We start from the raw sequence: 121,896 nt of genomic DNA, 5'->3' as shown, positions 1-121,896 counted from the left end.
AAGAATAGCCTACTAATCACTGTAGGCCTACTTTATTAATATGAATAGAACGTAAACCTGAAGTATTACAAAGTAGCCTATGCCATTTTATGTTGTAGATATCAGACACTAATTAGGATTGGTCAATTAATTACCGTCCACAGTGATTGGTGGTAAGGAGGACTTTACCACCATAGGGAGTTGACATAATGATAGTAAGCTATTACACAACAGTCCACACACATTGTTGTCCAGAGCAGTGCTGGTGAGGGAGACTGTTGTCTCTCAGCTGACAGATGAGGAGCCTCACTGCACTCAGCGAGCGGCACTTGTTTGAGGACACATTGGAATATCCGGGGGGAGGAGGAGGGGGAGTCAGTTGAGGCGAAAGTTCACTGTTTGGCGGACAGTCAATAACTTAATGAAAACGCACCATGGCGTGTGAAGGGAGAGTTTGTTCAGCCGGACAGAGCCAGCTCCATGTCTCCTCAGACTCTGACTCGGAGGCGGAGGGGGGAACTGCTCGGGTGGCCGGAATCGGACCGTCCGCCGTCTCCTTCCCCTGCACCCAGGTCATCCACAGCGGTCACTTCATGGTGTCGTCGCCCCACAGCGACTCTGCGCCGCGCAGGAGGAAAAGCGGCGAGTCTCTGAGATATGACTTTGACACGGTGAACAGGACTTGGTGCCAGACCTACCGGTACGGCCCTCTCAGCTCCGGGAGCCTGAGCATCGACCCCACTCTGAACCGCCTGTTTGACTGCATGTCCCTGGCCTACAGGTGGGTTCCTTATATCTAGCTAAGGGCAGGAGGATAAACCCACCTATGATCAGTTTACGTTCGCTGCATCAAAAGGATCAGCCTAAGCCCCATCAGTTCAAGCGGTGCACCTTTTCATTTGCAGGAAGATCTATAAATAAGTGCTCAAAAACGGGTACATAGCCTAGATTTTGAACGCTCATGCATCATGATGAAGTAAGATCTAGAGACCATATGGAAGTCTTCTGATTAAATGGTATAAGGGGGTATGCTTTATTTAGAAAAATGAACCTGCAGGCCATAGTTGGTAGACCTATTTCTTTCCCCCCTGCAGTGATGCCCCTGGTAGTTCATAATTTACATCTGTGTTAATGAGCTACAAACTGCTTACTGTACACAGAGAGCTCCACATAAAATATATGTATTCCAGCAGGTTTACCTTTAACTGATAGGGTTGGGCTGTAATGTGTGTGGATGCGTTGGATTTCGCAGTCTCTTGCGCAACAGCTTGGAAAATCTTCACTGAAAAGTGGACTTTGATTCTAGTTGGCACCACTGAAAAGATCACAGTGTAACTGAGGGAAAGGAGAAAAGATCCTGAAACGATGCCCCTGGCTTATTTTTAGAAAACGGTATCTTGTTGCTGTGACTTTACCATGTTTATTTAAGGATAAGTGCTCATTATTATAAGTTATTGCACACAGACACTGTAAAATTAGAAGCAACATCCAAACTAGCATTTTAGTTTTATTCGGTGCTATGTTTCAAGTACAAGTGTTTTTGAAGTTGAGCTTGTTGCTCTTTTTTCTGATTTAATAAAGCAGCATGACAGAGTGACAGACATCCTGAACAAACCCTGAAAAGGAATAACTTGTTCTTGCAGGAATGTCTTTCTCTTTTACTCTTTTAGTCTGCCTTTAACAGCTTGTTTATAAGAGTTGCCATCAACCTTTGACTCAAAGAAGACATTTCTCCTACCAGTGACTGTGTGCCAATTTTGTATTTTTTTATAGTTTGATGATAGTTGTGCAATAAACCCTGAGCCAGGCATGGTTACGAGTACAACAGATCTTTACAATGTAATATACATTTGTGTGAAGGGCTTTGACGTGACGCACAGGAACAACTTCAAAAATACATACTAAGCATGATTTTTTTATTGCCCTTTAATGCTATATGTAAAGTACACATAGTATTATGTGTAGCAGGTAGACTGTGTTTGTGCAAACTACTGCTCTGCTGCACAATATTTGTCATTAACCATTAATGGGTTCTCCTCATAGGTGATATTCAGTAATATGCCGTCTCTGCTAATGTGGAGTGTGTGACATGCAGCAATGTAGCACACCATTAAAAGCATGTTGAAAATAACCCCCTAGGCTTCCTAGCAACTCCCTGAGCACATCTCATTAAGAGGCTTCTTCTCAGCACTCAGCAGGCTGAGGGACACTGGGAAAAAAAGTGCAAACAGCCTGGCAGTGCACTGGTGAATAAGCTGATTGGGCACTATTAGTCAAAGTCAGGACAGAAGTCCCTCTGTCTTTGTTTGAAACAAAATGGGTGGAAAAGCACTGCATTAAACATTGGCCATTTGTCTTAAACAAATCAGATATTTTAATCAAAGGTTGACAAAACAACAAAAATGTGATTGTGTTTTTTTTTGCAGTGGTAAGATAGTCTCTCCCAAGTGGAAGTCTTTTAAGGGTCTGCGGTTGCTGTGGAGAGATAAGATCCGTCTGAACAATGCGATCTGGAGAGCTTGGTTCATTCAGTGTGAGTCCACCGCTCTTCTCCTCCTCTCTCTGCTGCAGAGATTAACATCTCTTTAACATCTCTCTCCACTAATAATGAAGATGGGCACTACTGCCAAACACAAGAGAACTTATTAGACAAGAAATCAAAAGAGAAGAACAACAGCAACGTGACTGAATAGAAATGAGCTGAACAGGAAGCCACTTTCCCCAGCTGTGTTCATTAAGACACCATAGTCAATAAAAATACTTTTTTGTTTCTGCTCAAAGAGCTACACATCTGTTCAATTTGTTGCCCTGTATCTGCTGTGTTTAGATGTGGAGAAGAGGAAGAACCCAGTGTGTGGGTTTGTCACACCGCTGGAGGGCTCTGAAGCCGATGCTCATCGAAATCCTGAGGTGAGAGGTTTGTGTCACAGGGGAATGAATTTTTAAATCGAATCAGGCACACAAAAAACATACTTATACACGGCAAACAGATATAACGCATACATGATTTAGTGTACACTGATGAGGTAGGATATGTGCATGATTACTCTGTACAGAAAGTCTTATGCTTGGTATTTCTGCATCATGTCAACAGGCAATTGTATTAGAGGGCAGCTACTGGAAGCGAAGGATTGAGGTGGTGATTAAGGAATATCACAAGTGGAGGATTTACTATAAGAAGAGGGTGAGCACTCATTTATTACACGGTTCTTCTCTTTTATATTTCTAGCTATGCTAGAGACATGGCTCTGTGGACGGCAATGTTGGTTTGTTAGTTGGTCCTGACAGAAATATGTCAACAACTACTGGTTAGATTGACATTTAATTTTTTAGAGACATCCATGGTCCCCAGAGGATGGTTGCACACTCATGGACTTTGAGACACATTCCCTGGTAAGTCTTTGAGGGCTTACGGCTTCTCCACTGTGAAATTGTCAAGTGCATGAGTGCCGTCTCGCAGACGTTTTGAGCCCTTTATACACACTTTCTGTACGTCCGCATCTCTGCAGACTTGCCTGAGTTTATACCGTTGTGACGTCAAACACAGGGTTACCAGGGGAAGCTGGCGTTAAAAAATTATAAACAAACATGGACAGAGCAACTACAAGAAAAAAGAAGTATATGATGCTGTTTTGATAAAAACAGGTAAAGTGACGTGCAGATCAGGCACAGCTGATCTGCACGTATTCCAGGCTCTCTTAAGTGCCTCGGCCATGAACAAACTAAAAAATGTAACACATAAAGTTCTTAACCCACAATTATACGTAAAATGTTTTGGCCTCTTAATGTGATGTGTTTGCAAAGTGCTGTCCCATTATACCTTTTCAGGCCCTTGCAGCCACTCGCACTGAAGGACTTACCAGGTGACGTTCCGGGTCTAGGCTTCAGGGTGGAGATTGGGATTGAGCTGATAAATCCTACTGACTTTGGAAATAGATTCCCTGACTTTTGCTCTAGCGCCACAAGCAAGCTGACATTTGTGGTGCAGAGTGGAATATCTTGATATTATTGGATGCGTTAAAATGCTTAAAAGTTTGCTGCCGATATATCCCAGGTCTGTAGAGGATAAATTCTAATGATATCCCCTGACCTTTCCAGTAGCGGCATTAGCAGGTCAAAGTTATCCTAACAAATATCTATACATCTATGGCACCAAAATTTGTACAGATGTTTGCTGTTCCCAGATGAGATATCCTAAAGAGTTTGATGAACCCCCGGCTTTTCCTCTAGCGCCACCATGAGGTTCACTTTTGTGGTTTTGAGTGAAACATCTCAGTAATTGGATGGATGGATTGCCATGAAATCTGGCACTCATGTTCAAATTCCTATTACTGTCCAGTACTTAAGATTATGACCATATACCTACAAATCTAATGACATTTCCATCAGCCTCAGCTGTATTTTGTATTCAGTGCTGATTAGTAAATGTAAGCATGCAAAATTGCTAAACTAAGATGGTGAACTTGGTAATATAGCTGCCTTTAGTCTAGTTTATTTCCAAATCAAACTGAACGATGTTTCTCCTCTTTTCTTTTGCAGCTTCAGAGCAAGAAACATGACATTCTATCAATGCTGCAAGAGGTATAACACAAGTCCTGCTTTAATATTATTCCATTGTCTATCTCTTTCTATACTATTTTGACCTGAAACTGAAGTTGGCCAATTGACCCAGGCTTCAGTTTGTGTGTTGGTGACCTGCTGGCATTGTTGACTTTTGAATGCAGTTCAACATAAGATCATCAAAGTCCTCCTAGCGGCTATTTTTAGCACATGGATATAGCCTCCCTCGGTTAACAAGATAGGATGGAGAGAAAAAAGAATCAGAAATGTGCAAAACAACTTGCGTCATGGCGTAGCATTTGTAGGCAACTGACACATATTGATTGCCAGCAATGACAATGCCTCTAACAACCCTTCAGGCTTTATCTGTATTCAGGTAAATAGCTGCAGAATTTAATCAAATCTGACCTACTTCTAGCAGCGCTTTGTAAAATCTGAGCAGAAGAGGGGCAACGAGTATGACAGTGACGTCACTGTGGCAGAAAAAAAACAAAGATACGGGGGGGGGGCAAAGAGAAAGGCAAAGAGAGGGAGGGACCCTGGGGAAGCACCTCATTCATGCTAGTATTCACATGAGAATGTGACATGTGCCCTTGCAAATCTAGCCCACTGTGCGACCTGACTGAGGTCAAAATTAAGACCACTGCAAATATAATGTCTGACCGTCTGTCTGTAGTCCAAAACTGTTCTTGTGTTGTGCGGCAATTCAAAGGGCACATATCACCATATAATCGACAGGTCAAAGTGTTATCTCGCCTTTGTCATAACTGATTGCATCCAGTGGGTGGGAAAAAACACCTCAGCAGAAGCCTGGGGTTGTTGTTGTTAGGTTAATGTTTAGGTCATATAGTTTGTAACACTTCTCAGCTCTCGGAGCCGCAATCAAAATTCTTACTGGATTAATCATTTCCGCATTATCTAAAAGTAGCATTATCTGCTTTCACCAGCCATCGTTTTACAAGAGCATGTTGTGTGCAGATGTCATAGATTCAAATGACGTACCACACTGTCAGTGCTTACATTAAAAATCTCAGTCAATCAGTTTGAGAGTGAAACAAAGTCCTGCCAAGTTACCAAATCAAGTCATTAATAAAGGCAATAGCAGGGAAATGGGTGGACATGCACTGTGAGAAGTCTGTACTTTGATAAAGATAGAATAATACTATAGATTTTTAGCAACACAAGGGGTTTGGCCATAAAGATGACAATGTCCTACAAGGTCCAGGCTATAGTATCTCAACAACTACTGGATGTAATGATCCCCCGAGGATGTATACCGATGATGCTCTGACTTTTCGTGTAGCGGTGGAGTCTCGTTTAGCTTCATTGAATCTCTATTAACCCACTTCTGCGTATTTTACTCATTTACAGTGTGTACAGAAAGTATTCAAACCCCTCTAAATTTTTCACTCTTTGTTTCATTGCAGCCATTTTCCAAAAATCAAAAAAGTTCATTTTATTTCTCAGTAATGTACACTCAGCACCCCATCTTGACAGAAAAAAACAGAAATGTAGAAATTTTTGCAAATTTATTAAAAAAGAAAAACTGAAATATCACATGGTCATAAGTATTCAGACCCTTTGCCGTGACACTCATATTTAACTCAGGCGCTGTCTATTTCTTCTGATCATCCTTGAGATGGTTCTACACCTTCATTTGAGTCCAGCTGTGTTTGATTATACTGATTGGACTTGATTAGGAAAGCCACACACCTGTCTATATAAGACCTTACAGCTCACAGTGCATGTCAGAGCAAATGAGAATCATGAGGTCAAAGGAACTGCCTGAAGAGCTCAGAGACAGAATTGTGGCAAGGCACAGATCTGGCCAAGGTTACAAAAAAATTTCTGCTGCACTTAAGGTTCCTAAGAGCACAGTGGCCTCCATAATCCTCAAATGGAAGACGTTTGGGACGACCAGAACCCTTCCTAGAGCTGGCCGTCCGGCCAAACTGAGCTATCGGGGGAGAAGAGCCTTGGTGAGAGAGGTAAAGAAGAACCCAAAGGTCACTGTGGCTGAGCTCCAGAGATGCAGTCGGGAGATGGGAGAAAGTTGTAGTAAGTCAACCATCACTGCAGCAATCCACCAGTCGGGGCTTTATGGCAGAGTGGCCCGACGGAAGCCTCTCCTCAGTGCAAGACACATGAAAGCCCGCATGGAGTTTGCTAAAAAACACCTGAAGGACTCCAAGATGGTGATAAATAAGATCCTCTGGTCTGATGAGACCAAGATAGAACTTTTTGGCCTTAATTCTAAGCGGTATGTGTGGAGAACACCAGGCACTGCTCATCACCTGTCCAATACAGTCTCAACAGTGAAGCATGGTGGTGGCAGCATCATGCTGTGGGGGTGTTTTTCAGCTGCAGGGACAGGACGACTGGTTGCAATCGAGGGAAAGATGAATGCGGCCAAGTACAGGGATATCCTGGACGAAAACCTTTTCCAGAGTGCTCTGGACCTCAGACTGGGCCGAAGGTTTACCTTCCAACAAGACAATGACCCTAAGCACACCGCTAAAATAACGGAGTGGCTTCACAACAACTCCGTGGCTGTTCTTGAATGGCCCAGCCAGAGCCCTGACTTAAACCCAATTGAGCGTCTCTGGAGAGACCTGAAAATGGCTGTCCACCAACGTTTACCATCCAACCTGACAGAACTGGAGAGGATCTGCAAGGAGGAATGGCAGAGGATACCCAAATCCAGATGTGAAAAACTTGTTGCATCTTTCCCAAAACGACTCATGGCTGTATTAGATCAAAAGGGTGCTTCTACTAAATACTGAGCAAAGGGTCTGAATACTTATGACCATGTGATATTTCAGTTTTTCTTTTTTAATAAATTTGCAAAAATTTCTACATTTCTGTTTTTTTCTGTCAAGATGGGGTGCTGAGTGTACATTACTGAGAAATAAAATGAACTTTTTTGATTTTTGGAAAATGGCTGCAATGAAACAAAGAGTGAAAAATTTAAAGGGGTCTGAATACTTTCCGTACCCACTGTACCTCTCATCTCATCCAACGTCACCTCTGCTTATCTCCTCTCATTTCACATTAAGATAAATGTAATGTAATGTACCACCTATTGGCAGGAAACCCCTCAAAATGTAAATAATGCCCATCGGAAGTGCGAAATTGCTAGGCGCTCATATGCATGTATATTTTTTTCTTCACCGAGGCAGCAGCAGTTTGTGTTGTTAGGGGCCTCCTGTTTACCCGCACGTGAGTGTGACTGCCAGAATTAGGTCAGGGACAAAAGGCTGCTGCTTTTATTGAAATGGTAAGACATCAAAATAAAGAAATGAACAAAGCCGACATAATGATAACCTGTAAGGGACTAGTGTTTTTTAACAATATGTCAAAACTGCTTTTTCATCATGCACAGCACACACACACACACGCAGGCATGCATATGCACACAGCAATCTTACCTCATTTCTACTTGTACACTTTCATTCTTCCTCAAAGAAAACAAATCGAGAGGTAAATGAATAAATTATAAGAGGGGGTGTTGTGTGCTTAGACGTAATCAAAGCAGTTTCCGGCTCAATCTGGGCTTCCCTATAAATGTGGCCTCACACATAGGAGTGCAGGGTAAAGACAAGCAGATCAGGGTGAAGCAAAGCATCTCAAACAGAGGGAAGAGAGCGGCCTAGAGCTTCAGTTTCTGTGAGTCCTGTGAGTTGCTGGGTTTTAAGAAGAGAATGGGCACTTGGGAAAGTTTGGCATTGCATATTTCTGGCTGGCTGGTTTTCTACAAACTAGAGGAGACACAACTGCTATATGTGTGTCATTTTATTTTTGTGTATATGGATGGAAATAGTGTTGTAGTGAGTTTGCATTTTTGTATACTTGATTCTATCTAGTATCTAATCATATGATATAGCTTTTTGGTGTTTATTTATATATTATATATAGTATTTCTCAGTGCAACAAACCTGACTTTTCTGGGAGTCTTTACCTTTTCAGTCTTATTTGTTTGGAGCCCTCTAATGGATAGAGCAGGGATTGAATGACCACCAGAAGTAGATTTGACGTGTTTTTAAACTGATGTGCTCCAGGGTCAGATCTGCCAGGCCAAGCTGGAGAAATGGTCCAATCAGATGTACCAGGAGCCCGAGGCTGCTCCCGTGGAAGCCCACATGTTTGACCTGGACTGCCTTCTGTCCGACATCTCCGACACACTGTTCACCATGACACAAAAGCCGTGTCCATGGGCCAGTGACCGACACGACAGTGAGTAGTCAGTGCTCTGAATTTTCAGAGTGACTTTCAGCTGTGACTTTTGCTCTGGTCTCAAACCTGTCTCAAATGCAGCATCGAATGATTGAAAACGGAAAAAGGATGCCTGTGAGCTGCATGATGAGATTAAATTGTGGATTTATAATTTCGATGCATCATTTGCCAGAAAATAAATTCCGGGGTGTACTATATATTAATTTTTTATCAAATAGCTGTCAAACCTCATAATCCTAGCTTCCTGCCATCTCTGCCATGACCAGGAGCTCAGAGGACAGAGTCAGTCAGTGTGTTTTTTGTTTTTGTTTGTGCTCTTCTTCCTGGTTTGACATGGACACGATCATCAGGATTTAACATTGTGTGAATCAGAATCAGACCACAGTTGTGGGGTTGCTGCGTATGTTGCCAGGTTACTGGGGGAACAGCTAGCTTGGCTCTGTCCAATAGGTGACACCAGCACCTTCTAAAGCTCACCAATCAGCACCAGAGGTGTTCAGTACACCTGCGAACAAATCTTTAACACTGAATTTAAACTAGAACAGACTATACAGAAAAACTGTCACTGACCGAATCAGTGAATCACTTTTAAAAACTGAACAAACTACAGACTGTAGTTAGTGACGGCACATCTTTGAACTGGGCTGACCAAAGTGTTTAAAGTAAGCAATGTGATTCATAAATTTCAGCTCTACTTCACTACATTTATTTAACAGTTTTAGTTATGAGTTACTTTCAGAGGCAGATTGTACAAACAAAACATGTGACCAGAATATAAAATATGATGCTGTGTACCCATGCATAGCATTTAGAATCAGCTCCACCTCAACCTTAAATTACTGCTTACATGTTAATATATCAGTATTAATGGTCCAGTAATATAGTGATACAACACTGACAGGGCACTTTTGGACAAAATAAAAATACTATATTATACTTTACATTTGATACTTTGAGTGCATTTTGAGTATTTGTATGGTGGGGTATCAATTCTCAAGCCAGCCAAAGGAACCCAACTACAAATGGAAATTCCCAATGATGAAAGATGACCTTTTAACAAAACCACACACAAAAAGACGGACACATTGACAGATGCACTCACACTCATTTCTCTCTCTCTCATGTCTGATATGTTCTCTTCCTCCTCAGCTTACACAAGCAATGCTGACATAATCCAGCCAGACCTGACTCCACTGCAGCCCAACCTGGATGATTTCATGGACATACCAGGTACTCTCTACACGTCCATCCATCTGTCATTCTGTCCGTCTGTCTGTCTGTCTGTCTGTCATTCTGTCCGTCTGTCCGTCTGTCTGTCTGTCCGTCTGTCTGTCTGTCTGTCTGTCTGTCTGTCTGTCTGTCTGTCTGTCTGTCTGTCTGTCTGTCTGTCCGTCTGTCTGTCTGTCTGTCCATCTGTCCGTCCGTCTGTCTGTCCGTCTGTCTGTCTGTCTGTCTGTCCGTCTGTCTGTCCGTCTGTCTGTCTGTTGTTTGAATGGCAGCAAATGGCACCACCTTATCAGGCTGGGGGAAAATAAAGGGATGGGCTGGGAGTTTGACAAACTGAGATTTCCTTCTGTTAAGAGTCCTGAAGAACACTGTTGTGATGATTATTATGAAAGTTTCTTTATTTTGAAGCTTTACTTTGTTTGTCTGAAGTATTTGGGGTAACACTAGATACACATACGTGTTCCTGCAAGTAATTCTGATCATTAATTAAAGCAGCCAGCCTACAAGCACCTCAAAAGCTCACTAATCCACACTAGAGGTGTTCAGTTAATGCAGGTTTAAGTAAACTTCCAACCAAATCTGTATGTTTTTGTGCAACATAAATAACTCACATTAGTGAGTTGAGTCTTATTCATTTTATGAATTAATACTTAACAGAGATACATCCCTTAGAGTGTGAGAGGCAGGGAACGTTATACGCCCGGGGCTGCTTGCCTCTTCAGAGCAAACTAGCCTGCAGGAAGACACACAGAGCTGAAGACCTTCAGACAGGATGGGGGGAAGCAGGTTGGAGTTGAGTACCTTGCTCAGGGGCAAATGGCTCTGGCTGATTTGGCCTTTGTGATAGCAATGCACCAGCCCTGTGGCTACAAGTCAGCCTTTGTTACCCACAGACAACCTGCTGCCCACTGCTGGAATATGTGTATGCTTGTGTGTGCTTGTGTGTGTGTGTGTGTGTGTGTGTGTAGCAGCTGTCTGCCTCTCTCCTGGTCACAAGGTCCAGGGAGCTTGTGAGTGTCTGTCAGAGCGACACGGCCATGAGTTTAATTTATGCCGAGTGCTTCTCTGAGGCAGCATGTAATGCCAGTGGTTTGTCCTTACTGAGAACAAAATCACACTAGTATGTATTTTCAGACTGTGCTACACGTTTCACAGTTTTACCGAGCTTGTATCATGCTTCTTGAAAAAGAGATTTTAATCCCAGTGACAATTTGAACTGGTTAAATAAGGTAAAGAAAGGAGATATTCTATTATTCTGTGTAGACTGAGGTGACAGCATATGTCATGTTGTCGAAGTTTGATTTTGCAATTAATGTTAAAAATGATGTGAAATTTGGGGAGTTAAAAAAAAGAGAATTCTTCATTTTCACATCCTCATAAAGATTAAGATTTTCTGCAATTTTCTGAAACACTTCGTATCGTTCCAGCTGTATCAGTGCTCAAACTTTCTCTGTGTGTGGTTTTCTCAGATATCTTTATGAGCTACCGGGGCCAGCCCACTGAGCAGACTGCTTTTGCTGACTGTGGCTATTATGACAGCTCAACCAGCACAGCGTTTGCTCCACTTCCCTCTCCTGTGGTAACAACTCCTCAGCTACTTATCAACACCCAGCTGGCTCAGGTACTGCTGCTGTGAACGGCTCTCCCTGCTTGTGAGATGTACTGCTGCAGAAGCATTTCATTAGCAACTTATAGTACTATTGTTTGATCAGTAAAATAGACTGAATCTTTCTTTTCCAGCCCAATCTGTCATCTGATAATTTGCCTCAGCCCTCCTCATCAAATATCCGGCCAGACCACTCCAGGCCAGACCAGGATTGCGGTGAATACCACACATCTAGCATCCTCTCAGGCACCATGCAATATGGACAGTCATACCCTGATCCACCTGTTTCTATAGCATATACCACCGGCATCGAGCAGCCGGCCTCTTCAGATGTTCCTTTTTTGTACCCACTGCCATGTCACAAGTTTGGCTACTACACAACAACCAGTGTGACCCCAACTGTCATTACTCACACCGCCTCCACCGTGGGGGCCCATGGCTCTGTGCGCCAGGCTCATGGCTACCCTCACACAGGGGACTCATACCCCCAGACTCCCTGCCACTCTCTCAGCTACCCGGCTGGCGTGTCTGACCCGGTCCACGCTACGCTGCCCTCTGTCACTGCGTCCCACTGCTTCTCAGTCCCGGAGCAGGTGGCTGCTGCTGGGGTCAGAGGGAAGCACAAGCAAAAGACAGGAGGAGTTTGGACAGTAGGTCCCCCCGTGGCTCCGTCTGGCCCCCCATCCACTACACCTACACCCACCAGTTGCCTGGCTAAGCTACTCTCCTCCAGCACCCGTGAGCGTGAGTCCATTCTTCATCTTAAACAAAAGCTATTAATTTGAAAAAGATAAGAAGGATTTCTGTCAAAAAAATGAACTAATAATGGTTTTTATGCTTTCAGGGAAGCCATCCGTTAGGATTTGATAGTACTCTAGTGACAGCCAAAGGTCAGAGATCATCATCTCCCAGCTCTTCGGTGAGCCTGTCCTTTAGTACTACAAGATAGTATCCATTCAGCAACATCAAATATGTGTGAACTAGAGGTTCATAATTATACGGTCTACAGCTATAGTGTCATTTCTATATTGTCACTGAGATTGAAGTGTCTTGTGAAACTCTAAGTTTTTTTTAGAACACTCAATTCTGATTAACTTGTCTAACATCCTGTTTAGAAAAAAAAATGAAAAGGCACTTTTAAGTAGAGAATGTGTGTTGTTTAGCAGTCACGCAGCAGCACGCATATCGGAGGAGCTTCCTCGCAGCTGCAGCATGGAGCTGGTTGGCCTGCAGGGATCCCAGCGCTGACTCCTCTGCACAGCCAGAGCGCCACCCTGGGTCACAGTGGACCCCACGCCAGCACCTCCAGAGGCTCGGCGGTATCTGCCCTGCTCACCCACGGCTCCACGCACAGCGGAACAACCCTCCTCATTCCCAAGACTGAGAAACTATCTCCTGTCCAGCTCTACGGCACGGACAGGAGCAGCTTAGCAGGTATGCCCTCAATGCTCCAAAACCCTGAAAGTGAAACAACATCTCTCTTTTTCCAAACGCTATTAGCAATCATGTATTCTTTTAATTATTGAATGATGAAATGTTTGTTGTCAAGGAATACCTGGGGACATTGACATGCTAAGCAATCGTTTGATGACACCAAAATGTTGTATGCTTGTATGCAAAAACAAGATCATAGATGAAGGGGCTGTGCAATAAATATGCAGTTGCAAAAAACAAATGTGCAGCAGACAAATGATGAATGTTTTTTAAACCAAAATACAGTCCCAAAAATAAGCCTGACTAACTGAGCGCCGCCGAATAAATGATGAATTATTTTTTTAATTCCTTCATTAATCTGCAGCCCAAAATATAAAAAAGTCACTCTTCTTAATTTGGACAATGCTCATGCTCTATTATATATGGAGCCTCCAAATGTTATCAGACAAGGAAAAGTTCAGTGGTGCAAGAAGTATTCAGAGCCAATACAACTATGTAAAAATATTCAATTAGAAGTAAAAGTCTTGCAGTCGAAATCCTCTTTGGGTCTCAGATCGTTATTTAAATGAAACCATGTGAGAAGTTTAGAGAGGAAATGTCTTTTGCTGGAACTGCTAACACCTCATACATATCAGAAATGTGGCAAAAGCCTCAACCAGACACAGTATTTTGGAAAAGGGTCTCAAGCCAAATGATTAGGAACTACTGGTGTAATCTTAACCATGTGTTGTATTTTCTAAGCTTATGTTTTATTATATGTACAATCTGTCTGAAAAGCAGCAACTACTAACTAAAGCTGTCACATACAGTTATGGGAGTAAAAAGCACAATATTTCCCTCTGGAATGTAGTGAAGTAAAGCAACAAAGTAAGATACAATGGAAAAAATATATGTGAAAACATTTTAGATGGGGTGCTGATGGAGCAGTGGCTAAGACACATGCCTTTGGTGTGAGAGACCCGGGTTCAATTCCCACTGGGACACATTCACCAATGTGTCCCTGGGACACATTCACCAATGTGTCCCTGAGCAAGACACTTAACCCTAGTTGCTCCAGAGGCGTGCGACCTCTAATATATATAGCAATTGTAAGTCGCTTTGGATAAAAGCGTCAGCTAAACAAATGAATGTAATGTAGATATGAGCTTTGTTTGGCTGCTAGTGGAGATGATGAATTCTACACTGGCATTACTGATACTCAGTAATGTATTCATAACAAATGCAAGTACACAGCTGTCTTTATTTACAACAACGGTGAATTACTCTGAAACGGCTAGGGCGCCAAATCACACACATAAACAAATCTTGCATAATTTTGCTTTAGCTGATGACATTACCTATTTGTGTATTCAGTTAATATTTTTGACTTATCTGAAGATGTTTCGCTACATTTTGTCAGTGTGGGAACTCCATAGTTATCACCCAGCATAGTGCGTATGTAAAAAATTTTCTTCCAGATGATACGGTTCCTTCTTATTTTCTCATCAATTGGGGGTCATACAGCAAAAACGTAGGCCAAATAAAGCTTGCTGTAGAAGTTTAAACTTGCATCCAAGTATGCCAACATCCACATCCACTGTATAAAGTTTTATTGCCAATATAATTTTTTGATTTAAAGCGGAGCATTGAAATGCATAGAGTTTGAGGGGCATTTTAGTAAATGATGGAGATAAGTGCTTTGTGCATGGGAACATGTGTCATCTAATTCCCCAGCATATGTAATGAATAAATATTGTTATCTGTCTTTCTTTAAGTTAATTTTCCAGGACATCCAGGCAAAACGTCACCACCAAACTTTTTAGATAAAGCCTCCAACCCCGAGTCCTCACACTCAGGTTTCTCAGGACACGGAAAGATAGAATCAAGTAAGGTAGGACACACCATCTCGTTTCATTTACAGATACTGTATATCTATGTTTTTACATAGTACAGCATCGTATTGAATAAAACAATGTTGTCCTTGTTGTTGTCTGTGAAGATTCTCATTCATCCAGGTCATAGTTATCAAAGGAAGTTTTAAATCAAGAGCAGCTAGACTTGGTTGAAGATACAGGAAAACATGTCGCTTCTCATTCAAGAGGCTTCCTCGGTTCTGACAGGCAGGGTGGCCCCTTGATAACAACCCCTCAGAGGTTAAATACCTGGGACTCTCTATCACTCAGTTCTTGGATGAGAAGCCAAACATCTTCCAGTATCTTCGACCAAGTCCATCTGCCCTTGATTTAACCTTCCTTGGAAGTTCTTGTTGAGTGCTAAATAAGTGAAAGATGAATTTTGTAGGAAACTGATGGCTGACCCATTATATGTGAATCTGGGTGGGAAATGTAATGGGCATGTTTCTATGCTGTGTTATCTGCAGCAAACAGAAACCAGGAGGATAACTCACATCTCGGCTGAGCAGAAGAGGCGTTTCAACATCAAACTGGGATTTGACACTTTACATAATCTTGTGACAACGCTCAGCTCTCAGCCAAGCATAAAGGTACTGTGAAAAGACGTGCAGCTGCATTTGAGATAGATGTGCTGAAAGGTGGGGGCGGAGAGCAGCACCAAAGAGCAGTTGACTTGACGCACAGTTTAACTGGAAAACTATATGAGATGTAAATGCAGCTAATGAAAACATTTCTATGAACGTAACCGCAGTAATATTGAATATTGGTGAACAAATGTGGTGTATTGTTGACATGAGGTGATCCCTGCTGTGTCCTGCTGGCACAGATCAGCAAAGCCACCACACTGCAGAAGACCGCTGAGTACATCAGTAAGATGCAGCAGGAGAGAGGTCAGCTGCACGAGGAGGCTCAGAGACTCAGGGAGGAGATCCAGCTCCTGAACTCTGCCATCAAGTAAGACTTTTAACTAGGCTTGACTTCTAAGTGTGTGTGTGTGTACGTGTGTGTGTGTGTGTGTGTGCAGGCATGTGAGTGCATGAAAATCCACCAAAATTGGATTGATATTTTGGTTTTAATTTATATATATATATATTAAATGATAGGTTGACTTTTTTTTAACTGGATTTTTCTTCCCATCACATCCATTGGAATTGCACTAGGATAGGGCTCTCTTAATGGCCAGTATGAACAGTAGTAATGATTACAGCAAGCAAATACTGTTTCAGTGTACATATGAGCACCTGACTTGTTTTGAGACAGTCATAAAAATTTTGAACCTTCCCTTTAAAATTGGTCTTTCCCTGCTGATGACCCAGTGTGTCTCTTCATGCAGTGCGTGCCAGCAGCAGCTTCCAGCCACTGGTGTGCCCATTACACGGCAGCGCTTTGACCACATGAGGCAGAAGTTCAGAGAGTATGTCCAGGCCCAGACACTGCAAAACTGGAAGTTTTGGATCGTATCCTTGTGAATGTTAATCTGCCAAAGGTTAATTAGAACATCTCGCTGCCACAAGCTTGAAAAACGTACTCACTCTGCATGAAAGTTTGACTAGAATATGATCCAGCGTTGCGGACTAAATGTACCCATTTATTCCTGTGTGAGCTTCTTATGTTTCTGTACTTTGGAGCAGTTGGCTGCAACATAAACCGGCTTCTTCAGACTTTGGAAGAATATCAAATTATATTTTATTGCCTAAACCTTTTTCTTTCAATCCAAATTAACTAATTACAAAAAATCTGGACGGATACAGTGGGTAGTGGTTTTAAAGTGTTGCAGGGAAAATCCCCTGAGCTTTTACTTTGGTGCAGTACATATAGTGAGTGCCCAAAACCTTGTCTTTGTGCAGATTTCAGTAAAATTAGGAGTTTTAATTCATAAAAAGCATATTGTCCATCTGGGGCATCTCAGTGTAATCAGCTGGATGAAATAAAAGCCTGTGTGTTGCAAATGTCAGTTGCATTAAAAATTTTGCAATATTAATCCATAACTCTTTCCTTAATAGTCACATAATCTATTAGTGCTGCCCTTATCTTGCAGGCAAGATGAGAAGATTGGATTATGATTTTATCATGTTTGTGTGTTGCACAAAAACACCTTGAGGGTGTTTTCTTTCCATGAATATTAAGGTATTTTCTATGGTTCCTCAAGAGAGTGTGCATTTCTCTAACTGCTGATATTTGAAATTGAAAACTCCAAGTGGATCTTTTTGTCTTTACATAGAGGCAAGACAGCAGCATTTACCTAATGTTTGACTCCATAGACAGGGCTGTTCAACAAAGTTTTTTGTCGACAACTACTTTACTGCTGCTTCCAAAGTGAGCCATTCACTGGCACTGTAATGACTGAAAAAACATTAAAGAATAAGTCATATTATATATTTTCTTATTGTGAACAAATCCTATGAAAAAAAAAACAACAACAATGAATTGATTCTACTAGTCTGTGTCTGATAAATCTTAATCCTCTGAGCCATACTGTACTATACTATAATACTATAACATACTAAAAAAGTACATAAATGAGCCACACTGTTTGACTGGATGGCATGTTCTTTCATTACAGTGAAAATGCACATTGAAGTTTTTTCGTTGATCACATACACCGTCCTGCTACTGTAACTAATCACTAGTACACCTAATCTGTTTTAATCCAGAGCTGGAAATAGTCACCAATTCACTATTTACTCCTGTACCATTTGCAAAAAAGTACAGTGCCCTGCTATTTTAGGAAATGACTGAGCCTTTTAAAAAGATGAAACTAGATATCTATGTCCTGTTTTTAACGATTTATGTCTGCAGTATGAACCAATAAGCTTGGGACTGAGTGCCACTTACAGGTGGGAAAGTCGAAAAGCATTGAAAGACCAACACATTCTTGGTTTAGTTTTTTTGTTTGGAGGATTTGTTAACAACATGGAAGTAGTAGAATAACACAAGCCTTTAAACACTATAAAGCACTCTGCTATGGACATCATTTGAAACAAAATGCAATCCTTAATGACAGATGAAGAGTATTCATGAACTCTAGCGTGTCGTATTTGAATGAGCCAGGTTTCTTTCCTCAAAGCAGTGTCAGTTCAGCATCATCATCGAGCCGCTGTTTGAGTCCTATAATGGAATGGTGTCCACTGCCAGTGTGGAGGACCTGTGTCGATCCACTCTGTCCTGGCTGGACCAACACTGTTCCCTGCCTGCCCTAAGACCCAGTGAGTCCCGTACAACACGTTCTTTAATGCAGACTTATGTTCTTACAGCAACTCTACATAGTTTGATAGTATTCCTATCATGCCATATTTGTCTCATTGTACTTTTCCATCAGCTGTAATATGTGTTCTCTGTGTCCCCCCAGTGGTTCTGAGTTCACTCCGTCTCCTGAGTACCACCACAGCCATCCTGACAGACCCCAGCCTGCTGCCGGAGCAGGCCACCCTCGCTGTCACCCAGGGCGACCCCGCTGCTGTCCTGGACCACTCCTTACAGCCCACCACTCGCGACGATATACACCCCATGTGACTGCGAGGAACAGACTCAATAGAAACTTAACTGGAATCCACCACAATGTACAAGTCAGAGGAGAGCCAGTGCAATGATTTTTAAAGACTCAACACTCAGCTCCAGGAATTTTTGTAATAACGCACAATGACATTCCAATAAAACCCACAAGCTGCAAAAAGATAATAGTCCATTACAACCAGAGCCATATGTCATCTATGCTGAAATTCTGATCACGGTGTGACACTTGTAATTATTTCAGAGCCCCAGAATCATTTTCTTTTGTGAAGCAGAAGTTCAGATGAGTGGAAGGAGATGTCAGTCACTGTGATCTTGAATGAATTGCTTCATTTTCTGTTTAAATAATTTGGTAACATCAGTTGACAACTTCATTTATTCTCCATTCACATCTCAGGTTTTCTTTTCTGTGCATAATATATTACCTTCAATTACTGATGTTTATTCAGCGCAGTTTGTCTTACACATTTATCTTACATTGTATTGGCTATGAAAATGAACAGCTTTTGTTGGCAGGGGTTATTTCAGGATATTAAGTTTATTGGGTCTCAAAGTGGAGTCTGAGGACCACCATGGCTCCCAAGGGTCTACAGTAAAATGAAAGTTTGTTATGTTTGGTACATTATCTCTGTAATTTTTTGCAATTTTATACAAAAATCATAACAAGAAACATCTCTCCTTGGAACCGGAGCAAACGTTCACTAAACTATAAGTTATGTCAAAGTCCCACGCAGCTAATATGATTTGCCATCACAGCTTACCACACCTGGGGCATAGTAAAACACCACACACAGTTTATAGAAGAACATTACACCTGAATACACTGATGCACAGGTCTTGTGAGAGTAGGAAAAGCGTTGGTGTTACTAACAGTAAGGACGGCTCAGTTATAAAAGTGTCATGACAGTGAGCCAGTATGCACAGTACCAGGACCCTGAGACCAAAGCAGCCAAATAGAATTCAGCCACCATTTATTTTATTATTGTGACATGTCAAACTGTCATCCCGGAAAGAAGCCATTTGATGGCCTTTAAAGGATAAAACAGAAAGTGAACTGCCCCGCTGTCTTGCACACAGCAATACTGGGAGAATCACCACGCTAGGTGACGCTATCCCAGTACGCTTGACTACAGTCCGTCTGGGCTGCGGACGCTCCTCCGGCCCGACAGAGGGCGCCGTGCTGCAGGCGAGCCCGGAGAAGCGCAGTGTGTGTGGGGGTTTTTTGTTCCCAGATCTCGGTGCGCTGTCCACTTCAGCACCACAAGCCGAGCGGAGGCAGCGGGGCTAGCTAACGCTGAAGAGGAGGGACTGAAGACGCGGCTCAACATCAGCACCAGCAACCGACCCGAGTCCCAAACACAGAGAATACTGAAACGTACCCACCGCTGTCCGCCAGAAAATACGACACGAGCGAGCCAAACGCCTGCAGGAAAAGGTAAGAGTTTTCGAAGAGGCTCAAATAGGATGAAGTTGTTGTCGGCAGGGATAATAACGGGCATCGCTGAAGAGGAACACGCTCCCCTTCCCTTCCTGGTTCATAAATACTGTATGGACGTAATAAGGCGTTGTTTACGTTAGCTTCTTCATGTTCTGCTGGTGTCTCGCATTCAGCCTACGGTTAGTTTATTAGAGAGAAAGAGGGACGCTTAAGTAATGATAACGGGCTGCACGGAGACCGTGTTGTGTGCTGGGCAGCCTCTCCTCGCTTTGCAGATGGTGGTGTTTTATAACTCGTCGATTTCCGTTGCTACGCTGTGGCCAGCTGCTGCTTCTTTATGCCCCCCTGTCCTAGCTGCGGGACATGTAATACCCCCGTCACTCCTCTGATATTGTTGCCGTTTATGTGTGTGGTAAAAACCGCCTCCACTGCAGTTTACACACCGTGTTCGCTTGCGGGATTAACGCGGTAGTTCATATATTTATGTAGGCTAGTTATACGGAATAGGGTTCTCTAAAAGTAGCTGAAATTTGAACGGACTTTTGTTCACAGCGGTTGTTAATTATCAAGAGCTGGATAGTCTGCTCATTGGCATTGAACAGGTTATGAGTGATTTTTATAGTTTAATATAGACAGTTACTTTATCCGTTTTTTTCTTAAGTAAATCCTTTAAATCAGACTACTAACTGTACCTGTTTTAAACGACTCACAGAGCATGAATATTGGCGATGTTGCAGTTGACAGGGTTCAGCTGGTGTCATTTGATTGACAACTGTGTGAATCCTCTCATCCAGCCTTGGTGCCCTAAAGTCTCAGGTCTCATGAGAAACCAGAGTGTAAATTGTTTGTAAATACTGTATTTCCTAGTGCTCAAAACACTGGTGCCCTGAGGGAATGTTGTTGTTGTTGTTGTTGTTGTTTTTTACAGCTTTACTTCAAAACATTGATCTGTGAAGAAAGAAGAGCAGATCTTATAGGGAGTAATTAAATAAGGATCACATTTTAATTTAGCTTAACTTAACCCGTTGGCTGTAGTGGCTTTTGCAGTCTTGTAAGATCCCTTAGACATCAATATATAATAACACATATCAAAACGAATGTATAAGCAGAGTATAATATTTTATTTGAATATTACAGAAATAGTGACTCTGACCTCTCTCCTAATACATGGAATAGTACACACACTGTTTTGATACTAGAACTGTAAATGATTAGTTGATTAATCCATTTTTTCCCTTTGCAACGATTGAATCAGCAGTTATTTTGATAATTAATGGTGATGTTTCCAGCTTCCCACATGTGAGGATTTGCTGCTTTTTTTCTTCACTGTAAATGAAAATAATTTTGAATTTGGGCCGTTGGTTGGACAAGCTATTTGAAGATGTTACCTTGGGTTTAGGAAAATTGTGGTGGGCATTTTTTGCTCTTTTCTGACATTTTATAAGCCAAAGAATTCACTGATTGAAAAAAGGATTAGCAGATTAATCAATGCTGAAAATAGTCATTCATGTTCAGCCCTTACTGATGACAAAAACTCACAATCCATCACACTGCTGCAAATTACATTACAACATACAGCTGTGTGACAAAATGTACCAATGCCTACTTCAGTCCATGCCGACACGGCGAATGACTGTTAGGCCGAGTCCTTTTGAACACCCCATGAATCAGTAATCAGTGATCAGCTTGTGACATGCTGCTTGGTTAAAAAGGAAAAGTCAGCAGCAGCTGCGTGAGTGACAGGACAGTGACAGTGCTGACCAAATACTCAGTGTCATGGGACTTGAGCACCACTGTGCTGTTCTGGGCAAACGAAAATACCGAGTGTATCTTGGAAAGCAGTCTTCCATTTTGTCCGCTGCTGTTGGCGAGATAGGCCCGGGTGAGGTAAGAGGCTGATAGAGGGATTAGCTTGTATTAGGATGTGGCTGCTCATGGAGGTGTGAGAGAAATGTCAGTCACTCTCGCGCTATCTTCCTCTGCCGTCTGCCTCTCAGCTTCTTTCTCCACAAAGCATCTGTCTCCTGCCTGCTTTACATTCACATTGTTCCTAGATGAGCAGCGATACCCCCCCACTCCCACCTCTCCTCACCACCACCACCAAGACTCTGCAGCATCTCAGTAGTTCTCCTCGCCACATGCAGCCTCTGTCAGTGCGTGCCTCCATGCGCTCTCCTCTCCTCTCATCCCCCTGGCAGACACACACTGCTCCTCCTCCTGTCCTACTTCCTCCTTCTTCAGCTCTCCTGAAGGGCGAAGCCGTTGTCGGTGAAGCCTCGAGTGGGGGGGGCGCGGTGGCAGAGGAAGGATGGATGGAACGGTAGTTTATATCAGGCTAAAGTGTTTCCGGCAGGTGTCAAAGCACAACAGCCAGACATCGTCTCAGGATGTGGTCTGATAGAAATTGCTGCATTGTTAGAGCGCAGCAGGGGTGACGGTGCTTATTCAAACAAAGCCATGCCAAATAGACTCGGATTTGCATGGACAGGAAAGTCTGTCTGAAATGTTACTTTCCGATGCTCCTTGAATCTGTACTTCAGTTGCCGGGGCACAGCGTATGGCTTCACTGCAGGTGGTAATGCCTTTATGTTTTATTTAAAAGGCGTGTCAGTCTGTGCTCCTGTCTCAAATCCAGATCCACCGAGGGAGAACTTCTAGCCACTAAGTTTTACTGCTGTATCATTTGAATGTGAGGCATCCTTTAAAGGAAGTTGTGTTTTATTTATTTTGGCCATTTTTAAGCAATTTTACTACATTGATCAGAGTAGGAGATTGAACAAGACTTTGCACCAGCAATGGGAAATTACACCCCCTCAACATTTATTACAAAGATATTTGAGATATTTTATACTAAAAAGAAGCTTAAATGTGACAAATGAAATTACACCATGTTTTTTTTGTTCTGTCAGTTGTTTCTGCAGTGCTGGTAAAAAAATATTTTGTCAGGTAGTGTTTATTTTATTATTTTGCATCATTTTGTTACACTGTATTTAGCCACATTGTGTTCATGATTGATGGTTGTGATAATGACTCGCTGTAAGTGATGTCTTACAGATACATGCTTGAAGCAAATAAGTGTGTGTTATTAACAAACTTAATTCCCGCTATTAGCTCTCAAGTACAGTAAATCAAACAAAACCCGACTAAAGACAGGCCTGGCTTTTACAACAAGGCTACATTAAGGAAGAAACGTCAGATAATAATATTACAAATTGGTAGTGGGGTTTACAAACTGGATATGAATGATTTTGAGATCACTTATTTTTTTCCATTCACTTGTTAAACTAGAACTCTAATTAAGTTTTTTCTAAATGTTTCATGTTTTTACTTACCTAACTTAAAGTATAGGTTAACAAATAGTCAAACAATAGTCAAATATCTGTGAAAAATGAATTCCCATGTTAATCTAAAGTTAATATGAGACTTCAGCAGTCTGAGTTCGACAAATCCAATGGGTGTTTTCTAAAGTTATGATTTTATCAGTACCAAATGAGGGAATTTTGTACTAAACAGAATGTAATATTAGAAGATTCCCACTTGATTTGTGTAACTCAGACTGCTGAAGTGAACATTTTTGCTCAGAAAGATGACTGTGGATTTTCCTGTACATTAGAAGTGAAACTGTGAAACTATAGTGGGATCTCTTAATGCCCATGTGAATGAACAGGGGGAATAATCAGCAAGCGAAACCTGTTTCAGTGTACACACTGTGTGGTCATCTGACTTGAAAATTTGTGAACCTACCCTTTTATAGCAATAAAAACAAGTCAAACAATAATGACTTGCACATAATTCACAGCCCTGATTCCCCATGACGATAGCATCTTTGTAGCCATCAAGATTCATACAAACAGGCTGAAACATCAACAAGTCATTTTACAATTTCACCTCCTGTAACCTCCAACCGTCTTGAACTCGGAGAGTTATTAGCAGCTGGACCCTGGACTGCATATAGATCGACTCTACGCTGCGCTCCTTCAGAGGCTGTTATGTGCTGTTGTGTTGCCGTCATCAGAACCTGCAGCAGCCCATTCACAGGCAGAATGCAGCACCTTCCTCTCTTCCATTAAGGCTACCTGAGATGAATTATCCTCGTAAGAAAATCCCCCACCCCTCCGTCTTCGCAGCGGGGCCTGTGTCACAGCGCTCAGGCTGACAAAATAGCACGCCACTCTTCCCATGTTAGAGCGCATCCATTTTTAATCCTCCCTTGAGTGCACACAAACAGACACACAGACTCTCTCTCTCTGGCTGATTTTTATGGAGTCATCTTTTGATGTTTTATCCCATTTCTTACAATCTCTATTATAATGTGTGTGTATGGGGTGGGGTGTACATTTCCAATGTGTGGTGAAGCAATCCTCAAATTGCCATGGATTTTTTTTTTTTTGCCTATTTGTTTACATTTTGGCAATTGGCAAAAAAACATGTCGACTCTTTGGAAAGTTCAGCAGGTATGATGGTGTGTAAGGCGATTTATGGATGATTGTGCCCAATGGACATCGTCATCACCATCATAATGAAATCCACAAAAAGTAACTATATGTGTATCTTGTCTCTTGTCTCAGATTTGACTGAGTTATGACTCAGGAGTGCCATTTTTGCCATAAATTTACGACAAGCAGGCACCAATGGTTTTAAAGCACTTTAATTGCCTCTGAGTTTTGTGCCACAGCTGCTGCTGCTACAACTGCTGACCATGATGGCGAGCGTGCCAAACCAGCGGACCAAACTACAATATTGAACTTCCAGTTGTTTTAAGAAAACCGGGTTTGCCTCGCATCTCTCCCACATCACCCTTTGGTTTGAAAACCCCTGCTACAGAGTATGACTCATCTTAATAACCACATCCGACTGCGAGTGTCTCGTATGGAGATGAAGGCTGCGAGATTAGCCGCAGCTCATCTGTTTAGTGACTCTCGCGTGCTCTTGAAATCACACTGGACAGTCAGCAGGTGATTTTCTTTCAATAGTTTGGAGTTGGATTCTGGAAGTCTGTAATGTAACTTTAGGTTCGAGGTCGGCCTCCCACAGCATTTAAGCAACTTGGAAGATCAAGAGAACGCCTGCTTCATCTCCTGATCAAAGGGATCTTAGCCCCAGATTCATCCTCATCAAGAAGCAGAAAAACATTAGATAAAATTTAGATCAAGGACGGAAAAAACTGAATAATTCAACCCATCTTTTTTTGTGGGGTTTGGGCTGTTTCTAATGAACTTTTGTCCTTTGCAGTTGGTAATTGTTAAATTAGAGAATATTTTATTCATTAGTTTCCTCAGATGCATTATTACTCAATTAAATATTAGCCTTATTATGCATTCAAATCAGTGCATTCTTTTATTCCAGACAGAAGTGTCTGCTATCATATGTGGAGTTTGCGTGCATGAGTGTGTGTTTGGGCATGAGATGTGTGTTACACCAGGCACATGAAACTGCATCATTGAAGTCAATACAGTCATGAGAAATCTCTTTTTGAGTCGGGCCCGTTTGAAGCTGTCACCCAGTTACTGCTCAAAGGGCACTGTTTGACTGCTTGTTAGCCATCTTTGGACTCTGTGTGTGTTTGTGTGTGTGGCACTGTCCCCTAGGGATTCCCTTCCTCTATCCCACTGACTTCAGAGCTGCTTTGAAGTTCTTCCTCAGAGGAGAGGTGAAGGGGAGGGGGACTGAGACAAAGAGGGGTTCGGGGGAGGGAGCACTGTGAAAATGCTTCATTTTTATCCCTGCGCTCACTCTGCTCATCACTAAGCTGATTTCCCTCGTAATTTTGAGAGTGATGTCATAAGCCGGACGGTGTTTTTTGTAAAATAAGCTTTAGCAGCGTTTTTGGGGTGAGTACAGAATCACGGAATACCTCCGAGAGAGCCATGGCAGGAGAGCGCTGTTTTAGGAATTTACTGCATATTAGGGTGGTCATGTAGCTGCCCTCGGTCAGCTCATGAATAATGCAAGGGATCAGTGTCTAGTTCCATCAGGTGATCCCGGTGTACTTTTCAGCAGTGCTGTGTGTGTGTTTCTGTGCGTGCGTGGGTGTGGGCGTGAGAAGAGAGGGAGAATGAGAGCAGCTGCTGCGGCCAACACACCCTCAACACAAAACCATCTGCCATGCTGACTCCAGAAAACTACTACTAACAAATACCACACATACAGTCTATCTATCTAGTTGTTGTACTAAAATACATATTTTAATGTAGATAAAGCAAAGTATATAGAAAAATATGTTCTTTGTACTTTTTTCTAAAAGAAATAATTGAATTTAAGCTACTTAGAAATAGCAGCCCAGTATTTTTATATGGGACAACAGCACTCCCAATTTTGCAATTATGTGGAAGAAAAAGAATATGTAAGCTAATTAACCTTCAGTGAATGACATGTGGACATGAATGACTGAACTATGTTTCAATTTCAAAGTCTGCTTCATCCGAAATTCACAAAAGACATGAAATTGAAATTAGCACCCTAGCTTGAGCTGCTTAGAGATTTGCACACAGTCACCAAACACACGTAAATGTTTTATTGATGATGTTGCTCTATTGCAAACGCGTGTGCAGTGAAGGCAGGTGTTTGTTGTGCAGGAAGTGCATGTTTTTTTTCCTTAGTATTCCCCAGAAAGCCTCTTAAATCCCATTGCGGTGATAGGTACTGTGGATAAAGCAAAAGAGAGAGTGGGAGAAATGATCCTCTCGGCAGCCCATCCAGAGCTGTCATAATCCTGAGTGGGTGAGGTGGTGGAGAGGATCGGGCAAAGATAAGATGATGACTCAGGTAGCGGCTCTCACATGAGGAAATGAGACAAAGCCTCAATAATGGCTTGTTTGATGAATTACTAACCCTCCTCTTGGAAGTGTAAAGTAATATAATCCCCTACTAGCCTCAGCCTGCAGTCTATATAGTCTGCCTAAATCATGTTGAATCGTAATTCCATTTATTTGGATCACGTACAGTCTTCTGGATAAACAGCATTTTAATTGCTCTGGATAAACAGTGTTGTCAGTGGCTGCGTGTAATGAGTGACAATGGTTCATCATTACTGAAACCAGCAGACAAAATGTCATCAGTGCTGAGCGGAGCTGAGCTGAGCGGCGCTATGTGGTGGAAATTCCATTTATTTACCCCAGAGAGATGGGGGGGAAGAAGGTGAAGGTCGCAGAGGAATAAAAGCAGGAAAAGGTGGCGCTGCGAGCAAAAACTGTGCTGAAAAGATGAATGCAGGCGCTGACCTTTTCTATCTTTTCTTTGCAGAGCATACTGGGAATTCATATCAGCCTTGCCTGCCGCAGTCCTCACACTGCCTTCCCCTATTTAGAGCGGGCCAGACCTACAGTAACATATTGTTCCCTTTATCATTGGCTCAGAGCCGGCACACTGGCGAATGCATCTAGCAGAGTGACCTCTGTGTAAAATCTATACCTGCGCTTGGTTTTGAGTTACACTTTTATTTCCATCTTTGTGCATTATTGCCAAAGTGATGTGTTCAACCCCCCCCCGTCAGAGGGAGTCATTCAGCTGTTATGGGGGAGGGGTGAATCAATTATGCTATGTAAAATAGTGTGTACTGTTTGTGTGTGCATTTGGTGGTTGACAAATCTCACTCTACAGCTTGGTGTTTTATTTATGTGTGTGCCTTACTGACTGAATGATCGTCCATCTGAAGCCTCCGTAGTTAGGTGACTGTGAGCATTATTATTCACAGTTTCTTTCCAGCTTGAGCTTTACTTTACGCTTAATTTGCTCTTAACACCACCTGTTGTTGTGACAAGAACAGTGGTAGGTATGTGGCAGCCCAATATAAAAATGTAGGAAGATCACTTATCTCCAAAATTCTATTTTTTGTGGTTTGATAAATACAGGCCCAGGCCGCAGGTGTCAGCGTATATGCACACTTTCAATGAGCTTTTGATGAATTGGTATTGTGACTCTACAGTTACTAGAAAAAGAAAAGAAAAGAACAAAAATAAAATGAGCCAGTGTTGCCGTATTGTATTGCTCTAACAACTGTAGTTTGTTTTAACAAGTTTTAACACATTCTATTTGGGTTGTCTTTCCAAAAGCACCTGTCAGTTCCTTTAAATAACGAAGCGTCCCACTGTGTGTGGATATTCATATAATACGCCAGCTGATTTTCCTACCAACGTTCTTACAAACACAAATTGGCAGCAGGCCTGAGTTAAATTGGGAAAAATAAGATACACGACTCAAAATAGATCCACGCAAAGAGAGAGCAGAGAACATCCTCCATGTGAAATTGCATCCATAACATGTACTTTGAGCCTGCAAAGGCAGACACAGAGAGAGCCTGACATGGCTGAACCCCTCAAACAGCAGGATAGCCTGTGTGTATCTATGGTAACTACTCTTCTGAGAGAGAGTTTACAGGTATATGGACATGGATAGTGGATAGTGAATTATTTAGACGCTCTATCAGACAGTGTCTGCCAGACTGTGAATTCAAACCTGATATTGGACTGCAAGGAGGGAGAGATATTAGGTCGCAGGCAGCCCCCACAAGCTTTCTGTCTCCTGCTTGACAGACCCTCACAGTGGAAAATCCACAGCCTATTTTGTAAACTAAGCAGTAAGAACAGATTGGTGTAAAGTTGCATGTACTGTTTTATTGTAATTGTTGTAAATAGGGTTATCATACAAAATTTACTGTGCATTTACTGTAATTTGTAGCCAGTTTAACACAGAATAAGGCATTAGAATAATAACCATAACCATAGGTTTAATGCTTTTATTCTAAGTACCCTTCAGCAGCATAAAAGCAATGCATGGGAGTCATGCAGGTTAGGTGCAAGGCTGTGTGTATTCAGGTGCAGACTGGTTGGTGGAGAGAAACGTGAGATGTGTTGTGGGTATTCCGCAGACATGTTAAAGCATCTATTCTGCTGAGTGGCACATTAGGCATGGTGAAGTAACACATTATTCCTGTCAATAGAGGACGTCCTCTTCATCCTTTTATGTCTCCAAGCCTATGTCATCACTTTGATCAAGCAACCGCAAGCAATTACTCGGACTAATTGTATCCAATTTACAGAATGAAAGCATTGGCAGCATGGGATGTCTGTTCATCAACTTGCCCTGAAAGGAAAATTGCTGCCACCGTCGGACGGATTCTGTCCAGATAAACTTTCATACATTATAGCAGGGATTGTGCATACATTTGATTTGGTTTACAAAGAAAGCTGTGCCAGCAAACGCCTGTGGCATAAAAACACATAATAAGTTTATAAATTCTAATGCACTGTTAAAGATTAAACCAGTTATTCCTGGCTTTTTGGCTTGTGACTCCTTACAAAAAAAGCAGAGTCTAGTTTGGATCTCTTGTCATGTTTCAGATGTCTGTGAGCTGTGAGCAGTTCCACCGAAGAGACATTTCTCCTCCAAACTTCTCACATGGTTTCAACTGTTCAAGTCCCAACATAGAGTTGCAACATAGGTACTGTCACTTAAGTAAAGGATTCATCTATTTGAGTATTCACCAGCATTTGGATGATGCGTGGTAGTGCTGTAATTTCCAGTAGTGATTCAAAAGTTGTATCTTTTGTATCAAATTTTGTACGTAAATTCTTAAATTAAAATTTAGGAATATTAGGTTGTTGTAGTTGTATAAAATAGCCATTCTACCTTGTGGTCTTTTGTAATACGGAAGTAGTTTTAATTCCTCTATCCCACCTGAATAACTTGTATATCACTGTGCCTGTAACTGGCCTATAACTACACTTATAACTACAGTGCTTTCTCCTCTATTACGTACACATGCTCTCACTGTAGCAGATTTTGTGTACCATGCCACTGTCAAAGTTTCCCAACTTTGATTTAGTAAGCAATTTAAACTTCTGTAATCACTAGAATTTGCACTTAAGTCATAAGTGAAATGATACCATTTCTAGTGCCTCATGCTTCGGCTTTGGCTCAGGAGCTAAAGCGGGTTGGCCGTTAATCGGAAGGTTGGCGGTTGAATCCCGGCTCCCTCAGGCTGCATGTCGAAGTGTCCTTGGGCAAGATACTGAACCCCGAATTGCCCCTGGCGGCTGTTCCGCTGGTGTATGAATGTCAGTCTCTGTTTGAGCACTTAGGCTCAGTGTATGAATGTGTGTGTATGGTGAATGCAGATGTAGTGTAAAAGCGCTTTGAGTGGTCGAAAAGACTAGAAAGGCGCTATACAAGTACGGAGCGTTTACATTTATAAGGCTGAGTAAACTAGATGAAGTCAGTTTCCAGTTGCAGCCACAGCAGAAATGCTTTCTGTATTGTTAAAAAACAGTTATTGTTAGAACAGTAAAAAAAAAAAAAAACAGCTTAATTTACATGCGTATGAACATTAGACTCAAGAGAATATCATGCAAAAAGAATAGAGTACTCATAATAAGCATACACACTGGAGACAATAATACAAAGAGCCTCCAGTTCAAATAAAAGACAAACACACACACGCACACAAACAGTGAAATGGAGCTGTTGTGGGGGCTCAGCAAGGCCGAACACCAGCAACGGGCTGCTGCAATTCACACAGCAGAGAGCCGGTGAACATTTATGGACTCTGGCTGCCAGCTTCTTTTTGGGAGAATGTTTGGCTTCATTGCTCTCTCTGGATCTTTACTGGAAGGATTAAAAATGAGTATGTTGTCTGAGGACCCAGTGGTATGAGGTGATGCTTCGCCCTTGTTAAGGTACTCGGGCCATGAAAGCAGGCAGGGGCTTCAGGGGATAAAGTGGGACATTTTACTATTGCTATTGTGTTTGAATCACAGCATTTGTCGCTGGCAATACATCGCCGCTGTTTACCACAGGGACCCACTTATATTAACCAATCTGATAAAAGAGACGCACTGGCAGCCTTTCTATCTCTGAGGCTCCCAGTAGCCATAAAAGAGCTTTTGTTGACTCACATTTTGAACGGGTGTTATTTGGAAGACTTGGCTTTCATAGCAATAGGAGGTTACAGGCTTTATAGCCTTCTTACATCAGCAGCGTAGACCTTACACCTCCTTTGATACACTGCAGTGATGTTATTGCTTGATAATTGTTTTGTAGCAAGGAGAGAGAAGACGCAGAGTTCAAGGTTTCATGAGGAAGATCGGGGAAGAAACAGAAATGAGTCTCTTTGAGAGGCAGAAGCTCTTAATAATTTCTCTGTTATAGATGTGTATTGGTTTTATGTCAACAACAATCTTGCTGGCTGAAAGGGTTTGGTGTAAATGAGTGTCTGCTGACGATCTTTTCAAACATGAAATCGGCCCGACCAGCATGAAATACTGGAGAGCACTTGAACAGCGAGTTTTTGAATGAACTTCAACAACAAATGTACCCGCTGTGTGCTTCGCCTAACATTCTTCTGTGCGAATACTCTTTTAGTGGAGAATAGTGTATTGTGTTTTTCTAGTGACCCTGGCCTCCTCCAGAGCTGTGCTACAGGAAAAACGTCTGACCTTTACTCGCTCAGCGATGGCAAGAGGCCAAATTCATGCCACTGCCTGGTATTTTTTTTATGTCATTCTCCACAATATGAAATATCCATTTGCATGCACGGAGCTGTACCACACATGAAAAAAGCATGCACACAAAGTTGAATCTTTCGATTTTCCAGAGCTCTATCACATGGAGAGGGAGAGAGTTTGGCTTTGTCTGATAGTCTTTTTCTCCTCTGCACATTCGAATCTGACTCTCATCTGTATTCCATCATCAATCCAACCTCATCGATTAACCCCACAGTGTAGAGCAGATCTTTTGCTGGGTTTAAAGGAGTCAGCTGTCAGGGGAAATTTCATGCCCATTGCCTTTTTCCATTAGGGAGAAACAGGAGAATCTACCTGCTTGGGGGCATGCAGCTAAAAGTTGTGGACCATGAATCCTATAGGTTCTTTTAAAGCTCACATTATGAATCAGAAAGCGTGTGAGGTCATACAGCTCACAAGAGACAGATAGAAAGCAATGCAAAAGTTATATATGCAACCCATCTGCAACTCCTTGCGATGGCAGGTGTGCAGTTGTTTAAAGGATTGTGAGGATGTTAGCCATTCATTCAGCGGAAACAAATATGATTAGCAACAGAAAGTGTGAAATGTGGGAGATGGGCAGGATTAGAGTGAGTGACTAAGGCAAGAAATGGATTTGTGATCTACTTACCTCCAGGGTAAGTGTGTTAGAATCTGACACTGAATTTCTATTCATGCTGGGTCGACTGAGCTGGGGGAATCTGAGCCAGGGCTCTGATTGGTTGGTGATACGCCTGTCATCTTGCATCACTACCAGCCTCATAGCAGCCCCCTGCTTTCTTACAGAGAGTTAGAAAAGAAGATCGATACCACAGTCACTGTCTGCTCCAGGAAGATGGAGCCAGAAAACGCCCAAATAGCATAGCTTAACATAAAGACTGGAAATAGAGAAACATGGCTTGTCTGGCTCTGTCCAACAGAAACAAAATCCACCTACCAGCACCTCTATGGGGCCCCTGGAGATACTGTATATGGGGAGATCATTTAGATGTAAACCACAGCCTACTTATACAGTGTATATTTTATTATATGCAGTAACTTACCGACCGCTAGGCAGCCATGGCTGTTTAAAGATTTGAGTCGTGGCTCTCACAGCATGAACAGAAAGTAATCTTATTTTAAATGTTTCTATTTGGTATTTTTCAATCCACAACGCCATAAAATTGACAAATTCTTCATACTAGTGTAATGACTGAGAAATGTGTCTACATTCACTCAACTCCATAGTTGCAGAAAATCTTACCGATGCACTGTTAGTGTCTACTGTACAGCATCTGTGTAGGGTTTAAGATGTTGTAACGGCTGATTGGGGCACATTTTCTAAGTGAGTCAGAAGAGCAGGAGAGACTGAGGCTCAGCAGGGACTTAAGCCAGAGTGCCGGGCAGGAAACAGATGGCATTGGTGGAGGGAGCGGGGGCGGGCGGTGCACAGATAGACGCAGTGCCTGGCCAGAGGATATTACAGCAAGCATGGACACACTCATCCTCTGTCCCCTGCCTCCCAGGGGATTAATAAGCCCATCATGGCTGCTGCCCATATGTTGAGCCACAGAAGGGATGTGACACTGGGGGGTTGACAGTGTGACTGGTTTGCCATTTTGTCTTATAATGTTTCACTTTGACTCTGTAATGTTTGGGGAGCGTGTTATTGTTGCAGATGTTACGATCCAGTCAGCCTCACTTTGTCTTAGTAATGGAGGGCAGAGGACGAAAGTCAGACAAAGGTGAGTTTTTTTAGTTATTTATACACCAGTGGAGCCAAACAGGTGGCCAAGCTTATGACTGGCATAAAACAAAGGAGGAGCGCCCTACTATCTGGTGTATTCCTCTAACCTGGCCTCCATAGAAGGACATTTTACCCGCCACCTTTACTGAAATGGCTTTCTAACAAAGGCTGTAGCTGCTGCTGTGTCAATATCGACTTTGTCTGGAGCTGTATTGGTGTTGGTGACATTTCTTGTATTCTCACATCACCCCCAGTGCGGCCGAGGGCTCTGTCTAACCTTTGAGGCGCCAAGTGGTGGCCCACTGGAAGGGCAGCAGCCAGCTCCCCTGACCTTTTTGAGTGCTTTTACAGCACCCACCCCACCATCAACACGCCCCAACCCTCTCTCCAGCCAACTCTCAGTCTGCTGGCTCCTCTAGACCCCGGTGTCTGGTGCTGACAAGCTGGATCTGCTGCTGTCCTCGGCTCCCCAGAGAGCTGGCTGGCCTTTACAGCCTGTCTCTAGGTATTGGCTTGCAGACAAGGATGGCATAAGAGAGCAGGCAGTGAACATAGATAGTTTTCCTGCAGATAGGCTAGTGTCTGTTGGGCTATGTTCCATATTTTTTTTGCTCTGTAAGTATGTAAGATGAGTGACTAACAAAAATCTTCCCAAACGTATGAAAAAACAAGTTTCTTCCTTGTCACAGCCACCTTTAACCAGCCATAAATAAAATGTAATGTACTGAGGATCATCTTTTGGTCATTCATTACATGAGATTTAATTTTCTGTATGAATCTGTGTTCGTATCCTCGTAGTGTAAAAAGTGTTAAATGTGCACGTGTGTTGCTCCGGGCTTTGGTTATTCAGTTGAAATGTCAAAGTAGGCTTAGATGAAGGTGACCTCTAGTCACAGCTATCCCTGAGCGGAATGAAATGAAAATCCAGCTATAATAATAATAATAATGCAGCGTGCTACATGAATTTCCTCAAAAAGCCCATTTTCTAACCCCACCCACTTTACATCCATAAAAAGGTGGTCTTAATGTTATTCAAATCACTTCCTTGGAGTAAAATTTAGCTCATTCTAGGATAGATATTCTCTTTCACTGTCCCTTAGTGGTTCCTTTCCCTCACTGATCAGCTCAGTTCATGCACAGAAGGGATCCACATTCCACAACTGCCTCACTTCCCAAACTGTGTATGAATATACAAACTGTTGTTTGTACAGAGGCTGGGGATTATAGCAGGATGCCTCCTTTGAAAGGTGCCTTAATCCTGCTCCCAGCCTGCAGATTAGAAGGCCCTGCTTTTTGAAGATTTTACTCACTTTCAGCTCCTTCCCCCGGCATGTAAACACATTTCAACACTGATTAGCCAAGGAACATTGCTTAGGACCCCCGAAAGATACAGCCCACATTAGATATCAAAGGCCTTACTGCATTCATATATGTATGCGTGTGTCGTCTCTCAGGGCAGTGTGGTGGAGCCCATGTTAATGCTGGAATATCTGCCGCTTCATAGCCCACTAGCATGTAGTCCGTTCTGACAGATGGCCTGAAGAGATGTGAAATCTGAGCAGGCCGAGAGAGGTGGGATGTCTGTCGGGGCATTATGGTTTGTCTCCTGTTATCTCCCTTTTGCCACGACCTGGGTGCTTCACGCATGGCCGCTGATACGGGAGCGCCGCAGATTGAGATGTAAAAGCACCGAGAGGGATAGGAGCAACCCGGCGGAGGAGGGAGGAGTGACCGATCTCACCTTGACAGATTGAGGGAAACTGCTAAAATATATTTTTTTCTCTCTCTTCAGCTGCAGGGTTGTCGGGTGTGCCTCCCGCCAGCTGATGACAGATGGTCATCATCACTGTCCACAACATATCTGTCAGTGCACCCTTGTCTCCACCTCCTTCTTCTAGTTTTTTGTCGCTTTGATCTTTTTTTTTCTTACAATGTGGAGATGCGCTCAAGGTCACAGAAGATCAGAGATGATAGGAGTGACCTTTTTATTGCCTCAGTCTTCCATCAATCAATCAGCCAACCGGTTCCTCTTTCTCTCCTGTTTGACAGTCTCTCCCAGTCTTTCTGTTGCTCGGCCTTCTACAGCTTCTGCTTTCAGTCAGTCAATATCTCTGCCAGATTAATTTTGTCCTCAGCTCTGCCTGCCGTCAGTGGCTATCTGGTCTGTTTTCGTCTGCAAAAGCAGGCTCAATTTTAAGCTTTGCATTTTTCAGTGGAAGCCATTACTGAGAAATCCTGTCTAAACAGGGCTTTTCGCAGGTTGACCTTGATTCAGTGGGTGCCATCCGTCCTCTAGCGTTAGTTAATCACTGTGTGTCTCCTTGCTATGAAGAGAATGCTTCCCTGACAGGCAGTGAACCTGTCAGTGATTGTGGGAGAAAAGAAGACACCAACTGAGGCCCCATAAAAGATTGGGAAAAATGACAAAACCTTCCCAAATCACTCTCCTGCGGTGCAGCTTTAGCCAGCGTTCCTGATCTGTCAGCAGTCTCTGGTGCCGTCCTGGTGGACGCCATCCAGCCCCCGTCTTTACACATACAGAGTAGAATGTGTACACACTATGGCTGCAGAGAAAGAAGAAGGCGCAGTGCACAGTACTGTCTCTCTGCTGTGAATGGACTGAGAGAGCAGAAGGTGTATTTGTGTTTGTGTGGGTCTTATCTTGGTGAGGAGAATAGCAGTGTGTGACAGGCGACACAGTGTACTACCTCTGCAAAGCATCCCTCTGTGACACTTGTTCTCCTTCATATCTGTGTCTGGTCTATTATTGTCATGGAAGCAGCGGCAGGGCCTGAGTCTATATCACCAGCCGACATCTCTAATTGGAGCACGCATGCAAATTATACCCGTGTTTATTCTTATAGATGATTACATCCAGAAGCAGCCAGCCGTGAAATAGAAACCTTTACGCTTCAAGCTCAAGCTGGCCATCTCAGTGGACAGGTTTACTACAAGCATTTGATCAATGCACAGGCATATTCTTTCTACTACCTAAAAATACAAAAAAAGAAATAGCACAAGCACTAGTCAGGCATTTTACCATCGTCATCAAACAACCACACTCAAATAAATTACAGTTGCAGCTACATTTAAATGGTCACCTCATGATTTGAAGAGGCGCACAGTCTTTAATGGACTGACATTTTGCCCTGAGTGTTTTTTTCCCTTTTAAGATAGAAAGAAGCCTCCTCCGCAGTGTGCTCGTTTAATAAAACCACTACTGTCCAAATTAATTTGAAATGGAATGTCGGGGTTGCCTTGGAGACACGCTGAGGCAGAAGACAGCCATTGTAACTCACCTGGGCTGTCACAGCAAGGGCCACCTCTGCGTTTTAAGAAACGAAACAGTTTCTTTTCATCGTGGGATGAAGAGGGTGAATAATATAGTGAAATCATTTGGATTTGTCACCGCCGTTGATTTGTCAAGGCCTACGTGGATTTACAGCCCCTGCTGTATATTACAGCAGGACACGGAGGGTTACACACCCAGTCAAAAAACACAACGGGACATCGCTGGTAATTAATTGAAGGCCCTGTGTTTTCTCAATCCGGGACGGGATCCTACACCAAACACAAAACACATCAGCAACGATCAGTTTTGGTTATTTCATATTAGAGATTTTTCTTACTGGTTCGAAGTGGGCGGGTCTCTCTGAGAAAAGTCATCGCATAATTCCTGTGCACCAATCATAATCTGCTGACAGATGGTGGGTTATTAGTCACTTTCAGTTAGGGCTGCGCCTAACGAATATTGTCATTACTGATTAATCTGCCTATTATTTTCTCAATGAGTTGCTTAATTGTTGGGTCTGTGGTGATGTCATCAAATGTCTTGTTTTGTTCAACCAACAAAGAGAATACCTTTACTAAACTGTAAGACGAGGAAAAGCAGCAAAATGGAGCTGTTAAATACTTGTAATTTTTGCTTCAAAAAGTTCTTTCAAATGATTAATCATTTATCATAATACTTGTTGATCATTTTTCTGTGGTTCAGCAGTTATTGTTGCAGCTCTATTGTCCTACAGAGTCTTGATGAGGCAGATTAGCTGAGAAATGATTACTGTTTTTTTGAGTGCTCATTGAGTCGTGAATACTTTAGAGAAATAGTTTTTGAATTAATAGAATTAAGTTTTTGGCTTTACAGGTCATAATTTTGTAAAACATGCATACATTTACAATCTAAACCTGTATAGAATGCATTTGAAAATGGTCAGAATGATAAATCTGAAGTTGTGTGGTCATGGCTAAAAGTTGCAAACACATATAGTTCTTGAGCAAAGTAAACTAATTAAGTTGGGCTACACTTCAGTGTGCTGATTAGGGAGGTGTACCTAATGAATCATGTAGCTCTCGTTCTAATTAACTTATTGTTGCAGGGTCCTTTCTCATTGCAATACTCTAGCTTACTTTCTCAGGCCTTTTTGCTAAAAAAAAAAAACAATTAAGAGAAAATGCAAGTTCAGCTTGTAAAATACAAGCATCAGTCCTATACTTCTACAGTAGCTTGCTGATGTTCCAGATGTCTCAGTGTTGTTGCAGTCTTACATTGGCTTGCTTAGCATCTTCCTGTATGTAGCTGTCCCCTCCTTGTAGTTTGTCTCACTGTTATCCAATTAACTAGCTGTCGAGGCAGTCACTGGTTTATTTTAAAAGCCATTGTTTAAACTGCTTCGCTCCAATTCCAACATTACAGCAAAGAGCAATACGTTTTGTTCTCCGAAGGTGTCTCATTGGAAAAGTATGTTCTTACTCTCACTGTGATTCACTCTTTTCTCAAAAACTTTTCTTCTTCCATCGTTTCAGATCTTTGTCTTGTTTAGCACGCACTATTCTTCCCTATTATCCTCTCTTTTCTTTATATGGAGCAGCCTGGTGCACCGTTGTAATACAGTATGTCATGCTTGTTTAACTTTGTATCTATAGCCGGTTGGCCTCCTTTTCTTTTTAATCTCCCTCTTTTCCTTTTTTGTGTGAAACTGTTCTTACATGAAAATTGGGGTGCGAGATAACTGCAGCTGATTTGCGTGCAGGCTCATATCTTGAGAGCCCTTGGCTGAGCCCCTAACCCTGGCTCTGGTGTGTTTCTTCTTGTTGGCCTTGAGGAAAGCTTCTTTTTTTTTTAAAGCTCCTTCCAAAAGCCAACTTGAGTACCTTAAAATGTTGGAAAAGAAAATTCATTATTTCATTGCCAAAGCAACCAGTGCACAGAATTTAACTTCTAACTATTAGAAAAATTACACTGTATAAACAGCATAATTATAGCTATTATTATAACTTCTAATATGAGTGCAGTGATAAATTATGGAGATGTTGTCATCAGATATTGTCTACGCCTTTAATCACTCCTCTATTAAATCAAGTCAGCGCTGTATTCTGTTATTCAAACCACCTGATTGTCTGATTTTCATTTTTGTATCATTCGTATGGTCATTCATCTTTTAAGATGTTGGCAATAGTTGTAGCCAGGGAAGCAATGTGTCAACTCCTTTACAGACTGTCTATTGATAAATGGAATGTACTTGCCCTTGTCTAACCTAAAATCCACCACCGATTTTTCTTTCTTCTACCTCACACTACTTTAAGCCCTAGCTGGGGAGCACTGTTCATACTGGAGGGCTTATTGATGTCCGTTATAAGCCCTTTGAGAACAGTACCATATGTGAATTTAACAACTTAACACACAAAAATCTACCATTGTCATGATTCCAGGTTTCGTTCTGATCATTGACAAACTTTGGACATTATGCACTGAGCTTATTCGAAATGTTGCAGATCAGGCTCAGACATGCATATAAAGCAGCACTCTGTCCTAATCAAATTTCAGCTCTTATTTGCCACGACTGGTTTTGACCACGTTGAATACATCAGCCCGGAAATGTCTGGACAGAATTGCTGGATGGTCCTACGTGGTAATGCGTGTCCTTGTTTCAGATCCAACAATGCACTAGAAAACACAAAAATGGATTTACTGGATATTATAAAAGCTCGTAAACATGTAGGAGGGCCACCTAATTAGTCGGTGTGGGAGGTAGTTATACATATGCACATGGCACACAAGGCTGTAGCTATAAATAAGAATGTATCGTCTCAGTCAACATGACAGCTTTCATAAAGACTGCATTGTTGGCTATGCTCCATTTGGATTCATCTGCTGTACTCCAGCAGCAGATGCAAGTATTACATTCTTACTAGTCTGCTAGGAAGCAGGGCTGTGGATGTGTCTGCTGCAACTGGAAGCAAGAAGTAAGAGGCAGAGACCCGGATCTGACTGATTCATTTCCTTTAAAATCTTTAGAAATGACTGGATATGAGTTTATCCTCAGCTTGTGTGCCTCAGACTTAGAGCGGCTTTATCACTGCCCAAGATCCAACAGGCATGTTATTAGCATGCTAGCGATGTGGTTCTGGATTTTAAAAATGTTGGTCCAGTTACTTAATTTGCAAATGCAAGCATGCAAACACATTTTACTTTTGTTAACTTTATACCTACTAAACATCAGCAAGTTAGCATTGACATTGTGCGCACGTTAGCAGGCTGATGTTAGCATTTAGCTCAAAGCACAGCCACACAGACCACAGCTGTAGACTTTTGTTTTCTATGAAGGCAGTAATTCTGATACTCGGGAAAGAAAATAAGTCAGTTGGAAAAATTTTAATAACTCTGTTTATCATATTAAGACATTTGTTTTATTATTAATGAATGTTAAGTTCTCAAATGAGCGGCAAATCTTCTCATTTCATTTTAATAGGGGCTTTACCACTTGAAACTGAATGATATGTTAGTGGCTTTAATAATGAAGGAAACAAAATCTGTCGTATTACAGGAAGTGGAAATCTGGCTGCTACTTGAACATTTTCCCACGTCAGTAAATTTGCTATAATTGCAGGTCATATTCACCACAGTTTATAAAGTCTCTGTTTACGTGGTCTGGTACTTTCTCAGTGATATACAGTACATTTTGACACAGCGTAAAGCTGCCATGATTTTGGTGCAAAGTAGTAAATCCAAAATAGACATTATACAACGTAAAATGGCTTTGAGAGTCAATAAACCAGCTTGGAGTGTCCTTTTACACTCCAGCTGTTATAATTTTAGATTCAGAAGTGCTCTTTGAAGCAACAGAGAAGCAAAACCAACAAACACAGCTGGGTTTCTTGTGCCCTTTTTCTTTGCTTCTCTTCTGTGGGGGATTTGTTTTCTGTCATACCGCACTTTATCATCAAGGTTGTACAGTGTCTTAAACCCTTCATGCCACATGTGTAATTATATTGACCACTATAAAAGTACAACTGCTAAGACGGGAATGGTTAAAAATAAAAAGCAAACAGAGAAAGACATTTAGCTGATCATAACTATATTATTCTACTAAATAAAATTTGTATTCAAGCTGAAATGAATGAAATGATCACCAAACTGCTCATTTTGCACTGATAAATGAGAAATGTCATGAATCGTTTTCTTTCACTTGTCATTAATCAGTCAGAAACATTTGGGTGGGAACATTTGAAAAAAAAAATAAATGGGTGTGAGCTGGTAGGGAAGAAATAACAAAATCATTTGGTTCATTCGCCTGGAGCTAAGTAACAGAGAGCCTGAGTCCCCAGTGTAATTAACCAGGGGTTTGAGCAGCCTGCGTGATTTTTGTTATGCATAAAGTTGTGTGAGAGCAGTGGAGGGCTGCTGGCTGCTGGTGATTACAGTCCTGGAAAGGTGTAGGCAGCAAACCTGCATTTAGAATCAGCCCTTTTGCTGCTCTGAGCAAAACAATACCTCTGTAAACTCCTGACAAGTTTTAGTCCTGTGGGAAATGAAAAGGGGCATTGTCTGATAGTTTCGGAGATTTTGCAGTTGTTGTTGTTGTTGTTTTTGCGGTGATTGGTAGAAGGTGGTTGTTATGTGGGATGAAAGCGGGTTCAGTTGGCAGAGGTGAGGGTGCTTTTATGCAGGAGTCTCAGTGGGATGTACCCGCAGTCCAGGGGTGATTGCAGTCAGGGAATGAACGTCTGCTGGTAACTGACAGGCATCACTTTGTATCAGGAAGCTGATCACTCTGCGCTCCAGAGTGCTGTGTCAATTAAAGAGCAGCAGCAGGCAGGTGGAAAAGAGGACAGCCTCATTTCTGGGCTGCAGCAGTCTGGAGATTGGTTTGAGATTGCTTCAGGCGCTGACTCTATTCAGCCAACTCTCTCTTTGACCGACTCAGTCACCCATACAGCAGGCAGGTGGATAAGAGAAAGATTTCATCCATATCAACACCACGTCTTTGGTTGTCTTCAAAGCACACAGTATTAAAACATGATTAAATAGGTAGAGTACTGTGGAATATTGTGAGAATTCTTCACTGCAGTTTTAAATAACAGGAATCTGACTTATAAAGCCCACCTGTGATGAAAATGAATGAAAACACTGACCACTCCTCACTGACACTTTGAGGAAGAGTCTCTGCTACTTTTAAGCCGACCTATACCCAGAGCACTCTGGTTCTGCTAACTTTTTAAATTCGATTTTTCTTTGAAGCTGACTGTGGAATATATGTTGTAAGTTGCAAGTGCTCCAGCATCCTTGCCTCTTTGAGAAACCTATTTTGAAACGTTCCCGTTCTGTCTGAGCCAGAAGTTGCGGTTAGTTTAGATCATCATCATTCGTGGTCATTTCGATATGCAATATTTATGGATGAATAATTGCAGCTGGCATAAAGTTTAACTGTTGGGGAATAATAGTTCTGAAATTGGAAAAGATATTAAATTAAAATAATGATGTTAAGATATCAGTTGAATTTGTGAGAGCACATCAGCCACTGATTCTAGCCTAGCATGCCTGCCGGACGTTTGATAAATTCTATAATGGATGGTCGGTTTGGATGAAGAGTGCATGGGGCAGGCTAATCTCCAGATGGCTCGCTGACATTCCCAGCATGAGAAAGTGACAGGGAGGGAAAGTGGGCACAGTTGTGGAAATTGCTCTTATCTCTACCTTTGAATAAAAGGTGATTTGTTGCTTAAATTCCACTGTTCAATTTCTGCTGCCCTCTAAGTAAGACAAGTCACATGGAGAAGTTTGACTGACGTTTAGCAAACATCATTTTCTCTCTGGGATTAACTTGCACTTTAGAAAGAAAGAGGGTAATTTATTGCCTCAGACTCCAAACTGAGACTGGAAAGAGGTTTTCAACAACAGTAATTTGTTGCAGCTGGATTTTCAGTTGACTCTCAGAGCACACTGTAGCTGTATCAGAAAAAGTGCTTTGTTGGCTAAAAGAACATTGAGGCTTATAGCGGTGGAACAAAGGCCAAAGGAGTTGATGAAATCTGAAATGCAACTTAAGATGTATCTGCTGAGTAAGCAAGGACATGTGAATCCATTCAAAAGCTCAACATGGACTATACTGAAATTAAATCTCAAAGAAAAGCATGACCTTTTCCTTTTTGTTTTGTAACTTATGTAAGTTTTGTTTTTAATGAGCTCTGCTCACTTCTATGTAAATTGTACTGCAGAGACAGAGGGGTTATTCTAACTGAAGGGGCTCTGTGGCAGCTTTAGAGAAGGATGAGTTTGAAAGGCTATAAAGAAATCACATAAGGCTCTGGTAGAGCAAGCACATTTAGATAGGCAGGTGTCATGCATTGAGTACACCACATCTGTGGGCATGCTGCTTTGTGGTGATGTTATTGGCAATATCACATTACTTAGTAACGTATTACAGTAATGTGATTACTTGTTTCATTGAGAAGTAGTGAAATGGGCTTACAATTTGATATTTAGTAATTACATTACAGTTACCTATTTCTAGCAACACTCAGTTACTTCATCAGTTGATATCAGTTTGGTAGTTCTGCAAGCCTCTACCATAAGAGGAGAAATGCGACTCCCAGTACATTTACATTTACTCATTTGGCAGACGCTTTTATCCAAAGCGACTTACATTTGCAACATACAAGCATCAACAGATCTATAGCTGACAATACATACTAGTAAGAGCAGCAATAAATACTAGTAAGAGCTCATAGCACATATCGCGTCACTGGGGTAAATACCTTGGGAATGAAGTAAGAGTTAAAAAAGTGCAATCAATACAAGATAATTGTAGGGGATAGAAGAAGAAGAGCACAGGAAGTGCATATTAGAGGTTAGGAGTTAGAGGTGTTGTAAGAGGAAGTGTTCTCGGAAGAGATGAGTTTTCAAGAGCTTCTTGAAGTTAGAGAGGGACGCCCCTGCTCTGATGGTGTGTGGTAGCTCGTTCCACCATCGCGGTGTCACAGATGAGAATAGCCGGGACTGGGATTGCTTTGTGTGAAGGGATGGCAGAGCCAGGCGGCGTTCGCTAGAGTAGCATAGTGTCCGAGAAGGAACATAAACTTGTATTATGGAGTTTAGGTAGATGGCTGCAGACCCAGTAGTCACTCTGTATGCAAGCATTAGTGACTTGAATTTGATTCTGGAGGCCACGGGTAGCCAGTGGAGGTCACACAGTAATGGAGTGATATGAGTCCTTTTGGGCAGTAACAGTAACTCCAAAGTCATCATGTTCATATGTTTTGTGTTCTTAGCTGACTTGCTAATGTTAGCCCCTGCTTTTAAGAATCAGGGTTTTTTTGGGCCAAATCTGGACCAGCTATTAATCATGTACCACAAACTTCCCATTAATAAGCCTCATTTTCTGAAATAAACCTGGCATGTGGTCATCCAAATTAGAGTTTGCAAAGTGACTTTTTGTGCCTATAATAGTAAATACTACAATTAATTTTAAGGAGGAATATAGTTTTTAAAATAAAACTGTTATATTGCACATTTAGGATCACCCTTCTGTCATGCAGAAGAGACCTGAAGATAATTAAAGATGATCTTTATTTGCCTTGCTCTTGAATTCCACCCAGTGCTTGCACAGAGAAAGATGTGTTGTGTTATGTAGTGTACCGACAGGCAGGGAATGACTCAGGCACACAGACCTGAGCCCATCTCTCCCCTGCCAGTGACCCCACTAATCGCATCAGAAGCAGTCCTATGCTAATCATTTCTCCCCTGAGACACTGCACATGGCCATACCGTGCGGAGTTCATGAGTTTGAGCAGTGTGAATGGAGTTATGCCCTGAGCCAGCTGGAGCGGATGTAAACCTGCTGAAGAGTCGAGGAGAGATTTACAAAAGTTTGACCCCCGAGGAGCAGAGCAGGGCAAACTGTTCAAAGCCCTGTTCTGAGGTGGAGCACGTTATTCCTCCGGATTGTCAACCCCCAGCTGAACTGTGTGCCAAGTTTAGCCCAGATAGACAGCATCTCTGTCTTCCTCTGAGGTGACTCGCAGTATTCTCTCTGTTGAAAATGGGACATGGGTGGTTTATTTCTGTCACACTCTGTCTCTGAGGTTGCCAAGGATGTTTCTCCACCAAAGGCCAAATTGTTTCAGCCACCTTCTCGCCTCACTCTGTATCTCTCGCATGCCTCTTATTAGTTAAAAGTATGTTGATATATACTTGGATCATCCTACTTAGTTCCAAAGTATGCATGAAGTGGCTCTTACTAGCAGCTCTACACATGAAAGTGTAGTTTTTGCAGAGGTGTTTGCAATTGAAATTGATATTAATAATGGAATTCTTTAGCATCAGGGCATCAGCCTTGTTCCAGCAGCTATTCACACCACTGCTTCAGCCGTCTCTTTTTTCCTGAAGTGTGGAGTAGGAATCTCTCTCAACTACAATTGTAACTGCACTCTAAATATTGCATATCGAAACTATTCACACTCAGGCCTAACCCCGTGTCTCTTTAACAAAGTCAGCTGAATGGTGGGCTGTGCCTGGGCATGAAGTTACCAAATTGGAGCAGCTGTTTCAAATAAGGCCACAGTGTATGATTATTCCTTCCTTTCCTTCTTTTCCTATTACAATTCATCAAACCTCTACGGCTCATTTTAGTATGCACCTTCCATCCAACTACGATTAAAAAAAAAAACAGAGAGAGAAAAAAAAAGTTGATGCTGCTTGTTTCCCGGCACCCAACAGCAATCTAACGTGCCTGGAATGAAGACAGCTGACCTTGGGAGAGCTAAACACATCCTCTGGGTGCCAAAGTGCTAAAAACAAAACACAAGCTTATAGCCAAGAAGCAGATTATTTTGGAGGAAAGGTGTGATGAAAAGCGGGAGAGTCAGGAGACAGGGGGAGTGAACGCTGTTGGTGAGAAATGACGTAACCAGGTCCTTTACTCAAAATATTTCTCTTTTTCACAGGGGGATTGTTTTGTTTTTTTTTGCCACCCAGGATGCTTTTTCAGCTTCTCTCTGCCAGTCTCAGTCAAGGTCAGGCCCCCTGTTACTGCCACCCTGCAATCATGGTTGAGGTGCAGCCACTGCTGAGCGAGATCCAATCATTGGAGCCTTTGTGCACAACACAGAGTGACCCAACGTGCTATGAGAGGGGGCTGAAGGGTTACAGAGGGAGAGAAAGTCAGCTTTTAGAGAGTAAAGTAGCTCCAAGGAGACCTCTCCTCTTTTTTTGTCACTTTAGCAGGTGAAATGGAATCTACTTAAACAAGCACAAATGAAATTGGAGCGTACTGTTGTCTCTGTGTGACAGAGATTTTGATTAGGCATCAAAATAAGAGGCACAAGATATGAGATGGAACAAAACTTCCTGCAATGAAACTGGATTGTTGCAGTGGTCATCAGTGATACAGCAGTACTCCTGCTCCTGAGACATTCCTAACGTCTTTATTGATGTTATGTAAATGTTAGATGATATACAAATTAATGTCAAAAACATCTAATTTCCCTGCATATGGTCAAGTGCAGACTGCAGTCACCCACAACCTGAAATAGCCAATATTCATTTCAAACTGCAACAAGATATATTGCAGAATATTAAAAGCATGTACAGAACCTGTTGACTCTCTCTTATAGTAATACATACAGGGCTGTATCTACAGTATTTACATTAACAGGACTAAATGTACAGATGGCCATACATATGTTCTGGACTGAAAACAACCTGCTGCGTAGATTCGTCGTGTAAAAAAACTGCAATATGTGCATATCTTCAGATGCCGAAAACATACTGCGTGAAGAACAAGATCCTCATTTTCTACCAGCTCTGATGGAACTGCTGAAGAATGAACACTCTTAAATCGCTAAAGTCTTTCCACATCTATACAACTGACCGTGATAGATTGTAATGCTAAATCATCAAATTTTTATTTTAACTTTTATTTCCTCCAATTTGGGAGCTCCTTTTTGTTAATGACATATTTAGATTTTTAAAAAACTCTACTATAATCACACTGTGGCTCAAGTAGAGGCAATCCCCTCTCTAATGTCTCATTAGCCGAATGCAACATTAGATTCCTAATGAGACTGCGATTTTGTCACTGTGTGGCCACGGCGAATGTTATCCTTGTTAATTGCGCTTTAAGTGCGCAATCCATCTACTGGATGTATCAGATGAGGTAGCCCTGCATGGGCACCCAGCTGCCTTGTCATTGAGAGATCATGATGCTTGCGTGGAAATTACAGCAAGCCGTCAACATTCAACGCGGACCTGCGCCTCACATCCACTATGATTTGGCATGGTTTTGCGTTATGGGCTTGTTTTGTTGTATAAGGTGTGATGTCTGCTGAAGACGGACTGCAGTGCCGACACAGCAGAGGCCTTTACAGCAGCAGCATCCAATCAAGCAAACAGCACAGGAAACCACAGGGCAAAGGTTAACAACCGACCACCGGAACCATCTTTTTCACTCGATAGAGAGAAGGCATGAGCTAATGGCTCTTCTATCTGTAGCGGCAATCGGTGTCATTGCTCCAAAATAGAATATTGAATGTTGAAGTGCAAATTATCTCTTTGTGATATGAAATAAGTGATGGGGACACGCATCAGGGTAAATACCTTCACTTAGCATAATGACTAATTACAAACAGCCTTTGTTTGGATGTGACAGCCTTATACGCCCTCGCAATAGTAGCAGAATAGGTTGGTGCCACCATTAATACAGTAGCTCCAGATAACCTTCAGTCCCTGTAGAGGGCTCGCACACAATTAATTGTGTGCTCTGCTGCCTTATCAGCTCGCTGACAAGCCTCGCTTTCTGCTCAGATTTTTTTTTTCATTGCACAATTAAATGATTTAGTTGTCTTAACTTGAAAGAGAACAGCTTTTATTTGCCCCCCCCCCCCCCCCCCCTCCCCTTGGGAACAAAAGGAATGACTGTGGAATGATGCATTAGTATAATGAGATGGCTCGATATTTGCAGCATGGTTTAACACAGACTGGCGCTTGGCCCGCAGCTTTTGACTCCCACATCTGGCTTTGTGGAGAATTTCATTTGAGATGGGAGGGTCTTTTCCCCGCAGATTTTCAGATGATATCTTCATCTTATTTAAGCTCATTACTGCTGAATTTCAAACAGCTTATGTTCGGTCAGGTGCGTACGGTGAAAAATGTGGGGTTTGTTACCAGTGGCCAAGACATGATGTCCAGCACAAATGAGATTAGCAATGGTCCTCCCCTCTGGCCGAAAGTTATAGACCTGAGCAGTCAAGCTCAGGCTTTCACAGCCACCCTGGCCTAATTAAAACAAAGACAGGAAGACAGGAAGCAGGCAGAGCAACCCAGTGTTTCTGTTCTGACATTTCTGCTCAGTTAATAGAAAACAGGGTCATTTTAGTTGACTTCCTTCCTGTCAGAGGTCCTTTATGTCGCTCCTGTCTACCTGAATGTCATTTCAGTTTAGGACAAGGTCGATCTTTTCTCCTGGGAATCTGCTACTTGTTATTTTGTGAGGAGCGTGTGCAGATGAGAGATCGCTGTCATGGAATATCAAGCGCTGATTTACTGTATAAAAGATTCAGCGACGATGCCTCCTGCTGTCCTGCCACCTGTTCTGTCAGCCGAGAGCCGTGCCGCTACGCACAGAGCCACGGCTCGTTTACCAGCGCGCAGCACTTCAAAAACAAGCACATCCCTATTAACTAGTCAAAGACCTCCAGGACCAGCTCCAGTTGAGAGAACCGCAGGTCTACATGGTACGAGCTGCTCGCGCACTCACAACGGATAGATGATATACCTCGGGATGAGATGCGACTGTAGCTCGGGAGGTTTGTCTGTGTTGTCCTGCCACCGCTCCTCCATGTGTGACAGTGATGAAGTGCCTCAGCTGGGCTTTTTTGGCTCCTCAGTGAAAAATGAAGCCATTATTGTTGCCGAGGGAGAGCACTGGTGCTGGGCAGCCGAGGCTTGTGGGCACGTGAAGGCCTTCCTCTCTGCCTGCATGTTCTACACTGACCTTAACAGCACCATCCATCTTAATTAGGGACCAGTCCATGCAGCAATTGTTCCAGGCAACTTTTTATTCAGCAAAATGACAGCCTCATCGTTTCATCAGTAAACTAGGCAGAAACAGAAAGGTCGAGCAAGTCAAAACCAAAGTAAGCATTCAGTGTTAATACAATAAAATCAAGTTACATTACATGAAGACAAATCAAACCATCCCACATTCTTCTCTGTCACCTGCTTTGTTGCTGCAGACTCTCCCAGTCACTGTATCCTTAAGCTGCTTAGTGTCACCTGTGTGTATGCTATATGACCTTGGTTTACAGCTTCAATTTGGTCCAGCAGATAAAAGCGCTTTAAAGAGGAACGCTCACTCTCTCCCGTCTAACCTGCCTCTAGGCACTGCTGTTGACTCATGGAGGAGAAGTGGCTGCCAGCGCTGTCGCTGGCAATGCATGTCTACGTGTACTCAAGGTCCGAAGCGTCTGTATGTGTGTGTGTGTGTGTGTGTGTGTGCGCGCGCGTGTGTGTACAGTATGTTGATGTGTGTGAATGTCTGCAAAGTGTGCTGCTCAGTTCAGGTACAAACGCTGCAGCCTGTCCAGAAGTATTAACATCTCAGCTCACCTTTCAGTGTGTATTGTCAAGTCTCTGAGTATTTGTGGCTTACTGTCCATCCAAATACTTGTAATAGAGACACTATTTAGGTATGCATCAGCTAGCAGCTTTGTGGTTGTCAAACAGGGGTTTAGGGAGCATTACGAGGCCTTGAGGGGGCTCTAAATGATTTTCATGAAGAATATCCTAATTTTATATGATATTTTCCTATATGCCATGTGTATCGGAATTGTTCACTCTCACCCCATTAACATGGCATAGAATTCTAATAAATTGACAATAACCAAAACCAGCCCAAATTAGGGTTCTTCTAGATGTTAAATCATTAACATGAAGTGAGACAGACTGCTAAACTCCACTGGACTACCTAGTGTTCAGCTGACAAGTTCTCTCCATAATCCGTGTCTCCACAGAGTTCAGTGACCATGTACGATGCAGCGAGGGTGCCATCTCCTAAGGATGGTGCAAACGGGATGGTCCTGCCCGTGGTCCCCGGAGCAGGAACAGCTACAGCTGCGGGATCAGCAGGGCCGACGCCAACTGCAGCCCTGCAAGCTAAAACCGAGGAGGGACAGCCGGGTACTGAGGAGGAAGAGGAGGAGGAGCCCACAGCAGAGCCCGTCCTGGTGAAAAAGCCACACAGAGAGATTCTGGACCACGAGAGAAAGAGGAGGGTGGAGCTGAAATGTATGGAGCTCCAGGAAATGATGGAGGAGCAGGGGTAAGTAGATGGGTCAACCATTTAGCATACAGTGGGCCTCATGCAAGAAACCCTTGTACAATATGTACTTAAAGCAGCGATAATCAACATTTAAATAATAACAAGGGGTCGCTTATAGTGATGAACCCACAGAGAATTATCACCTGAATCTGCAGTTCCCATCAGCTTTAGGAGCTTGCCCGGCGAACAACTTTTAGTTTACTCTCACTGCAGTTGTTTCCAGTGAACCACTGTACACCACCTGCCCAGAACAGACAGGCACAGTTAGTGACTGAACATAGTGGAGCAAATAGCAGTTAAGTAGCCAGATATTTTGCAAACCAAAAACAGAACTAATTAAGTAAATATCGGACTTACATTCTCCAGGTTGACAGAAACAAGACTACAAATAAATGCTAATGTTGCTCTGAAACTGCTGTATTAACTAGTTTGCCATATCAACTTAAAATCTGATGATGTTAACTTGTTTTTGCTGCCTCCAATTGGCCCAAAAAAATATGTTACTGCTGGTTTAAGTGACATTAAAGAGTGATTTAAGAGACCTTGTGGCACTGACCAATTTTCTAGTGCATAGAACAGACTCTACACAGCCTGCGTAGCTGAAGCAGCATGTTAGCAGTACACCCTCAGCAGCTTAACTTGAAATAAATTGGAGTTTAAATATGATACCAACATCAACTACAATAAAGACCACCATATCATCCTCATCATCATGATGATTTGCCTGTTTACTGGGAGGCTCAACTTGTTATGTTCATTTTTGCCATATTTACCATACCGTTCAGAAGTAGTAGCAAGCTCTCTCACTCCGACAGCTGTCTCAGGTTCTTTATTCAGGTCCGTGTCCAGCGCAAATTCCTCCATTGCATCGACACTGTAAGATCACCAGCTGTACAATATTTTCTTGTCCATGTCCGTGACTGTCACGTCCCCTTGACTGCCTCCCATCTAAGTCACTTTTTTAGCATCTAACATCATGTCAAACCATTTCTTTATTATTTTTGTTACAGTACGGCAGCTATATTAGTCCCCTAATACGACTACTGACACTGCTACATCTGATATATTTTCCTCTGCTGATTTCCGACAGTGGGGCTTGGAGTTCCGAAGTGTGAAATATATGTGAAATAGTGGAGCAGGTAGTCTTATATAGCAATTGATGGCCATCAACTATGCAATTATGATGAATTGCTCGACGGATCAAGTTGAGACGAGCAATTTACGACACGTTTGTGCAGTTTAAGTTCGAGTGTTTAATGAATCCCACTTGCAAACCTGAACACCCCCGCATTTCTATTTCAAGGCCAGAATTAAAACGACCTAGCGAGTGCCAAAGTCAAATTGTTTAACTCTCAAGTGAGGAGGCTTTTCAATAGATGCTTTCTACTGTCATAGATTTTCCAGTTAGATAACAGATACTAGATAGACCAGAGGGAAAGAGTAGCAAAGAAAAGAGTGCAGATTCCTCTCTTTATGTAAAGCTGCCCTGTTCACCTCCCCCACACTGAAAGCAGAAATGGTTGGGGAATCTGAACTCTTGCACGAGCAAGGGCCCCCAGACAGAGTTTTAGGAAAAGAATACACAAATGTTCTTGCAAAAAACCCAGAATGTATTTAGCACTAAAACTCAACAAGCGAGTAAACACTCCAGTTGCACTGGGTATTTCATGTCAAGTGACATTACCGTTTTTCAGTGAAACAGTAGTTGTTTATTTTTTCTTTACAATTCAGTTACTGAAAACATTCTACGTGTAGTAGAGCACTTGACATTGACAGGTATGTACCTGTAGGGCTGTTGAGTTCACAAGCTGCACCAAAACATTACATTCAAAATCTGTTACCTGCCAAAAGTCATTTACGTAGCAATATTGGGAAGAAATAAAAAAGCAAGCCCCTGCAAAGGAGTGTAGTAAAAATAAGGGGCTGTGGTGCAGCTGTGTTATGTTCATATGGCCATTTTAAGTAATTTTTTATTGTCATCTTTTTCATTCACTTTAAAAGCAGGCCATTCTTCTATGAGGCTTGTAAGATAATAATTTTCAAATTGAGCTAATTTCATTATGTTAAAGGATGCTCTGTTCATAAAGCTAACGGTTACCTTGGTTAAGTAACAGTTCAATATTAGGTGAAGGACTCTACAGGGACCGTTTTGGCAGAGACCTAGGTGCTTCCTGCTTGGCCAGATGCCTCATTTAACATAATTGGCAATGTTCACAATCAGCAACCTGGTGAAGGATCATGTCCTTGACACAGTTCTAGTGGCTCCTGCTTGCTGGTTGGGCACCTGTGGAGAAGCAGGGAGGTGGTGAAGAGCCTCACTGCCGTAAAAGGAAGAGGCTGGGGACTTTATGTGTGTCAGGGGATTTTACGCTGACCCCAGGCCAACAGTCGAAGTTAGTTGTGACAAGAACCACAATGTGCTGGGTACTGGGCCTTCAAAATTGTAAATTAAAAAAATGCAGATACATTTCTTGTTAAAAAATAAATTGAATTTATTATCTGATTTCAAGCTGAATAGAATTTGTTTGTGTGTGTGTGTAGCTTGGTAAACCAATATTGCACCATGTAGCTTTGTCATAAATTGCAGTAGATGCAATGCCAGACACACAAACACACACACACACACACACACACAAACGTAATTTCCAGGGTTCAAACATGGAGGTTCATACATCAGTGGCAGTCGTTTTTGCTGCACAAGCTTGTGTATGTTAAAGAGGCATCATTACTTATGCAGGATGTTGTTGCATATTTGCAGCCAACACTTGAACTTTGTATTGATGGCCTTCTCCTCAAGTCATGGTTATTAGTGAGGTTGCTATAGAGACAGTCGGCGAGGTGCACAGGCCAGCCCAGCCTAGTCTTAGCATGATATTTGTCCTCCAGCACAAAGTTAGGAATTGTAGTGGCTGCTATAGTGACCTAATCTACAATCTCGGGGCTTCTCTCAGGCTGATCTGCATACACATCCACACACAATGCTGCCTGAATAACCACAGCTCCAGACTAGCTGAGATTGTAATTAATGACAAGCTCTGTGATCCTGTGTCATACAGAGAAAATTCACTTTCCCACTGATACCTCGTGACATTTTATTCACATCACATTCGTCATTTATAGAAAGCTGGCTAATCCTTGATATATTACGGGAGGGTGATTTTATTGAATAAAGGGCAAGCTAATGAGTGAGGTTTTGGGGTTTTGGGGGGGTTGGGGGGTGTAATATGTGGTATCTGTGGTTGTTAAATTTCTCCAAAATAAAAAAGAAGGCCGCTGCTGATCGTACCATTTTAGAGGATAGAGATGAAATAAAGCCATGCTGTGGGGGTTTTCAGAAGGATTATACTTCCTATTTCTTCCACTCATTTTCCTACCCCTCCCTCCTTCCCTGAGCGGGACTGGGCTTGTCAGGCAGTGGGGGCTCATTAAGACTGCAGGGTAATGGCGGGAGCTATAACACATTGATGAAAGGGACCTGCTGGACTTCACCACACAAAATAGGAGGTGATGTACCGCCACCATCTGTCAAGGTGCACACATCTCCTGGCTTGGAGTAGACATAGTTGCTTCTGGTTTGAGAGTGATGTAAAAGAGTCATGATGTCTAGTGGAGCAGTGTAGTGGCAGGCAGCAGCTTGGCTAATGATGACAGAACACGAGGACACCCACGCTGACCAGCTCCACTCACTCATCGGACTGCATGGGCTCGGCTGGCAGACAGTCGCACTTGAAGGACGGCGACCACTCAGTTGAGCGTTAAAGCTCTGGGCGGACTCAAATCATCTTGTTAAGCTATAATAAAAGGAGAATCTCATTTGCCAACTTGGCTCAGCACACCTCCCCCTTGCCTCTCCAATTTCTAATGTTCCTCTTTAAATGAGAGAGTGTTGCATGTGTGCAGGATTAGGGGATAGAGCTGGGGATGAAACACAGGGATAGAGAGGGAGAGCAATGCCAGGCATTAGACACAGTTAAAATTATGGCTGGAGTCTGTTTTCATTTGTTGTGGATTTAATCCAGCTGGCTCAGTCTCTACGTCACCCCTCAGTCCCCGTCCAGACTGAGGCCTCGGTGAAGGATTAGGCCGGGGGGCGTGTTGGATGCCTGCGTCCTTCTCTAACTCTGCCAGATACTCCCCTCCCTTAACACACAGCCCCCCCAATTCCAGCCGTGCTCTTCTCCCGAGATAAGACCAAGATAAATAGTCTGCCATGAGTGATGGCCTCACCCTGGGAGCCAATTAGATGGGCTCAGCAATTAAAGGAGTCTGTTCATTTAGCTATCCAAGGCCTGGCAGCATCCCCCATTCTCTGGAGCACTGAGGGCTCCGCAGCTGCAGGGAACATTGCCCTTTTTGTATATTAGATGTGCTGGAGGTTGCATGCGTCAGACCTTTTGAGGCGTGATCTGTTAGAGTAGCTCTTTGAGAAGGTGGTACATAACTGAAGCAGCGTCAACACAACCCGAGCTCAGGGGCTGCTCTCCATGCAAGCGTCCAGATTCTATTTCACTGTTTTTCCACACTAATTGAGGCATAATGGTGGTGCATGATTTGAACTCCCGTTGTGTCTGAGCCTTTTTCCAGCCCTCTAATGAGCTCTCTTCACAGGGCCTTACTCACTCTAATCTGCAGGCTACGTGCAGCTCCCTTTAAGCAGATGAACCCTATATGTATCTGTGCAACGCATACACACACAGACACACTAACACACACAGGCTGGCAACAGAGAGGCAACCCGATGATGTTGTCCACCCATAACAAAGTGTGTGGGGCATTTCTTATACATGCATAAAACTGTCTGCGATTTTTCAACATGAGGCAGAAGATATTATCCTCCTGCTTCACAAAGCAGGAAAATTAGATGTGATTGTATGTATTGAAATATTTATATCTGTTAAGTAGGGAGGTGTAGCCTGGCACAAGCAAAAAAAAGACACAACATAACACACACATGCATAAATAGGTTATTTGGTGCGAGCTAAATTCCTGCATTTTGGCCACTACTTCTGTGGTATTCCTCTAATAACATCTGTAGTGACAGGAAATGCGAGTAACAAGGACCTTATTAAGGGAGTTGCTCTCAGAGCCTCTAAGGCCAGAGCAAATAACTATCTCTGCCCTGCTTTGCTCCGATGGAGGTATTGCTGTGAGCCTAAGCCTGTGCCCTATAAGACTGAAAATTGGAGACAAAGCATCTCAGGGAGAATGATGGGTCATTCTCCCTGAGATGCATTCATACATTTTCACCGGGGGGCTCCCAAACCAATATAATAGGTTCCGTGCTAGACAAAACAGCTTCAAACGCTCTTGTTACAGGAGGTCTTAGAGAAGATGAGCAATCAGAGAGAGTGGAAATGGCAGATTGTGCTGCTCCAAACATTGATCTGCTTACACTGTGGGGGAGGTGAACAGGGCAGCTTTATATATAGAGAGGAAGGTGCACTCTTTCTGTGCTACTCTTTCTGTCTGGTCTATCTAGTATCTGTTATCTAACCAAAAAATCTACAACAGTAGAGAGCATCTATTGAAAATCCTCTCCACTTGAGAGTTGAACTATTTCACTTTGGCACTCTGTAGGTTGTTTTAATTCTGCCCCTGAAATAGAAATGCGGAGGTGTTCAGGTTTGCCTTCCTGTGTTCCCAGTGCCATTCAATCTTACTAACTACACTGGCATCACTATGCCGCTGTACTCTTTGCAGCGAGATTGATGGCTGCCGAGTTTCATAGGTGTACAGCAGCACCTGGGGACGACTTGTGGAAAAAAAGGCTCTTCAGACGTCAAAGGCAGAGACACCACTGGCAGCCAGAAGGTGTACACACACACAAATACACACGCAAATGCCCCACATGCAGGCGCGGCCTCATCAAATCGATGACTATCAGCACAAGGATGGTCTCTGGGCCACAACTATTCATTTTCCAGGATCGCGAGTTAATGGGGGGAATCTGCGGGTGCTCGAAGCTGTCTAATTACTCCAATCAAGTTCTTTAATCGTGGTGATTTTTCATGGCTGGGGTGGCGGGGAGCCCCTCGCTCTGATCGATGTCCGCTGTCGCTCTCCGTCCAAATCACTGGGACATTGCATGGTGTAGGCTACGTGCTTCGGCTAAATGGCTTTCATTTGGCTGCATTTGGTTAACTCTGAACAGTCCCACCTCTCTCTCACACACACACACACGAAAATACACAAGTTTAACATTCATTTCCATTTGAATTCAGTGCTACTCAGCCTTGCTGAGAGTGACCACTTCAATCAGCCCCTCCTCTGTACTGTGTCAGCGCAGAACAGATGGTGTGTCAGGCAGAAAGCAGCTACCTTTACAGCTGCACAAAGTGCTAATTAAATGTGCAGAGGAGAGGTGTGTTGTTTCTGTGTGCTCAAACTAATAGCTTCTGACAAACATCCAATGTGGCAATTTACACAGATTGATTCAGAGCTCACTTAAATACAACTCAAAATTTTGGCGATAATGAAAGTCTCAAACTCTAAACAAGGACTCTTTATACGTCTTTTGTCCATAGATTTGTATCTCTTTAGGTGAACTTGCCCATGAGGTTCCTGCAGGCATTCAGGTGCTGTGGGGGATTCTCTTTGCCCATATTTCTTGTTGAAGCAGCATCACTGCTGGGCATACACTCTCTGACTTTGGTTAGTAAGCTAGACCGTTCAGAAAGAACCCAACTTTACTGTGCTTGATGCTGCGAATCTGTGCAGAGCTTCAGGATCGAGCAATTCAATGGGAGCACAGAGGGAGAAGCAGAAAGAGGAGGAGGAAGAGATTCTTTAGGTCATATGTCAACAAAGACTTCAGCTTCACAAGCTCCGACCCCTCTTGTCTTGCTTTAGCCAACAACAGAGATAGCTGCAGGGGCTTTCATCCTCACCGTCATCAGCACAATGTCAAGGAGAAAGCCCTACAGCCTTGCTGTCTGTTTGGCCAGAGCACATTCAGTTTCCCTGCCAGTATCCTTTCTGAGCCTTCTCGCCCTTATATCTATTCTACATCCTTCTTCGATCCATAACAGACAGCTGAGAGTACGTGGGGTCTGCTGTAGAGTTGTCGGGAAGCAACTAACGTGTGGTGCATGGAAAGCCATGAATATAAAGTGTGTGTTTGTGGCCTTCATTGTGCTGAGTTGACAGCTGCTGGGCTGCGAGATTGCCGTACAGCAGGACCCGAAGGTGGTGTCACACCGGCTGGTTTCTTCTCTTTTGGGCCATCTTCCAGTTATTTCAGCTCTCCATCACACTGCTTCTAATCTCATTCTCCGCACCGTTGATGCGCTGATGGCACCCAGCTCAGAATACATGGTATGGGCTGCTATATTTAATCTGAGAAAAGCAAACATTCCTCCGACTAATGCCATTTCCACGCTGAAATGAGCCACAGGTTAATTTACAATCCAGTTTATAGAATAGGCCATGAGCCCCAGCTGAGAGAGGGGAAGAGAATTTGTTCCAAAATGTCTGTGTTTCAGCACTGAGTGACAGACCTGCACTTTTACTGCAAGTGGAGGCAATTAAACAGGAGAATAAACTGCATTGCCAGAATCATGTATCACCGCTAACTTTTGGATACTTTTGCTCTGTGGCTGTTTGTCATAGTGTGGATAAGGTCCCTTCGTTCCAATTAAGAAATCTTAATGCCAGAGCAGGGGTATTCAAAGTCTGACACTGTGGGGCTCCTTCAGATAAATCTCAGACAGCAGCAGGGGATTTTAACATGAAGTATAATGTGTTAAGCCTTTTTTTTTTCATTTTGGCAAATTGTCACCATTAAAAGTATGCCAAATTGTGATGATTCTCTGGAGTTATAAGGCATAGCGAGGCATTTAGTGTTATTAGTTTAGCATAGCATAAAGACTGAAAGCAGGAGGAAACACCTAGCCTGGCTCTGTCCAAAGGTAAAACATCCACCTACCAGCACCTCTAAAGAATCACAATTAACTAATTAACAATGGTATTTTGTAATTCATACAAATAACCATTTCTTTTACCTAGCTAGCTGTTTCTCCCTGTTTCCAGTCAGCATGCGTGTGGTATCAATCTTCTCAAATAAAATCAACAAAGCAAATCAAAATGAGGAACTGGTCCTTTAAAAAAGATCCAGTAAGAGACTATGTTTCAGATGTCATCTCTTACCAAATTAGCAAATATCACATATTAGTATGTTGAGACTCAAAGAGATGTTGAGACTTTATTCTTCTTATTCAATTTAGTGTGAATGCAGGTCATGTTTAATTATGGATCATTAGTGAACCTCACTCTGACTGCTATGTCCCAGGCACCTCTCACACACGCTCTTATTGTTGAACACTACAGCATATTATTAATGGTTGAGGCTTCCAGTCCTTCTAACTCTGTGAAGTCTGGCTCCTGGCCACACTTTCACAGCATTATTAATTCTCTCCCTTTGCCCTCCCTCCTCCGTCCTCCTCTCTCCCTTCATGTTTCCCTGCCTCTATAGTTCATTACATCTCATTACCACAGCCAGAGCAGAATGTGGAGAAGGTGTGAAGATGAGATCAGCTCAGTGTACAATGCATTGAGAGCAAGAGGCCATGTACTGTCAAGTTCAAGGGACTTTTATAACTATACTATGAGAATCTTTAGAAAAACACAGGACATAGCTTCATTCTCTCTGTTCAGACAGGCTGGTTGAATTACAGTATTACTGTCTTCCGCTCAGGGCTGTCAGTGGTGCAGTCTTACAGAGGCAGGCTTGTGGTCAGAGGCTGTTATTTGTGTTATTCACAAACTGGGCGGATGTAGCCCGAAGCTGTATGCATTAAATATTTTAAAGTGTTGTGATGATGTTGGTGATGCTCCTCTGTTCACCGACAGTCACAATATACCGAAAATGGTGAATTAATCAATTAGAAAATATGAACGCAACTTCTACAATGTGACACAGTCATTTCTTTCATGTGCCTCTGCAGCGGTCCTCGGGATTCTGTCTGTCAGCTTGTTGAAAGCTTGTCACGCTGCCCCACAGTTATTCTCAGCTCAGTGAGTTATCGCTCTTTGATTGCGGAATAAAACATGACATGCAGTCAGGGCCTGGACAAGGAACCCGCCGGGGTCGGGAGAGGTTGACAGGGAGTCATCAGAATATACATCATGCGGCTGAGTGTCATTTTTGGTTAACACACGGCCAGAAGATGGTCTCTGCCCTTTGTTCGGACTCGGACTGTGTGATAGCGGGCCTTGACATGGCTCCTACAAGGGCATCTGGCACTTATGACAGATGACAATTAGCTTTGCAGGTGCCCCTGCTGCATTCAATGCTGTTATTAAAAGCCGCTGCTTCAGTTTGCAGTATGTTCATAGGCCTTCACACAGTCTCTGGTGAGAAGACACTGAGAAGAACTGACTTTCAGCTGAGTAGTCCAAACTGCAGATTACTGATGACACTGTGTGTATTTGTGTCTATGCCTCTACTAACTGTTGTGTCTTTATGTCCATCCTCAGGTACACAGAAGAAGAGATTCGACAGAAAGTGAGCACATTCAGACAAATGCTGATGGACAAGGAGGGCGTTATCACCAGAGAGGGCTCACACACACAGCCAGTGTAAGTTACTGCACATCAGGTTTAATGTCTGTGTAGTGTGTGTTAGGGGTGTAACGCAAATCTGTATCTATATCTTTTTATGTCACAAAACTACCAATATTTGTATCTGTATTCAGCAGTGGTGGAAGAAGTACTTGAATCTTAGTAAAAGCAACAATACCACAGTGTTACAAGTTGCAAGTAAAAGTCGCATCAAAATATACTTAAAGTATCAAAAGTAAAATTACTCATAATGCTGAATGGCCCATTTCAGAATAATGTAAATTGTACTTAAGTACAGTACTTGAGTGAATGTACTAAGTAACTTTCCACCACTGATGGTCAGACTTATACTGAAAGTGGGCATGACTTAAATCAGATGCTGTGAAATTGTCTAGTCTGCTTATATTTGTGCATTGAATTGTTTTTACTGTCATTTATAAATGGCAAATGGACTGTACTTGGAGAGCGCCTTTGTAGTCATCCGCCCACTCAAAGCACTTGACACTACATGTCACATTCACCCCATTCATGAACTGATGGCACAGTCATCAGGAGCAATTTGGGGTACAGTATCTTGCCAAAGGACATTTTGACAGGCAGGCTGGTGGAAGCCAGGGTTGGAACCGCTGATCTTCAAATTAGTGTGCGACCCGCTCTACCTCCAACTCCTGCCCTAAACTCCTAACTAAAGTCCTATAAGTTACACTGCCAACTCGGTAACCACACAAGATCCTGCTTCTTCTTATTTTCTTCTTCTTCTTCTTCTTCTTCTTCTTCTTTTGTGGTTTAATGGCGGTTGGCATCCAAAATGTTGCATTACCGCCGGCTACTGGATGATTGAGTTTTCCCAGTGCAATAAATTTACAGTGCCCACCCAAAGTACTCCTATTCAGTGCATTGTCCGTTCTGTCTCAGACTCAATGGTCTGAGATGGTATAAATCCTTCCCTCAGTGTAGTGACTATTTCTTCTCCTGATATGTCTGCAATGTCCAAGAATCTCCTTGCCACATCCAGCATCATCTTGATCCTCTCTGACTTGCTCTTGATTTCCACAGCACAATTAATCACCATAGCAATAAATGCCAGAAATTGCTTCTTGTCCGTGCATGTTATATTCCGCTCAACCCCATTCCTTTTCGGCTCCTGTTCCTTTTGCACTGCTGCTGGTTCTTCCTTCCTTTCCCTTCCTTTAATGGTTTCGGCATATGACAAACCCTCTTCCGCTCTGATTTTACTCACTACTATTTGTTTTATTTTTTCCTGACATTGTGCTGACCCCGCATGGTGATTTCCCGCACAGTGAATGCACTTTGCTTGTTGCTGCTCCTCTTCCCACTCCTCTCTTTCACAATTGTTCTTCCCACATCTCTCACATCTTCTGGCTCCGCTACATACTGCTGCCACATGTCCATACTCCTGACAACAGAAACACCGTAAAAGAGTTTTTTCATAAGGCCTCACCCTGTAACGTATGTAGTCTAAATACTCCCTCAAAAGTCAAACACATAGTTACTTTGCTCCCTTTCTCCTTGACGGAATCTTGTAATTCTCGCCTCACAAACACCTTCAATACCGCGAATTTCCTCGTATTCCACTGATAGTGGTACGCCGCTTATTACTCCTTTCTTTTTGATTTCTGACCCGAGTGGGAAATATTTCATACAGATATAATTTCCATCTGTTTTAATCCTCAAAGCTCTCTCTGCTGCCTTGATACACAGTCAATGATAACCATCCCACTCCTTGTTTGATCGACCAACATCTCCAAGTTTTTCTCCAACAAACTTTCCAACCTTGTGCGAGTCCTTGTAGATCCCATCCATTCTTGTCACTACTATCATACCCACTCAATACATCTCTTCAGATCTTCTTGCCTGGCTGACATCACTTGAAACACTATCCTGCTTCCTTTTCCTATTCACAAATCCTTTTGTGTCTTCTGTCTTTCCTGCTGCGCTCTCCTCGCTCTCCTCTGACTCCATTTCCCTCTTCTCGTGTCCGCAATCCAACCGACAACCTGCCACCTCCACATATCCTGCGTTCCTGTGGAGCGTAGGTTGTGTACTATGGTTGTGCTCGTCCCCAGGAATTAACGCTACATTTCCGCGAGATGCAGTTCTGCACATGAACGTGGGGGCAGACACTTTTGAGAGGTTTTGAGGTGAGAAATCAACTGTGTAGAACTTGAATATTGACAGTTTTACGAAAGTTAATGGTGAATCCTAAATGTGCGCAAATGTTTTCGGAGTTAAGAAGCTCCACAAGCACCCGCGATGTTAGCGGTGCCGGCCGGTGTTATGCAGAGTTTTGCATGCATGCACCTCCAAAAACTGCTTTTAAACGCTATAATATAATTTGTGGGGTACATCAATGGTGATAAATGATTTGGGGCATATATTTTAAGAACGTTTATAGTCGTTAATGATTTATTACACTTGGTAGAAGTATAATTTCTTATGATTTAGCAAAAATTTATGGTGATAACCGCATTTGACCAAAGAGCACTGAAAAGGACCTTAAAAGGTGGATGCGTAATTCGGCAGAACAGATGTAGATGTAGGCAACCTGCCGAGATTTGCATCCACCTCTTTTCTCAGCATGAATTAGTGTTACCGCGAGGTGCATGCAATTCTCGGCAGGCATGCAGAATTCGGCACAACACCTGCCGGCCTGTCACGCCCACAGAGCCCTCTGGTTCCAGTTACATAGACCACTGCAGCAGCAACAACAGAGCAGCAACGACAAAGGAAGAAAGGCCACAACTGGATAAAATGCGTTCGAGATGACGGCGGCTGACTTTCGCCATCTTGATAACGTTAGTCTAACGTGAGCTGCAGGTGACTGCAGGGGCAGGGTATAAAAACAGCGCATCAGCTTGCTTTGAGCTGAGATCAATGACATTTGCAAAGAAAAATCGAATACTGCAGCTATATGAACCCAAAGTAAACCCTTTGCTGTGATTTAATTGCAACAGATCAAACTGATGCCGAAATAACTACAATATGATGTGGGGGTTTTTTGGACATATGAATTCATGCTTTGTCAGGTCTGTCAGCAAGTAAGCAGGACAACAATTTGTCAAAATGTTTGTTTTCCGAATGGAGTTCGGATCGATCAGCGCTATGCTATGCTAAGCTGTTCACAGTAAAGTACAACGATAGCTGGAAAAAAGTTAGACACATTTTCTGAACTCACCAGGTAGTTCAACTTCCTAGCTTTCTTTTCTCCAAGCAACAGTTTTTATATAAATATGAAGTAGTAATCCAGCAAACTCCCGTGCCATCCGACGCTAACAACAGTGGAACCGGATGTGCACGGAACTAGCTGCCGAGAAGCGCGAGTGAAGGTAAATCAAGCTCTAATCCCAAAAACTAAAGTAAAAAGCTAATTTAATAAAAGCAGTTAACTCTGAGCTCCTTGCACGGGTAAACGGCGTAGAGCATAATCCAGACCAACTAGGGGTGTTTATTTGCCCGAAAGCTGCAGCGCTGCTCCCCGTACATTTCCCCGTTCTTTAGCAGCTCTCTGTCGGCCAGCGGATTGTCATTATACCGCTAGGCTTTCACAACATCGAGTCAAGAAAATTTCTCGCCCAAGTTGAAAAATTTTAACCCACGCGAACCAGCGAAAAATGCCTCTTTTTTTTGTGGCTTTGCATTGACTTTGTATGTAATCAAGCTGCCCAAAACGCTGGATTCCCTTTCAGTGTGCACAGCGCTGCATGAAGTCAAATGCACCTATAGTTTCAATGTTCGTACCGCTGTCTTTACAATCTGAGTAATGGTTTAACATTATAAAGCAAACATCTGGCTCATAATGTAGCCTACAGAACATTCTGTGCTTATAAAACTTATGAGCGCTTTGGAAAAATAATGAAAGGGGGCTGTTGCTTTATTATTCTAAATAGACATTACATTGTTAGTGTACAGTTGTGGTTATAGTACTTGCTTTAATATGCTATTATTTTATATGGTTCCAAAGCAAAAATTAAACGTTGAGGTCTCATGGAGGATGCTGGCTAATGGCAAACATGTTAAGTGCAATCAGTGAATTATAGGAGTGTCCTACACTGTCTTGGCTTCTTCCCTGGTTTCCCCCTGGCGCTGATACTGGTGTTCATTCTAAATAGTAAACTTGTTCACTTAATGGTAACATTAGCTAGTTAGGCTGTGTGTTGGAGATCAGTAAGTCACTTGAAAGATATTTAATTAGTTAACTGGTTTAATAAGGGTTAGGGGGTGACAAAAATAATCGTGACTATTCCACTAATCAAATAAATAATTAACAAATTAGTCGACCACAAAAATAATCATTAGTTGCAGCCCTAGTAGTGTGCATGCATTCACTACTACTCTCCTTGGTGTACTATCAACCTTTTTTTTCCTAATAATTTATTAGAGATCCTAAAGAGCTTTGTATCCCTGATGGTAAATTAATTACAAAATGAATACAAATGATTTATAGTTATTGAATCTAATAAAACTAGACAGCCATAAATATCAAATGTAAGCAGAAATTGATTTTAAAAGAGGTTATGAGAAATGGCCTGTCAGTCTAATAATGTCATCAGGCAGTCGGTTCCAAAGAATATGGACCATAATTGCAAAAGTGCAATACATTTTTCATTTGAATCCTTGGCTTTTGACTGATCATGCCTCTCTCTGAGTACACAGGGAATAGTGAAACCCCGGTGCTTTGAAAATAATCAGCAGCATTTTAAAGTCTACTCTAAACTCTGCTGGAAGCCAATGAGGCAAAGATTGGCATGATAATTGACAATTTGTTTAGCGTTAAGCCTCGCTCTAGCTTTGAGCATGAGGTGGGTGGGGGGGTTGGGGGAGCATCTCATCTAAGGCAAGCATAGGTGGAATAAAAGGATTCTAAATAAATGATTGTGTGTTCATCCAGATCACAGAAAGACACACACACACTCTTTCACAAAGGTCACTGCTTCAGCCGTCAGAAACATGAGAAACAGCACAGCAGCATGTAGGCGTGGATGCCCTCCTGAGTCAGTCCATCATACTGTATGTGTGAATGATTAAGAGACGCAGTGTGGTGGTGGCGACGTGGTCCCGCTGTCTGTGAACTAATGACGCTGATGCTTCCTGTCTCACATACTAGACTAATGATTCTGCCTCCTCTGACATTGAACCAGACCACGCTGAAATGAGGAGGAAGGCTGATGGAGGGGGTTTATATTACAGTAGGATGAATATAAAGAGCATTTGTGCTCCAGAGAAAGTAAACTATGAGAGGAAGCGTTTGATTTGCTTTGCTTTTCGCAGTAGTTCTCTCTTAAGGGTGCTTCTTAATTGGGTCAATTTGGGATGTCAGAGCTTGCCTCAAATTTGACAACTTTCCCTCTTCAGAAAGGCCTTGATGTGGAAAATTCTAGAAGTTTGTTATTTGCAGGGCTGTTATCCCCCCACCCCTCATACTCAACACTCACTCCGGCCCTCACACACACAAACACACAGAACTAGAGACCCCTGGTTTTTGTCTGGACCCCTGGTCCTTTTTAGCAATGCTAGCAGCATTGCTCTATGGACAGCAGTGTCAGTCTGTCGGTATGTGAGTTCACCATTTTGGTCCAGACTGAAATACCTCAACAACCATTGGATTGTTCTTCCGATGATGAAACCCACTGACATGCACCACCATGAGATTGACAATTTCTTTTGTGTGTGTGAAATATCTTGACAGCTATTGGACTGATTGCCAGGAAATTGTGCACACACATGCATGTCCCCTTCAGGATGAATTAATTATTTAGTGAACCCTTGACTTTTCTTTTCTTGCACCACCACGAGGGAAACATTTCACTTCATTTTTACTTTGGTTTATGAGCGAATGTCTGCAAAACTCCATTGTTAAGTTTTTTATGGAGTGGTGGTACAAATGTGTAAGAAACCACTTTGAAAAGAAAGAACCACACATGTTTATACACAGCTCTATTGGCTGTGTGTATCCCACTGTATGCCTATAACTTTATTCTGTGACCAGTAGAGCTTCATCTCAACGTAATTTAACTTCAAGCAAAAAAAAATTTGTTATAGTTAAAAGACAAAGCATGTAGATTTGCTAAATGATACAATGCTCCATCATGATCTCAAATATACTGCTGCCTTCAGTGTGGTTGAGTTTGCTCACCTGGGAGGTTTTATTCATATTATTTATCTTTTCCATGGGGACCTTTACTATTCACAGCCTAGGCCACTTAGCTGTAGCTTACACACTAGCAAGAAGCAGCACTAAACATGCATGTGCTAGCTCATAACTCTGTTTACCAATGTCCCACATCGATTAGCCTGCAGAATGGATGGGAACACGGAGCGTGAGAAGGAATGGAAAGCTATTCAGGCTTACAACACAGAGACTGTCTGATCAGAGCAGGATCAATGGGGAAGCTGACCCTGGGCTTGGCACAGCCTGATCAATATCTGATCAGAAATGCCTGGAATCAATGTTTCATCATTAACAGAGATATAATATTTCATTTGAGCAAATATTTATCTTTTCCCCCATGATTACAGACATGTCATCTTAAACCTCCAGCCAGGTCAATTCTTAATATATATCTTAATATGACCACCATAAAGCTTCTAGGTTTGCCCCCACCCTCATATTGAGGAGTAATCAATCCGACCCCCACCTACCTCCTCCCAGAATAACAAACTATAACTCTCTGCAGCAATAGAAATATATCCAGGCCTTCAGTGGCAGAGTGGCTGTCTGAGCGGGGATATGAATGGGCTGCATTACTTTGTGCTGCAGCCCTGAGGAGGGCCTTGGCGATAGTCCATCACTGCCAGGTCCCAGGGACAGTGGCTGAATTAGGGAGCATCTTGCCTCACCAGGCCACCATTAGGAACAGAGACACTCACTCATCTGCCTAACACGGACGCCATCTAGATCACGACCAGACTGGACAGATGTCTCCGGAATATTGGAGCATGACATCAATTAAAAGATTAGAGACAGGGTGGGGAATTAGTTGATTTATTGCTAATGAATAAGCAGGGGGACAAGTAGATAGTTTCAATTGTTGTTAATTGCTTTTTTTGGCAGTGTGCTTTTCCCGACCCTACAGGGACTCTGGTCTTAGGCAAAAGGCAGAAAGACTGGAGGCTAAACTGAAATTCAAAATTTGAGATTTTAAATGTAGGAAGTTTTAGTAAATTCAAGTATTGTAAATGTGAAGGTCTCTCCACCAGAGACACCCCCAGAGAAAAATACACCCTTGGCGCAATCTACTACAGGGTGCTGTGTATTTGTGTCCCTCTTCTCAGCCCAACATTCAAATATTCTCTTTTTGCAATGATAAAATGAGTGCCTCCAACTTACAGAGTATGCTTTAGTATCTGAACTGCCATCTAGTCTATATTCACTCAGTTTCTAACTTAATAGTGTTCCCAACTTTGTTAAGATTAAAACTGTTTGAGATCTGAACTGTCACACCCACACTGCCCACAGTTGTTTACTTCTCTCCTCAATTGATTCTGTCCTGTGAGACTGCGGCTTTTGCTGCTCAAGATCGAATTAACATGATTTTTGTAATGCAAGTTTATTCATCAGAGCGAGCGTTGCTGTTTGTGTGTGTGTGTGTGTGCGTTGAGCTCAAACACTTTTCTGCATATGTGTATGGAAAAGGCTGTCAGTGTGATGTGGGGTTATTTGCTGGCACTTGGCATCCCTGCTGTGCCCAGTGGTTCTCATCCAATTAAGGGCTCTGTTGCCTCGTTTCTTTCTAACTAACAGCCAGGCCTGTTCCTGTTCTCACTCTCCTTCCACATATTATACACTTTCTATGTCTTTTTTCTACACCACCCTACCCTCCTGATCTGATGTAAAATTTGTTTGTGTGCCTTGTGTGTGTTTGATCTCCTCACACTTCCTTTGCACTAGCTTTGGCAACATCTTTCCGTATGTCGTTTCACCCTCTTTGTCTCCTGCCTGCTTTGATCACTCTCTTACTAATTGAGGCTGCATGGTTAGTCATCGAGGTTATGTCTCTGTCATCATCACTCTAATCCAAATAATTTCTACATATACTTCCACATGCTACATCTCTGTGTAAAAAAAAGTAGCAGATAGCCCAGAGCATGACCTGCTGGCTTTATTACAACATTGGGACATGACAAGGTCACAGAGATAGGACTGCATGAGGGGGAAATAATCAGTGTGGTGTGTTTTTTATCTGTTTCTTTAACACACATTGAGCCTGCAAGGTCAGATCTGGTGGATCAGAGGAGGCCGCATAAGAGAGAAGGGGCCAGGGAGGATTATGGAGGAGGCTGATGCCATCTGGTTGTGTGTACAATACAATATGTGTGAGAAACCAGTGGGAAGATATGAATCCCACAAGCTGAGCTGTAAGAGTGAGAGAGAGGATGGCATTATCATTGTTGGGGTGACAGAAGATTGCAAATGATAGTATAGAACCACTGTCACAAAAATCTTTATCGGCATCACATTTTTATGAACTTGTCGCATTTTTAACTAATACTGATGCTCTAGGGACGGCAAGGCCACTTTGGTCCAGAAGTATCTCAGCAACTATTTATTGGATTGCCATGATATTGTTTACAGACATTCATGTCCCCAAAAGATGAATCCCACTGACCTTGGAGATGACTGACTTTTTACCCAGCACCACCTTCAGGTTGACATTTGCGGTTTTAAAGGAAACGGTTTTGACAACTGTTGGATGGATTGAATCTGAACAAATCTAAGGATTTATCATTAAGATTGTTTGTTCGAGAATCATCTAAACTAAGATGGTAAACATTATACCTGTTAAACAACTGCATGTTAGCTTTGGCACAGTGCGCATGTTAGCATGCTGACGTTAGCATTTAGCTCACAACACTGCTGTGCCTTGCCTGTTTAAGGCTGTATTGCTGAGACCACCAGGGCTTACCATACATCCACAGACTTGCTACCCCTCTTACTCACAATACTCACACACAAATCAAAACACTTTTTAGATCCATGAATCTTGTGTTTTCAGGGTCAACCACCTGCACTATGAGCCTAACGAGTATGAAGAGGACCCTCAATTGGTTGGCTATGAAGATGGAGACTATGACCACGATTACCACAGTGACAACAGGTAAAGCAGATGTTCAAACACACACATACTGTATAAGGGTGATGTGTTCACCAGCTCTGACCCCTCGAGAGGTGAGTTAAATCAGCTACATTATCTCCTTCCAAAAAAATAATCTCAGGATTAAAATGCTCTTCACAGCATCCACCAGCAGATTAGACACCACTATCTTTATGTTTGAAAACTACAATGTGGACGGTCATTTAGATTGTGCTCTCTCTCTGCATGTCACTATACAGAAAAGATTAAGTGTAATTTCCTCTAAGCGATTTCCTGTCTCCATTGTAAGATATATTGCATGAATATTGTGTGTTGTGGCAGAATGAATTGAGGAAATGAGAAAATAGACACTTGCCGCCTTGTTATCGGCACAGCAGCAAATAACTATAATCAGAAATTTATTTTTTCTGAAAATTATAATAACAATCACTTGTAAATTATTTCTGCCGTTCTCACTCTCGATCTCGCTCTCCCTCTTGTTCTCTCTTTCTGTGGGCAATTCAGAGTAAAGAGGAAATCAAGCAGCTCTCCATCCCCTCGTCCAAAGAAAAGGAAGAAGAAGAAATCTGGCCGCCGAAGGAGTCGGTAAGTGGAAGCAGCTTCCACTGATGAAGACATTTCTCCATTTTTCTTTTTTCTAGCTTCGTTGACAGAATAATTACACTGAGGTTTTGGGAAACGGAATCCCAATTATTTTGGTGTGAATATTGCAAACGAGCCATCAGATACTGCAATTGTGGAGAGAGGGAATAAATCTGTAGGGGGACATTACCAAAGCATAGTCTCATCCTCGATTTTCTTATGACAAGATCAGCAAAAGAAATAGAGAAAGTGAGAGAGAGAAGGAAAAGGTGCGTTGGTGCTAAACAGAAGAAAGAATAAGAAGAGAAAGGCAGAGGGATGAATAGATCTGGGGACAAAGAGAGACTTGGTGAGAAAAATCAGCTGAGCAACTCTAGGATGAAACCTTTGCTAACAATGATCCCCTCTGAGGTCTAATGTAGTGTAACACAATGATGAGTGAAACGCCAGCAGCAATCAGAGACTCATTTTGCAGTCATGGCATGCAAATGTCTCCCTTCTCTCCGTCAATAGGTTTGGCAGCTCCTCACCCACTCACAGAGAGAAGAAGAAAAAGAGTGGGAAGAAACACAAGCGAGACAGGTGAGTGTGTACATAGTGTGAGTGTCATCAGAGACATGCCATCACAAGAAAGAAACTCTGACTTTTCAAGGGCTCGTCAACAGTTGCCCTCGCAGTGATGGACGTGAAAGGAAGATGAGGAGAAAAACAGAACTGAAGAAGGAAAGACTAGAAGATAGGGAGAATAAGGAAGTGATAAAGGAAAAGAAAAAAACAAGAAATCGAAAAGAGAAAGACTAAAAGAAGAAAGACATGATTCAAGGAAAAAAATGGACAGAAAAGATTGGAAGATGGGTAGAAAAGGAAGAAGAATGGTAGAGTTACATTAAGACATTAAGAAAAAGAAAGGAAAGGAAAGACAATGGGTGAGAGGAAGGAGGGAAGAGATGAAAGACAGCAAAGTATAAAGGAAGGAAGAGAAGAAAGAGCAAGAGCTCATCAGCCAATACTTGTGCAATGCCTTGGGATATCATAACGATAATAAGCAATTGTAGAGTGCCCTCCTCCTCCAATTTCTCTTGTTCTCCGCCTGACTCGGGGAGTGGGGCTAAATGTGTTGCTCTAATAACCCAGCCTGTATGGGGGCGCACAACACAAGAAAAATGAGCCTCTCACCAAATTGCTGAGCATCACTGCACTGCCCCGCTCTTGTTTCCCACCTCTCATCCATCCACGCACATCCAAATTCCCCCCTCGCCCTCTCTCCTCATCCTCACACCTCCCTCCCAGCTTCGCACCAAAGCTGCTCTGCATTGCAGGTTCTGTTGATATATGAATAATGTATAGATTAGGCACAGGGGGGGGGGGTGCAGCATGCAGCGTTCCTCCCCAGAGTAGCCAGTCTCCCTTGATGCTAATCTACTTTTCAGCGTGCACTTTAGGAGGGGCGGAGGAGGGATACTGTCCTGATAAAATTCATACCGCTGCGTTTCCGTAATATACAGCTTACTTTCAAACAGCCCAGATTGGACCCATGTGTCTCACATACTACCCATGTCCTTGTAATAGAAAGTTGGGTGATTTAGCTGTGACCAGAGTGTGGGATAGGAGAGAAGAATAATAAGCTCTCCAGAATAAAGCCTCATATACAGCAGTCCCCAGTTGGTTTCCTCCAGTGGGGAAACATGAGCTGCTACTGGGGCCACAGCTCTGAGTCACGTATCAGCCACATACATTACTGTGACAGCTTTATTACTCCCCTTTCAGGGAAATCAACACACTTTGTGCCGCTGTTCTCTCCCACTCCACTGCATGTTGGAGGTGTGTAAAATAGGAGAGGAGATATAGGGCTCTTCAGGAAAATAGCAACAACTCTCACAGACCGGTCGGACTAATCACCATGGAAACTGCAATGAGGGTGAGAGTGATACGGAGGGGATGTGTCACTCAAACGCTGAGGGCCGAGGAATGGCCGGCCTCCCCATCATTACTGTTTGTGAATCTCGGAGCTTATTAGTCCTGCTTTGTCGCAGGGAGCAGCATCTTCTACAGCCAGAAATCAAATTAAAAAATAAGCGTGACATGCAGCACCTGTAGAAAACCCGCTGGGAAAGCTTGCTGTGAGCGCTCCCTGGGGACATATCTGCACATATGCATGTGACTCAGATTGATTAGCATGGTGGAAGCTCACATGCACATCATTAAATATTCCGTTTAGGAGTTGGCACACGAAAATACATGCTGCTGTTCACAGTGACTTGAACATATATTCTGTGACAAAGCTAAGCCTGTGAGTGGTAGCTGTAGCCTTACGCTGCTTTGTGTATGAGCGCCTGTTTTTAATATTTGGAATGCTGTTATCATTCATACAGGATGTTGAGGTATATTTGTCATCAGATGTACATTTAAATATAGTATACTACTTGTTATCTGTATACTCAGGGGAAATACCCTGCTGCTAAAGGAATCTCAACTGCATGTGAGGCTTAGACACCTTCAGGGACACTTTGTTGTTTCAATATTCTTTGGAGGTGAAAACATATAACAAAAGAAATTTTTAAAAATCACGTGGCACACAGGTTGATGACAGCACAGATTAGATTTAGGGTTCAGCTTCCAGCATTTGTCCAAAATACTACCTCGGATGTCCTAGAATTTATTTCAGGAAGCAGGTTTTCACAAATTCCCAGAACCACCTCAAATCTGGAACGTGGACTGATGCCAAAATACCTTTTCTGGGTAAAAGGTAGATTACTCAGTAAACCTGCTTCTTAGAACAGGCCCCCAGATCCACAGTTGTAGCATAATGCATACGAATTATTCAGTTGAGTATTACGTGATGTCGTTGTCATGATATCGTCTTTATAATGAGTGTTTTTTTATTATAGATCTGCATCTGGCTCCAGGAAAAAGAGGAGATACAGGTGTGTATGAAACAATAAAAAAAAAAAACAACGCTCAGCACTGTTTACAATATTGTTCAGGAAAGTGTGCACCAAAGTAAAATGTTGCAAATGAGTTTTCTTGTGTACGGTGTGTGTTATTGTCATTTCTGCCTATTGATTACTGTTTGTTCAAAAGACAATGCAATCCATATGGGTGAGTGGTACACTGAGTTCGCTTTTTTTATAAAGGGAATGCGTGTTTCCCATGCTTTACTGTACACCACTTCATTATCTTACGTATGGCATTTGTTTCAGATCGGGCAGCCCAAAGAACAAACACAAAGACAAGAACAAACAGAAAAAAAGGTGAGACGCACATCGAATCGCTCTACTACCATTTACAGGGTAATGTTGAGCTGACAGAAAAACCTACATGTCTGCTTTTTTTCCAGTAAATTCACATTCATTAGCTGTAAAATTTAGTGTATATACAGTATACAGTGTGCAATGCATAAGAAGTTAAGCACAATGTGCCCTCTGCACGCAGTAAAGCAAACAGTAAACAATAGTGTCAGTCCTCAACAATGGGTACAATTGGAATCACGTTCATCTCTCATACATTTATGTTGGTATTTTACACCCATTATCTCAGGCTCAGACATAGAGAATGTTAATGACTGTAAAGCACATCTTCTAAGCACTATGTGTGCGTTCAGCACAATTTCCATGCCATACATTGCACCCTGTCTTGATTAGAATATATATTGAAAGCGTTTGGCAGTGCACGGACTGTTTTACATATCATGAGATAGAATGCTGAGATAGAATGCTGAGCTGGCTGTGGCACGCGTGTCCCCGTGATGAATGCATACATACACATGGCTTTATGTATTTATATGTATGCTTGCGTGTGGTGTGTTCATCCATTTTGTTGTCAATCAGGTCCCCTGGTGAAACCCCCCAGTAGGAGTTCACAGCGTCAAGGCAGCTGCTGTAGCTCCCGTAGCGCCTCCTTGTCCTCAACTCGGAGCACCTCCAAATCCCCCGCCAGGTAGACTCCTCAACACACACACACACACACACACACACTCACACATATGAACATGCACACTTCTGATATTACAAATGCCCCCCCCCCCCCCCCCCCCGCACTTGTCTTATAATAAGCAACACGAATGGCGGTGATATCTTTTGAGTGTTATTAAAAAATAATATCAGCAACTGCTGACAGTTGCTACTGCTGTAGCCTCGAGGTGCTACTAGCAGAGATAAGGAGCTGGCTACAGAGGTCTGGTAAGTTCACTTCTCCACACCCACATTTACAAACTTATATATATATATTATAAAATATATTTTGTACAGTCACTCCAAAACATGTTTCAGATGGGGCGTGCTCACCTCTGTCTCTGTAATGCAGTCATCTACAGGATCTACTTCTTAACCTTAACTTAAGTCCAAATGCACGTTAAGAGGAGTATGGGCCCTGATCTAGGTCCACAGAAGAAAATGTTTTACAGTGCTGTTCCCCCAGGAAGCGGGGTTTCTGTTCTTTACCTAGTGTGTTGCTGTGTGGTTCTGCTCTTCCAGACTGAACTCCAAGCACAAGACGGACGGACAAAAGCCCTCCGGCACCTCGCTGTCCCCGGGCCCCAACACGCCCGCCACCTGGCACAACGGGGACCACACCCAGCGAAGCCGCAACGGCAAGGCCGGCAGACTCAACCACTCCGAGGGCGAGAAAGGGCACGATGTATGTAATCTCCTCTATTTTGCTTCCACACCCCCACCCTCCCCCCACCCACTCCAACGGTACCTACCACAGTCTCAACAAATGCGTTTTATCTTGCTCTTTTGTGTTGGTTGACATGAATTCTCATCTTCTTTGATAGTGAAAGATTTTATTTCATTTTCTTTATCAGTTATTCCTAGGTTGTAGGCCACTTTCTATTATTAATATTATTATTTTTGACATGTAAAAGACACTCCTGTCCTGTGTAAAATATGCTGCTCCTGCTCCTTTGTTTCTGGCTCTCTTTGACTCCTGTGCCATCTTGATTTCTTTGTTTGTTCTTGTTGTTTGCCGGTAACAGAGGGAGGAAGCAAAGAGAAGAAAAGGTCTAGTGTTTCTGTTCAGGACGCATCCTCTGAGTCGAAACAAAAAATTAGCATACCACAACTCAGATGGAAATATGAACCACACACAGTGTTTCCAAATGAATGAGCAACAAAATGTGTTGTTTTTTTCCGAGCGGGTGCCTGCTAAGGCTAGAGCTAATAAAAAGTAGTTGAGCCAGGGACAGTTATGACTACTTCTAACATTTGCTCCCCCCAAAACGTGCCTTCCCCGTGAAGAAATATCAATGAAAATGTGTCTATCAGGAATGGGAACTTCAAAGTTTTACTACAGATAAAGTCTTAATTAGCCAGTGTTGCAAGAGTCACGATCAGGCGTCTGATTGTGCTTTAAAGTGATAACAACCTGCAGTTCCTCCTTAAGCTGACTAATCCAGTTACAGATGGAAAGTATTGATCCAAGCATGCAAAAATGAATTCTAACAAGGTGCAGGTATCAGCTGTTTGGAAGAATTAAAATGCCAAAATAAAAACCAATTAATCAAAGATATAAACCGAAATACAATACAATACATATAATATATATACTGTATACATATACATATATTCCTACGTATTTATTGTATCCTAAATAAATTAAAAGCATATCCTAAGAGGAGGGTTAAATTAATAAATCATACCTCAAACCACATTCTTAGGAATTGTTTTGCCAGCTGAAATCCAAACACACACCTAAGACAGTCAAGTGCAGTTTTGTATGATGGTGGGGTTAGCTAGTTTTACATTTTACAGGAAGAGAAAAGAGAGGGATTTTGAAATAGAAATATTCAAAAGTATTTTATTTCTTTCATTTCTTTCATTTCATTTCTTTAGAATCAAATCACAACACAGAAAACATGTATTGCATTTCAGCAGAGGTGCAAGGGAGCTTTTTCTTCTTCAAAATCGAGATTCTTCATACATACCCAAATGAAAAACAATCACAGCTTGGGGGCGGAACGATGGACGGGTGGACCGTGGCTTGAATCATTACTGGCAAAAGCTGATGGCAGCCATGGCAGACAGTCTTTCACATTAAAACAGTTTTTAAAACAGCTGCAGGCACACTACTCTAGCATATAATTTCTAAAGGTCAGTCAGTCAACCAGAAATGTAGCTAAATGTTAAGTCCATAGTAAAAGCTAAATAGTGGGTTAATGTGTTTTTCATTTGATTGTGACACAGTTCATACATACATACATACATAAAAAGTGTGTTTTATTTTACTTGAATTCTTTGTTTGATTAAGGCATTTTATATATTTGATGGGGGCGAGCCATGTCCCAAAACTGGTTTGCAAAAACCTAATCCATGTCATGCCACAGGGTAGAGCCTTTAAGTATTGAAGGCGTTACGACTATTCTTAAAATTAACAGTCCACAGTAGACTCCTAAAGTATTATAAATCTCATATATATTGGCTCCATTGAAAAGAAGCTTTGCTGTTAGTCTCTGATTACCTCAAAGACACTGCCTGTGATGAGTTTTAAATCACCTCTTCGCTGCTATTATAGAAACAACCTTGCTCTTCCATACTGTAAACGGATAATTAGAGCTGGAGAAGGATGACAGCCATTATGTCAGAATAAAACAAAAGACAAACGGATTGCTTGTGAAATAATCTTTCTCCGATGAGTAAGCATCTAAATGGGCTGCAGACATCCTGTAAACACTCCAGAGAACTGATGTCTTCTATTTTCTACTCCAGCTTGCATGTGTCTACGAGGTCTCATCTGATCTCTCTCTCTCTTTCTCTTTCTCTCTCTCTCTCTCTCTGCTTATTTCATTCATTACTGTTTTTTTCCCCTTATCAATTTAAGTGGTATTTACCCATGAATAAATGCCCAAATCTTTCTGTCTCATTTATATAAAAAGCACTCAAATGCTTTGGAACTGGACCAAGTAGGTTAACTGGGTATGTGTAATAGTTTCTTCTTGTCAATACAGTTGTCTTTCTTCTCAAGCACATGCTCTGCTCAGTGATAGATCCTCTTCTCCTCCAGGCGCCCAAGATCTCCTGCCAAACCACCAGGAGTTAAACACTATGCTCCTCTCTACTGCTTTACCATGTCGATGTGCATGTTGCCCCTAGGTGACAGTATCTCTTATGTCCCTGACATTTGTTTCTGCGCTATCTGCTCAGGCCAATGGAGAATGACAAGGGAGGTCTGTTTGATCATGTACTTTTGAGCCATTCAGTTGAGATGTAGTGAAAGAGGAGCATTTAATTGGCTCACATTTTTTATGCAGCATCTTTGAAGCTTAAGGTGATGTTGCCACTAATCTTTCCCAAAAGTATTTGTTTCATCCCCCAAACTGAAATGTTTGCACAGGAGGATGGTTATGTGCGACAGATCCTGGATCCAACTGAAGTTTGATTTTACTGCAGCAGTTGTGTGGTTTAGCAAATGTTCTGTATAGCAGCTCTGGTTGTCTATCTATCATCTCAGTTTGTGTTCCTGTAGTCGTCCTCTAGCCCCGTTTGGAACCGTCTCATGCACTGCGGGGGAGACAGTCCTGGATGCTTCCCATAGAAAAGCTTAGAGCAACGGCTGTGCACTGCTCTTTATTGGAGGTGGAGAAGTTGGGCACGTGTGCATTTGCCAAATCAACAAGTTAGTCCCTGGAAAACTGAAACATGGTGTCAGCAAAGCATAAATCTTACATTTGTGCACCTACATGTTTTTTTTATATTAAGTGTGGAATGGGCTCCTTGCTGCTCCTCTCCTTTGTTTAAAGAGAGCTGGCTTTAAGGATGTGGACACACTGGCTAGTTTGGTAAAAATAAAAAATAAAAACATTTTTAAAAAACATGTGCGCCCCCAACTCTGGTAAAGAGCAGCGCACAGCCGCTCCTTCAAGCTTTTCAATGGGAAGCATCCGGCACTCTTGCACAGCGAATGAGAGAGTCCCACACAGGACTAGTTGTCCTTTTGCTCATTCTTAATGGATGTCGTCAAACACTTCAAACACAAGTACATGGACTCTTGAATATAACTAGGACAACTCACACATTTATTAACATGTTTGTTATTTTAAAGGGACCCAAGCCATTTTGTTAGTAAGCTCCCTGTTCTCGTAACAGTTTAAACAGCAGATTTGACAAAGCTCCTTAAGGCTGTCTCTTACCGTTCCTGTGTTTACAGTGAATAATAAATCAAAAAGACTGCCTGGAAGAAAGTTGGGCTGACGTCCAAAAAGTTCAGAGTAGAGGAAGTGCCGCTACTGAGGAAGACCCAGGCCAAAATGTGACTGGGGTCCCTTTCAAATGTGCTGACTCTTTAGTTGTCCATCTTAGCAGTGACTGCCTCTCAACACTCTTCTACCACCCCTCCTCCTCCTCCTCCTCCTCCTCCTCCTCCTCTCCTACCTGTTCATCTGTGTCATGTGTGACTCACATCTCACTCTGGTTGTCCTGGCATTTTTCTTCCCCCGTATCTCTCACATCTGCCAGCTCTGCATGCCCTCTTCCTCCTCCTCCTCCTCCTCCTCCTCCCCCCGTCCTCCTCCCCCACTTTTCCTTCTACCTACTTTACTCTACATGGGTGTCCACTAATATGAAAGTTAACTCTATCCGCTTACTTCTATCCTTTCCCCCCATTTTGATACAAATATGGCTGCATTTGTACAAGCGAAAAAGACAAAGCAAATCATGTAGTTTTTAGATTCATCCTTTGTTTTCTATTTTTAGTTTGATTTGAATTCCATCTGGATTCTTTTATTTTTCCTCCCCTCCATTTTCTTTGTACTTTTTGGTTTGTTTATTTCTCCTTGGTCTCTGGACAAAATATGTAGCTTTGATACTAAAAGAGGTCATTGTCTTTTTCCCATTTCGCTGCGGAGAACATTCCTTTCTCCTTTTTTCTTTTTTCTTTCTTTCCTTTTTTTGTTGATATTGCATACGTGTCACTGATTGAAATGGAAGGTAGGTAATGCTTTGCCTACGCACGTGATCTTTATGCAGATGAGAATGTGACAAGCACCCTAGCCTGAGTGACGTCAATGTTTCTCTCTCTCTCTTTCTCTGTGTCTTTCTCTCTTCCTGTTATTTACCAATGGTCTTTAACCAAATTAATTTAACGTCATCAATTATGATTTGACTCTTAAAAGATTGGATTACGTAGAGCTCTGGTTTTTCTCTTTCCTCCTTAACTTCATTCTGAAGTCCAATATCCCGCTCTATCTTCCAGGTTCATTTCTTTCTCCACTTTTGTTTTCTTTCTGTTTTGGTAGAATGCATTCCTGTTTGTCCAGCATCTCTCTGTTTGTTGGTGAATTAGTACATCCGTCTTATGATTTTCACCACATTTATTTCCACGACTGTTCCTAACAACTGTCATGAGCACCAGTGGTTGTGTGTTTTCTTATTATACCGCTTAGCTGTCTTCGCTATAGTTGAGAACGGCTCTTCTTTCTGCCAGTCGGTGCTTTTGTTGTGTCTCTGATTACGAAGCCGTTCAGACAGGCACATGATAATGCATGCAGAAGAGCCGGCTGTATTTGGTTTCATGCAAAAAACGCCTTTTGGAGATTTACCCTCTTTTTATGACCTGCTTACAATGGGCGGTGTATAACTGTGCATCATGAGTTTCAGTCCCCAACTCCTATTGAATCACTTATCCAAGTTCTATTTTTGTTGAATGCTTAAAATAGAGCTTTGGAATAGATTTTAACTCCCTATACGCAGTTTATAGGATAAGGCTGGCATCACTCTACGTTTTGCTTACTGTGAACAAATCCCTTGAAAAGACCTAAACCAACAATGTATTTTCCACATTCATCGTCTTAGGTTAGCATGCTAACATTCACTAATTAGCTCTAAACACACAGTACAGCTGAGGCTGATGTGAATGTCATTAGTTTAGCATAGTTGTTCATAAATCAAGATATTGGAAGAAATATATTTTGATCAGATGATGGCACTAGATCAGAATATTACCAAAGTAAGTAGGATTCATCATCTGGGGAACATACTTCCATCTGTACCAAAAGTGGACCAGCCAACTGACATTGCCATCCATAGTGCCATGCTAGCTGCTGTAGCTAATCTGGTCACGGTATTTTTTAGCAAACATCATTTAAACAGGAGTAAAAAGTACTGCAGCAGGACCATCTATGTGAGTGTATGATGTCTCAAAATAAACTGCAGGGCCTATGTTCATACTAAAGGAACATGTCACCCAATGCAACAATGTAGCTCTATGGCAAAGAGGAATAAGCTATTTCGAGCTATCATGATAGGATCAATTCATCGTTGGTTTTGGTCTTTGCGTGGGATTTATTTACGATAAGGAAAATACAGATATCTTTTAAGACAGTGGCGATTTTCAAGTTTATTGAAGTGTATTCACGACTCTAAAAGTAGCTTTTCACTTTAAAATACCAAAGGTTTCCAGTCACATGGATTAGATACAATTTTACAGACCTTTCACAAGTGTTTTATTGGGGATCTTACCTTAGTCGATTCCCTCCACAATAACCTCTGCTTGCTATGAAATGTGCTTGAACCCGAGTCAATCTCAGTAATAACCTAACACTCACTGTTGTAATGTAGCAACAACTCCCTGGAACTACACGAACAGAAAGGTTGGTTATTGTGATAACTCTAAGTGTCCCGTATCAAGGAGCCCATGAGTACAAACACTGATTTGAACCGGCAGGAGCTAAGGTAGTTACCTGTGTCAGCTGCCCTGTGGTAGATACTACATGGAGAGAAAATGGTGAAGAAAATACCTTTAACTCTCGCCAGCCAGTTGCTCTCTGATGTTTATAGGATGGTGACCGGGCCCAGAGGATTTACTCTCTGTGTGAGGGATTCCCTGCACATTGTGGTTTTCCTCTTTGCTTTTGAGTTCTTTTCCATTGATTTCCATGCATTGTCTCATGAGTCACTGGCAGGGAAGGGTTTTGTGTCTTTTTCTCTTGCATTTTGTGAATCTAATGATGCACTTATGTTGCCCCACTTTTCCCTTTTCTTCATACCTTACCTACTAAAGGAGGGAATACCACTTTATTGGTAAGTGGATGTTAACCAGAAGGGAGTTAAACAAGAGTAACCATTTAATTAAAAAAAAAAAAGCAAAGAAAATGGGTCGCTGTTCACATCTCAGCAATTATCTTCAGGAAAAAAAAAATCCAGAAAGAGAAAATTGAGTAGCAGACGATTTGTTTTTCTGATTCGATTGATTCAATAATTGTGATCTTTATTTTGTTCCTTCCATTTCTGTGATGTTCCGTCAAGTTGTCTTCTCTTTCTGTTTTGTTTCATTTTTTATACCATTACTAAAAATGAAAAAAAAAAAAATGAAGAAGTCCTCTTTTTCTACTTTACAAAATCTGTAGCTCTGTACTTTCTGCCTCTGCTCTTAAACTTATTTGGTTCACAGTTTTTTTGTTTTTTTTCCTTCTCTTCCTCCTCCTCCTAGTTTTTTTGTTTGTTTTTGCGATTATGATTTCTTCAACTCATTATGGTTTTGCATGCCAAGTATTGCATGCGCTGCACCATAGAGGACTATCTATAAGCCATATGGAGAAAACCTAGATCTTTTTCTTTTAGATGTTTACCTTCTTTTGGCAAGTACATCGTAGCACTCAATCACCCACCAGAAAACACTCTAATGCTGTTTTTGTCCTTTTTCTTTTTTTTTCTTTTTTTTTTTCCTTTGTTGGTCATCATTTCTCTGCAGAAGCTCCGTCTGCTGACTGCTAGCTCTGCAAGCATCCGATCCACTCTGCTGAGAGAGCACAAGCTCCACAGCGCCCCCAGCAGGAGCCAAATGGGACTGATGTGCGCAGCGGGAGAGGCTGCAAGTGTGGATGGCAGGAACACAGCTGTAGGGAGCTCCGTAAGCCAGACGTCAGGGAGGAGAGGGACCCAGAGGGGCCAGAATAAGAGCTCCCGCTCCCCTGCCCACAGCAGCGACTCGGCCCACTCCCAGCACAACCACACTCACAGAGGGAGGAACTCTCGTCACCAGAGAAAGTGAGCACACACTTATATTTGCCTGTCACTGTACGATGTTGTTTCAGGATCTTTCCATTTTAGCTTTGCCACTGAGAGAGAATATTTTAACGTTTTGCTGTATTATCCTGCCCTATTATTCCCCCCCAGGACAAAAGGTGGCCACTCTTCCAAGCGCCACCGCCGCTCGAGTCGGGGTCAAGCAAACCACCGGAGCCCGTCGGCATCTCCAGGACGGCACTCACACACGTCGGGCAGGAAGAAAGAGGAGTCTCGGAGCAAACCCAACCTCAGACAGCGCAGCAGCTCCTGGAGCAGCGGGCGCTCATCCTCGCACTCGGCCTCCAGAGACAGGGGCCCCAGCAAGGCCAAGTCCCCGCACAACAGACAGAACGCCTCCAGGTGAGAGCTCGTTCTCTGTCACGCTTTTCTTTCAGCATGTAGGTTTACGTTCATCTCACGCGCTTTGTTGTGTGCCGTGCAGAGAGAAGGACAGCCCCAACCGCTCCGACACCGACAGCCGAGCCCGCCGCCGCTCACGCAGCTACTCGCCCATTCGCAAAAGGAGAAGAGATTCACCCAGCTTCATGGAGGCTCGCAGGATCACCAGGTAACACAGCTAGCCAGCATCATCAACCTCCTCCTGAGATATCTCCATTTGGACATGTGATCACAACTTACTATTTGGACTTTCCGACAGCAGAACATCAGAGTAATACAGGCTCCTCTGAGCAAGTTTAACTTTTGAATTTCGTTTTCAGCTTGTATAGGTCTGGAATTAACAGCACTTAAACATGACACACTTTAATGGATGTTACATTCTGAAGTTAAAACATGACCTATATTTTCACAGCACTGCTCTGGTTCTGGGGCAAAAGTCGTTCTTTCATAGCTTCAAATTACAGCAATAAAAACACAAAGCAAAATGAGGGACATACTCACGACTGGAAATTTCAAGAACCACATTGGGATCTATTAAATCCTTTTTGTAAAGTGAAATATAACGCTGAAGGCACAAATGGATGAGGTGTTTTAGAAGGGTGTAGGTTTGGTTTGATTGGGGGGGGGGATTATGAAGTTGGAGGTTCTCCAGACAAACAGAAATTGCTATTTATCTTTATCATGCTTTTATACATTTATATCAGTCTTGCTAATAACAAATTACAATGAATTTGGTTATTGTGCTTTCCACAGTAATTGTAACTTTTTTATTGTTGTTTCTGAAGTCCTCTTCAGCCCTGAATAATGCCTGCAGTCTGCCGGATGTAGTTTGTGGTGCTGTTGAACTGTATCGCGTTTCTAATCATTTATATTGACAAGGGTCAGCGAAACAACAGAAACTCCTCTCTGTATATGCAGTTCAACAGCACCACATTCTACATCCTGCAAAATGACCATGGTGAATCAATACCATCCAACAAAAACTGAATATTAACCTTGAGGGAGGATTTATTGCAGGACTGCATTAGTTTTAGTTTAGATTGCACATAACAATAAGGGCATAAATCCATACTGAAATAAATAATCTTTATTTATTGCTGCACCGATTTGTTTTTGTGGTGTAATGTCCCCTTAAATGTGAATCAATGAATTTCTTTAATAAAATTCCTCCATAGAGAGAGCAGATCTGTATCTGCTACAGAAAATGTTTGAATTACTGTTATTATATTTATATAAAAGCTTTCTTGCATTTTAATTATTTTGATATTTTTCATTCATCATTTGATCTTTTCCGATCTTATCAGAACTTATCTGAAGCTTGTTGCACTTGAAGCGTAGGTTGTGATTAGTTTTTAAAACATAAAGAGAAAACTCCCACATCCCTGTGAAAAAGTGTTTCTGTGGTTTAAAAAAAAGACTCACCATGTCACCTCTCTACCTTCTCATACAAGTGTAAAGAGACATAGGTGAAATGTGTGTACCTTGTCATCTTTCACTCCGGTCCTAAAGGTCCTGATGCCGAGACAACAGGATAGCACTCAACTGAGCTGCCGCAGCCTCGTTACCCTGGTAACAGTTGCCATGCTGCAGGATCCGGCTAGTCTGATTCCTGAAGCTCGGCTGAACAGCAAACCAACAGAGGTCCCCTGAGTAAACCTGGCCTCCTCCTGTTTCTTGTTTCTGTCCTCTTCTTTCTGCTCCTTCATCTCCTTCCTGAAATGTACACAAAGAAACTCACACCAACTCTAAAGCTACGCCTCACTGCTGTTATGCACTAATTTTGTAACACAGGGAAACAGGGATTAAAATGCTATCAAGGTTTTTTTAAGTGGGTATTCCTCTATTGCGCAGGCTGTGGATTCCCGTGTCAGATATAGAAGAGGTGAAACACACCTTGTAGCAGCAGGGATACCTTGATAGCATTTATCTCTTCCCGCACTGTTGACTCTTGATTTTTCTGGGTGTTGGCCTCCACTGAGAAGAAGAGATTCTTTTGGGAACTAACAGCTAATTACCTTACAGGGAAACTATTAAGCTATTAACAAGGCAATCTAAGCTTCAGCTTAAACTAACGACATGCATTTCTCTGCTATGTGTGTGCGCGATTAAATTGTGTGTGGGAGAACAGCTTGGACTTTTTATAACCCATATAGCTGCTCTCTTTCAGATCCTGTAGTCTTCCACATCTGTAACCTAACACCGATTTGCTCTCAACCAGCCAAATGTTGTCTTAATCCATAATGTGTTTTACATCAGCGTCAGATGAATGCCCTGACCGTGCCACTAACTTGTCAAACTGTGAGCTTTGTCTGAAGTAACACCATCCTCCCCGTCTCTCCACTCCACAGTGCTCGGAAGCGGCCGATCCCTTACTACCGGCCCAGTCCGTCGTCGTCCAGTTACGACAGCAGCCCGTCGCGGTCCAGCCGCAGCCGTAGCCGCAGCTACAGCAGCTACAGCCGGAGCAGAAGCCACAACCGGAGCCACAGCCGGAGCTGGAGTCGGAGCCGCAGCCAGAGCCGGAGCTGGAGCCGCAGCAGGAGTCGCTCCCGCAGCCACCACAGTTACTACAGCCGCAGCAGCTACGAAAGCCCCGGCTTCTGAGCGCAACAGACTGCACAGAAGGGAAACAAAAACCAACAGAGGAGAAGCCCCTGTTAAATTTACTGTGCTCCGGTTCAGTCATGGTGTACCTTTAACAAGCCCTCGACAGTGCCCGCACTGCTGTACAGTCCAGGACCCTCGACCTAGACCACTATCCCTCTCTAATGCAGAGCCTGGATCAAAGAGGAGAAATGTATTTTGATATGGCACATTACTATAAAATTGGCTGTCACTGCTCATGTCTTCACATATACAAGGTATTAATGGAAATGGGTTACCACATGTCAAAACTTAATTTGGTTGAGCTCAAAGAACAAATCTTGCTGTATCTTAGCACTTTCTTTCTCTTCTTCCACAAACAACCAAAAATGAAGTTGTTGAAAACTACATACTATATAAATATATATATAGATCCTAACAATAGGAGCTGAATAGAAGACAAAAAGAGGACACATCAACGGCTTACTGTACATTTCCCTCATCATGTACTCGTCTCCCCAAAGACTTCCGTTTCATCATCAAGCACAGAGATCAACAAAAGTGAGAACAAAAGAGAAGTCGGCGGATGAAATGGGAAGCAAAAAAGAAAAGGAACTTTTTTTATGATAAAAAAAAAATGTATTGTATAGGTTTGTCTGTATAGATGTAAACTCTCTTAAGTTCTGGCTTTGTAAACTATGCACTGTATATTCCATCCGATTTGAGCAGGTTTGTTTAGCATGGTGCATCAGGAGAGCCTTGCTGCTCGAAGGAGCATACCTGGCCGAAATGAAAGGTGCCAGGGTGCATCTGTGCTCCCCTCTGACACATACACTATGTCAGCCACCTGCATACAAAGGTGAATTATGTATTATATACTTTTACTCTTTTCCCTGTTTAAATTATTATGTTGACTCTGCTAATCCTGACTTTATGTATGAGGGTGTGTGTGTGTGTGTGTGTGTGTGTGTGTGTGTGTGTGTGTGTGTGTGTGTGTGTGTGTGTGTGTGTGCCTCCACTGCTATGACCAGTGAGGTAATTATTTATGCGTACACCACTGTAGCCTGCACTTCGGGCTGCTGTTTGGTACTGTACATTAAAACTGTCTGCAAAAAGTCTCCACGCACACTTTTGTGTTGACCACAGCTATTTATAATTCTACAGTATTTATTACTTTATTTATTGGGTTATTTATTGTTCAATTTATTTATCATTTTATTATTTACCATGAGCTGTAAAGCAGTTGGATCATGCTTTGAAGATGAGATTGCTGTATTCCCATTTGAAAATGTTCTGTATATGTCCATGTTGCTCACAAAATCGGTCTCTTATTGTAGCTTACCATCACTACTAGATTAGCGAGAAGGGTGGGGAGTCACCGCTGTGTGTTTAAGATGCTCTGATTTTAGCCAGTAGAACTGAGCCTTCGCCCTCAGTTACTCCCATGACTGCCATTATTGTGTCCCCGGCCTATTGTAATGGTTCATTTTATTGCCTGTATTGAGGACTCAAACAGAACCAAAACATCTCCCTGTGTGAAGAGGAGTTCATTATTCTTATTCATATTTCCAGCCACCACATACTCTTATCCCTTGTATAACGGACCACACCATGTTTCTGTCAGAGGTCCCCTGGTTACCAGCTTCAGGGAGAGAATGTATGTGATGTGGACTAGCATAGCAGAGACACCAGCAGGCTCTGTAATGCCTCCTCTGTCTAGAGCTTCAGTAGTACGGTAAACAGACTGGCGATACAATCAGGGATCACCCGAAGTCTTCCTTACCATTCGTAAAAGTCTCATGTCACTCACACAGTGTTGCATTCCCAGTGTAACCAGACTTAACCCAACTATGATACTCTGCGAAGCTGTTAATTTGTTTGAAGTATAGCATTGCCCCTTTGTCATTCTTTGTAGTGTACAAGTTATTATAACTGACAATAAACAGAAACAAATGGGGAAATAATTGTACTCTCTGTGTTCTTCTTTTTTATTCCACCATCATGTGCAGATATGATGTCATGCAGGTGCATATATTTCCCTACAGATGGTGCTGATGAGAACTTTCCAGTACCTGATGCTCATGATTGAAAACTTAAAACCTCACAAAAATGGTCTAGAATGTTTTCCAGCTCTGCCGAACTATTGCAACCTCCAGTCAAACCGGGACTGAGGAGGGGATGTGGTCTAGGTATCAACGCCATACATTTATGGGTAATATTGGTTTCAATAAGAACTAAGTAAAAAATAAACATATCAATATCAGAAATCAGAATCAATAAATCAATAAAACCAGAAAAACATTTTTGAAACAAAAAAATGACCCCAGGTCTGTGAGCCAATGGGAAGAGAGCAGGGTGAGTCATTTAGAGTCTCCTTAAGTGAGAAGCGAAATTACCTTTTCTGCCACAAAAGTATAAAAGTAAAAAAAGGATTTACGGATAACTGAAATAATTTTCTCTAACAGTGAGAGAATAACAGTACTGTATCACCTGTGTAAAAATCTGCCGTTAGTGAAATAAAAATCAAAGAAAGTTACGCAATGAGTGAAAAGTTCATGTATTACTGGGCAGATATAACTTTGTCTTCCAGCTTTTATAAAGACGTTTGTAACTAACATTAGCACTTTAACATCAGCAGGGTGTGAGGAAATAACGAGTAGGATCCAACAATAACTAACATTGAACGTTATCTGTTTAGCTTGTTGTGGCGTTTTTGTATTTCTCAGTGAAGTACTGTTATGAGCAACAGGAGTCGAAAACATTTTTAAGTTATTTCTGTATTTTATGTATATATTTTACAGGCACTTAATTCACTAAAATCAAACAGTGGCACTTACAACACACGAGAGGTGTGTGTTTTCAGTTTGATTCCAGACGATCTATTATAGTAGATCAAGTTTCACATGGTAAAAATTGTTTTAGTTAATTTAGTATAGTCAGTGAAAAACACCGGAGAGTGCTGATAAAGTCAGCTGTATTTATTCAACCCACAACAGGAGATCCAGGCTTACTTGTCATGATGTCACGTTGAAGTCCAAACAAAGGTGTAATACAAAACAAGAGAGCAGAAATCCAAACAGAAACAATAGACCAAAAGTCCAGCAAGTTATCCCAAAGTTCTTGAAGTTATTCATATTTTTTTCCGTTGAAACATACTATTCAGAAGTAGACAGTTGGACGGCAACTTTGAGGAGTCTGTGCACCCTCTGACTCACATCATAGCTGGATTGAACGAGCGCAGGGTGACAGGGTGCAACGCAGGAGCCCTTTTCCAAAAGCAGAACATCTTACGAGAGTGCCAGTGCTACGTTGGTAGGAACACATCTGAGACATACAATAAAACCACACAAGTGGCAATTACAGTCTGTGAGGCTGCCTAATAGTTTTGAGAAACCGTAGCTTGTAAATTCTCTTAAAATTTTGAAATTTGATGGCGTAATAACACTCCAACATTTTAATGCTGGGGTCTTGTCTGTATGTGTGGTTTTGAATCCATGTCACAAACATTCCACTCATTATTTAATATGAGGCTGATGACAGCATGAAGCTGCCTGTACTGTGTATCACATCATGGCCTATTCAGAGTCATGTTAGGCTTAGTCTAAGTGTAAGTGTATGTGCTCAGCAGGCCTCGTTGACTTCCCAGGAGCCTCCTAGATTCTTCTGGCTCTTTGGATTGTCCCGAGTGGAGGGGGGATGACAGGGGGAGGAGGAGGAGGAGGGGGGCAGGAGGAAGGCACTAGGCAGCTGATACTGGGGAGGGCCTTCCTGTTGGATTCCATTCGAGTGCAACATCTGCCACAAATAGAAATTCTAGTACCTTCCATGAACATGCTGGGGGGGTGTGACCATGGTGGGACTGTGGGGGGCTTGGGTCAGAAGGGAGGGCTCAGTTGACAGGGGTGGTGTCAGTGTGTATAAAAGCTCTCAGCTGAGAGGCAGACAGCACGTTGGGAAAACACTTTCAAAGAGGCCAAACAGGCTCGACATCTACAGCCAGCAACTCTCCGCTACAGCAACACCCCTCTGCCGCCTACACCCAGCAGCCATGACAGAGAGACGTATTCCTTTCACCCTGCTCCGCACCCCGAGTTGGGACCCATTCCGGGACTGGCACCAGCAGAGCCGCATTTTCGACCAGTCCTTCGGCATGCCGGCCATGCCAGAGGACTTCACTACATTCCCCAGCACCCACTGGCCGGGGTACCTGCGGCCCTCCATCCTGGCCCCGGACATGGCCTCCATGATGCCCCACACCCCCATGATGCCCCACACCCCCATGATGTACCCAGGCGCCCTGATGGCCCAGCACGCTCGTGCCCTGTCCCGCCAGGTGAGCAGCGGCATGTCAGAAATCAAGCAAACCCAAGATAACTGGAAGGTGTCCCTGGATGTCAACCACTTCTCTCCTGAGGAGCTGGTGGTGAAGACCAAGGACGGTGTGTTGGAAATCACTGGTGAGTGCTCTTTTCTCCTTCACTATTTGTTCTGTACAGTTACCTGTTGCATGCTGATTCGAGGAGGACAGCATTTATAATAGTTATATAATAACCGCGTAGACTAAAAACCTGAGGTGTTGAAGGTCCTGTCAGGAAGAGCCAGTCTTTGATAAGACCACTCATAACACCTAAAAATGTGCTAGTGTACAGGACAGATGCATTGGCAGGCAGATTATAGAATGTCTCACTTGGTGTATTTTATCTCTAGTAGGTTTGTCTCTTCCCTGTAGAAGAGAAACCGCTACAGTACTGAAAAAAAAAGACACAAGATAAAAAGGCAGGAAACATTTTTGCTAGGTCAAGCTTAAGGCAGATGCATAGCTGTAGTGTTACATAATATCTTGATACAATAGTGTGGGCGGGGGCTTTTGGCTGCACGCCTGCGAGATGCAAAACAACACACAATTCAACATGTGGGAGTTGACTTTTACAGCTGCTCTCAGATGAACACAGTGTTTTCTCTCCTTGCCATGAAAGGTTTTCATTGTCCATCCCTGCCTGTGAAAGACCAAAGCAAAATGGGCAGACCTGAAGAAATGTGTGCGGAATGGATCCGATATAATAGCTTAGCTCTCTGAGTCAGTGTCAGCCTCTGTGTCTGCCATTTCACAAAGAGTCACGCTCTTGGAGTAGGGGGTTTAGCTGTGACTCACCCAGTGAGTCTGCTACTTTAAAAGGACTGCTGGATCTTGGCCAGGTCCAGGGTCTAGGGCTTGACTATGGCTTATATCTCTCTGCTGAGAGACTGGGTATAGATAAACAAAGCACGAGATCCAAATCAACTTTGCCGCCTGATGTATTTTATGTCACCAGAGAACAAGGATGATATTATGTTACATCATCGGTTTTAGTAAAGAGTTTTGTATACACACCAAAGTGCAACCTCTTTATGCCGCAGCCCTCTTCTCATTCTTTTCATCCATACTCTGAACTAATGACCCTTCATGAGCTTGTTGAAAAAGTGCCTGCTTGGCCCGGCAACAGGAGTGTTGTCCTGTTGAAACGGAGGGACAGATCCCTCAGGACAGCAACCTATTTCAGCTTGTTGTCATAACAAACAGATTATTTAGAGCCAGAATGACGGGCAATGTTTCCACATCACAGTCAGGCATCTTTGTGCCTAGGAGAGACTGACAGAAACTGATTAAGACTGGTGAGGGTGGTATGGCTGATAGACAAAAATACCACCACAAAACCTCAACAATCTCAAAGTAGCACAGTAACTATTCTGTTCTATTCTGCAACTCCATGTGTTACTGTTACACATGGTACTACACAGTACACACGGTACTAGATAATGTTGAGAGTCCTCAAAATACTGGATCTAGTTTAGTTTGCTTCTGAAAAAAAACTTCAGTCAAACTTAATTTTTTCAATATTTGCATTAAGTATGTTTATGAATTGTAGGGGATAAGTAGAATAAATACAAAGTCAACATGCATTCTGTCTGCCACATAGTGCAGTCATTCCCTCAAGCACCTTCCTTATCCTTTATTGCTTTTATTTCCATTTAATATCCATTTTGCAAATACCTACAAGATTGGTGTACCATAATACATTTTTTGTTATAAACTGAATGAATCTTTCAGATTAGTGCCACATTTATGTAAGTATGTTGTCTGCATCTTTAGGCAAGCATGAGGAGCGGAAGGACGAGCATGGTTTTGTGTCCAGAACCTTCACCAGGAAATACACGTGAGTAGCTCGATGTTTTAAAGATCATTATCACAAGTCTGTAGTTCAATTGACGAAAGGTAGCTACTGGCCGTGCAATACGTCAACAACTCACTTGAAAACTAACAGGTTTCTCATTCAAATGGGTTTGTTGTGGCTGTTTGACGGCGGCTTTGCAGTGAATTTTCACAGGCGAAATGCATTTCCCAGGCTGGCTTCAGATTTCTGTGATTCTCTTAATGTGGCTTTGCTGCCGTGAGTCTCTTTAGTTTGGGGTTGATCCAGCCTGTGGAGGGCTGGCTGCTGCTGATAGCTGAATTTCATGCTCTGAAAAGCAGCAGCAGCAGCAGCAGCAGCAGCAGCCTCCACCCCCTAGTGTTCATCCCTCTTCTGTCTGGGTTTTGAGCTTCAGAAGACTCTGCTGCCATCCAGGGGCCACAGCACACACTGAGCAGACAAACTGAGCTCGTCTAGGATCTGATCTTACCCCATCAAGGGTGACTTAGGCATTAATGTTTCAGTGATGCTTTTTTCATCAACACTGGAGTTCTTTGTAAATGTACTGGAGTGATTTTGTTAGACCTAATTGTGTTCTGCTTCTCCCCTCCAGCCTCCCCTCATCAGTTAACATCGAGAAGGTGACCTCCTCCCTGTCTCCTGAAGGGGTGCTGACCGTGGAGGCTCCTTTGACCCCGCAGGCGATCGAGTCCTCAGAGACCACGATACCCGTCAATGTGGACAACAAAGGTGGCGTGGTGAAGAAGTAGGAAGAAGAGCAAAGCAGTGTGTCCCACGCAAACACACACACACTCACATTCAAATAAGCACTTTATTTCTGTAACGTCCTTCTAGAAAGGTGAGGAAGCGGCTTATCGCTCTCCCTAAAGCAGGCTTGTTCACACGCCAGAGAGAGGGAAGCAAGGGCAATCCCTTGCTTCCCTCTCTCCCCTCTCCCCTCTGTCTCTGGTAATGAGCCAACCTCAACTGAGTTCACTGTGCAAACACATCTGCACCAGTGCCATATGCCTGCTCTTACACTCTACATCAGAATGTGGAAAATCTCAGCTTAGCCCCACCGGCTTTCTTTCCCTTTCGCCCTCACTTACACACACATACACCTTTTTCCTTTCCATCGGGCAAATCGCCTTCATGCCGCCTCTGCAGACACGCTAAAGACTACAGCAAAGCAGACTGTAATAGTAGTGATCTTGTAAATTTAAGAACCGAGGTCCCATGAAAGTATTCGCCACCACTCTAAGTGCAGAACAATGCCTGTTAGCAATCACACGGTGGTCTCCCTGGACTGGAAATAGACTGGTTGTATCTGTAATTGCTGTTGGAAAAAGAAATTCAGTCATGCAAACACAGAATAAACAACATAGTGAGTCTCTTCTTTTGGTGTGTGTTGTGTTTATTTGCATGCTGGTGACATCTTTCTCTTTATGGAAGTGGCGTCCAGAAGCAGCTACTGTGTGTGTCTGGAAACAGGACGATATAACTCAATGGAAATGCTGAGACTTATGTATGTTGTGGTATCTTATGCTCAATTATCCATCCGATGGTCATTCATGCAAAAGGGAGCAAGTAAAACATGTCAGCCCCCATTAGGGATGCAGGCAACCAAAGATTCTTTAACAGTGTTGCCTTTTAACATTTGTAATTTGACATTTAAGAAAAGCGCCCTACACAGGTCCCCACCCTGTGCCATGCACCGTGTCTCTTTATGTTTCAGGCCAGTCAATATAAAATTAAATGCATACAACCCATAATATTTTATAAAGAATATAAGATATGTAGTCTACTGGGCTGGGTCTGAACTTTATATAGTGGAGAGAAAAAACTGATAAGGCAGTTGATTTATGAGATGGGTGACATATGTACGAGAAATAGGGCCATTTCTGCTGTGTATCTGCAATGAAATGTGTCATTATGCCCAAAATTGCATATTTATATCATACAGGATGTTGCTGATGAATTTTTCATGCCCAGATAGATACATAATTAATGGAGATTTGCTCTCTACTCTTGACTGAACAAGGTCATTTAAAACAATTGCAATGGGCATGGATTCTAGTGGGGAACGAAAATACCATAGAGTCTACTGAAGCCAAGGGGAGTGTCTTATACTGTTGGTATGCAACCACTAATGATTTTATTGCTGATCTATTGATACTTTTTAGCTATTTTATATGTCAGTCTGTCATTTTGTCTGATAGCCCACCACTTTGGTCCAGACTGAAATATCTCTACAACACATTTTGTACAGACATTTATGGTCCCCTACTGACTTCATCCCCTTGACTTTTCCTCTACCATGAAAAGTAGATTATCATTTGTTAAATATCTTGACAGCTATTGCATGGACTGCTATGAATGTAGCTAAAGATATTCAAAATCTCTAGGATGAACAAAAACAATGTTTGCACCATCATCAGGTTAAAACCTCAACATGTCCAGTACTTTGGTTTATGACCAAATACCTGCAAAATCAAAACAGCAGCAGCTCTACTTTGTGTTTAGTGCTAATTTGTTAATGTTGACAGCCTAACGAGCTAAACGAAGATAGTGAACATTATACCTGCTTAACATCAGCATGTTCACATTGTGAATTTGAGCATGTTAGCATACGTACTAGAAATTAGCATTTAGTACAGCTGCACAGAGCTGCTAGAGTGGTTGTAGACTTTTAGTCTTGTGGATTGATCAATCATAATTATGTCTTTAGTCTAATCACAACCTATCACAACTTACCAAAGCCCAGGACGATGTCTTAAATGTTTGTTTGAACAACAGGAAAAAACCTCAGGTACTCATTTTATAATGATATGAGAATGTGAAGAGCAAGCAAATCTTTGCATTTGAGAAGCTGGAGCAAAAACGTTTTATTTATTTAACTTGATAAAATTAAACAGTTGATTCAGTCATCAAAATTGTCATCTTGAACCTGATTGATTAGTCTTATAAATTGTTACAGATGATATTTACATACAACATATATATACATACATATTTCTCACTAAAGTTGTACTTCCACATATCAGTTATAGAAAATGTAAGCATTTATATTATAGCCCAGCTTTGAGATGTATCTGCCTCAAAGACCACATAATAAATAAAATACTGTACATGTTATGAATCACCTGTTTCACTCAGCACAGGGCAGCGGGGTGGATGGTACAGTGGATAAGGCACATGCCTTTGGTGTGAGAAACCGGGGTTCAATCCCCCATTGTGCACCCGAGCAAGGCACTTAACCCCTAGTTGCTCCAGAGGCGTGTGACCTCTGACATATATAGCAACTGTAAGTCTCTTTGGATAAAAGCATCAGCTAAATGTAATGTAATGTAAGCACATGCCCAGTGTAGTCCTTAATCCACATGGGAGCATTGCCTGCTTTGTAGTTGAACTCAGCAAACTTAAATCATGTCTATGTAGATATCTTTCATGCAAGTTGTTAGTGCTAATGTTTTAGCTGTAAGGTAAGCTAGCTAGCTTTCTTTGAATTTCAGTATGTGTCCAACACACAGTAATATTTAATTGTTTTATTATTATGTTCAAGTGTTAGTCTAAGACCTGTAGGCATAACTGTGGGCCCATGAGTGCTGGACTCCAAGAGTGCCACATGTCTAACATAAACACACACTATAATACAGTCTGTGGTTGGTGCACATTTGCACATTAAGTTAAATTCTATTATTATGTTCACTACTATGTCACTACAATGAATGACAGTAATTAAGATACTTGGATCACCCCTACACACACACACACACCAATTACAATTACATTTCTCCCCAGGGTACATAACAACAAACCAAGACAATAGGGTGAATTGGAATGTCAAAGGTGTGTGTGTGTGTGTGTGTATACAGGAAAGTGTCATGATAGGAAAATACCATGACACTGTACAGTTATGAATGCATTGTGTCTGCTGTTTTCTAGTTTCACACCGAAGCATAGCTGACACTCTACATGAACTCAGGTTTTCGTCATTAATGTCGTAACGAGAGTTATATAACTCAAAAGATTCCGTTATTATATCCCCTTTCATTAGATTCAGACACTTCGCCAATCTGAAACGTACACCAACACATACAGTATACGTTAAAAAAAAAAAAAAAACACACACACATGTCAGGACATGAGTAAGGGGAAGCCAGTGGAAATGACATCACCAACCCCCATCAGCTGGAGGTCCCTGTTGTAATAAGTACACTGTACGGCTGCTCATATGAAGCTGATACAACTTGATTTTTTTCTTCATGCTTAACTCCGTACAGTTAATCATCAGTCCATGCAGGATCAAAGGGAAGATGTAGCAGCACTGGTGAGGTTCTGAGTGGCTGGTGGTTTTCATCACTTTTTTTCCTTCCTCCCTGTCAACTTCCAGTCATTCATGCCAGCCCACTAATGCACATACTAACTCTTCTCTTGACTCCAAAGCTGCAGGGGAGATCTATTTATAGAGCGCTCTGCTATGCACTGAGCCTCCAGCAAGTTGTATAGTTGCACAGGGTAGATAGCGGACATGAACTGATTCTTCTTTCCTTCTGTGGTCCCAGACCTGTAGTGACTATTAGGTTGCTTATCAGCTATCATTAGCTTGATCTCATTTCATGTCATTGTAGACATTTCTACAACATTTGACTGTATAATACGATATAGTGTGTGTAGTGAGTTTTAAACATCTGCCAAAACATATGTTTATTGCTTTAACATTGTATTCGACATATATGCATTATATAATTTGGATGCAGTGCCATATGTATTCAGTACATCTGCTACACAGTGAGCTTAGTGGAAGCTCTGCTATTCTACTATTCATGGAAGCTAAGCAGACACTGAAGAGGCAGCACTCTCTAAACCACTTAGCTTTTCAACTTTTCTTCCATGAGTCACCATTTCCTTCCAGTTTAATGCAGGCCTAAATTATTCATGCCATTCCCCATCAATCCAGCAGCTATCGTGTCCTTAAACCAGGGAAGTGCCTCGTGTGAAGAGCTGTTTGCTACCAGGCCGCTGATTGGACTCCTCTCAGATCTCTACATCCTCCCTGCACTCAGGCTGACAGGCTGAAGAAGGCAGGCTCTGTAGACATAATTTTTCATCTGAAATCTGGACAAAACTCAGATGGAACTAAAATACCACACAACGGCTGGATTCTCTGGAAAAACTGTAGTCCTTTTACTGCTGAAACAAACAACAGCAACATTTGACAAGTTAATAAAGATACCCACTGTTACAACAGAGATTATTCCAACTGGCAAAACCAAGAGAAAGCCTGCTTCGTGTACAGTGTAATGCTACATTATATATTCTCTCACGCCTAAGAGTTCAACACTGATGTGGATAACTGGTAGTGATGGTAGCTAAAAGAGACAGAGTCAGAGAGGTCTTTTGATAAGGTTTGACCGATGGTTGTAATTTTCTGTAACTTCTTTATAACTGGTAAAAATCATCTAAATCTTATTTAGTTTGTTTTGTATAAGTTTCCCCTCTTTAAGTATTACCACTACACCCCTGATATGACCTAATATACTGTGTTTAATGATTAAGCCTGCTGACATGATTCTACAGTGGGAATATGGAGCAACAATGTCAAACATTGATAAAAGTTAAACAACAGTAACAGCTGGGGATCAGAGCGGCTTACACTCCAGGGTTTGGCAGCAATAAATTATTCTCACCAAGATTCATTTCACTATGGCACATGCACAACACAAATCACCCTTTGCTCAGTTATCATGTGCATTAGGAAGGTTTTTTACCATGCATATTAAACTCAACATTTAGGAGCTCTAAAAGCATTAGATTACACATGTAAAGACAACTGCATTACCTCTTGATTTTAAATGCTAACATTCCCTTTAATGACGTTTAATGGTTCAAATCTAACAACCATATTTAAAGCAAGCTCTAAAGCTGTGTCTGACTGGACCCCCGCATACTCACGAAACACTCACACTGATCCTTTTTGAGCATAAAAGATGAACTAACTAGACAAAAGCTCTGATATCTTCAGTGGGTGTGTGGACTCTGAGCAGTGCACTGAGGGGAGCAGGTGGTGTGATTTTTTTTCTCCTTAGTAACAGCTCAGGATTGGCTGGTGACACCACCTTAGCCCGGGGGTCGTCCAATCATATGTGAGAGTGTTGATTGCCTTTCAACCAATTAGCACTCACCAGCTGTTCAATAATTAGTTCTCCCTCAGTGAGTGAAGATGTTAATTAGTCCAATTGTGGCTCTTGATTGGCATCAATTTTCAGCACAGTCATTCCTGCTTTGATGAAATGTATTAATTGTGCTCAAAGACTAGAGTTTGCTTTGCTATTTCAGTTGACTTACCTGCGTAGAAATGTAATGTGAAAATGGTCAGGTCTGATGGAGGTAAGGCTGACCTTGTCCTGTCTGTGTTTTATGCAAAAATCTAATGGACTGACTCATGATGAGCTATTATATAGCTATTATATTTGTGTCAGCTTGACATTAGCAATTCAATAGCCTAATCAAAGCCTTCAAAATGTGAAGTCTGTGTGCATTTGCTGTTAGAGACATGAGACTTTTGGCAATTCTCTTATATTAACATTCATGCCAATAATGCATTTGGATGAAAACTGTCCTTCTGTCAGTCTGTTTGCTTGTCAATCCACCTCTTTGGATCAGACTAAAATAACTCAACAACTATTGGATGGATTGCTTTCAAATTTTGTTTATACGTTCATGGTCCCCAGAGGACACATTTCACTGACTTTGGTGGTCCCCTGATTTTTACCATCTAGCGCCACAATGTGTTCAACAGTTGTGGTTTTGGCTCATCGACCCTTCACATACATTGGATATTGATGGACCCATACTATTTTGCACTGGTGAGAGAATCCAGAGAGTCTCAGCTGTGGATTATCTACCCATTACATCTAACTTGCATGTTACATTAATGCAAATTATTGGATTATTTCCACATTGCACACATTCTATATATATTGCACATTTGCACATTCTTTAGTCAATATATTGTACCTCCCACATTTCAAACACTTTACACTGATCTATTCTCTTTAGAAAATCCATTTTTATTGTAAAATTCTATTGTATATTTTTATTAGGATCACCTGTTATTTGAGGTACTTTTGCTTACTTTGTATGTTTGAAGGTTATGTGCCACAACACCAGGGCAAATTACTTGTACATGTGATTTATTCTTGGCGATCTTCACATTTTGTGATGTATTAAGAATTTCCATCAAATGATTTTACACACTTTCATTTGTTTGTTTCTTCACTAATAAAGACCAGGCCAATAAACATATGAATCTGGAATATTTTATTGTATATTATGAATGAAGGAGAGCTCAAATGATGTAGCAAGGATGGATTAAGGGTCCAGAGGGAGGGATGAGGAATCAAGGGATGGAGGGATGGGTACGAGGGTTGAGGAATGAAGCAGTGAAGATAGAGAGATGAAGGGATAAAGGGATTAAGGGATGAGAGGAGAAATCAGGGTCATGGACGAATGGATGGAAGAAAAGACAGAAGGGAACCATGGGAATTGAGAATCTGAGTTGGGGAGCCATCTCTTCATGTGCTCTGCTTCAGATAGAGCCCCTAAAGGAACTAAATGAAAAGATCTGTGTGGGCTTTTCTGATCGGATTGTTGTAGGTAAGGCATGCTAGAGAAGACCTGTATCTGAGATGAACAGAGGGTCTTCGGGGGAAACATGACTCGTTGGTCTCTATTTTCTATAGGTTTGTATGTGCTTAGGCACGAGTCTAGTAGAAAGGGGTAGGTGGACATGGGAGACATGAGTGTGTTTCGAAATGGACTGTAGTTGAGGGGTGAACTCTGAGCAGCATGGAAAGCCAAAGAAAGCAAGTAGGAACATGGATTCTAACATTTTACCAATATGTGGAAACTGTGCAGAGAGTTCTGAGTCGAAAGAGGGTCTGAATTTCTGGAGAGAGAAGCGACAAAGTGAGTCAGCAATAGATTTTTGTGACCTGGGATGTGGGATGCTCAGATGATGGACTGGTGCTGGGCCGAAACCGGGATGACCGTCTGCATTATGACTACCCAATGTGACCATCCTTTGTTAATGATGTCTACAATAGCGCCGTTGTCACAGTAGATAGCGATGATCCTCTGGGCCGTTCGTGCCCCCCCCCCCCCCCCCATAACAGCTGCTATGATTATTGGGTATATTTTGCAGATGCTGGAGGAAGGAGTGAGAGATGAGAATCGGCGACCATTCAAATGTGAACCTCCTGCCGCTGCATCTGTGAAGGGCTGGATGCCTTCTGGCTTGGTGATGTGGTCACGGTAAAAGAAGGAGATGTGATACCAGGAGGAGAGGAACTGGTGCCACAGTTTAAGCCGCATCTTGCATGCTTCGTCCAATGTAAGGAGGTGTGACAAGAAGGATCATCCTTGAGGGATGATGCGGATGGTGTAGCTGAGGTGGCCAGAAGGAAATTTGAAATGACTAAAGAATTTAGATGGGGCCTTCCGAGGAACTCCAAGTTAGTGACATGCGGAAGTCAGAGTGTTGAGACCGTATGTAGGGAAGAGGATGGTAGCATGAGGGCATCTAAGAGATGAATAATATACGTGAGTTTGTAGTTATTGAGCAAGGTCAACATGGTAACAGGCAAGAATATGTTGCCCGAACACGGGTAATGTGGGGGATGGTCAGGCAGATGCGGCTAAAGTGAAGCTATTAGACAGAGGAGGAAAGGTAAGAAAAGCGCTGGAACTGATTGAAGTTTTGCTAAAGTTAAATATTCACTGCCAGTCTATTTTCTACAGAAGCCGGGTCAAGCAGCACAGGGCAGATTAACTGGACAGGAAGTCAAACACAGAACGGCAAAGAGAATCTTGTCAATTTTCAAAATAAAACACGCTTTGCAGACTCCTGATCATACATCAACAATAAACAAAGTTAAAACAGACAAAAAAGGAACAAATCAACTACGTAACCTACTTAACCATAGTAGAAGCACAAAAATCAAGGACAACTGAAGTCCTGAAGTCAGCAAAATCAGACGCTCTTATTCTGAAATGCTCCATGTGGATATGTAACTTAGCCTGCACAGAGGGTAATGGAACAGGCTCACAGAGAGCTCTTATCCGTAGTTGAAGCACACAAAATGGCAAAATATGTCTCCTCATGCCATGAAGTGAGGAAAACCAGTGGAACCTCAGACTAACAAATAATTGTACAGATTTCAGATCATTTGATATTTTAGTAATTGTTTTGTTTTTACATTTGATACTGATTTTCTTTATTTCTTCTTTTTATTATTTTTTAATCAATTAATTATTTAGAAAAATGGGTTGGGGGGTGGGGGGGTTGTCTATTAATATATACACACGCGTTACTGTTTCATTTATTTATTTTATTTTTTTATATATATTTTTTAACACACACTTACTATTTTATTTATTTATTTTATTTTTAATATATTTTATTTTTTAACAAACACACACAAACACACACATGCTTCCTGTTTTATTTATTTATTTTAAATATATTTTTTTTTTAATACACAAACACACACACGCTTACTGTTTTGTTTATTTATTTTATTTTTAATATATTTTTTTAAACACACACACATGCTTACTGTTTTATTTATTTATTTTATTTTTAATATATTTTTATTTTTTAACACACACACACACACACACTTACTTTTTTATTTATTTATTTTATTTTTAATATATTTTTATTTTTTAACACACACACAAACACACACATGCTTACTGTTTTGTTTATTTATTTTATTTTTAATATATATTTTTTTAAACACACACACACACTTACTGTTTTATTTATTTATTTATTTTTAATATATTTTTATTTTTTAACACACACACAAACACACACATGCTTACTGTTTTGTTTGTTTATTTTATTTTTAATATATATTTTTTTAAACACACACACGCTTACTGTTTTATTTATTTATTTTATTTTAATTTTTAATATTTCTTTTCTTTTTCTTTTTTTTTTTAAACACAAACACACATACACTTTGATTACTTTACGCTTTAATTGTTTAATGAAATGTATGGGGCTGATTGTTCTTATGTTGTGTATATATGATGCTTTGGCAATGTTGTTATTACATTCATGCCAATAAAGCAATTTGAATTGAATTGAATGACAAATTAACAACGCGTCAACAATGAGTAGGCTAAACGAGTTGATGTTGGACAAAACGGCGGCACAGCACGATTAAGATTTGGCCATAGATAGCTATACTTTGCAGATATCTGGATGTTATTGTGTCAGTTAGATATTTGTTAGTGAATATTAGCTCGACAATAACGTTAACGTTACCTATAGCAATTTATGATAACAGACTTTAGTAGTTCTTTGATTTTACCTAAGGAACACATCAGTGTCTTTTTAAAAAAATAACACATTTATAGGGCACAGCCTACCAAACAAAAAAGGCTTTGTCTGAAACAAAAACAAATCTAAACACTGTATGAGAGCAGATCAAGAGTATGATTTTGTTCTGTTTTTCTTATAAACACAGAGGTTTACACAGAGTTAGAGGTGAGCTGCAGGGGATATCTTCTGAAGATCCCCACCCTGGATCCTGCAGCAATTTCTGCCAATGTGTGGGAGGACAGTGATTATGAAGAATAAAATAATAAACATGTTATACTCTTTCCAAGACTCGTTTTTATTTATATATCCTATATTGTTTCCACACTTAATAGGGAAATCGCTGCAAATATAATTGCTTATTCTAGTGTGTGTGTGTGTGTGTGTGTGTGTGTGTGTGTGTGTGTTGCTGGGCTGGCACATACACACAAGTTGACTGAATCTCAATCAATATGCTTGCCTGTATGTCAATAGCATGGACATACACGCAAGCATAGGGCCTACAAGTAACAGGAGTTTATAGCCCGTCTAATACTGTAACAGCAGTGGATAGGAATTTCTCCAGCGGGATTTAAAACTACGTTTAAAACAATGCTGTAACTATTCAGTTCAAAAACACCAAAGTAAGAGGAAGACAGAACGAACCAGACGCAAACTTTTATTTTGCAACGTAGAAGCTAGCGGGAGGCACCAGGCGGGAGGCACCAAGGCGGGAGGGCATGAGACGGGAGGCTCCAGGCTGCAGCCACACGGTCTTGGGTTTGGCTGGCGCCTTTATCCAATGTCTTCCTCCAGTTTCGTTTGTTGTTGTAAAATGTACACGCCCTGATTGGTGAGTAGGAATGTAACAGGAGGCGCATGGTGCCTGTGATTGGCGAGCAGATCTGTCACACAAGGATGACAACGGAATGAATTTGCAACTGCATGACTGTTTAAAACGGGTACGAGAGCTGTATAACTAACCTACATTTTAATCGCCGTCTTCACTTCACGATTAACTAATTGCGTTCTTTCAAATCGCAATTTCGATTTGAAAACAATTAATCGTTCAGTGCTAATGTGGGATGAGAAACACTAACCACACATGGGAAGTGGCCAGAGAAAATTGAGTGGGTAAAAAGCAAGAGAAGAGGAAAGGGATACATGTGTTCTGGTTGTTTGTGAAGCCTGAGCGAAGTCGGTGGAGGAATGAGATCTTAAGAGAAAGAGCTTGTACAGAGTGTGAGACGGCAGGTGCTGCCCAGTTACAAAGTGGGATTTAACATGAAAACATCTGTTGTTTGAATGTATATACAGTTGAACTGTTTGACATGTTAATGGCATTAGAATGGACTGAACAGGTTATTTGCAGCAGTAAATAATTATGTGGTGAATCTGTGTCAGCCCATGGCAAACATTAGACAGATACACCAAAAGTCATCAGGGTCTGCTTATGAAATCTTGTTTACTAACTCAAGAATAGTTAGAAAAGGGTAAAATATCACGTTCATAGGGTCCCAGCACATTCAGCATCCTGGGAAACGAGAGAACAGATAAATTTGCAAAAGGAATTGTTGAAATCAATATGAAACTAGAGGGGTAAGGCATAGTGTGGATAAAAGTAAACCAAGAGTGGCAACAGGAATGGAATTAGAGTAGAGTGGGGAACAAAATGGGAAGCAAGTAAGAAAAAGCAGGATAAGAAGTGGGCACACCAACCTTAACAGTAGACTATTCGTCACAGAAAAAACAGCCAATGGGTCTTTGCGATTTATTGCATGCCTTGTGTCATGCAGGAAATTGACAAAGGAAAGAAAAATTGATGACTTTAAAACAGAACGGGTTGAGGACAAAGTTAAACGTATATAGAATGAGAGACAGTGTTCCATGGAGAAAATGGTTTTTTCGCTGTTTTAAGGACAACTGGATTTGAAAGACTGGTTGTCCCTAGAGGGTCGAGGGATGTGGGGATGAGGGGATAAAAGGTGATGGATGAAGGGGTTAAGATGAACGGCACTGTGGGAGAATTCAACATGAAGGTGGCAGTAATGCAACATCATGGATGCCAATTTCCATAAAACCTCAAAGACGAAGAAGAAGCAGGGTTCGACACGACCTGGCCTGCTGAGAGGGCTACTGTGGAAGGCTGAGCTTTTTAGGCAATGACGCAGACACGACGCTGGGAACCCAGAAGTCCTAGGGGAGGCAAAAAACGGTGGAAAGGGCTGTTTCGATGACTTCGATGTTTAGCGAGTGACTGGAAGGGGCAAAGGCCTGAGTACATTGGAGTTGTGAGAGGATGAAAGCTGAGAGCGCCGGGGAATATGGATCGCTGCTACTGTGGTTGCTGACAAGGTTGGATGTTAGGAGATGTAGAGAAGTCTAAGATGTTCAGGGAACAGATAAGTTGTGATTAAATACTTTTGTGTAGAAATGGGATTTATTCTATGCGTTATCTTTGTTCTCGAACCGAGTTATAAAACCCCATGTTGTGCAGAAATTGTACTCCATCTTAATTTTGTATCTTGAATCCAGACAAGCAGTGAGCAACATAAAAGATATCATGACAGGAATGACTTGATCCTGAAAGGATCATCAAGCAAAATGCAAAATGGAGAAAACAGACGACCAAAAAAGGTAAGTCAATTGAGGTATCTTTATCACAGACTGTATTATCGGGTTAGTGGAGCAGCGTCCTGACCAGGTCACAGTTCATATTCCTGTTAGAGAACAAGATCTGCCAGCTTGATGGGGGAAGAATTAAACATGCTTTTACAGAGACACACTTGAGAGTCTGAGACACATCCCATGTCATAAAGGACATGCATGTACATAATATGAGGCCCTAAAGTCACACAACTAAAATCCTGTTGCAGAAGATGATCATTCATGAGCACAACTTTAAATATTTTGCACACAAGATTTTAAAAAAATCACCTTTTCCTTTTGAAAGGGGTTATTCTGCTCCATGAATGGCCTACTTTTACTTTTGTTATTTAAAGTACATTTTGCTGTTAATACTTCTGTGCATTTTTTTGAAGTAGAATTTTGAATGCAGTCAGTCAGCTATGAGAAGCATTAGGTGCTCTAGATAGCAATTTGCTTCTAAAAAAACATATCCTTGTGTTCCTAGGAGACTTTATTTGACTTAATTTAGTTGCCAAAAGTAGCCTGAGGAATTTTGCAATGCTTGACTATTTTATTTTAACTACAATATTTTTATTTTATTGCATCACTGCCAGTGGATTAATACATTAAAGAACACATGAAACTGTAAAGCTGTGAATGCCCATCACATCCACTGTTAAGACACTCCCTACCACTGTCACATGCCAATACGTTTTCTTCCCTTTTTTTCACCCTTACCAAGAATTGCATGTCACCATGGCGATGTCCGTAACAGATCAATTTATTGTTAACAATCACTGTTTTGGTATAGCGTACTTCAGCAAATGGAGTAAAGAAAACACAGATTAAAATAAGGGCTCGCTAACAATCGCAATAAAAAGAAATAAATAGAAAATAATCCGATTAAGGTCTAGTAATTCCATGTTCATATGAATACATAACATCTACAGTATAAGTTAATAAATTGAAGCTACTGTATAAATACATCACCAGCATGCACAATATTGTATTATGGAGAATATTGGAGCAGTTATCATCTTACACTGAAGAAACAGTATAATAGGCAAGTGCATTTCTTGACCAAGAAGAAACTGAAGACAAAGTAAATCCACAAACCTCACATCTGCTTTTAGAGATTCCACTTAACATTGCATGTGCTCTGTCCGCAAATGATACCTAGTTCACTAATCGAGTCTGTGGTTCCAGGTGCCGTTTCAGAGATCCCACTGATTGTTATGAAGATAGCATAATTGGAGAATATGGGTGGATGTTCAATCACAAAATGTTTTTTAAATTTTGCATTCAAATGATTTCGCTATCTGGATTTCTGTGATTCAAATCGTTTCCTACAAACATAAGGAGCCAATAGGGGTTGTTATAGTAACGACAATACTGACGATAAGAATTAGGTGTCCAAAAACAGAGTTAATTTATTTAATAAAGCACATCAGCACATGAGAGGGACAAGCTGCACTACGTTTACTTTATGAATTGGTATTTTTAGTTACAGTATGACTGTTTGACTGAGCGGGACACATACCTGACACAAAGCAAACAGAAAACATCTTTTTATGTTATCTTCAATAACAGAGACAACCTGCTTTTCACTCAACGATCAAAGTGTGCTGCAACGAAAGATGCCGCTACGTTTGACGTTACGCGATGAAGTCCGACGTCTTCATCTCTGTAACCTGTCTGCTCTCTCACCCACCATCTCACTCCCTCTCTGTCTTCCTCTCTCACTGAGCAAGGCCGTGACATTCAAGGTTACTCAATTTTCTTGCTGCTCATTTTCTAAACGCTCCTCCCCTCACCAAATACAATAAGACAGCTCAGCTTCATTTGCGCGATAAGACCAGTCTCTGCCAGTGTGAAGGTATCGTTACCCAATAGTCACACTGTGATGAATGACGTACCTCTTGCTTCTAAAGTGGTATTTTGGCAAATGCTGCAGAGGCTACCAAGGAGGGGGTTTCATTTTTTTATTTTTTATTCTTTATCGTAGATTATTTCTCAAACTAAAATTGTCTTCCCTCCTCCTACTTTTTTTTTTTTTCACTTTTAATTTGTTGAAAAATAAAGAACAGCAGCCGCGTTAGTACCATTGGCTAAATTGGCCGCCGATGTTCAACCAACCCCCCCCCCCCCCTCCCTTTTTTTAAATTTATTTCTAAGAACTTTAAGTATTATTATTATTTTGTCATCATTTGTGAGCGCGCTTGTGTTGTTTTGGCAGAATGAAGTTTTGGACTCTTTAATTGTTGCCCTCGCCTCCCTCGTCGTCCTGCTGGTCGCTCGTCCACAGCGTCAAGTTGTCTCGTAGCAGCTGCATGATGAGAGTGGAGTCTTTGTAGGAGTCCTCGTTGAGGGTGTCCAGCTCGGCGATGGCGTCGTCGAAGGCGGTCTTGGCCAGGTGGCACGCCTGCTCCGGGGCGTTCTGAATCTCGTAGTAGAAGACGGAGTAATTGAGAGCCAGGCCCAGGCGGATGGGATGGGTGGGCTGCATGTGCTCCTTGCTGATCTCGTGGGCCTCGCTGTAGGACTTCTCAGAGGACTCCACCACCGAGGCTCTCTTCTCCCCCGTGGCCACCTCGGCCAGGTAGCGATAGTAGTCGCCCTTCATCTTAAGGTAGAACACCTTGCTCTCGTGCTGCGTTTCGTTGCAGTTCTTGATCAGGAAGTTGTCGAGGAGGTTGAGCACGTCCTGGCAGACGGCCTCCAGCTCTTTCTCGATCTTTTCCCGGTAGGCCCGCACCATCTCGATCTTCTTCTCGTTACCGTCGGCCGACGTCTTCTGCTCAATGCTGGAGATGACGCGCCAGGATGAACGCCTCGCCCCAACCACATTCTTATAGGCCACAGAGAGCAGGTTCCTCTCCTCATTGGACAGTGCTTCGTTCAGCTCTGTGACCTTAAGAAAGAAAAAAAAGTATGCAGACGTTAGCATTTTTGTTATCTCAATTGACTTGTTTATGTCATACATTAAACATTCAAAAGCTGCCAATGGGACAGTTTTAACCTGTGGCATGCTACAAATTATAACTGACGTGAAAAAACAATTCAATCCTCTGTGCCCAAGACAAACTACAACACATGAACAGAAAAACAAAGCTACAACTCTGGAGACCGTCACAGATGCCCTTTGGACAAACAGGACTACACCCAAGGCAACAGTCACTGCATCCAGCAGGGTAAATCACGCCCCCAGCTCACTGACATCATCCTCCGAGGTGAGTCCTGATTGGCTGTCCGGAGCTCTGAAAGCTGGTTTTGTTTTGTTTTGACAGGCCTGTGTCTGGCTGGAGGATTTAAGCCTTTATACCCCACTGGGACTGTGCAGCAGAGGCATCTTTACAGACCCTTTCTGAGTATAAAGCCTGTTGTTACTTTCTTTTTCAGCACAGAATTCAGTTTCATGAGTATACCAAAGCAGGGGGCCCCGGTTGATCACGTGGAACAGCTCTTCACAATGCCCTTACTGGACGCTTAATCTGCCATCAAAAAACTACTTTCTGATTTTAAAACTAAGGGATTGTGCTGATATTCCTCATAGAGTAAAATGAAGCTGGCTTCTTTTTAGGCTGTTTTGCTTTCACTGTAATGCCCCTCTACAATAATAAAGAGACTTTTGAAAAAACATGTCTCGCTTGGTGTTGGAAATCCCAAGTAAGACCTCAACATTTGCTTTGACCTAATCTAAATTAAATTATTCTAAAAAGATTCTAAAATGAATTAAGGCACTATCCCTCAACAACAAAACAAAAGAACTGCTTCACTTTTTGAGTAAACAAGACTATCTATATCTGCTATGTATAACACACACACTTAGGCACAAAACTCACACAGATAAATCACATCTTTTCTTATTCCGTTGTTTCACTTCTCGTCAATCTGTTCGCTGCGTTTGTGTATCATCTTATTTGTGTCCTCCTAAGCACCCGGGTGGGGTCCCACTCTGCGGCTGCAGTGTTAGAAAGGCACTAACGGGTCACTTTTGGAACTTTTGAGTCACATAGTAAGACAAATGTTCCCCAGAGGTTGTACTCCATGATAGTGTACGTGCTGCAGACTTGACACATGGCTGAGCCTCAGGGTCTTGCTCAAGGACAGAGAAGCTTAAACCTGTGACCTTTGAGTCACATCACATCACTGTGAGCTGGCAGCAGCTGTGTCACTCTGCTTTGGTTTGACTCCAGTAACACACAGTAGCTGCTAATCCCTGTCCCAGTTGTTACTACAGTCTCTATTCATACAAACATGTGACTAATCATGTGTTCATCTGATGAACTCATTCTCAGCATACATATTTACATCTACACCCATCGTTCACACCCAATGACGCATAAAGTGGGAATCAAAGCAATAGTTCACTTCAACAGAACTGAGAATCCTCTTTAATAAGATAACTTGAACTGAACTTGAACTTAAATGAGAGGGAGTGGAGGGCAAAGAGCAGCCAGTGATGCAATCTCCTGTTTCCATGGCGACTGCAAAATCTGTTTTGTTTGTGAGAGCCATACTATCTCTGCAGGAGACACCGGCCACAAGCTGCTAATGGCAAGAATGCTGACACGGCTGACGGATAAGTGCAAACACGCCATTTCATATCTCACACCTTTCAGCCAACTCACTCGCCGGGGAGTCGGTCCAAGCAATGTCATGTTCATGACTCAAGATACAAGATACCAATGATTCAAAAGCAAACAGCCCGCACATGAAACACAAAAGAACTACAAAACCACAAGCAACCAATCCCTTCAACCATGCTTGCAGCATGCAGGATCTGAGGGTGGTGCTGTTAGGGCTGGGCGATATGGCCAAAAATGTTATCACACTAAAAAATGTGAGATCACGCAATGTCGATAATTATCACGATAAATGTCAAATCATTATTTCCTTCGAGTTTAAAGGACGATTTATGCTCCTGAGTGAAAGTTAAAGAAACCAGATGGTTAATTGTGTTCATTTTAATGACAAACGCTTGATGTCAAACAGTGGATCCCTTCACAAATCTGAGGTGGAACAATATTTTTTCAACAAATACGCATGGGTAAAATTAAGTACAATCTTTTTTCAGTCCCTTTTCCTCCATCCATCCATTGTCAACCGCTTATATGCTGCGTACAGGGGTCGCGGGGGGGCTGGAGCCAATCCCAGCTGACATTGGGCGCAAGGCGGGGTACACCCTGGACAGGTCACCAGTCCATCGCAGGGCCACACATAGACAAACAACCACTCACACTCACACTTAAGGACAATTTAGGGTCACCAATTAACCTAGCCTGCATGGCTTTGGATGGTGGGAGGAAGCCGGAGCACCCGGAGAGAACCCACGCAGACACGGGGAGAACATGCAAACTCCACACAGAAAGGCCGGGGCAACCGGGGTTTGAACCCACGACCTTCTTGCTGTGAGGCGAAGTGAAGAAGATTGTGAACCCAGTAAATATTACCTGCGTAATATCTACATGTTGCAACACGCAGCACTGTCACTGTGAGCATGTCCGCATTAGCTACTTCAAAAGGAGTGCAACCTCACAGAACTGCTATTTGTAGTCACCAGAGCATGAATCCCATTGGTTCTTGTTTTGTTCTGAAGCCAACACTTGGGCAAATGTTGTACATGTCTCAAAATCTTAAACGCAGATTACCGTATAATTGACTAAAACCCACCAGCATCCCACAGTGTCTCTGGCCATTTCAGGCATGATCAACCGGGTCTAAAAGGTAACTAGTGGCCAGATTGCCGGGAAATGTTTACTAATGCTCCCCACAGGAAGGACCCCTTCGAACTTGATTATCCCATTACTTGTTCTGCAGTGTCCCAAAATCAAACTTGCTAAATCAAACAATATGCCTTTGGCTCTATACTTAATTGCATTGTAATGAACAGTGCAGCCTCTAGAGGGCCACTAGCAGGACTGTAGAGTTTTGCGCTTGTTCACTCAGGAGCATTTCTTTTTTTTTTTTCATTAACTTTTTATTGATTCCATTCAGCATTGTCACATTGACATTTGGCAAAAGCATGAATAGACAGAAATTCTCAACTAAACACAAAGTTCAGTAAACTACCGGTGAGTAGATTTTTCTCTGCCCTCCACATTTCCATCACTCCACATTTCCATCACTCTCCTGTAGAGACCTTTTACTCCTGATTCAGGATAATGCCGAACACAATCTTGTAAACAGTAAACATTTAAACATTTGTAGCAAGAACCAGGTGGGGTGCATCAGATACACTGCTTTTACCAAATAATGTCTGTTCTCAATTGTGTTACAACGTCAACCCAGTTATCCCATAGATTCTTGAATTTATCTGATGCTAGTGTAACTGAAAAAGTCAACTTTTCCATAATAAAAATATTATACATTACTTCAACCCAATACTCCATTTTAGGTTCCTCTGTTTTCAGCCACTTCCTGGTGATGGCTTTTTGCCACTGACATTACTCTGAATAAATATTTATCCCCTGAATCTGTTCTATGTTGTCTAAGCATTGCTGTTCATTGATCTCTTACCAATCCTCCTTTTTTATCGTTCTCTCCATATAATGCTGTAAGTATCTGTACGAATCACTCAGGAGTGTTTCTACACAAGGCGCTGTAAAATGTACGACTGACATCAATAAAATGGCCTCTGTACTGAAAGAATATGAAGAGAGGTAAACAATAAAATCTGTTACGTAATGATCCCACTTACAAGCACAGAGGAGTGACCCTTCCCCCATTAGTCATTACTGAAACACAGCCTCTACTCCATACCACTCTATACCATAGCCCATTAAATTACAATTAGCGTAAACGAGTATCTGACCAACAGCGAATGCAATCAGTGGAGTAGGTCAGTGTTGGAGCAACAGAGAGGTCAGAAAAACAAGGCCCAAACAGCACATCTGTAAAAACATGGCAGCCTTTGTTTCAGAAGGCTGCAGGGTGAGCAGAAAGCCCTGACGGAAGCTGTGGTGCGGGGATGACAATAGAGCTCTGTCTACCCATAAAGCTCAATCAATCGCGCCTGCTCTCTCGTGACTCATCCTTGCACAAGGCAGTCAAACTTCCAAACAACTGAGCGTTAAGACAAACAAAGGCGCAGGCAGGACAATCAGTAATTTCCTCTTTGACAGCTCTCTGCGTGGCCGTTAACACAGCCACAGGAGAGACACGGTGAGAGCTGCAGGAAAGAGAGAGTGAGATAATATGTTGGGCCTAAATAGGGCCCTGGGTTATAACTCAGTTCCCGCCACCTTACATTTCCATTTTATGGATTACAATTCACATAAAGAAAGCTTGCCAGAGTCCCCCAGCTCCCCGTTTCTCTTCCTGCTCCTTGCTCTCCTTCTGCCTTTTCCTTGCTCACTTGCTCTCAATCTCCGGTCTCTTCTAACCTGATGTGACAACCCCCCTGACGACCCTCTTTCAGGCAGCAGAGCACAAAGGCGTCGTGGACGACCTGACGTCACTGGCCGTGTGAATAGGGGTAGAGCCCAGTGCTAGGAAAAGGAGGACGCAAGGCAGCGGATGTGTGTGTCTTACTAATGGTGGTGGACAGACGAGCCTCAAGTAGCTCTTTGTTGCTACACTACCACATATGATTACAGCTGATGTGTGTATCCAACACTAAGACACATAAAGGATAAATCACTCAAAAGGAATGAGAAACATGTGTAGACCTAATTGGGCTGCTGGACTGGTTTGGAGGGAGGCCAAACAGTAGTTAATGCAAGCTAGGGCGTCTCTGTTAGAACTAGTTACTTGATTAGGGCTGGGCAATAAAACCATAATGATTTTCTATGAGTATATTAAATTTGTTGAGGAAAAGGAACTGACTGCATATTTGTTGAAAAAAGATTTTATCATAATTATTTTGAATGTTCTACCTCAAATTTGTAAATTTCTCCACTGTTTGGCATCAAGTCTTTGTCGTGTTTTGACCATAAAGAATGGATTAAAACCACAATTAGTCATCTTATTTCAAAAATCAGCCCTTTAACTCGAAAGAAATAATGATTTCATCGTGATAATTATCGATATCATTTCATATCGTCCCATCATGGCTACTTGAGATCACAGATATTTGACGATGGGTCTCCAACACTGCGTTGTGTTAAGAGCATAGATAGAGTAACTTCACAGAGTTAACTTTCATGCTTTAGTTTTGGAAAATGTTGTGGAGCGGTGTTCATGATCCTAATCATTCAAGCGAATCTATGCAACTGTGATTTTAACCATTTTAAATATTAACCAAAATCAATATGCAGCGGTCAGCGGTGATATTATGGCATGTCGCCACAAATAAATCAATGAACGGGGAACACTGCAGTAGGGTGCAGGGTCATCTTAGTTCTGATAGTGAGTTAGTTTAAATGATTATCAGCGCATGCAAACACAGTCGTTGATTCATTCCTTCAATCATCAATATACGATCCAATCGCCAATCATCACAAGCCTAATATCAAATGATATTGGGTTTTTTTATCATGATAACATTTTCGGCTATATAATGCGACCCTTTTACATAATGGTACATGTGTCATATATTACTGTCAGGAAGTAATGGCTCATTAAAAAATAAATAAACTGGATGTACAGTATAAGACTGTGTGTTCAGCCCACATTTTTTCCTGCTTGGTTGCCTTGTCAAAGGCAGATGTGTTCTGCCCTAGAGGTCAATGTGGGTTATAGTAGCACCTCCCTGTTCACTTTTTTTGGTCCAGATCATGAATCCTGATCACTACTTAACAATATTACAGTGTTATTGGTTTATATTATTGGTTACCTGCTACACAATTACAACTAAGTCACATGAGGTGAATAAAAACAAATGATCATCTTGGGTTTTCTTTAAATTCTTCATTTCCAGAGTTCCACAGTTTGGAGGCACTGTACACTCATCACACATTGACTCATGGTGTTGATAACAATGACAGTACTGACAGTATTGTGTTATTGCATTACTAATCCTTCGTCATATACTGTCTCAGGGATAGAGGCTGATGTTTCACATTTGTGCCTTTAGGGTTGGTCCATCTTCTAGCTATCCCGATCTTGTCAAAATCCATCTTTTCATACTTTCTAGGTCTGTCGTAATCCTGCAAACTCATTCAGGGGCATGAAATCCCAAACAAATAACCTGCATCATGGTGCCAAGGCAATAAAGCAACAACTTCAACCATTCTTCTACAAACGTGAAATGAACTAAGAAGACCAAACACAATAAACACAAGAACCTAGCCAAAGTATAAATAGAGGAGAAATAGAAAAAAAAGACAAGCTACAAGGTCCACAGATCCAGTGTTCAGTAAAGCCCTGAATTCTTAAGATGGTAGAACAGAGTCCTTCTGTGCCCCGGAGTCCTTGCTGACCATGCAAGTTTTACCTGCTCTGGTGATTGTGTCACTGCCATACTTAACTAAAATGAACGCAAGGGGTAGGGGGGAATGTTGCTTCAGGTACCGGTGAGACTATGAAATATGATCCAGGAAGTCTAGATTGTGTAACAGGTTATTGCATATGATGGCTTATCAGACACCAAATAAGAAGGATTTTACAACCGTTTAAGTTATCACGGTGACAATTATTTATCTTGTGTAAATGTAATCTCTCCATGTAAACAACAGAAATACGGCCTTTGAGTTACAAAGTAATCTACTAGGAATACACATATTTGATTGGCCACTGCAGCGCCTTGTCGGATGACGCTGCATTGTGTGGCGGCGAAAGCTGAGCTGTAATGGCACCTCTGCTGCGAAAACGGAGAGGCCACATTTACAGTTAACACTGAGCAGCTCTTTCAAGTCGAGGTGGAGTTTTTGACCACGAGCAGCGTTTTTTACGAGTGGATCTCCATTTTGTTTCTATCATACAAGTGCAGCTCACATCTGCTCTGCCAGCTCGACAGTTGGCGACAGAAACAGGCAAAGAAATGTAGCACAGAGTCAATGAAAATAAGGAAGAAGAATTCTGCTGGCAAGCAACCTTGCACTCAACATGCTTGTTAGACCTCAAGTATGCACACAGTGCGTTTTGATGAGAAACGTTGTTTACAAGAAAACTCCAGGGGGCACCTTTAATAGCGACTGGCTTTTGAGCTGGGCTTTACCATACTTGATCATGATACCACTGTGACTCTTGAGTCATGTATTTTTTTGTACGAAACAACATCTGGAAGAGAAATGATGTGACTATCCTAAAAGCAGGCACTGGTCTGTACATGTTTTCACACTCCACACTGAGAACATCTTTTCAGGACCAGAAAAGCAGCTACAAGAATACTCCCTTCTTATTCATTTTCTTAGCTGCCCTTCCTTTGAAATGTTACAACTGCAGGTCAGGGTAGATGTGTCGATGTGATGCCTTATTATGGCGCTAGCATTTATGTCACTGCACTCTATGATAGTGAGTAGGCAAAAGGGAAAAGCAGATGTCACAGCAACTGAATGACGCTACAAAATAATGAGGTGCTGCTGAACTTGGAGGAGAATATCAGGCAGTTCAAATCTGCACATATTGCTGCAAATGTAAGTGAGGTTCTTGTTGTTGAAATGAACCCGATCAAAGTGTGTGTAGGTGGGTACGGTGGGCGTTTTTCGTAGTGCCTCTGTGACTCACAACTGAGTCAAGACTCATTTCGGGACATCCTGAAATGTCCTGAGATGACATTGGCTGCCTTCATAATTGGACTGAGGTTTAGTATGACAAGTATGATGCTTCTTATGTAGCCTGGATAAAAACTCTAAAATGAGGAGGATGAACTAGAAAAGAGGAAATGGTGACTGGGACAAGACAGACATCTTCTGGGTCTATAACCCCATTTCCTAGTTTAACACACTGATTGTAGCAAGCAGTGTCTAAAATTATGCTCATTATAGGTGTTAAATTAAAAAAAAACTCTTTTGTTTCACATCATGGGTGCATTTTGAGACTATCAGTCTCATTTGATCTTGATGATATCTCCCACAAGATGCACCATCCCACTCACACCCACTCCTATGGAGATTTCAAACAGACACAGATAGCCCACGGTTCGTCCGAGCAGTGAGAATTAAAAGTGGATAAAAAATATAATGGATCAGGTTTCTCTACCAGCTTATGTTGTCTCCCATAGCAACAGACTGGAGTGTTGGACTTGAGAGTAGCAGCGACGGTGTCATTGTTTACAGATCAGATTTGAATCAGGGTTGGCAATTTCACTAAATGTGTAACCGTCTCCACAATAAACTGAAATTTTATGTGGTTTATTTCAGTATTTGGTGGATTTAAATACAGACACAGCCACAATAACGTTCTTTCTCAAACAGAAAATGGGGGTGTGGTTAATAGTCGGACGTAATACATTACCATGACAACCAAAAACTGACAACTTTAGTTGAACTGTATGTAAAGACTTCTGATACCATTTTCTCAGTGAAATGCATTTTGCAGACTGTAGAGAAGAAGGTGGCAGGTGAAAGTGTGACGCGTTTTCTGTCATCTGTCCTCCAACACCGCACACACAAATGCCATAATGAAAATGAACAGCACACTAAACTAAGAGGAGGAAACTAATAAAAAAAGTGAAGACCCTCTGTTAGCTAACTTTCTGCAATAACTATGCTAGCTAACTACACCTGGCTAACTACAACTTAGTTAACTTAGCTAACTAAACTAGAAAGACCAACCAACAATCAGACACAAAGAGACATACCTACTCTAAGTTCTAAGTAAATTACTTGCTAAATTGGTTAGCTAGCTCACAACGATGTTTATCGGTTTGATGCTCTGACTCAACGAGGCTTGACGGCGCGCAAGCTTGGAGAATGACGTATGACTTATGGAATTACTACAGTCATACGTCACCACCCCGTTTTAACAACTAAGCAACTTTTGCAACTTTAAGCACAAAATTAAGCTATTTGTCAAAAAATATTTGGCGAACTATGTGGGTAATCAACATTGTAAGGAAATGAAATATGAAATATCAAGATACATGATAAATGTCAAGATACACTGGAGGGGGGCTTTAAATTTCTGCTAAATGAATGATGATGGGTACGCAGTCACACAGTGTATTTTCCGTTAGCATCATTTATGTAGTGATCCTGCAAGATCACTCTCTTCTGGCAGAGATCTAGAACATATGGCCTTAACTACATCTGAGATTATAGTCGTGGGAAACCCAATGCTTCAATAAACATCAGTTTTTACAGATTATATTTAAATGAGTCAAATGCGCACCATGAAATTTACAGACATATAGACATTTGTGTTACCATTTCTGAAAAATATATTTCTTTATCCAACAGAGCAAACACAATAGAGTATAGTCGATACATAATACACACATTCAATGTATGGAACAGCTGCAGCCCCATGCATCTGTTAATGCATTGAACGGACTTCCATTGGAGAATAATGCATTCAGTTCATTAAGTGTGATGGAAGCACTGGCTCTCTGTGCCATGCACTTCCTAAGACAAAGAAGCACGCTCTCCAATAGGGTGTGTGTGTGTGTGTGTGTGTGTGTGTGTGTGTGTGTGTGTGTGTCAAAGCTTTTTCAAAATAATGGAGTCAAATCAGCACATCATACTGGTTATGGTCACTTGGTTAAATCAGTCCTACTCAAGCTCAGAACTGTTAGCATGCATATGAACCTGAGGTGTTTTCAGTGCAATGGCTCTCACAGACCCTGATTTCATAAAATTACAGCATACATATACCACATATCCATTCATTCATTTTCTGCCGTCTATCTGGGGCGGTGCCGTGGTGACAGCAGGCTAAACAAGGTGGTCCAGACGTCCCTCTTTCCCCAGCAACGTTTTCTAGCCCCCCCGGGGGATCACAAGGCGTTCCCAGGCCATATGAGATATATAATCTCTTCAGCGTGTTCTGGGTGTACCCCGGGGGCTCCTGCCAGTTGGACGTGCCTGGATAACCTCCAAAGGATGGCGCCCAGGATACATCCTGATAATATACCAGAACCACCTCAACGAGCTCCTTTTAAACGTGAAGGAGCAGCGTCTCTACTCTGAGCTCCCTCCGTAGCCTTTCTCTAAGGCTGAGCCCAGCCCCCTTGTGGAGGAAACTCATTTTGGCCACTAGACTCCACAGTATCATTCTGTTGGTCACTACCCAAAGCTCACGCCCATAAGGGAGGGTTGAAATGTAGATCGACTGGAAAATGGTGGGACATAGTATACTTACCAGCCAACCCCTTGGCTGCCATTGTTACAGGACCCTAGATGACAGATCTGTAGGGATCTGTAATACCCCTTTGAGACTAACACAGCAAAATAGCTCACTTTTGGTGAACCGGATAGGGGCTTCAGCTAACGTGACTTTGAGCATTTATGTATGACTTGGCTAGTGTAAAAAAAAAAAGCAAAGGAGAGAGTGACTAAGAGAAAATGAATTGAAACTGAAACTCAGCCCTCGTTGTGTAGTTACTTTACGGAATCTAATTCAGCGGCACTTTGTAACTCTGTGGTTTAGCAGTCGTTCGTAACTGACTACAGTTTCAGACTGAAGTCTCTCAGAGATTAACTTGTGAAAGCACTCTCAATTGAATCAGGTCAAACCCGGGTTAAACACGCGTTCAATAAAGCACTTCATAGCCGGGTTTGTGTGAAAGAAGCATAAGCCCTGTGTAAGCCCAGCGTTTGATTTTGCTGCACTTATAACTTGACATTTAGAGATTTGTTTGGGGTTTTTTTGTAGGAATTAAGGTCCAAGGTTTCACCTAAAACAGCATGTTGGTAAATGACTATTATCGTTAAAACATATATTTAGCAGGATGACAACGTTACTTGAAAAAACTGAATACATGGTCTGAAAAAATACATTTCAATACATTACAATACAGTTCTTTTGTCAGTATTATTAAAACTCTATGTTTCTGTTCTTTCATTACAAGTTTATTTTTTTTATGGTGAATGAAAATGAAAGGAAAGCAACGGCTGCACAAAAAAGGCGAATTCAAAAGTCTTAATAAATAAATAAATGTTATGAAATAAAATGCACATGGTTTGAAGCAAAAACACCGGTGTGGTGTTTTAAGAGATACTGGTGAAGAACCCATAACAATGTTTTTCTTGCACTCAAACTGGTGTATTGACTTGTTTATTAGGTCAGCCTTTGAGAATCAATTAGTACTATATCAAAGGGCTGAGGCACTGGGCTCATGTGGATACTATGATGTAATAGCTTCATTAGATATGCATATGTAGTAGTGAGGTCTTTTGAATGAATATTATATAATATAATATATTCACAGTCACTCTTGAAAACGACTCCTAAAAACAGATTCCTCATCAATGGTCGACTGTGCTTTTTATAGCACAGGAATTTTGTAATATTTACAGTATTAGCATACAAGGTAGTAGCACAGTACTGCTGTTTTTGCAACAAATGAATGCATAAATTCTGTTTTCTGTACAGTACGAGCACCGACTCACTAGCCAAGAAATACTACATCCCAAGACATGATGTTTGACGTGTGGTGCTGATAACACGTTAGGGCTGGGCGATATGGCCAAAAATGTTCTCACGATAGAAAATTTCATATCATTCAAAATCATTATTTATATATAGTTTATAGGCTGCTGATTTTTGCTCCTGAATGAAAGAAAGACACTTAATTGTGATGTTAAACTATTCTCTGTGGTCAGAACACTTGCCTAATAGTGGATCGCTTAACAAATCTGAGGTAGAACATTGAAAACAATTATGATAAAATCTTTTTTCAACAAATATGCATGAGTAAAATAAAGTAAAATCTTTACAAAAAAAACAAAATGAATATCTTAATAAAAAATTAAGTGCTAATTGGTTCATGATTCAAATGAATTAAATCAAACATTTATTAAACATTTGTTATATTGTTATTGAGAAAAATCATGTTGCAATAATTATCATTATTGTTTTTTAAACACGTATAGCTTTAGGTTAGTTATGTGAGTTCAGTGGGGAGTATGTATGTGTGCTAATGTAATGCTCTCCGGGTAAACCCTGCACGGTAGCAAGGATTTTGACTGTTTTTGCAATGGCATCACCTTTATAAAGAGTAAATGAGAGTCCGACGTGTTACGCTGCTAAGAGGTACCAAATTATTGGGGCACAACTTTTAACATTTAACCCTTTGAATCATTTATCGTCAGAAGCATGTACTGAACAACTAAAAACCTAAATTTCAGTTCATGTGGCTTTTTCATCTAGAGGTCCAGGACCCTAATTTAATTTTCGGGCTCTTGGTCCACAGCTAATAGAATCACTAGAGACCCACACATAGCTAGAGTTGTGCACTATAAATTAAAGGAGAATGCACAGAAACACAAATATTTTGCAGGCAACCGGGTCTGCATCTCTGATCAGTTACTGATCACTCATAGCTGTCCCCGACAGACAGAAAGAGGGCAAGCAGAATATGAGGCTGCTTTCAAACCTGTGATGTCACACTCGGCTCCTATAAATGAATTTGGAAAAACATGAGAGACCTGTTAATGACTCTCTGCTGGGACACTTCTGTTGGATGTATAAATATTATTAAAGAACAAAACCAGTCTCTCATTTACTGTTTGTTTGAAACAGTTCTTTTCTTGCTCACAAATAACGATTGCCCATCCCAGCTAATGAGAATAACTTCTATGCTCTTCTGAATAAAGATGGATTCCTTTTGTCCCTGATTTCTTCTTAAGAGACATGAGGTACTAAATGATTGATGTTGTAAAAAAATATACTTGATGGTGAGACATGCTGTCCTGATATCTACATTATCATTATCTTATAAAGGCGTGGTGAACATACAGTACTAACAGCAGTCGATCAGCATTAGCTATGGGCGCAGTGTCGTGTCCTGTGTGATCCTGGTTATTTGGTTCCGTTGCCACCGGGGCGGTTACCATGTCTGCAGTGGCAAGGGATTCCCCTCAAATGATGGGCGAGGCAGCAGACACACCCCGCTGCCCAGTGCTGCAGAGAGAGTGGCTGGGTGAGGGGCAGCTCTCTCTCTGACTCGGCATAAATCGGAAGGGGTGGAGCCGGGCCCCCCTTTGGCATTAACACACCACAGCCTGGTCCTAGAGAGAAGCACAGAGCGTGGCCTTTAAACAGGGCTGACAGCTTACTTGTTGACTCATGGGAGTTGAAGCTGATGTAGAAAAAGTAGCCTCTACTAATCTTGCTTTCTCTATTAAACACAACCACTGCCCTACACAACCTGGGCTCACATGAGGCTGCTGGTTAATGAAAGAAAATAGATACAACTCTTGTAAGTAAGTGATTCTATGACCATTTTTTTTTACTTTATAGACAAATGACACCAAAACTACTTGCCATTGAATAAAACAAGTATAGATAGATAATAAAGACCACTAGAAAGTCCTATATTATCTCTAAGAAGTCACTATTAGTAACCACAGACACAATATGCACAAATATTATGGCCATTCTTTTAAATAAAGGAGAATGGGCCTTCTCATACAGCACAACAGGCCTTGACTTGTCCGTTCCTCTATGGTCTTATTGTCCAGGCGGTACTGATATAAAAAGATGCAGCCTTTGTGAAGCTCTGATAAAACGCTGCCTATGAAATGGTGCACTACGGGTGGGCCTGTGCTGCATCTTGGCAGATGCTGCGGCACGCCTCTCTGTGTGGGAACCTGCTGGAAGAGGTCGAGGACGCAGGGATGCGGTTGCTACACATTATCGACTAAGACCGGAGGTCCGTCATGCTACAGCTTTGCAGACAGGCAAACGACCATTTGCTGCAATATGGAATCTACGGGAGCTTTATGGAAAGCTGTCCGTCCACCAACACCCACGTCTGAAAGGCGAACGCTCGGGATTTTGCGCGCTCCTTCTGCGCAAAATCGATTGCGATCAACCTTCAGCCAACATTGCGCCAAATGTGCAGCGACAACAAGACACGGGCTGGTTGTTTCTCCACGTCAAAAAGAAAAGTGCCGTGCACACACTAAATCGATGGCTCATTATTTCGTGCTCAGCATCATGTAAACCGGAACACGAGCATCAGCTCCAGCCTACGAGGTCACTCTCACCATCATGGTACCACCTAGCTCGTCCTCCGCTCCGCCACTATGCGCATCTTTCGACGTGATCATTTTTATCCGCCTTCATTATTAAGCCCACGTTTGATCCACACAGACAATTAAACTTGTCATTGTGTTGTTCTTTGCTTTATTGCCCACCCCAGTTCTTTTACAACCAAGCAGCCTGGCCGATTTTAAAGGAGCCTGGCGAAAGGCACCGCCCCAAGATCAAACAGACCGCATTCCAGACAGCAACAATCCACCGCAGCACACCGCCAATAAAATCATTTCAATCTCTCTGCATTAATCATTTCGACTGAACCTCATTATATTGAAACGATGCCACTTATAGGCTACTTCTGAAATGTATGGCCACGGGTGGAGTGTGCCTTGCGGGCCTTGCAGTCTTGTTCAAAATGATGTTGCCCAAATCTTATTATAACAGCCATTTATCATGATCACACATATGTCTTTCGCATTAATGTAGTCTTTAATCATAAGTTTCATACACCAGTTTTGTGTGGTTTATCCGTTTAAGCCAAATTAAGCTCTAACACAGGGGCACAGTCTGCGTATTACTGCCCCTAATGCTAGGTTAGCTAGCACACAAACATTCCTCTCTCTCTCACACACACACACACAGGCCGATGAGACTGTTTCTAATAGAAACGAGTGAAAAGAGAAAGGTCAGAACAGATGAAGTCTACTTACCGATTTCATGGCAGCTGCCATATCATCATACCTCTCTGCCTGCTCGGCCAGCCTGGCTTTCTGCACCAGTTGCTCGCGGTCTACCATTTTAGCTGTGTGTGTTGCCGGCCTGTGTGTTTCGGAGCTAAAAATCGTAATATGAATGTTTTAATGCAGAGTAACGGCACCCGGCTCCTCTCGCTGCAGCTGCTGCCTGCTGTCTGTGTGCCTGCCGACGGGACACCCCTCCCCCTCCGAGCCCTTTCCCTCGATTGTGTCACCACCCAAAAAGGCGTGTCTTCACAGAGTGATGTAACGACCCTGGCAGGCAGGCCAGAGAAAATGACAGCACAGCCTATATTGCCCTACAGACAGGCAATGTAGGGTTTAGACTCCACATGTCCATGGAAAAGATGGTGCTTTTATATAGTGGTGACATATACTGTAGTGGTATTGGGTTATGGAGAAAGAACAGTGCTCACATGCCAAATGCAAAGCTTGCATACCAACCGGGCAAATGCAAACTGCCCTGGGCCTCAGATCCCCATGGGCCACCCCAAAGACCTGACTGGAACCTGGAATATGCACCAATACCACCGAAGCATGATACCAACTGATGTGATAAGGGTCTCCCTGATTTTGTGGCCCTGTGTCCTGTGTCAAAACCTTCATTATCTCAGATGATATAATGTTGATAATCCTTACTTTGCGTATTCTCAGATGACCACAAACCTTGCAATGTAATATTAAAGCATTGGAATACTGGACGCAATGATAAGAGAGATGGAAGAACAGGGTATTAATAGGAGCCCAGCAGCTCAACTCTACCCTGGGGCCAAGAAGAAACGCTATTTCCACGTAGCCCAACCTGTACTGACATAAGAATTTACAATATGGCACAAGATAATGTTTTCAAAATATATCTTGCCCGTAGAAAATGCTGAAATAAGTTATGTTATAAAATCTTGCTCACTGGAGATACACAAATGCTTTTTTTGTGTGGCTTTAAAGAATGTGAAACATCTTTAAATCAGTGAATCAGGAGAGGCCTTTAGGAGTTTTTTGTTTGAAAACAGTAAA

General features: G+C 42.1%; 4 protein-coding genes and 1 long non-coding RNA gene across 5 annotated transcripts; 3 read left to right on the top strand and 2 right to left on the bottom strand.

Annotated features, from left to right (window-relative positions):
* The first annotated feature begins 223 nt into the window (after positions 1–223).
* On the top strand, positions 224–18,875 carry LOC119896218 (carbohydrate-responsive element-binding protein). The gene is made up of 17 exons (XM_038709725.1): positions 224–760; positions 2,406–2,512; positions 2,807–2,889; positions 3,074–3,163; positions 4,519–4,560; positions 8,598–8,772; positions 9,922–10,002; positions 11,469–11,620; positions 11,740–12,353; positions 12,455–12,524; positions 12,772–13,039; positions 14,794–14,909; positions 15,399–15,521; positions 15,758–15,885; positions 16,265–16,388; positions 18,008–18,137; positions 18,281–18,875. The coding sequence occupies exons 1-17, from the start codon at positions 414–416 to the stop codon at positions 18,442–18,444; spliced, it is 2,814 nt and encodes a 937-aa protein (XP_038565653.1). The 5' UTR covers positions 224–413; the 3' UTR covers positions 18,445–18,875.
* A 320-nt stretch (positions 18,876–19,195) lies between these two features.
* Positions 19,196–85,896, top strand: srrm3 (serine/arginine repetitive matrix 3). The gene is given in 15 exon segments (XM_038709723.1): positions 19,196–19,876; positions 49,391–49,698; positions 59,173–59,274; positions 68,271–68,372; positions 68,874–68,954; positions 69,465–69,533; positions 71,840–71,875; positions 72,152–72,202; positions 72,779–72,794; positions 72,796–72,887; positions 73,424–73,586; positions 80,634–80,929; positions 81,059–81,310; positions 81,393–81,518; positions 83,698–85,896. Coding segments are annotated over 14 exon segments (1,938 nt in total). The 5' UTR covers positions 19,196–19,876; positions 49,391–49,402; the 3' UTR covers positions 83,954–85,896.
* Positions 85,897–87,861: 1,965 nt separating this feature from the next.
* hspb1 (heat shock protein, alpha-crystallin-related, 1) lies at positions 87,862–91,498 on the top strand. The gene is made up of 3 exons (XM_038709260.1): positions 87,862–88,389; positions 90,063–90,126; positions 90,716–91,498. The coding sequence occupies exons 1-3, from the start codon at positions 87,981–87,983 to the stop codon at positions 90,870–90,872; spliced, it is 630 nt and encodes a 209-aa protein (XP_038565188.1). The 5' UTR covers positions 87,862–87,980; the 3' UTR covers positions 90,873–91,498.
* Positions 91,499–94,794: 3,296 nt separating this feature from the next.
* On the bottom strand, positions 94,795–99,289 carry LOC119896204. The gene is made up of 2 exons (XR_005443179.1): positions 96,069–99,289; positions 94,795–95,292 (listed from the first exon to the last, which is right to left on the bottom strand). It is a non-coding gene; the product is annotated as an uncharacterized LOC119896204 (long non-coding RNA).
* Positions 99,290–103,116: 3,827 nt separating this feature from the next.
* Positions 103,117–121,063, bottom strand: ywhag1 (3-monooxygenase/tryptophan 5-monooxygenase activation protein, gamma polypeptide 1). The gene is made up of 2 exons (XM_038708451.1): positions 120,838–121,063; positions 103,117–106,013 (listed from the first exon to the last, which is right to left on the bottom strand). The coding sequence occupies exons 1-2, from the start codon at positions 120,922–120,924 to the stop codon at positions 105,357–105,359; spliced, it is 744 nt and encodes a 247-aa protein (XP_038564379.1). The 5' UTR covers positions 120,925–121,063; the 3' UTR covers positions 103,117–105,356.
* Positions 121,064–121,896: the final 833 nt, after the last annotated feature.

This window comes from Micropterus salmoides, unplaced genomic scaffold (genome assembly GCF_014851395.1).
Source record: "Micropterus salmoides isolate LMB-PRFRI ecotype aquatic unplaced genomic scaffold, ASM1485139v1 Ms_hic_scaffold_9, whole genome shotgun sequence".
NCBI classification, from domain to species: Eukaryota; Metazoa; Chordata; class Actinopteri; order Centrarchiformes; family Centrarchidae; genus Micropterus; species Micropterus salmoides.
The sequence above is the reverse complement of the archived record's forward strand: the minus strand, read 5'-3'. Positions and strand labels throughout refer to the sequence as shown.

Bases quoted from the DNA above. Each gene is read 5' to 3' on its own strand.
- LOC119896218 (XM_038709725.1), top strand. From the start codon at position 414: ATGGCGTGTGAAGGGAGAGTTTGTTCAGCCGGACAGAGCCAGCTCCAT. The intron at 2,513-2,806 runs GTGAGTCCACCG...TGCTGTGTTTAG, and splicing joins GAGAGCTTGGTTCATTCAGT to ATGTGGAGAAGAGGAAGAAC. The intron at 16,389-18,007 runs GTATCCTTGTGA...AAGCAGTGTCAG, and splicing joins AAAACTGGAAGTTTTGGATC to TTCAGCATCATCATCGAGCC.
- hspb1 (XM_038709260.1), top strand. From the start codon at position 87,981: ATGACAGAGAGACGTATTCCTTTCACCCTGCTCCGCACCCCGAGTTGG. The intron at 88,390-90,062 runs GTGAGTGCTCTT...CTGCATCTTTAG, and splicing joins CGGTGTGTTGGAAATCACTG to GCAAGCATGAGGAGCGGAAG. The intron at 90,127-90,715 runs GTGAGTAGCTCG...TCTCCCCTCCAG, and splicing joins ACCTTCACCAGGAAATACAC to CCTCCCCTCATCAGTTAACA.
- ywhag1 (XM_038708451.1), bottom strand. From the start codon at position 120,924: ATGGTAGACCGCGAGCAACTGGTGCAGAAAGCCAGGCTGGCCGAGCAG. The intron at 106,014-120,837 runs GTAAGTAGACTT...TTCTTTCTTAAG, and splicing joins TGGCAGCTGCCATGAAATCG to GTCACAGAGCTGAACGAAGC.